We start from the raw sequence: 127,032 nt of genomic DNA on the forward strand, positions 1-127,032 counted from the left end.
TTTCAGCCTTTTGCCGAGCGAGTGCAGCATGGATGGCGGGAGATGATGGGGGCCGCTCCCCGCCCTCGTCTGCTGACTTTTGCTTTGAGTGTCACGTGTGAATGCGTGCAGAGCTGGGACAGGAGTGGGGAGAACACCTTCTCACCCACCTCCGGGCTTTGGGCTGCTTATGTTTGGGGATCAAGCCTCCAGCTCTGTTCTCATTGCCTGTCCAGATGCCAAAACTCTGTGCTGCTGCAGGGTTTGAACTTTTGGAAACCAATTAAAATGTGCCTTTCGTGGGTAGGGTCAAAAGCCTCTGGATGTAGACCTCTCCCCCTAGTTGGCGTCCCCCTCCCCTCCTGTTGAGCACATGGGGTTGGACCTTTTGGAGCCCTGGGAATGGGAAAGTAGGGTGGGGGCAGCCCTGCTGCATGCCCTGCCCCTCCCCTAGAGTTAATTTCAGCTAAGGTTCCGGCCAGGCTGCTGCTGCTCCTTCAGCATCCCTGCCATCCTCTCCTCCTCCCTCAACCCAAATTGAGGAGGGTCCTAGGATAAAAAGTACATTCTGGGAGTGGGAGGTCCCCCTCTGCCTATACTTAGGAAAAAGCCTTTCTTGCCCTCCCAGTCACCCACTGGCTGCTGACGAGCCTGTCCCTTCTGCTCCATGTCCTTGCCTGGCTTGGCTGCAGTGCACTTTGAAACAAAGTGTCTGTCCTTTGGCCCGGCCCCTGGTTTGCTTGCAGAAAACATGACAGACTTGCCCATGGCATCTGCAGGGAATCTTTGGTGGCTGGGGGTACTCTGCCTTAGCATTGTGGGGTGAGGAGGTGCTGAAGGGGGGTGCTTTTGGCCCACCGAGAAGGTGAGAGCTCCTCTGTGACTACCTCTTCTTCATGAGACGGCCTGTGGGGTCACTCGGACAGCCATGGAAAGGGATGTGCTCTCTGGGTCATGTCTTCCTTCTGCCAGGATGAAGCCAAGGAGTCCCACACATGGGGGAAAGCCCCTGTCATGTTATCTACCTTAAGAATCACTCGTCAGAGCTGAGGAGTGTTCACAGGTGCTCAAGACTTTGGTCACGTTTTGGGAGGGTCATTGGGGGTTGGATGGGTGTCTCTTCAGGAGGAAGGGGATCACTCCTCCACTAGGTGTTCCTCGGGGCTCTATTCAGTCTCAGTCCCGATCCTGGTCTTCCACTCAACCTTGATTATGGGCCCCTCCAAAATGCCCAGGGCAGGGATGTCTTCAGAAGAGTTTTGAGCTGAAGCCCAGGGTTCTGGTGGCTGTTTTTTGCTCCTAGCCATAACTTGGAGGAGAGCTGCAGGTGGGGTGGGCAGGGAGCAGGCACAGTTCTGCTTTGCTGTTTGTCTTCCTAGTTGTAACGCCTGTTTATAAAGAGCTTGTTCTTCATGTTTTGAGCACTTTATGAAGAATAAAAAATTAATATACTGCAGGTGGCTCTGTTGTGTTACTGTTTTGATAAGTGTATGAAGGAGGCTTCCCGGGGGAGAAAGCAGCCTTAACTCAAGATGATGCGGTTCTCGGATGATAACCGCCCCTGCCCTAACCTCAGGGGCAGCAGCACAGTGTTGCTGGGAGGGCCGGGCTCTGTCTTTTCTCATTCCCAGGAAGCCCACGTTTACTGAGTGATGTGGGGAATACAGAGGGATTTTAAAAGACTTGATTCCTACTCTCAAGCCACTTAGTCTAGTAGGGAAAGATGAAATACAAATCCAAGATACAAATGGTTTCTTCCCGGCCAGCTAGACTTTCTCCAGCTAGGAAAAGTCCATTTCTTGTGGTTTGACATGGATGAGGAACTGACTGCTACAGATCATGCAGTGTCCAGAAGGCATGAGCCAACCCAGCACTTCACCATAATCCTAAGGAGACTCAAAGTGCGGGGATGGGGGGGGAGGGGTGGGGGGGGTGGTTAGGTTCCTACGGTCAAAAACCAAACATTTCTACTGGCCTCTTGGGCAAAACAGGCAGCTGTCCCTCAGTCATTCCCGTAGCCCTTCCCCCCAGGCTGGCTCACTGACCAGATATTTCAGCTAGGAATCTGCTACTCTAACCTGCATGGGTGTTTATTATCCCTGCTAGTGCCTTGCTCTACAATCTGCAGTACTCCCCCCACCCCTTACCTAAAGTCCTTGTAGCTGGTGCTTGTTAAGCACTTCTGAAACCCCCTCCCCCTCCCCCCATCCCAGTTCTCTTCCAGCCCAGGAACTGGGCCCAGGAGAGGTCTTCGGTTGGCCAGAGGAAGTGAAGGCTGCCAAGGCTCTTAAGTCCTTGCTGTTAAACTCATACAGCAACAAATACTTGAGTCTCTGCTGTGAGCCCTCTCAGCTAGCACTAAGGACTTAGCGATGAATCCAAAAGTCACAACTCCTGCCCTGTGGACCTCACAGTAGGAAAGGCAGATAGTCAAAACCACCAATAATTATTAACGCAAGGGCTGCGAAAGGAAAGTGCTGGCTGCTATAGGAATATGTAGTGGATTTTGCGGAAGCAGGGCGAGGATTGGCAAATGCAATATTTAGGCTGAGACCAGAAAGAGTCAGCATCAGGCTAAGATTAAAAAGTTAAGGTCTTGGGCCTCCCTGGTGGCGCAGTGGTTGGGAGTCCGCCTGCCGGTGCAGGGGATGCGGGTTCGTGCCCCGGTCTGGGAGGATCCCATGTGCCGCGGAGCGGCTGGGCCCGTGAGCCATGGCTGCTGGGCCTGCGCGTCCGGAGCCTGTGCTCCGCAACGGGAGAGGCCACAGCGGTGAGAGGCCCGCGTACCACAAAAAAAAAAAAAAAAAAAAAGTTAAGGTCTTTTGGGTCAATGGCGCCGCGAGCGCCCAGCATGCGCCAGGAACTGAGTTGGAGAGCAAGGGGTGAGGGGCAGGGTGGCGACGAAAGGACCTGCATGAAGATTCTGCAGTGCAATTCTTTGTACAAAGTTTTCCAGGATTACCCCATTGTCTGGAGTCCTTGCCCATCTGGTCCAAGGGTCGGACCCACTTCAGTAGGGCTCTTCTGGGCTGCAGCTCCAGGAGCGACGCCCACCGCAGCAACTCAAACTTCTAGGGGCAGGTAACCAGCGAGGGGTCGCCCGATGGCCCCCTATCGAGACCTTAAGAGTCGTACACGCACACTCCTCCCGGACTGCCGACGCCTGCAAAATTAGCGGCGGGAACCGAGACCCGGTCTGAGTCGGTGCAACTCTCCGCAGTCTAGGGTTGTCAAGCTCCGTGACAAGAAAAACTACATTCCCCACAACCCCTTGCGCCTCCGGCTTGCTGCGGTTGCTTACGGCCAATCGGGAGAGGCAGCTGTGGCGGGGGCCGAGGAGGGACATTTTAAAAGGGCCGGAGATTGCGGGCGTCAGTGGCCATGGCGGATACAGCGACTACAGCATCGGCGGCGGCGGCGGCGGCGGCTAGTGCCGCTAACGCCTCGACCGATGCACCGCCTTTCCAGCTGGGCAAACCCCGCTTCCAGCAGGTGAGGACCGGGCTGTGGCTTGAGGGTCGGTAGGTAGCATAGGGAGGGCGAGCACACTCCTCTCCAAAATCCTCTTTAGCCCTAGGGTCTCCGACCCGCGGCCACCAGGGAGCCTGCTGCTACTGCCTGGGGGAACCTTGGCCACAGCCGCCTTTTCCCATTGGTCAGCGGGGTGGGCGAGGGCTCCCACCTTGGCTCCCTATTGGCCATCGGCGCCGTCACTCCCCATCCGCCCATGCCCTCCAGTCCTTCCCGCCCGAGGCTCTCTGTGATTGGCCACTGCCCGCCGCGGCCCGGGATCCGAGCTCCCGGGTCCGAGCCTCTTCCGCAGGGTCTCTTGGGCAGTGTAGCCTCCCGCTTCAGGCGGAAAGTTCGAGTCCGGCCTCGGTGAGAAGTTGGCGTGGCCGAGATGCCTTCTAACTTTTTCCCCAGTTGGTGACCGACATTCTTTCCGAGCTGCCCGCGGAGCCTCTGGGCAGCATCCGTGCCCCGCGGCCCCGCTCCCAGCCCTCCACCCCAAGCAGGGTCCGCGGTGGGAATGGGTGAGGGCCGCGAGCCGAGGGGTACCCGCCGCCCGGCGACCCCTCTCCTCTCCGGCGGGGGATTCACTGACGTAGCGACTTGGCCGGCTGGTGCCCTGCCGGAGATGGAGCGAGGACGTTCGGGGAGAGCCGGGGTGCGGAGGAAACGCTGTGTCATCCCAGGGGACCGCCGGCCGCTCGGAGGGTCCGTGTCCCCGGGAGCCTGCCCCAACCCCCTACCCCGCTGCGACCTCCACGGAGCGCTCTTCTCTGTCCGACCCGATATGGCTCTTCGGGGCACGGTGACAGTCGTCCTTTTCCTTCGGAACCCCAGACAGGGCGTCTCTAACTCGCCCTCGGCCCAGGAGACGGGGATAGGGTCCACAGCCGGGACGTGCGGCCCGGGCTGGAGGCTGGGAAGGGCCGTTCCCACGCCGCATTCCCGGACCCCCGCTGCCTTCAGCGCTGAGGAAATGGACTTTGTTAGGAAAAGGGACAAAGAGACTCGGCTGAAGTGAACCAGGCTTGCCGTGGGGGGGGGGGGGGCGCGGTGGAGGCGGACGGAAAGAAGTTTGCAGGAAGAAAGGAAATTGTACAAAGGTCGGTGCAGTGGTTGATTGGTTGGTTGTTTTCATGATGGTGGGAGAGGGACTGGTTCCAGCAAAGTGGTGCACTGAGCTTTGCTGATAATTAAGGAGTTGGGCTTATGAGCCGTCTGAGAAAATGTCCCCACTGTTTTTAAACAGGACTTTAATTCCTTTAAAAAATAAACCATCTCAGCATGTAGGTATCTGAGGCGAGACTGGTGTCATCCTGTCAGTGCAGGGTGCCACCTGGAACTGCCTGTCAGGTGTTCCTCTGCCTGGACTTGAGTGACACCTCATTAGCTGACCCCCTTCTCCGCCCTCCACACACATTCTGTTGTTCTAGTCCTTCAAGACTCAGGCCGGCCTCCTCCTAAACACTTCCTCCCTTCTTCCCCTTACCCCCAGGTAAGGGGGTCTCAGACTCCCTCCTGCCTGCCTCTTTGGCCACCCCAAGTGGGATCCTCAAAAGTCAGCCTTTACAACAGTCTGCCCTGTGGTTCTCTAATACTTCTCTGTGTGATTACTTGGTCTCCTCAACACTTGGGAACACCTTTTGAGAGGAGGGGCTGATCTTGCCCTTCCCTTGTCTCCATCCTACCCTGAGGTGGGGCTTGGCACATAGTAATGTGCTGAATAAAGATTTGTGGGTTCATTTTTTCCCAGTACCTGTCCTGGGACATTCAGTCACACAACAGATATTTGAGAACCTCCTAGTGGCTTTAATGACTGAGCCCTTTGCTGTGATCACTGCTGGAGCCATAAATGCACATTTGAGGCTACTGTTCAGGCAGCCATTGCTGGTACCTCTTTTTGGCACCACTCCTGAGGGCAGCAAGTGTTTGTTATATTTGCTTTTGAAGCACCTCTCCCCAAGCATAGTGACCTGCATAAAGCACAGTGTGTGTGATATTCATTCATGTTAAGGAACTTCCCTTTCCTCCAGGTCTGCTCCTCCACACGACTCCCTGGTTGTGCAAGCAGCCCAACCTGCCACCCAGATGACTCTCAAGAAACTGGGAGTCACCTGTATACTTGCCTTCCTCTCCTTCACCCTCTAAATGCAACCAGAGGCCCAGGGTTCTCATCTCAGATAGCTCTCAAATCCACTTGTCTCCACTGCTGGAATCTTAGACTGAGCCCCCATCATCTATCTCCTGAGCCACTGCAGAAGCCTCCTAACAGGGCTCCCTACTTGCACTCTGGCCCCCTTCCAATCCCTTCCTCTTCCGCATGGCAGAGTCCCAACAATGCAGGTCTGATCAGGTGACACCCCACCCTCTCGCGCAACACATATGTTCTTAAACACCTTCCAGTGGCTTCCCCTGCTTCTGAGATAAAGACCTCTGTTTGGAAGGCCCCAAAGGCCTGCATGGCCCACCCCTGCTGACCTCTTCTTGCTCCAATGGAAACCCCACGCATCCCCTTGAATCCTGCTTTCCACCACACTGGCTACTTTCAGCCCCTTGAACCCTGAGTGGTTCATAATCCAGGGCTCAGTCCCAGAGCCCAATCCAGGGACACCACTCTCAACCCCCAACCAGTATCACTGCTTTCTGCAAGACTGGGCAGGGTCTTTCCTTACTCCCTAGGGTCCCCCCAGAGCCCTTCTTCCTTTCATTCCTCAAGGATCTCCCTGTGCAGGGGGTAGGGGGAAGAGGGGCACTGAGCAGTGTCAGAGGGTGGAGAAAGATAGCTTGCCTCGATGGGCTTTGGTCTGTTACCATCTTTCTCCCCATAAGATGATAATGCTAGCCAAGCATCGTTCTAACCTTTTTGTGCATTGACCTATTTAATTTTCATGACGACCGTGTGAGAAAGGTACAGTTATCCCATGTATTATAGGTGAGAAGACCGGCGCACAAACAGATTCAGTTACTTCCTAGGCAGTCTGGCTCCAGAGTCTACGTTTGTCTGTTTATTGTCAACTTTTTTATTATGCAGGCTTCCAAACATGCAAGAGTGGAGGCAACTGTCAATGAACTCCTGTGCACCCGTCACTCAGTTTCAACAGTTGCCAGTGTGAGGCCCACCTCATTTCACCTATATGCCCCCACCCCAACCAATGAATTATTTTAAAGCAAAGCCCATTATTTCATTGTATCTGCTGTAGGTCTCTCTCAAAAGTAAAGACTTTTTTGGTTAGCTTTTCTAAATAAACTTTAAAATTTTTGAAATAATTTTGTGTGTACAGAAGTCAAGTAGCAGAATTCCTGTATAACCTTCACCCAAGTTTCCTCTAATGTCATCATCTCAGATTACCACGGTACATTTGTTAGAACTAAGAAACCAACATTGGAACATTACTATTAACTACACTCCAGACTCTGTTGGATTTCACTATCTTTTACACTAATGTTATCTTTCTGTTCCAGGATCCCACATTCCATTTGGTCATCATGTTTCCTCAGTCTCCCCTCGGGTCTATGACAGTTTCTCAGACTTACCTTGTGTTTGATGACCTTGACAGTTTTGAGAAGTACTGGTCAGATATTTTATAGAAGGTCCCTCAATTTGGGTTTGTCTAGTGTCTTTCTCATGGTTAGATGGTTATGGGTTTTAGGGGGAGAATGTCACAGAGGTGAAGTGCCTTCTTTTTCACATGGTATCAGAGGGTTTTTTGATTAGTTTTAACATAACCATCATACCACTAACACACCTAAAATAATTATTTCTTAATATCATCAAACCAGTCATTATTTGTCTTCGTCTGTTTGGGGCGCTATAACAAAATACCATAGATTGGGTAGCATATAAACAACAGAAATTTATTTTTCACAATTCTTGAAGCTGGAAGTCCAAGATCAAGGCACTGGCAGATTCACTGTCTGATGAGAGTCAGCTTTCTTGTTCATAGATAACATCTTCTAGCTGTAACCTCCCATGGCAGAAGGGAGGAGGGATCTTTCTGGGGTCTCTTTTATAAGGGCACTAATCCTAATCATTAGGGCAACCTCATCACTTCCCAAAGACCCCACTTCCTAAAACAGTCACCTTGGAGGTTAGGATTTCAACATATGACTTTGAGGGTGGGGTGGGGACAAGCATTCAGTCCATTGCACTATTCACATTTCCCTGATTGTCACATCATTTTAAAAATAATTGGTTTGTTTCATTCAGGATCCCACAAGGCCCACACATCATATTTGACTGATAGGTCCCTTTCATCTCTTCTGATCTATTGGTTCTTCCCTCTTTCTTTCTTTCTTTCTATTTGTTGAAGAAACTGCGTTGTTTGTCCTGTACAATTTCCCTATTCTGAATGTGACTGAAGGTATCTCTGTGGTATAAGTTAAGATGTTCCTGTGTCCCCTGTTGTTCCTGTAAACTTCAAGTCCGTACTTATAACCACTGCCCCGTATTGCCAGGTGAAGGGAAGATGGCAGGAGTGCCTGGGGGAGCTCTGTGAACTGACTGCTCCCTTTCTTCCTCCTTTTCTGCTCATTTCCTTTCCTGAACTCACTCTTTTCTTCCTTCAGGCCTGACACCGTTTTTGGCAATTTGGGGCCCCAGGACAGGAAACAAACACACATGATTCTTCCCATTTGTGATTCAGTCTATCCAGAAATAAGTTTGCTTTATTTTTTTTTAAACTTCCTTGTTTCTTCTGAAATCTCACTTATCTGCTATGACGACTGGGGGTACGGGTGTGCTGTGTGTGTCCTGGGTCCAAAATCCACCAAGGCCTACAATAGCAGAGCAGGTGGGTTGCATAGGGCTCCCTCTGGGGTCCAGGGAGCTTGTGGGCAGGAAAATGCACTCTTCACTTCCAGATGGAGAGGTTTGTGTGGGCTGAGAGTCAGGAGGCAATGGGGAAGTTTCTCATATAGTTTGCCTGAAATAAGTTCTAAAGTGAAAATGCCTTGCAGGTAGTTATACATTTACGTTCTATAGGCTAGAGAGCGACTGTTTCCCAGGGCTGGTCCTGGGGCTTGTTTGTGCTGTGGACACGGTCAACACCTTCCAGTCCAGTGGCTCTCTACCCCTGCTGCACAGTAATCACCTGGGCAGGTTTCTAAACAGACACCGATGACTGGAGCCCACCCCAGGCCAATAGCATTCGAATCCCTGGGTGTACAGCCTGGATTTTAGAAAACCCAGGTGATTCAGTGTGTAGCCTGGTTGAGGACTACTGAGCTGGTCCAGCCTTTCCGCCTTTGGGCTGCAGGTTCAGTGATTTAGAGGTCTGGGTGCAGGCGGGCTGTCAGTTTCTTCTCAGGCCTTTGCCCTCAGCTGCTGCTCCCGAGGCAGCTCTCTGGCTCTGCTCTCCTGGGCCAGGCCCCGGAGTTAGGAAGGCAGCAGGCCTCGAGCCCCGGCTGAGAATTAGCTGACTCACCTTTCTTGTGAAGGGAAATGGAAGGAATTACTTGAATGACTCATTCTTCCAGTGAAGCAAAAGGGAAGGAAAAACATCCACTGATTATCTGATGGAGTAAAAGTGGGGTCTGAATTTTGGAGGGCAAAAAAAGATCATACATATTAAACTATTGAGAAAATAATAAAAACTAAGCAAGCCGAGAAGGTAGAAACCTTCCCTGCTGCGTCGTGCATCAGGCTGGGAGGACAGTTACATAAAGGCAGCTATAAAGAAGAGTGCTTCTGACTAGGGCCTGCTCAGCCCTGAGGTATCCCAGCCACCTCCTTCTTTGGGGAGCCACTCTTTCGTACTCATTGAGAAATCACATTCTCCAAGGTCATAGATTGCCAGAAACTGCTGTTTAAAATGTATCAGTAGTGTTGACTTAAAAAAAAAACACACAAAAAAACCCCCCACAAAAACACAGAATGTAAGAACTGTGAGTTGAGTTTATTTAGTGTCTTACTGAGGACTATAGTCTGGAAGACACCCTCTCACAGAGCTCTGAGAAACTGCTCTGAAGCGGTAAGGGGGGAGGTCAGCATGTATATGATTTTGGCAAAGGGTACTTGTAATCAAGCACACATCTCAGAAGAAGGTTGCTGCCACGCATGAGGAACAGATATCTTAGTTAATGGTTTTAGTGCTTTTCTAAGTATGGGAAGATGCAAGAATCCATGTTCATAAAAGATTTCTCCTGAAAATATTTAAGTCTCTGAAGGCCTGTTCTGCCAATTTTCCCAGAGCACAGAGAGCCTCCTTCCTGATCTCTGCCCTGAACTCCTTTCAGGGTGTCTTGAAGGTTAGAGACGGCAGTGGCTAATGGCTCAATCCTTGTAGAACCAGGTGACAGTAGGAATGACACATCCCCCTTTTGATTGGTGGGCCTATGGCACTTTGACTCAGAGAATCAACGCAAGTGCAGAGCTTCAAATAAGGAGCTTTAACTTTATAGTTTTCACACAAAACAAACCCTACGTCTACTTCTCAGTCCAGACCTATGTGGGCCCCCTTCCCCACAGCCCTGCTTTGCTTCCAGCCTGTTAATGTACTTCCTTCATTTAAAGTTTACTCTACCTTTCCCCAGAATTCTGCACTAACTCAATTTTTTCCCTTTGTTTGACAAAATGCCTTATAGTTCCTCTACTTTGTGGCCTCCCTCATTGCAGTGAGTCAGTAAGCCTGACTTTGTTCCGGGGTAGTGGGGGAGGTTAGTCTGATTGGTTAGGACATGTATGCCTAGCATTTCCAACTCAGAACCCCTTTCTTGAATCTCAGGCCTGTATGTTTAAGTGTTTGTTGACAGGTTACATCTGGAAGGCCCTTTAAGTATCACAAGTGTACACGACCAATCCAGAACTGTTATCTTGCTCTCCACTAAATCAGTATGCTTCTTGCTTTCCTTATCCTGGTTAATAAGCATTAGTGTCTGACTAGAGATCTAGGCATTACCATGACTGTGTTATTCCTCATTCCCCCAGTCAGTTAACCTTGCTCTACTCCCAGGACCTAGCACAGTCTTAGGCACACAGTAGGTCTTCAATAGCTATTTGGTGAATGACTGAAAAAACCACAGGAGCCTGGTGCAGTTTCTGACCCGAGCCTGCATGCCTTTGAGCTCTTGCTGATACCCTTCTCTGCTAGGTAAACTCATCCATCCACTCATCCCAGCTCCTCTGGGAAGCTTCCTGACTCACTAGGGAGGACAGTGTGCCCTGTCCTGTGTGCCCTGTGCCCATAATGATGCCTCATTTAGGCAGGGATCACAGCGTTTTATAGTTATCTGTTTACTTGTTTGTCTCTCTTGATTGTCTCAGTTCCTTGCGGGCTTGTTCGTCTTGGTGTTCCCTCAGCTAGTCCAGTATGGCTTTGTAGGTATCAATGGAGCAGAATGTTTTACTTAGGACTCTCTCCCAGTGGCAGTGGTGGAGAATAATACGAGAGGGCTAGAAGGGCCGGGACAGGATGAAGGCAGAGACAGACCACAGGGCAAGTCAGAGGCTGGATGTTTGCACTGGATCATCTTCAAGAAGCTGCTTCCCTCAGGCCATTCTCCTTCAGGCCCTCACCTCTGCCCCTGCTGATCCTCTTCCCTCCTTGGGCTGCTAACTGCCTTACTCTTGTCCCTTTCAAATCCTACCCTCCCTTCAAAGCCCAGCTGGGCCTCCATCACTCCAGGAAGCCTCCAGGCCATTGGCTGTTCACCGGCCCACTCATTCATTCCTGTGGCCAGTGTGTTTGTGGAGCCTCTTCTAGGTGTGTAACACAAGACCAGGAGCCAAGGAAGATAATACAGAAAGAATATCCAATAGCCCGCATCCTTCAAGAGCTTATAATCGAGTAATAGACCAGTTTGTATCTTAATTTAAATATATATTTAAAAAATAGAATATTACTTATTTATATTATACATAATACTGATTATTTTTCATTTTAAAAGCAATATAAAAGATATGGAAATAAAAATCCTATTACCGAGAGGCAACCTCTGTTAACATTTTAATATATTTTCATCTAGCTTTTTAAATAATATGATTTTAAAATCCTAATTTTGAAACAGTTTCAGTCTGACAGAAAAGTTGCAAGAAGAATACAGAGAAATTCCATATACTCTTTGCTTAGATCCACTAGTTTTTTGTTTGTTTGTTTGTTTTCTGTACGCAGGCCTCTCACTGTGGTGGCCTCTCCTGTTGTGGAGCACAGGCTCCAGACGCACAGGCTAAGCGGCCATGGCTCACAGGCCCAGCCGCTCCGAGGCATGTGGGATCTTCCCGGACCGGGGCACGAACCCGTGTCCCCTGCATCGGCAGGCAGACTCCCAACCACTGCACCACCAGGGAAGCCCGATCCACTAGTTTTTAACATTTTGTCACATTTCCTTTATTATTCTTTGTCTACAGATGATCATAAAGTCCAGAAACATAGCAAATATACATGTTACCAAGAACATCTTCAATCTGTAAACAGAATAATGGTGCCTACATTTCCAGATTTTATTACCACCCTGTATATTTACACGTTATTTATTTATTTATTTATTTTGGCTGCACTGGGTCTTAGTTGCAGCACGCAGGATCTTTAGTTGTGACATGTGGACTTCTTAGTTGTGGCATGCATGTGGGATCTAGTTCCCTGACCAGGGATCAAACCTGGGCCCCCTGCATTGGGAGCGCGGAGTCTTATCCACTGGACCACCAGGGAAGTTCCTATACATGTTATTTTTTCTCAACCATTTGAGAGTAGATTATATTCATTTATCCCTTAATACTTCAGTGTATCCTTAAGAACAAGGACATTCTCTTACATCTCTTAGTCTGTTTGGGCTGTTATAATAAAAATACTGTAGACTGGGTGCCTTATAAACAACAGAAATTAATTTCACCCAGTTCTGAAGTCTGGGAAGTCCACGACTAAGGCACTCGCAAATTCAGTATCTGGTGAGGGCCTGATTCCTGGTCATAGACAGCTCACTGTGCTCTTACATGGTGGAAGGGGCAAGGGATTTCTCTGGAGTCAATATAACGGCATTAATGCCATTCGTGAGGGCTCCCAAAGGCCTCATCTCCAAATACCATCACCTAGGGACTTAGGATTTAACATATGAGGTTTTTTTTTTTTAAGGGAACTTTATTTTTATTTATTTATTTATTTATTTTTGGCTGCATTGTGTCTTCGTTGCTGCGCAGGCTTTCTCTAGTTGCGGCGAGCGGGGGCTACTCTTCATTGCAGTGCGTGGGCTTTTCATTGCTGTGGCTTCTCTTGTTGCGGAACACGGGCTCTAGGCACGTGGGCTTCAGTAGTTGTGGCACAAGAGCTCAGTAGTTGTGGCTCACGGGCTCTAGAGTGCAGGCTCAGTAGTTGTGGTGCATGGGCTTAGTTGCTCCAAGGCATGTGGGATCTTCCCGGACCAGGGCTCGAACCCGTGTCCCCTGCCTTGGCAGGTGGATTTTTAACCACTGTGCCACCAGGGAAGCCCTAACGTATGAATTTTGAGGGGACACTAATATTCAGTCTATAGCAATAACCACAGTACAGTTATTCAGGAAATTTAATTTGAGTACACTACTTTTATTAATCTATAATCCTATTCCAATTTTGTCAGTTTTCTCAGCAATGTCCTTGAGCGCATTTCCCCCTCTAGTCCAGGACTCAGTCGAAAATCATGCATTGCATTCAGTTGTCTTGTCTCTTTAGTTTCCTTTAATGTGGGGGCAGTTCTTCAGTCTTTCTTTGTCTTTACGCCATTGACATATTTGGTGAACAAGGCCAGTTATTTTATGGAATGCTCCTCAGTTTGGGTTCATCTGATGTTTCCACACGATTAGACTCAGTCCCTTCAGAATACTATGTGAGCTATTGGGAACTTCGCAGGGGCACACAACGTCCATTTGCCTCTCGTTGGTCCTTTGAACATGCCCCATCATTTTGGGGTGTGGCACTTCATTACTTTCTAGCACAACAATATGTGCCAGTCTCATCGTGTACCTTCCCTGCCCCAGCCCTGGAATCAGCCACTTCTCTAAGGAACCCTGGTTTATTCTAGTGGATGTCATCCCGTCTCTTTGCTATCCATTCAATATCCATCTAGCTCTGTTTATCTCCTGTCTATTAGGTTGGAATCATGCATTTTACATGCATTTCACAAATCATAAGCATTTTTGCATGTCATAAACATTGTCTGAAAACATGATTTTAAATGGCTGTGTAGTGTTCAATCATGTAAATGGATCGTCATTTTAACAATCTGCCTTTATAAATAATGCAGCAGTGAGTGTCCTCAGTATATACCCCTGACCACACCTCTGAACATCTCTGATTGAGCATCATGTATGAGTTGGGAAATAGTTTAGGCCATTTGAGTTATAAGAGGTTAGAGAAGCAACTGTTTTAGTTAGGAATGGTGTGGAAGCTTGATGCGTCTGTGAAAGGCTGGGGGTGGAAAGGCTGCTCCATGCAGGGGGTGCCATGGTGAGCAGAGAGATGGAGGTGGCATGGGGCCTGGTGTGTGCAGGGGACCTTTTGGTGACCCGGGTCCTACTGGGGTCTTTATTGGGAAGCGGAAGAAGCAGAAATTGGCTGCAGGGTCTGGTGCCCTAGTGAGAAGGGAAAAGAGTGTGGAGGCTTCTTCCTCCACTGAGCGGAGGGTGAGCTTGGAGAGCTATGGGGCTCCAGGGAGGATTTGGGACACAGCCTGAGTGTAGTGAGGCATGAACCCCCGGCGTCTGCAGCTTTCCCCTTTGTCCCCTAGCTCGGTGCCCTCTCTCCTCCCCTTGAGGTTGGCTTTGCCAAGCTGGCCCTGTCCTGAGGGCAGAAGGCCCAGCAGCAGCGTTGCTTGGTTTCTTTTCATTGTGCTCTAATGCCTGTGGCCTGTTTAGCACAAAGCCTTCCTTTTCCAAGGCCCCTGCTCTGGGGCAAGGATAGGGGAGCTGGCCCCTTATCCTGGGCCTCACAGCAGCAACGGAGCTATGGGGGAAGGAAGGCCTGAGGGCTGCGAGCTGGGCACTACCGTGTTTGAGTTCCATCTGTGGGGAGCTTTCCCTGGGGGCAGACTTTGGGGAGGGACCCTACCTCACTCGAGGGTCCTAAGTAAAGCAGAGAGGCTGTGCTGGGCAGGAGAGACTGGGAGAGGGCTGGGCACCAGACCTCCCCTCCAGCCTGCATGCTCAATGGTGCCTGGGAGCTGCTGAAAGGCTTGGCATAGATCCCAGGGCATTGGGAGGAGAATGGGAGCACGTGGAAGAGACATTGGGACAGTCACTGAGTGTCTTAATGGTCTTTCTGAGTTGACTTTAGAAAGCCCTCAGACCTGGGAAAGCTGCCCTCAGGTCACTGAGAAGCAAGGCCTCATTGGTGTTCCTCACCCGCTTGGGGAGTGAGTCCTGGGGACTGTGGGACACTGACAGTAAGGATGAGCTGTGGGCGGTGTTCCCCATTGTCTGGAGGATGGGGTACAGAAACTTATCCCATCTCCTCTCCCACCCCTTCTCCAGACATCCTTCTACGGCCGCTTCAGGCACTTCTTGGACATCATCGACCCTCGCACACTCTTTGTCACTGAGGTGAGTCATGGCTGTCATTCTCAATGGAGGCCCCTTGGCCTTTATACCTTGTGACTTTGGAAGGTCCATAGGTCATCTGTGTGTTTGCCTTATACACATTATCTCATTTCATCTGAATCTCACCACATCCCTTCAAGGTAGATATATGTCATTATTATTATTTCAAACTTCAATAAAATTATTACCAAGTACATGGATTATATGACAATAGTTCATGCAGTACAGATGCATTTAAGTAGAACAAAAAAGGATCCTTCATACCCTCTCCCTACACAGTTCCCTCCTCGGATACGTAAGGCTGGGTATAAGGTATAATTTACCTTTTATGTGTGAACCATCCTATGAGTTTTGACAAACATATCGAGTCGTGTCCACACCATGATGAAGATGTAGAACGTTTCTGTCACCCTAGCACATTCCTCATGCCCTTTTATAATCCATCTCCCACACCCCATGCTGAGCCCCTGGCAACCATTCATCTGTTTTCTGTCCCTGCTGTTTTGCTGTTTCTAGAATGTCATATAAGTGAAATCCTACAGTATGTAGCCTTGTGTGTCTGGCTTCTTTCCCTTAGCATGGTGCTTTTGACATTCATCTATGTTGTTGCATGTATCAGTACTTCATCCCTCCTGACCGCTGAGCAGCATTCCATTGAGAGGATGCTCCAGAATTTGTTTATCCATCCACTTGCTGATGAACACCTGGGCTGTTCCCATTTTCTGATTATTATCAATAAAATTGCTCCGAGCATTCTTTGTGTGGACGTATGCTTTCGTTTCTCTTGTGTGAATAACTAGGACTGGGATTGCTGGCTCATACGGTAAGTGTGGTAAGTATATGTTTAACTTCATAGGAAACTGCCAAACTGTCATTTAAAAATTGCTGTACATTTTACATTCTCATCTACAATGCTTTAGTTGCTCCACATCCTCACCAATCCTTGATATTATCAAATGTAAATGTATTGTCAGATTTATTTGAGCCATCCCAAGAAGTGTGTCTTTATATCCTTTGTATTGTATTTACAGATGTGTACAGCAATGCATACACATGTAAAGCAGCAAATATTTATTAAGCATTTTCTGTGAGCAAGGCAGTGTCATAGCATTTTACATGTATAAGCTCATCAGATTAACTCAAAGCAACCCTATGAGGTAGATTCTATTCTAAGTTCCATTTTACAGATGAGGAAACAGACAGACAGAAGTTAAGTCTCATGCACATGGTGCTGGCCAGTGATGGAGCCAGGGTATGAACACAGGTGAGCTTGTCTCCAGAACCCTTTGCATTCCTGTTCAGGTAACTCAAGTTTAGGGAACCCTCCCAAGATTACTCAGCTGGAAGAAGGCCTGAGCTCCCACTCTGGGTCCCCACATACCCTGAGGCAAGTCATTGAGCCTCTGAGTTAGCCCCCTGAGTAGACAGCACTTCTCTGCTCATCTTCTCTGTGCTGAGCATTGGCTTGCTCCAACTCTTGGAGGGAAAAGAAGCACACGGCCTGCTAGGTACCTGGACCTAGAACCATTCCCATTGTTCCTGGGAGAGCAGCCCAGTAATAGGCAATGTGGGAATTACCCTGATATGTGGTTTCCTCCTGTGTCTCAGGAAGGATGAAGGCCTCAAGTATTTAACTTAAGGGCAAGGCTATTGTACTTCTGGGCCCTGTCTAGATTCTCCTAAGGAGTAATCAAAGTGATTCCATAGAAATTTGGAAGAGGACCAAACTAGAGAAACTACTTACCTAGCCTAGGTTATGTGTCTTTCTTGAAAGCTCCCAAATGGTGCACAGCTAGATAGAGTTGCAACACAAATCCCGACATAAATGCCAGCTGCTTGATGGAGGAGGCAGTAAAGGCCAGTGCTTATTAAGGGTGGACTTCGAGGCACGTTGAGAGATGGTGGAGGGAGCCTTGGGAGGTCCGGAGTTTCTTCAGGGCTCCCCTGATTAACAGAAGCAGTCAGGGGCTTTGGGGATGGATGGGCAGCTGCAGAGCAGCACGCCGCCTGTGCTGCTCACAGGGCCCCCTCTCCGGTCCACCCTCCTCTCATTCCCAGACCATTTCATTTTACTGCTCTCTTCCTGTACCACATTTTTGTCTTCAACTCTTGCATTTTGAAAGGTCCCAGCATTCTTGTATATCACTAAACCATCTCTTCCCTATTTCCCCATCAGTAAATTTAAAAATCTCATACATTTTTTTTTTACTATTAATTGAAATGTCAAGGAAACTTAACTATTTACTGACTAGGAAATAACCAGTGCAATAGAAATTTTAGAATATTTTTCAAATTTCACATGTTTCTTCCCCTCATCAAAGATTCTGATAGGCTTCCTGGAAAGAACTAGACCTCTCCCTCCTGCATCCCAGCTGGGAACTGTTTCCAATACTACTTGCTGGCCTTCTGGAAATTTTCTGCCCACAGAAGATCTTCTAGGCCCTAAAAAATCTGGAAGGGCCATGAGTGGGCCCTTCATGCCCTCCCTGGCCCTAGTCCAGGCAGGTTGCTTAGCAAAGCCCTCTGCATGGAAACAATGAGAAATTAGAGGCACCAAGAGGAAAGAATCTCTTACCTGAGCCCCTCCCCCCCAAACTATGGTGCTACCAGGAGGGCCAGTTCCCCCTTCTGCTGGGCTCAGTCCACAGACCATGGCTTATGTCTTTAAAGCACTGTTTCTCTCCCAGGGCCCTTGGCTGGTGTCCTGGGAGGGAGCATGGGGTGGTGGCTGCCCAGGGGGAGGAAATCTGGACAGGCCTGTTCATCTGTGAGGACGGGAGGAGAGTGGAGAACATGAGGAGGTGGCTCTGGAAGCCAGAGTGTCCTGAGGTGGAAAGGTCCTAGGCAGCTTGAGCCTTCTGGTGACCCGGTTCTGAGGGGCATTAGCCGAGTCAATGGATAGACTCATCTTGAGAGAGTTTTGCAGCTACTTGTTTGCAATTTATAACAGACCAAGCTTTAAAAAGATTCCAACCCTTGTATGTGTAATGAGGTGGAGCAAATTTTATTCACCATAATTTCTCTTAGGAAGAAGGCTGTCATTGTTCTAAGAATGTCTTGAGCAAGGCTTCAGAAAGGGAGGAGGTTGCCTGCTTGACAGAGGGGGAAGAATTGTGCTTTTTGATCCTCCCAAAGAGAGGAGAGAGAAGGAACAAGAGGGAAAAACAGTGGGAAGGAGAGCGAGTAACCACGATGAACTGAAAGGCTAGTGTCTGAGGGCCCTTTTGAGATTGGTCATACATGCTTGTGAAAGTTCCTGTCCCCTCCACCATCATTCCTGTGATATTGTCATAAAATCTGCCTGGTTCCTGAAGTCCAGCAAGAGTAAATTCTATGGAGGGATCTTGGGGGGCTGTGAGTCTACTGTCAGGGTGCCATGTGTGCAGGATTGGGCCTGAGGAAAGAAACCACCAGGACCTGGCAGAAGCCCTAGCTTTGTCCTTCCACATAGGTCATGGAATTAGATTTAGATCCCTAAGGGCAAGGCTATACCAGCTGACATCTAGGTTACTTTAAATTATGAACTGAAGATGAAAGGGGTTTGCTATTCTGAATTCAATAATTATTTAAGAGAACGAATTGTTGGCAGAGTATCATTCTGAAGGACATAGAAAACCAACTGAAACAGTGTTAATAACACCAACTCCTTATTAGTATTGGTGTAGTAATCTGAAACTATTTTGGGTGTATTGTAGGACAGAATAAATCGTTATACTGATGCTGGGCACCAGGGTTCTCAACATGGGAGTAGGGAGATACAAATACGGAGTAGGGGAAAAGACAAAAACTATGTGATGTTGTATTTGAATTGGAGGTATCAATATGAACTTAAGATTTACCCACACACACAAACACACACACACACTTACATTTATATTTCTCAATTTCCTGGCTCTGTTCACTGAAAGGTCCATTACACCCCAGTAACAATGAACACACTTAGCACTCAGATCTTGGTTTCTAAATACCATTACTTACAAAAAGGACCCAGGGCTTCTTGGAGAGGTGGCCAAGTCCACACCCAAGGCAAAGAGACTTGCTACAGAAAGTAAGAAATTGTTCATAGACTGATGGAGACACAGGAACAGGAAGTGGCTGCATCCCGCTAGCCACATTTGGGACAATTCAAACATTAAGAAAAAGAAAAACAATGGATTATAATACATTGAATAATAAGAAGAATCCATGAGTCCATAGTCAAACTAAAAATGTGAAAGAGGGAAGCTCATATTCACAGAAGAATGTCAGCTAATAAATGTAGGAGGAAATAAACATTGTGTAATCCTCAACAAAATAACTGATTTTGACAAGGATCATTAATGGATGCTATTTTCATAGAGTAAAAGTTGTTGGGGGCTTCCCTGGTGGCGCAGTGGTTGAGAGTCCGCCTGCTGAGACAGGGGATACGGGTTCGTGCCCCGGTCCGGGAAGATCCCACATGCCGCAGAGCGGCTGGGCCCGTGAGCCATGGCCGCTGAGCCTGCGCGTCCGGAGCCTGTGCTCCGCAACGGGAGAGGCCACAACAGTACCGCAAAAAAAAAAAAAAAAAGTTGTTGGGAAACAGGATATTCTTATGCTTTCAGGTAAGTATCACCTCCAAATATTATTTAGCAATTACTAAGGGGAAAAGGTACCTTTACAGTGGAGAGCTTGGAGGATGCCCCTTTAACCAGGTGATGAGGCATCATCACTAACAATGAAAACAGCTGATATTGTGGGCCTCTTGATGTGATGTGGGTAGTAATCTCTAAATATTAAAGTCTAAAGAAGAAAATAAAAACTGCTCATTATCTCACCTGCAAGAAATAATCACAATTAACATTCTGGTATATGTATATGTACAAAATTAGGATGGTTTGTATAATGTGTATATAGATATAGATATAGATATAGATGTATCTATATCTTACTCTATCTCTGTACAGACAGTCCCCAACTTAAGATGGACTTTATGATGGTGTGAAAGCAATACACATTCAGTAGAAATCATACTTCGAATTGTGAATTTTGATCATATCCTGGGCTAGTGATATGCGATACAATACTCTCTCATGTTGTTGGGCCATGGCAGCCACAGGTCCCAGTCAGCCACGTGATCACGAGGCGAAACCACCGATACACTTAGAACCATTCTGTACCCACACAACCATTCTGTTTTTCACTTTTAGTACAGTATTCAATGACTTACGTGAGATATTCAACATTTTATTATAAAATAGCCTCTGTGTTAGATGATTTTGCCCAACTGTAGGCTAATGTAAGTGTTCTGAGCATGTGTAAGGTAGGCCAGGCTAAGCTATGATGTTTGGTGGGCTAGATGTATTAAATGCTTTTTCAACTTAAGATATGATATTTTCAGGAATTCCCTGGTGGTCCAGTGGTTAGGACTCTGTGCTTCCACTGCAGGGGGCACATGTTCGAACCCAGGTCGGGGAACTAAGATCCTGCGTGCTGCGTGGCGTGGCCAAAAAAAAAAAAAGATGATATTTTCACTTATAGTGGATTTCTCAGGATGAATCCCATCATGAGTCAAGGAAGATCTGTGTGTGTATTATGTATATATATGTATACATACATAAATATATATATATATATTTAAAATCATATGTGATATATGTATACATGATATATATATTTTTTTCCATGTAGCATATCATGAGCATTTTTCCTTGTCATTAAATATTGTTTCAAAATGTGTTTAATAACTGTATAGTAATCCATCATGTGGCTATTCTCTAACTTAATCATTTTCTCAACTGACCATGTGGGTAGTTTCAAGTCTTTTGCCATTATAAATAATATTGCAATAAATATCCTTTGTACGTAAATCTCCCCATATTTCTCTTTATTTCCTTTGGGTAAATTCCTGAAAGTAGAATTTCTGAATGAAAGGCATTTTAAGGCTTTTGATATATATTACCAAATTGCCCTGTAAATTTTACCAACCTGTACCAAGATTATATCAGTTTATGCTCTCAGTAGCAGTAAGTAAGGATGTCCATTTAAATGCATTCTAGACAGCATCAGATAGTCTAATTTTAAAATTTTTAATGGAATTTTTAATTTAAAAAATTTCAAATGTCACTATTCTTATACACTTCAGGTTTTTGCCCATCTGTATCTGTTTTTGGCATACTTATTACATTGAACACAGACTTTTTATTTGCTTTTATCATCTACTTCCAGGCCTTTATAATTTTGGGAAATCATGTCTTATAGTATAAATAACCATCCCCGTTAGACTTTTAGGTCTAACAGGTAGGTTGTTTCCTACCATTTTTGCTTTCCTGCAAAAAATAGTCTCCGGCAAATCATTTTTCATTTCTGCTAAATTTATTTTTTAGAAAAAAATTCCCAAGAGTAGGGTATCCAGGCTGGAGACCATGATTGTTTTTATAGTTCTTGGGGTAGCTGGACAGATTTATTTTCTAAAGGTCTGTACCACCTATCATGCTGCCAGAATTATATGGGTTTACCTCACATCGGTGTCCTGAAGGTGGTCAGAGGTCTGCCACAGGGAAACAGAGCTCTCTCCCCATGTGTCCCTGGTTTCCCCTTCCCTTGTGCCTCCCAGAGGGTAGCTCGTGGTTGGTGTGAGCCAAGAACCAATCTCAGCACAGATAACCCCGTGGGTCCGGGGACGGCTGGGAGGGAAGATGAGAGAAGGGCTTGAGGCTCTGCCTGCACAGAAATTATTAGCTTTGGCCCCCAAATCCCACTGCTTGGGAGCCACAAAGAAATGGTTTAAGCTGTGGTTGCAGACAAGGTAAGCATGCGCGGCCTGGCCCTTGTCAGATGCAAGACGGGCCCAGGTGAGAGCAGTCAAATACTCAGCGATCAGGGCAGGACGTGAGGTAATCTGCAGGCCCCGCCCCCCGCCCCCGCTGCCAATTCATTCTCCCCTGACCACTGACACTCCCCTTCCTTCCTTCCTCCCTCCCTCCCTCTTTTTTTTTTTAAGTTCTGCAAGCTTTGAGACTCCCAAACTTTTGACTGCCTGAAATGCCCATGTTTCAATTGTAGCACTTCCGCTAAACATGCTCTGCAATTTCTCTGTGTGCAATTTCTCCTTCCCTTTCTTACCTGGGGTGCCCGGCCCCAGTAGGCATCAGCTTTTCGTGATGCAGGCGTTGCTGTGGTTTCTCTGGGAGACCACCCCTCTCTCAGTTACCGACTGTCATGAGGACAGGAGGCTCTTCTGTGTTCATGTCTCATAGAAATGGCCCAGAGCTGGGATTGAGGGGACTTGGTGTTCCTAGGTGCCACCCACCCACTCTGTGACCCTGGGTGCCAAAATGCCCTTCCCGCTCGGGCCCCAAATGTCTCAGAGAAAGGAATACCTACGTGGTTCTGTAATATTCACACACAGGGGTATTCTCATCCACATCCTATGTGAACTGGGCATGCATGGCCTCTTGGAATCCCAGGATTCTGTAAAACCAGCATCATCATTGAGGGACTCTGGCCTGCTGCTTTGGAACCTGGATCCCTAACCCTGACCATACCCTTCACTTCTCCTCCCCAGCAGTCTCAGTCATTCATTTTTGTTAAATGCTCATTATATGTGGCCCTGTGTTGGTGATGGGCTGGGGTAGGTGTGTCCTGCAGTTCTGCAAAGATACCTAAAACCAGTCCCTTGCTCCCTGCACCTTGCAGTCTCTGACAGATAACATGGGCACATACTGGTAAGTGGTCTGGGACCTCAGAGAGGTGCAAACCAAATTCTCTCTGGCTGTTCAGAGGACGGAGAGAACATTTCTGGAAGATTCCTGGAGAAGATGGCCCTGAGCCTTGAAGGATGGATGGGGATGGGGATAGACTGTTGGCGAGGAAGGATGTCCTCCTCCCCAAGGGTGGTGGGGGGAACAGTGTGGGCAGGATCAGGAGGTGGGAACCTGCAGGTACCACCTGGGGAGTGGGTGGGTCCTTTATCAGAAGTGGGGGTGAAATGTTTCTGGGTGTTCCTCACACCCTGACCAGGTGCTGTCACTCCCATCATATATTTTAACATATTAAATATTATAATAAATATTTAAATCATTTTGACATCCTCCCTAGACAAGCATGGATTATACTCAGTCTGCATTTAGCTTGGGCATGGGCTACAGGGTACCGCCTTCCCTCAGAAAAAGATTAGCTTTGCTTCTGATGACTTTCCTCATCTTTCTTTTTTGTGCCTTTCCTTCCTGTGTCCCACCATCCCCATTCCTGTCTGGCAGGGTCTCCTGCCTCTCTGCCACCACCCTAACACTCCATGCCTGCCCTTTTGCTTCCTTTTTCCCCTCAGGGCCTTGGGGTGGGACCTCTGTTCAAATTCTCTGCCCTGAAACAGACCTCCCAGGTGCCTGTTTCCTGAGGGAGTTTCCGGAGGCCATGCCCCATCAAATACACGCGTTGTGACACTTTCTGGCAGTCTGGAGATGGAGTCTGGGAAGCAACATTGGGCCGTCCCTCCCCCAGCCCAGGGCTCCAGAGAAGGGCCTGCAGCCTTGTCTCCAAGCCAGCTGGGCCCCTCACCATCTTTGCGTTGAGGGCCTAGCTCCCTGTTTGTTCCTGGTTGAAAAGACCTCCTACAAAGCTCACCCTGCCATTGACCCCCAGCTTTCCCCATCCCTCCCAAGCATCACAATGCACTGGGGTGAGAGGAGGGTTTAAAGCAAACCTATCCCTCAAGTCTCCCTGAAAACCATCCCTTTTTCTGCTGTGAGGAGTCCAGCTCCCAGGACAGCCAGCCCTCAGGGACCTCTCAAGACAAGTGGCCTGGGGCCTGGGGCCTTGCCTGTCCCACAGAGGCGCTAGGAGCCCTGACCCCTTAGGAGCCCCGACCCCTCAGCCTCTGACCTGGGGGGCCAAGCTGAGGCTTAGCAAGGCCCAGAGGCAGAAAAGCACATTCTAGCTTTCCCCAGTCCTGCATTCGCAGACTTGTCTTGAGAAACTTTGGATTTGGTTCTTTCTCAATGCATGCCAAGATCAGGGCTCTTTGGAACTTACTCCTGAGACAAGAGGCCTCCCTTTGATGACCGTGTCAAATGAGATGGAATCTGGCCAGGTTCTTAGAAGAACTCAGGAGAATCCCTGGAGTGGGAAAATAATGAGAAAGCGGGGCCATTCACCATTCAGGGTGGAAAGTAGAGCATTCATTGTCGGGGCAGAGGCTGAGGCTGGGAGGAAGCAGGCTCGGGGTGGGGAGCTGGCCGCATCACTAGGAAGTTTTGGGGGTTGCAGGGACAGCAAGGGTCTGACTAAACTCTGGGCTTGAATACTAAACTGCTCACTTTCTGTGTGACCTTAAGCAAGTTAAAACCAACAATCAACATGAAAAACAAATGTATTAAGTCTAGAAGGAAAATCATCACTTTGCAAGTGGTATGTTTACAGGTGATTAAAAATTTTTTGTGTGCTTTGAATTTTTCTGCTATTTTCTCTAAACAGCATGGATTACTAGTATAACTGGCAAAACAAAAACAAAAAACACAAAGCTATCTGTACTTTGGAAACAGATTCTGGGAAAGGACTCTGGAATTCAGGGATCGATATGCATATATTTGAAAGGGGAGAGGCAGTGCTTTCCAGCAGTCAGGCTACGCCCAAGTGAGAAATTTTCCTGGGCCCCTGACAGCCTGGCTGGCTTGTCTGGGCTGGCAGTTAGTCCTGCTATTTCAGTACAGGAGGTGGCTGTTCATTTCCCATCCTATGTGACCACTGTCAGCCTGCTCAGCAAATGCCCCACGGGGTGCCCTCCCTGGGGCTGCATGCTGCCTTTAGACCAGGGGCTTCTGTTGAGGTCTCTCTGTACTCCCGTCCTTAGCCAGGTTTGTCACTTGGTCAAAGGGGAACACGGTGGCTTCCCTGGGTTTCTTCCCCCACGATGAGCATCCCTGATGCCTGGGTTCCTCATCTGACCTTGACATAGGCTGCCTTCTCTCACTGTTGTCACTGTTTATTGTTGATTTTTAGAGGTATAACATACATACAGGAAAATGCACAAATCTTAAGTGTATGGCCTAATGGGTTTTGATATATGTTTATACCATGTAACCACCAGTCAGATCAAGACATTGAACATTTCCATTATTCCAGAGGGTTCCCTCATGCCCTTTCCAAGTCAGTACCACCACCACCCCGCCCCACCCCAAGGTAACACTGTAATGACCTCTACCACCATAGGTGCATTTTGCCTGTTTTTGAATGTTATATATACTTTATTTATTTATTTATTTAGGCTGCTCTGGGTCTCAGTTGCGGCACGTGGGATCTTCATAGTGGCATGTTTAGTTGCAGCATGCAGGATCTTTAGTTGCGTTGTGGCATGCGTGTGGGATCTAGTTCACCAACCAGGGATCAAACCCTGGCCCCCTGCACTGGAAGCATGGAGTCTTACCCGCTGGACCACCAGGGAAGTCCCATGAATTTTATATATACTTTTCTGTGTTTGCCTTCTTTTGCTTATCATTATATGTATCAGCCTTCTATTATTATGTAACAAATCACCCCAAAATTTAGTGGCTTGAAACAACAAAAAGCAATTCTTTTGCTTACTGATCTTCAGTTTGGGCAGGGCTTAGAGGGGATGGTTTGTCTCTGCTCCATGCAGCTTCGGCTAGGGCAGCTTGACTGGGGAAGGTCCATTTCAAGATGGCTCACTTTCATGGCAGGCAAGTTGGTGCTGACCATTAGCTGGTGGCTTAACTGGAGCCCCAGGCCCTTAGTTCTTATCCTCATGGGTCTCTCAGTAGCCTGCTTGGGCTTCCTTACACTATGATGGCTGAGTTCCAAGAGAGTGAGCACCCCAAGAGAACAAGGTGGAAGTGCAAGGCATTTTTATGACCTAGCCTCAGAGGTCACATAGCCTCACCTTGGCTATACTCTATTGTTGAGGCAGTCATAAAGGCCTGCTCAGGATCAAGGGGAGGGGACATAGACTGTACCTCTGGATGGGGCATGTGGGAAAGTTCTAGAAGAACATGGGAGCTGAGAGATATTGGGGTGCCAATCTGGGGAAGATTCATCCACATTGTAACATATATTTGTAGTTTGCTTTTTTAAATGAGGTATAATATTTCATTGTGTGCATATACCACAGTTTACTTATCTAATCTATTACTGACATTTGAATTGTTTGCAGTTTGGTGCTGTTTGAAGAGTGCCACTATGAATATTCTTATACAAGTCCTCCGGTGGATAAGGGCTGCCTTCTCTCACTGTTGCTGTCTCTTTAGCTTTTAAGATTTTAAAAATCATAACAATTCTATCCTTTTATTTTTTTCTTTCCCCATCAGTTACTGTGGCCATATGTATTTTAGTATGTAAATCTCTGCTAGTGTTTTTTAACTGTTGGGAAGAAATTATATAAGTATTACATAAATATGTTCTCTTTATAAAAACATTCAATATTACAATTAAGATTAAAGTTCCTCCCGACACCGCTTGCCAAGTCTGAGCCCTTTCCTCCTACCCCGAGGTAACCCCTGTCACCAGTTTGGTGGGTCTCCTTCTAGAGCATTTTTGATGCATCTTCTCACATAAATACTCTCATAGGAAATATTGTTTTCTATGTGTGTGTGTTTTGTCTGTTTGGTACAACGAACAGCATCATACAGCTCTGCAATTTGCTTTCTCACTTAAAAAAATATCTTGGAGATATGGCCATGTAGATCTACTTTACTTTTAAACTGCTGAATAATGTTCCATAGTATTATTATGCCACTGCCATTTAGCCATTTCCCTATGAAAGGACATTTAGGCTGTAGGCTTCTTTAATGTTTTGCGTGAGTCCCATGAACTGGAGGGCAGGCCTTGTACACTGTAAATATAGTCAGTGCTTGATCAGTACTGATGCACTCCTGCAAGGAAAGGGTTGCCGGAGCCCTGGATGTGTGTTCCTCAATGTCCCTTTTCTTTGCCTGCAGAGACGTCTCAGAGAGGCTGTGCAGCTGCTGGAAGACTACAAGCATGGGACCCTGCGTCCGGGGGTTACTAACGAGCAGGTAACTCTGCTAGAGGTGGGGAGGGAAAGGAAGGTGGCAAATTCACCACCCCCTCCCTGCAGCCAGAACCACTTCTCTTCCCTTCAGAATCCACTTCTACTGCTGCTACATCCCTTGTGGACTTCTGGCTTTTAGGAAGGGATATTCAAGTCTCTCCTGTAACCTGGGTCTGGTAGGGAGGCTGATAAGGCTAGAGATGCCTAAGGCAGTAGTTTGCTGGAGCTAACGTGTGCATCTTTTTCCAATTCCACATTCAGTGACATCAAGTGATGGCTTGAAATCATCCACAATAGGAGAATTTACACCATGGAAATTGGCAAATACTATAAATCATGACTTTTTTCTTAAAGAATCAAGTATTAAACATTTAACAGCATACCACTACTCAAAAGTTCAGATTGAGGGTGGGAAAGATGGGGGAGGATGGTGGGGATGAGGCTAAAACACTGTAATTTCATTTTTTTATATCATGTAGGAACTTGAATTAGAACTAATTGAAATGTTGATGGTTTTGTTTAGTTTGGGGGAAGGGTAGGGAGATGTAGTTTAGAGCGCAGCTCTAGAGCTCTAGTGACTGTAGAGATAGATGGTTGATGTGCTGAAGTTTTTCTTTTTGTTCATAAGCTCTATTTTAAAATCTATTAAAAATTAATTTCATAGTTTTTTTCAAAGTAATCTATGTGCATAGTTCAAAAAGTCAAATAGTACTAAAACACTTGTAAGGAAAAATAGTATGTTGCCCCATCCCTCCTCAATTCCCATTTCTATTCCCCAGAAGCAAATACTGTTAGCTGTTTCTTCAGTTAGAAACCTATATTTCAAACTAGCATGCTTATCTATACCGCTATTTCTCAAGTAGTTCTTTTATATTATCTATTACGGTAGTTGAGGATTCAGCTCTCTTATTCACTCCCATAAACACATTTCTCTCCCCTACCCTCATCACCCTCCCCAAATAGTTATCATAGTTTTGGGGTTTATGGATATTCAATATTCACATTATTACAATTATATGAATAATATTACAACTTTGTTGTACATGATTATGTTTCCTCTCCTTTTTGACTTTATGTCTTACCTGGATTTAATAATTGCCTCATTTTTTCTTATTAACACAGTTTTCCTTGTACCATCTCAAATTCTTACTACACCCTGTAGCAGCCTTTTGATATTTTCCGTGCCTCATTTCAGTCTGAAGACTCCTGTCCTTCAGTTCCATTATTTTTCTCTGAAACTTTCATTTCTGAAGACCACCTCCCTCCAGCTCCAGGCCTTCCTCTTGGTATACACCTTCATTTTGGTGGAACACCTCTTCTGGTGGCTTCCTGAAAAAAAGGCAAATGGGAAGAAAATTTTGAATCCTTTTAGATCTGAAAAAAAGGTAATTTGTAATTGTAATTCTGCACTCAGCTTTAACTGACAGTTTGGCTAAGGAGAAAATTCCAGTTTTTAGGTTGATAATCATTTTCCTTCAGAATTTTGGAGACATTGCTCTTCTGGCTTCCAGTCTAGCTGTTGAAAAAGCCAATGCTATTTTATTACTGATTCTTTGCAAGTGACCTGTTTTCTCTCTTTGGGAATGTTTAGGATCTTCTCTTTATCTATACAGTTTATTTCTAAAACTCCACAATGCCATCTCTTTTAAAATTCATTATTTTGGGTTCCTGGTGACCTCTTTCAATCTGAAGACTCCTATCTCTCAGTTCTGGCAACTTTTCTTATACTGTTTCTTTGATAATTTCCTCTCATTCTGGAATTCCTATTAGTCAAATATTCAACATCTTAGATTAACACTCAGATTTTCTTATCCTTTTTTTCTCTCCTATTCCTTCACTTTGTCCCTCTGCTTGGCTTTACAGGAAATTTCTTTGAGTTTATATTCAACATGTCTATTGAATTTCTAACTTCAGCTAGTATAATTTTAATTTCTGAGAGCTATTTGATTGTTTCTTTTCTTGGTTCTTTTTAACAGGATCCTCTTCCTGTTTTGTAAATATAGTATCTTCTCATTGGTCTGCATTCTGGAAGCCAAGTAGGAGAAGGAGGCTGGAGTCCCAATATTCACTTTGCAGATTTTCATTAATTTCCCTGCTTTTAGCCTCACCTGCCTCCACTCTCCACTGGGCTAGTATTCCCAAGCTTGGAGTCACTTGGATTCAGTTTCTCCAGAAGGTTGATAAACTTCCATTGTCTGGGGGATACAGGTGAGGGCGGTAAGAGTCACCTAGCTGTGTGGGGAAGGCCGAGGCGTTCTACTGCTTTGAATACAGATTTTCAACCAAATCCCTGTGTTTAGCCCTATGATTAACTCTTTGTTCCTGGGGTGCTTGGTCCCTCCAAGTTCTGAACTTTGCTGGTGCCCTGGGGGTGGTGGCCTGGCTTCTTTTTATTTTAAGATTTTTTTTTTTGATATGGACCATTTTTAAAGTCTTTACTGAATTTGTTACAATATTGCTTCTGTTTTTATGTTTTGCTTTTTTGGCCGCGAGGCATGTGGAATCTTAGCTCCCCGACCAGGGATCAAACCTGCCACCCCCTGCATTGGAACGTAAAGTCTTAACCACTGGACCACCAGGGAAGTCCCATGGCCCAGCTTCTTACGTGTGCCTTCTGCGGGCATTGAGGGGAGGCTTCCTCCTCTCTGCTGGATCAGTTACTAAAACTCTACTCATTCTCCATCCAAAACATGTTGCTGTCCCTCCTCTGCTGTTGTCTTCTCTTCTGTTCCGTTGGTGACTCTGTGAGACACCGCCCCTGCCTTCTAGCACCTTTAGGTACAAAGCCCAAGCTGAGGCCCTGTGCTGCCACGTGACACACTAGTACCTGGTGGGGTGTTCCATAGGGTGGGTAGCTAAGCCATCAGCCCTCCCTAGTCCAGTTTGTTTCACTGTGTATTTATGGAGCACCTTCAGGCCAGTGTTGGTGCTAGGGCCTGGGGAGAGAGGAGGGGAGAAGCTAGAGGAGGGTCCTGCCTTGTGGACTCCCCAGAATCTCGGCAACGACAGTGAAAACACATGATGCTGTGGGAGAGCAGAGGGAGGAGTAACCTGCCCAGACTAGGGGAGTCTGGAAGAGATTTCTAGCCTGAGATTTGAGGGATGAGTAGGGTCTGGTGAGGAGGAGGGGGTGGATAGGAGGAGTCCAGGCGAGGAAGCACATCATGGACACAGAGAGAATGGGGCATCCAGAGGAAGGGATAGGCGAATGTGCTGGACTGCAGCCCACAACATGGAGGGAGGGCAGAGGTGCCAACAGAGGCAGCCCCTTGGCCGATGTCCTTGTGCGGGGCCCTGGAAGTGACGTGAGCTGCTGCAGTGCTGCTAAGGCAGGGTCCATCTTCAGGCGTCTGTGTTGCCTGCTGAGTTGGGGGCAGCCGTCAGCAGGGAGGGCAGGCTGGGATCTCCCCATTCCTGAGCGTGGTGCTGCCCTCTGGCCATGGGCACCGAGGAGCCTGGGTGGTGTGACCTGACACGCCCCTCTCTAGTCCAGAGTAGTCCTCAGACTGTGGCAGTTCCTCGTGGACCTGTCAGGGGTGGTCCAGCCTCCAGGTCCTTCCTGATCCTGTGTCTCCTCCCAGCCCAAGCTCCCCTCTAGCCTGTCTTCACCCCTTGGGACTCATCCTGCTTTCAGAGTTTGGGGAATGAGGCCATGTTTCCCCTCTTTGCTCCCTTCAGTAGCTTAAAGCTGCCTGTCTTGTTTTCTGGGCCTCCTTTGTTTTCTATCCTGAAAGCCCCCATGTGCCTCCAGGGAGCTGGGAGGAGGGGAGAGGGTGGGGGGGCCCTGGCACTAGCTGTACTTCCTGGTTCTGGCTCACGTCGGCAATGCCTGCAGTGTCCATCTGGAGGCTGGGTAGCACAGTGCTCTAGGTGTGAGCCTGCTGCTCAGTCCCCCAATAAACAGATTGCCCGTCCCCCGCCCTCCTGGCTCCCCAGAGCATTGGGATTGGGCTCTGCTGCAGATCTCACAGTGCTTCCCTCCCTGGGCCTCATCTGCAGAGCCACAACCCCTCTGGCTTCCAGAGCCACAGGAAGAAAGGATGGGTGGTGACGTACCAGCTCAGGATCTGGGGAAGCCTCAGCGGTCGGGAATTCATGAAGTCCCCATTCCTGGTTCAGGCTGGCCCTGCTCAAGGGTCATGCTTGTGCTGTCTGAAGAGGCCCAGAATGGTTCTTGACTTCATTGTGGAGAATGGCCTTGTATGTTCTTGGGCTCTGTGCCTGCCCTGATGTCCTTTTGCAGGTGTGTGAGTCAGAAGCCCGTGGCTGTGTCTTGATGCCTGTGGGCCTGTCCCGATGTCATGGGCACCAGTGGGTATCCTATACACTAATTTGTTATCTAACCTGCCCTCCAGTTACAACATCCCACCAGGGGGTTTGTGCAAGCAGATTGATAGTTTATTCCCCCCTGATGGCCTTGGTTAGCCGGTGACTGATATCTCCTCCAGAGGCTGTTAACTTGTTGAAAGGTTGCTATACCGATGAAAAATTAGTCCTGAGGATAAAGTAAAAATAAATATAATTTACTCTTTGGGCTTGACAGGTAGAAATTTGATGGGCTAGGAAACCTAATAAGGACTGCAGCTATCAGTTAAACAACAAAGCCATAGATGAGAGCAAAAACATAAGTCCGGGCAGCTAAGTTTCTGGATGTTTGCTGTGCTGTGTGCATTTTGTATGCCAGGGCCTTGCTGGAATGGTTTGACGTGGATGGGGATGGGTGGGGTTCAGTATGGAACGCTCCCCCATGGTAATGAGGCACCACTCACTGCGAGCTCACCAAGGGCCAGGAGCCTTGTTAATATTTGCACTTTACAAGTATTAACTCAATTAATCTTCACAGAAACGCTGTTTGGTAGATGCCTATATTAACCCCATTTTAAAGGTAGGAAAACTGAGGCTCAGAGAGATTATATTACTTACCTCAGGTCACATAACTAGTATGTGGTGGGACAGGAATGCTGGGCCTGGAAGATTCAATGCCCATCTCTCACCCACTGTCTGAAGGTGGATTTGGAAGGGAAGGTGATACTCTGGAGTGGAATGTGTATGCTAACACGGGGCAGAGTGAGTGGGTGGGGTAGGGGTGCTGTCAGAGGAGCTTGGTGTGTGTGCACGTCTCACAGCCCTAGTCACACTCTGTGGTTAACCCTGCCAGGCCAGGTCATGGGCATCTGCGGGGCACCCGGTACGTGAAAGGCACTGTGGCAGGTGGGCGCGGGGCAGGTTCCTGCCCTCACGCAGCCAGCTCCTGCGCAGGCGCACAGGTAAGCAGGCGCCTGGAGGTAGGCTGGTGGCGAGGCAGTTTGGAGTTACACTACGGTAGTAGGAGTTCAGAGGTGAGAGACTCCTGAGAACGCAGGTGCTGAGGAAGGGCTTCATGCAGGGGAACGCAAGTGGTTGGATGTAGAACGTAGGGAGAGACCCAAGGCCTGGGAGGGACGTCCCCGTAAGTCACAGACAAAGGCCAAGAAGTAGAGTAGACAGAGAGAGAGCGTGATGAGAGAAAGAGAGAGAGAGGGAGAGAAGTTGAGAGAGGAAGCTGGGAAGTTTCGGGCCAGGTTGTGAAAGTTTCTGAAACCCAGAGAGATGCTGGCTGTGTGGTACTGCAGCAAGGGAGGTGCAGGACAGTGGAACTGTGATCAGATCATTCTGTTCCAGGTAGATGGGGAGGGGTAATTGCCGTTAAGGAAACCAGCTTGGGAGCGACTGGGGTGGTCAGGAGTGAGGGGGGCAGGTCTCTGGGAGCCACTGTAGGCTTCTGAGTGGCTGTTCTGGCCCATCATTACACATTCCCCAGAGGCTGGGAACCCGCCCACCTTACTCCGAGCCTACGACGAAGCACCCACCATAGCACATTGGTTGCTCAGAGGCCCCATGTAGGATGGATTCTGCCTGCAACCCGCCAAGAAAGGGCAGCAGAGATGTAAGAGATACTGCCAGTCTCCTCCCCTGGCAAAGCAGAAATGGGGTCAGCTGTGTTTGGGCTTTGCTGAAAATAGAAGAGAAGATACTGGAGAGTTAAAAATACTTGCACTCTGAATATTCTCTGGGTATCAGCAGGATTGTCAGAAGCTTGGCTGACATCCCCCTCTTACCCTGACCCCTAGCCAGAGACTTCTGGGGTCCTGATCAGCACCCAGCCCCTCTGGGGCACCTACAGGTTGGCCCTTATCGTTAGCACAAAATAGGCAAGTGATTAGTATTAGCTGAAGCATATGTATGATGTGCTAGGAGTTGTACTGGGTGCTGTAGACTCATCTCTTGGCTGGGTCATTGTGGTGGCCTCCTGGGTGGTCTCGCCATTCTACCTGGGCCCCCTCTGCTCATTCCCAATATAGTACTCAGAGTGATCTGTGAGAATATACATTACACGGTTCTCTGCTCCAGGGTTTCTCGGCCTCAGCATGATTGGCATTTGGGGCTGGATGGTTCTTTGTCGTGGGGGCTGTCCTGTGCACTGTAGGACATTTAGCAACACCCCTGGCTTCTACCCACTGGGTACCAATTAATGACAACCAGACATTTCCAGATGGCCCCTGGTGAAAAATTGCCCTCCTGTTAAGAACCACAGCTCTAGCAAAAACTCAGAGTAAAAGCCACAGTCCTTAGCACAAGCTGCAACACCCCAATTCCTCTCTGGTTTTGTCTCCTGCTACTCTTTCCCTTATTCAGTCACACTGGCCTCCTTGATGTCCCTCAAACATGCTGGGGAGGCCCACCCTGCCTCAGGGCCTTTGCACTGGCTGTTCTGCTGGACAGAACAATCTCCAACCAGATATCTGCATGGCTCACTCCCTCCTTCAGGTATTTCCTCCAAAGTCACCTCAATGAAAACTACCCTGACCACCTTACTATACATCATCCTACTTGAGAATTTCTCCGGGGAAAGAAAAGTCAAGGGAAGCAAAAGAAGGAGCCACTAGGGTCAGAGGCAGGACAAGAGATGGAATTTTGGGGGGCCATGGCTAGTGGGGGGGATCCAGGGACTAGAGGTGCTTCTGGGGGTGGGGAAATGCAGCCTCAGTGTCTCCCCCTTCCCTCTACCACCCCAGCTCCAGCCCTGGTCTTTTCACCCCTCTCCCGTATGACAGGAGCTGTGGCCCTGGTCATGTCACTGTGTTCCTGTGTCCCCTGAGTATTCCCCATCCTTCACCCCTCCTTTTTCGAGGACCCTACTGCAATAAATTTTTTTAAAAATCCATCCTTGCTGCTAGTACACTCTCCCTATCCTTACCCTGTCCTACTTTCCCATGTTTCTTGAAGCCCTCATCCTTCTAACATATGAGAAAATTTACTTTTTATTATTTTTATTGTTTGTCTGCACAAGCATGTGAGCTCTACAGAAGCAGAGATTTTTGGTCTCTTTTTTCACTGATATATTCTTAGTGCCTAGAGCAGTGCCCAGCAAATAACAGGTGCTCAATAAATATTTGTTGGATAAATGAATTTTCTTTAATCGTCACAAGAACCTTGAAAGTAAGTATTCATATTCCTATATCACAAATGAGGAAATGGAGGCTCAAAAAGATTAAGTAAATTGCCCCAAATCACAAATAGGAGATCTGGAATTCCAATTCCCAGAAAATGGTTTGACTGCAGGTTCTGGCCTCTTAAGAGAGAGAAGCTGTGTGTACACGAAAGTCGCGACTGCTAATGTGTGTTGTGTAGCAGAATGAGCGGGGATGTTCTTTCTCCTTTCATCTGGAGAACTGGGGAATACCTTTGCCCCACATAGATATGCATTTGTATCTATTACCTGGGAGTAACCATGGCAACAAAATTAATGGTGAAGAATAATGGGATTGGCCCAAATGATAAATTAAGAAGATTTCTTGTTGTTTTATGGAGGCATCCTCTGCCTTACAGAAGGATCCCCTTCAGGCTCTGTTTAATTACCTTCTGGAGGTTGTTTTAAATAGGCTCTGTCTTTGCTGCTTCAGAGGTTTGGAGAAGCAGCTTGGAAGGAACCAGACTGGGGAGGGGATGGAGCCAGACTGGGGACAGGGCCTGGGCAGTGACTCCTCCATCTGGGGTCTGGGCACTAGAGGTCTCTGCCCTGAGAAGGCAGGGGGCTTCTCCTCCTGAAGCTTGTTTGGGGCCCACTCTCTACCCCTCCCTTGGCTTCTACACTGGGTTTCTAACAGGTTCAGATGGCAGCTCAGCTGAGACTTAGGCCATTTCTGAAATCAGCAAACTTCTGCATTGTTCCAGCAACCTTTCACCCAACTGTTTCCCCACACCCTCTGTGTCCTCATTCTCCAAGTTGAGAAATCAAGAAAGGTCCAAAGTCACACATCCACGCTGGTTTGTTGCTGCAGCCAGTAAGTTCTAAGGGACCAGGGCTGCACTTTTTAATGTTCAGCCAGAGGCACAGAGAGAGATGGCTGAGCCCAAAGGAGACCAGGCCACACTGAGGAATTGTCCTTTAAAGTGGAGCTGCTTTGGTGGGCTGACAGAAGACTCGGAGGCCTCCCTGTCCTAGATTCTCAATGTGGATGGACTGTCCATTGCATCTCCTTTGGCCTCCCATCAAATGCTTTACATTCCACGACTATCCTTGCTTATAACCTGTTTGCAGGGCTGGCTCATTAAACTGCAAACTAGCAACCAGCTCTTGGCTTGTGGGTGGTATCTGCTGCCATTTCTGCATCCAGCATCTGACCCATGGGTCCAGCAGGTCCCAGGGAAAAGCCCAGACCCAAAGAGTCAGACCCGAGTCCTTGTCCTGTGCTCTCTGTAAGCTGGGCCTGGCATCATCAGACGAGAAGGGACCCTGGAGGGACTAGCTTCCACCTCCTGTATGATTAATTAAAAAAAACAATGTAAGTCTAAGGAGTGAGGTGACTTGCACAGGAAGACCATGTGAGTTAGTGGCTAAGCCAGGCCCCAAATCTGCGACCCTGACTATTGTTGCTGCAGCCTGGAGATGGGATGAACCCAAATGAGATCAGGTCATGACTAGGAAATTTAGTTTAAAATGGAGCTGTCCCTCCCACCTCACCCCAAAACCTCCTGAGGTGGGAGCACTGCCAGATGCCGTGAGAAGAGCCTCAACACGACTTAGTGCTCATTCCTTCCTCTCTCCGCTGGAAAGCCTTCTCTGACATCATGGGAAACAGTTTCCCAAAACCCCAAATGGGTTACCATAGTTAGGGCTATACTAACTGCTGTAATGAAATGATCGCAAAACACACCGGCTCAAGTAAGATAGACGTTTATCTCTCTCTCATGTAATAGTTTGAGTTCCAGGTGGGCAGGTGGCTCTGCTCCACAGGATCATTCAGGAACCCAGGCTCCTTCCATCATGTTTCTCCACCATCTCCTTGGGTCCTGCTCTCTGCACAGCCCAGGCTGCGCTGCAGCCACGTCCTTTCTCTGGCTTACAGGCAGGTGACAGCAAGTATAGGCTGGGAGGTGCTAGCCAGGGAAAGGCACATCTCACTTCCCCTCGGATGCCACTGGAGGACTCAGTCACATGGATAAGCCTAACTGCAAAGGAGGCTGGGAAATGTAGTGCAGCAGGTCAGCCACCTGCCCGCTACCTTTCTATTACTGTGGACGAAGGGGCATAGGTTGTGTCGGAAAGCTAACAGTCTATGCCATAGAGGTCAATAAGGGGCTTGGAAGTTGTGCCTGCTATTTCTATTTTTCTAGTGGTTACTCTTAAATTTTTAACAATCATTTTTGAGTAGGTAACATGTGAACAATCTACGGAATTCTAAAGCTATCAAAAAAGTATGGAATAAAAAATAAGTTTCCCTTTCCCTGTCTCCCAGTTTCCCACTTCTTCTCCCTAGAGTAACCATCAGTTTCTTCTGTATCCTGCCAGAGATATCTGCATACATTTATCCTTTTCCTTTAAGTGCTAATGATATAATAGTGATAACTCCAGGGACATTCAGTGGGGCATGGTTGTAATAGCAAGAAACGGGACAGTCACAAAAGGACAGATATTGTACGATTCTACTTATATGAAATATCTAGAGTGGTCAAATTCACAGAGACATAAAGTAGAATGGTAATTGCCAGGAGCTGAGGGAAGGAGCACTGGGATGTTAGTACTTACTGAGTACAGCATTTCAGTTGGGGAAGATGAAAAAATTCTGGAGATGGTTGGTGGTGTACAACAATGTGAATGTACTTAATGCCACCGAACTGCCACTTAAAAATGGTTAAATGGTAAATTTTATGTTATTTATATTTTACCACAATAAGGAAAAGATGAGAAATAGCTTAAAAGTCCACCAATAGGGTGCAGTTTACAATATCTTCATTCAACGTTTCTGTTAGGAAGAATAAGGCTGCTCTCCGTGCTCTGATGTGGAAAGATCTCCACATATACATACTAGATGCCTAAAGGGACAGAACAGTGTGCACTGGTACGCATTTAGAGATGGCGCATGGGGATGCAAGAGTGGGGGTTATGGAACCAGACTGCTCGGGTTCAAATCCCAGTGCTGCCGTGGGATTCTGGGCAAATCACTAAACATCTCAGTGCCTCGGTTTCCACATCTATAAAATGGGAGATATACTGGTCCCTGCCTCATAGGGTTGTTGAGGAGATTAATAAGTTAATATGTACAAAGCCCTCAGAAAGGTGTCTGACACATAGCACTTATTCGCTAAATGTGACTGAATGAGTCTGCGTCCCAGGTCACGAGCTGTAGTTCTGGCTCCACCTCCGAGACCCTGGGCGTGGCTCTGAGCTTTACTTTTCTCATCCGTCCTATGGAAACAGATTTCTGAGTGTGAGACTCAAATAGTTAATGGGACCATTGCCACTTATCTGTGACACTAGCCTGCCTGGGCCGTGTGTGGAGGTGTCATCGCGGTTGGAGAACACGCCTGTGAGCTCTGGGCTTTTGGCCTTGCCTGCTCACACCCCTGCTGAACTTCTGCCTTTGCTGCTGAGCCGGTGCTGCCTGAGTCTCCATCCCTGCTCTCTGGGTGGGGGCGGAGAAGGCAGTCCTTGAACCTGAGGGACACAGATGCAGCTATGGATTACAAGGGCTGCTTGGCTGGACTTGGGCGGGAGGGGAGGAACAGGTGCTGGGGAGGAGCGTCTGCTGCCCGGCTGCAAAGGGAGGTTCTGGGACCTCAGATGATGTCAGCCAAACTTCTTCCTCTTCTCGTGCCTCAGGCCTGGCTGTCACCCTGGCCAGACCAGACATCGGTGTGCTCCAGAGGGCCCCTGGAGAACAGGGGGGACACAAGTCTGGAGGCAAGGAGGCTTGGGTGCCCATCTCCATCCTGCCACCAGGCCCCTGGAACCATGGCTGAGTCACTTAGTCTCTCTGAGATGAGTTGCCTTGTCTGAAAGTAGTCTACCCACCTCACAGGCATGTTGTAAGAATAAGACAATAGAGATGAAGTTATTTTGAAAAATAATTAAAAGTCCTTTTAAAAAATACTGCTCCTTTGACTGACTTCCCCTCTATGTTAGGCATTTATGGAGCATGATCTAGGGGCCAAGTATTTCAGTTATGCGTGTCTCAGTGAACCTCTGTATTGGTCAGTATAAGCCAAGTGCTGTAACAAACAACCCCTGGATTTCAGGGACTTATACAGTAACGTCTGTTTGTCACTCGTGTCACAGTACAGTGAAACTCAGGAACTTGGCACATGCCGTTGTCCTGGGGCCAGCCTCCTTTTACCTCATGGCTTTACTGTCTTCTAGGGCCTCATTGTCCTCCTCTGGATCCTCTGTGGGAGGCTTTGGGACCAAGCCTGGAAGTGGTGAACTCCACTTCCACCCACAGTCCATTAGCTATCACCCGGCCATGTAAGGCCATCAGACTGTGGGGGAGGCTGGAACGCACAGACTTAGCTGTGTGCCCAAAGTGAAATGCCAGCTGCCAGGAGCACCAAGCATATTCCCCGCCCTGCCCTTACAGCACCCCATTGTACTAATGGAGAAACTGAGGCATGGAGGCAAAGTAATTTGCCCAGGGCCACACATCCAGTAAGTGATTGGAATGCAGGCTGCCTGGTCCTAACACCTGCTCTTTACACTGTTCTTTAATGTCTTAGATCAGGGTTTTCAGCCCAGGCTGTTCATCAGAATCATGGGGATGTTTTTTCTTTATTTAAAGAATTGTATGAAGAGATCTTGAGTTTTTAAAAAAATAAATAGCTTTAGATTTGCTGTGTGCATGGCTCTAGGAGATGGTGGGGGCTGGCATTCAAAGGCAGGCCCCTGCTCTGAGGAGCTGGGCTATGACTGTACAAGGTGAGGGGACCCGGACCCAGGAGATTCTGATTTGGGGTGGAGAGCGTGGGGTGTTAGGAGTCTGTGCCCAGGGCCTGGGGTTGCACCTGGGATGATGCTGGGACGTGGTGGGATGCACTGCAGAAGGCACTTTCTGAGCAAAGAAAGATCAACCTTTTATCATTTTTTTTTTTACCTCTCTGCTGTTATGCTCTCACATACCATCTTTGGCTAACAGTGATTCTACATTTGGTTTTTCTTTCTTTAGTCTTCTCTGTTCCTCAAATATAATTAAGAAAAAAAATCTACTGCCTCTAATCTTTCTGGGTCTGGAATAGCAGACAATCAAATATGTTTGAAATGTATCTAAAATCAGAGTGATTAGGCTGTGAATTAGGCTTAAGGGACTGCTGTTAGTAAAATGCATAAACTTTAATACAGATGGTCCTTGACTTACGATGGCTCAACTTACAATTTATAGACTTTATGACGGTCTGAAAATGATATGCATTCAGTAGAAACTGTACTTTGAATTGTGAATTTTGATCTTTTCCTGGCTAGTGTTACGTGGTCTGATACTCTCGTGATGCTGGGCAGGCAGCGAGCCGCATTTACCAGTCAGCCACGAGATCGAGGGGGAAACCACCCATACACTTAGAACCATTATGCACCCACACGACCAGTCTGTTTTTCACTTTCAGTACAGTATTCAATGAATTACATGAGATATTCAGTACTATATTATAAAATAGCCTCTGTGTTAGATGACTTTGCCCAACTGTAGGCTAATGTAAGTGTTCTGTGCACATGTAAGGTAGGCCAGGCTAAGCTATGACGTTTGGTACTTTCGGTATGTTAAATAATTTCAACTTATAATGGGTTTATTGGCACATAAGCCCACTGTAAGTCGAAGAAGGTCTGTATATCAATTTTATAACTCTATTATTGCTACCCAGTAGCATTCTGCAGCTTACTTTATATCGCAGATGACAACATTGCCGTATAAATGAAACATAACTATTCTGTTATAAAACTTTAAACATCAATGCTGACCACATCTCCCCTCTTACCTCATACCCTTCTTGCTCTGTTAAAAATGCACTGGCCTTTGGTTTGCCCACAATGTAAAATTTTACTTGCCATATTTTCTTGATTCTAAAAAGGCTATTTTATCACATCTTATCATCTCTTAAATGGGATGAATCTTTTAACTGATGGACGTCTTGGCGTTATGCCACTGTTTTCTTTCTTTTTTTTTTTTTTTGCGGTATGCGGGCCTCTCACTGTTGTGGCCTCTCCCGTTGCGGAGCACAGGCTCCGGACGTGCAGGCTCAGCAGCCATGGCTCACGGGCCCAGCCACTCCGCGGCATGTGGGATCTTCCCGGACTAGGGCACGAACCCGTGTCCCCTGCATCAGCAGGTGGACTCTCAACCACTGCGCCACCAGGGAAGCCCTTTTTTAAATTATTTATTTATTTATTTATTTATGGCTGCATTGGGTTTTCGTTGCTGCATGCGGGCTTTTCTCTAGTTGCGGTGAGTGGGGGCTACTCTTTTGTTGTGGTGTGCGGGCTTCTCATGGCGGTGGCTTCTCTTGTTGGGGAGCACGGGCTCTAGGCACACGGGCGTCAGTAGTTATGGCACGCATGCTCAGTAGCTGTGGCTCATGGGCTCTAGGGCGCGGGCTCAGTAGTTGTGGCACATGGGCTTAGTTGCTCCACAGCACGTGGGATCTTCCCGGACCAGGGCTCAAACCCGTGTCTCCTGCATTGGCAGTCAGGTTCTTAACCACTGCGCCACCAGGGAAGCCCCATAGCTTTCTTTCTTAGTGGCACATAATAGTATGTCTTAGGATCAACGATGTCTTAGAGTCAATGAAATGCAGTATTTTTATCATTTGAAGGAATTGAAAAATTGTTCTCCAGCCCATCCCCATGCTGTGCTGGAAGAGACAACCTCCTCATTCATTTGAAAGCACACAACCTTCTTATAACAATAACAAAAATAGGAATAATAGTATCTACAAGATTTTGCACTTTTAAAGCACCTACTATGTGTTCAGCACTGCTCCAGGCACTTTTCACATGCCTCTTCAACAATGTTAGAGCACAGCTATTATCCCCATTTTACAGATGAGGAAATTGAGACTCAGAGGTAGAAGTGGCAAATCCAGGGATCCAGGCAGTCTGTGTAGCTCTGAAAAATTATGCTGTGCTGCCTCTAGTGATTCTGGGAGACAGCTGAAGTATCTTCATTTAAATCAGGGCTTCTTACCTGGCCACACCTTAAAATGAAGTAGGGAGTGTTAGGAAAATGCTGGAAGAATTCTTCAAGTAAGTTTACAGCACAGCCAGAGTCGAGAACCCTTGGTTTAAATAATCTATGTGAGATCCCCCAGCTCTGCTGTTCTGGGATCTCTGGCCTTCCTACCTACCCCCTGATGCCACCCCGCCCCCAGCCCAGGGTAGCCGCCAGACCTGGGGCAACCAGGACAACCTGAGCCTCTTAAGGCCTTTGGAGCTGGATTCCTTGGTTAGAAAATGTGGCTTTGAGACCTTAAACTGATATGTGCTTTTAATCTTTGTTTTTTCTTTTCTTTTCCTTTCTCTCTTTCCCTTCCTTCCTTCCAGCTCTGGAGTGCACAGAAAATCAAGCAGGTAATTCAATTTTGGATTCTTTTCCTTCCTTTCTACTGTTCTCAGAGACCCGGCCCTGCCCTGCCCTGGCCCGACCCCCCTTCTTTCTTCCCCAGCACCAGGGTCTGAATTTCTGAAGACTAGAGCTCAGGTCAGCCTGCCTTTCCCTGAGCCCCCTGACCTCCTTCCCCATGGGCTCCTTCCACAAAACCCTTATTGTGGGCCTGTTGTGTGCATGGCATGGGGGACAGAGGGCCTGTGAAGTAGACATGGTCTGCTCTGTGCTGCATTCAGCTTTGAGCACTAGTTAGGAGGAGAAGCTCTGTTTATGGCCCGTGTTTGGTTTACTCTTGCCCCGAGCGGTGGGAAGGATTGACTGGCCACAAGGCAAGGTGGGATACAGCCATTGGCCACCTAAGTCTTCCTGGGGGAGCTGTCCTCCCCTTCCCCCCTCCCATGTCCCATCTCCCTCCCCAGCTGTCACCCTGTGCTCTGTTCCCGGCTCTTGCCAGGCTATTCTACACCCGGACACCAATGAGAAGATCTTCATGCCCTTTAGAATGTCAGGTAAGCCCTTGGGAACCTCTGGTTCTGCCTCGCCTGGGCCGATTACAATGGTCACAGATCCAGGAGTGTCCAGATGCGCTTGGCCTGAGGGACGTACAGAGCCTGTTACACACACAACCACACTCGCACCTGCATGGTCACTTTGGCTCAACTGTACAGGACTGGCCAGCCTATGGAGCTTTAAAAATGTGCCTGTCTGCCTTTACTGCCTGAGCAGTTGGGGTAGAGTCGAGGCCTCCACAGGTGAATCTGGTGCCCCCAATGCCAGGTTACACCCCATTCACTCAGCAGCAGCCCCAGGGTGACGCCTGCTAGGACGAGCCCTGCCTTCCATGAGCCACTCCTCTCCTACCTGTGCACACTGAGTGCCTTCCTTCCAAGCCCTACTCAGCCTTTTCATGCAGTTAACCCCCAGACTAACTCCCTTGTCTCTGATCCTACTTTTAACCTGCCCTTCTGAATGTATGCACTACATTTGTACCACTACACACACAGGGAGGCGGATTCCCGTTCTGTGGAGACCAGTGGGCAGAGAGGGTAATGGAAGAATGGGTATAAGATCCCTGCCCTCAGGAAGTCCCTGCCCCGTGGTCACTAGAGGGACAGCTCTGTTATGTAGAACTTAATGGCCTAGAAAGCACTTGCCCATACACTGGCTGGGGCTGGCGTGGTTGTCCTGCCTACGGTTCTGAGAGGCTAAGGGCCTTGTCCAGAGTCACACAGCGGAGGTCAGACTCACACCAGCATGCTGATGCCTCCTCCATGCCGTTTCTCAGTGCGACGGAGTGTACCCCCCACCCCTGAGTCACAGGGCGGGTGGGAGGGCTGGTGGCTCCTGCCTTGGGAAGCCCTCAGGTGGCTGGAGGAAGGGTCCCTACCAGTGGGTGTTCTCAGTCTAGGAGGTTAGTCAGGGTCCCTACCCTCAGAGAGCCTGAACTCATGGGGCTGAGAGAATAGACAAGCACATGATGTCATTGTGCAAATGGGCAGTTAGTGCCCGGTGACCCTTGCTTTGCCGTGAGGAACTCCAAGGCGGTGAACGCTCTTGTAGCTGCGGCTGTAGGTCCTCCCCAGTGCCTGCGTGGGGCCATAGCAGGCTCTCCCCCTGAGACTGGCTTATTCTGCGATTCTCTGATCAGTCTTTGGGCCTCTTCCTGGAGGGGTGCAGGTAGGAGAGTGGCGGCTCATGTGTACAAATATGCACACGCAGGACCCCAACCTTTGCTCTAGATGTAACCCGTGCAAGTGTGGTTCCCTGCTGCTGGGCCACCAGCTGACTGGCTGCTGTAAGTTAGTGGCTGGGACAGGAGGGTGCCCACCTACAGCAGTGAGGCTGGGGGAGGGGGCCTTGCCATAGTCTGGGGGCCCTGAGCCGTGGGGAGACGGCCAGGGCCCAGCTGCACTTCATGCCAGCCCTTTCCTGCTCTGCTGAGGATGTCCAGCCAGGGCCCTAAAGATTCAAAGAGCTCTGGCACTTAGAGGCACACATCTCAGGTGGGTAGGGAATGCCCTTTCCAGAAATGGTCATGAAGCTGGGAAAGTAAGGGTGTGTTTTAGAAAGACAGGCTGAGGGAAGGAGGAGGACATCCCAGGACCTCCAGAGACATTGTGGTAAGGCTGACGGGGCTTCGTGGCTCCCGGAGGAAATCGTGGGGGGACCACCAAGTGCAGAGTGGCGGCGCCCCCACCACAGGCGCCTCCTTCAGGAATGGGCCCCTGGCTTTGGGGGCGAGTGAGGACTGAGGGGAACAGAGACAAGGAGGTTGGGGGACACAGGGGAGCCCTCTGTCTTGGGGAGGGCTGGGCTGGGAAAAGGTCTGGGGCTAGAGGTGCCTCCCGCTTAACTGACCTGAGCCCTCTCCCTGGGACCACTGCCAAGACCAAGGCCAGAAGTCTCTCTGGCCTCCCAGTTGAAAGGGAGGTGGGGCAGAGTCAGGTGGGATTATAAAACCCGACTCTTCTCTCTGTCCTCTCACAGGTTACATTCCTTTCGGGACGCCAATTGTAAGTATTACCTTCAAAGGGTTTTCTTTTCTAAAAAAAAATTTTAATGTATAACTACATCGCTGTTCATAAATATTTGAGTTGTTGATTTAGGATAAATTCCTGGAGGGGACTCACTGGAGAAAATATATATTTCTTTTTAATTCTCTTGATGTGTATTGTCAAACCTGTTTCCATAGAACGTGTGCCAATGTACACTCAACAGGGCCTCAAAGTACCTTCATCCCTATATATTTCCCATTCCAAGTATTGTCGTTAGTTAGGACATGCTGGTTTGATTACAGGGAAGTTTTCCCAGAAAGCTTGGGAAGTCAGAAAGTAAGGGTGCCTTCTGAAAACTGGAAAATTCAGCATTATTTTTGTTCTGTTTTGAAATCAGGATTAAGCTTACTGTTAATCTTTTTATATTGGGGTAAAACAAATGTACAGAAAGGGTGCATTTGTCATAAATGTACAGCTTGATAAGTTTTCACAAAGTGAGCTCATCTAAGTAAATATCACTTAGATAAAGATATAGTGCATTACCAGCATCTCAGAAACCTCTTATGTACCCCCTCTCAGTCACTAACCTCACAGGGAACCACTTTTCTGACTCCTTCATTATATTCTCATTTTGCCTGTTATTGAACTTTATATAAATGGAATCACTTATATAAATGTACTTTTTGGGGACTTGGCTTCTTTCACCCAATTGTTTATGAGGCTTACTGTTATATGTAGTATTAGCTTGTTCTTTTTCATGGCTGTATAATATTCCACTGCTATAATTATATAGAAATTTCTTTATTCATCCTACTGTTGGTAGACATTTGGGTTGTTTCCAGTTTGGAGTTTACAACAACAAGCTTTGAACATGATTGTACAAGTCTTTTAGAGGATATATACAGAGATACATACACACACACACACACACACACACACACACACACCTACACACATCCTCATTTCTCTTGCATTGTACCTAGGAGGCTAAAGAGATAACAACTAAATGTGGGATGTGATCCTAGAATTGGGATTGGGATCAGGGCAGGTGTATGTGGAAAATGGTATTGCAGTTTCTTATAAACATACACCTACAATGTGAGCCAGCAGTCCTACATTTAGGTATTTACTTCAAGAGAAGTGAATACGTATGTCCACACAAAGATCTATATATAAACATTTATAGTAACTTATTTTCATCTTAGCCTAAAGCAGGAAACAGACAAGAATGACCAACAGATGTTAAAACCACTAAGTGAAAAACTGATGGGGAACAGGATAGTTACCTAGTCTGAAAGTTTCCTATATATTTCATAAATATCATTCATTCTATGTTTATTAATTGGAAGCCTCCTGTAAATAAGGGTCTTCCCTTCTGCCTCCCATTTTCTTGTTTTTTAAAACTGTCAGGGCTCCCCTGGTGGTGCAGTGGTTGAGAGTCCGCCTGCCGATGCAGTGGACACGGGTTCGTGCCCCAGTTCGGGAAGATCCCACATGCCGCGGAGCGGCTGGGCCCATGAGACATGGCCGCTGAGCCTGCGCATCCGGAGCCTGTGCTCCACAACGGGAGAGGCCACAACAGTGAGAGGCCCGTGTACCGCAAAAAAAAAAAAAAAAAAAAAAAAAAAAGAAATGGTCTTGTATATTTTTTGTATTCAGTGGATAGTAATTTACTTTTTTCATTATTCATTTTTATATACAAATTGTGCCAAATTTGACCAACAGAAACCCTTTAAAGCAATTTCAGTGTCCATTTGACATGTCTTTTTTTTATGTTATGAGTATGTACTTCAATACTTTCTAGCACAATGTATGGATATTCCAAACTCATCTTGTAGTTTCTCTGCCCCATTTCTCCAAAGAGCCTTGGTTCCTTTTAGAGGGGAATGGTATTTAGAAACCAAAATCTGGATAGTTAGGTGTGCTCATTGTTACTGGTGTGTCATTGTTTCTAGGCCCTCTTAGCTGACAGAGCTAGGACATACAGCTTTTTAAAAATCATGACTACATACTAATACCTCTAATTCCAATCCAACATCTCAGAGTTCTTGCCCTCCTTCCAGTCCATATCTACATCTTCCTTCTCCCTGAATGAGAATACAACAACAATGTATTTATTCAGTTACTAAATCTTATATATACAAATAAAAGAATTTCAGAATTGCTACATTAATGCCACTCAAACATGTATTAATCCTCCCCCCCACCCCGCCAAATGTATTAAGTAAAGCTTGAGATTTCTTTGAAGTTCTTTTTGTCCGTTGAATAGATCCTACTGAGAGTACATAGTCAGAGAACTGTGTTCAGAAGTTATTTGAGGGCTTCCCTGGTGGCGCAGTGGTTGAGAGTCCGCCTGCCGGTGCAGGGAACACGGGTTCGTGCCCCAGTCTGGGAAGATCCCACATGCCGCGGAGCAGCTGGGCCCGTGAGCCATGGCCATTGAGCCTGCGCGTCCAGAGCCTGTGCTCCACAACGGGAGAGGCTAAAGCAGTGAGAGGCCCGCGTACGGCAAAAAAAAAAAAAAAAAGAAGTTATTTGAGAGGGCTTCCCTGGTGGCGCAGTGGTTGAGAGTCTGCCTGCCAATGCAGGGGACACGAGCTCGTGCCCCGGTCCGGGAGGATCCCACATGCCGCAGAGCAGCTGGGCCCGTGAGCCATGGCCGCTGAGCCCGCGCGTCCGGAGCCTGTGCTCCGCAACGGGAGAGGCCACAACAGTGAGAGGTCCGCATACCGCAAAAAAAAAAAAAAAGTTATTTGAATTAATTATTTTCTTCTGTGTGTATATGTTATTTATTTGATATACAGTTAGGTTTATTCATTTCTGTTGCCACTGAATTTCATATGTTTTCCCATTCTTATTGATTTATTTTGGGAACTATATAAAATGTCAACATAGTTCAAAAGTCAAAAGCTATGTAAAAAAGGCATAATAAAAGTCCCATTTCCCTCTCTATCCCTTCTACCTCCTTCCCAGCCATCCTCTCTAAGTAAATTTTATCCTTCCTATTTCTTTTTGTAAAAATAAGCAAATACAAATACATTTCCCATTCTTTTTTCTATAAAAGGTACCGTATTATATAACCCTTCTGTACAATGTTTTTTTTTTTGCTTAATGACATATCCTGGGAATCACAGTGTATCAGTTTATAGCGATCTTCCTCATTCTTTTTTTTTTTTTGCGGTGCGCAGGCCTTTCACTGTTGTGGCCTCTCCCGTTGCGGAGCACATGCTCCGGACGTGCAGGCTCAACGGCCATGGCTCACGGGCCCAGCCGCTCCACAGCATGTGGGATCCTCCCGGACCGGGGCACGAACCCGTGTCCCCTGCATCGGCAGGCGGATTCTCAACCACTGCGCCACCAGGGAAGCCCCCCCCCCCTTTTTTTAAATAGCTGCGTAGTAGTTACTATGTAGTAGTTACTTCCATACTACATGGAAGTACCATAATTTATTCAACTATTTTCCTACATATGGACATTTAGACTATTTCCATTATTTTGCCAATATGAATAATGCAAGAATAGTCTTGTGCATGTGTTTTGATATTGTTGGAGATATATCTTGAGGGTAACTTCCTAGCTTCTATGTAAGGACTAATTAAATAGACATTTCTGGCAATACTGGGCAAGAAAAAAGAGAGAAGATACAAATAAAAAATACTAGGACTAAAAAGTATAATAATTACAGATATAATAGAAGTTTAAAAGATCAAAATGCATTGAACAATCTGGGACAGTAAATTTGAAGACTTAGAAAAAAATGGATACATTTCTGAGAAAGTACAGGTTACCAAAAACTGCCTAGCAAGAGGAAATGTAGAATTTGAAAAGACCTGTAAATAGAAAGAAATTAGATCAGTTGCTTAAAATATATCCAACCAAAGAAGTAACAAACAAATCAAAAATTACCACTAGGCTCCCATGATCTTTCAGATGACTACACTCAAAGGAATAGCCAAACTCAATCTTTACAGAACTCTTTAAAGAGAATAAAAAAGAGGAAATATTCCCCAATTCATTTATGAGGCACTTTGAGACCAATACCAAAGAAGTAAGTATGAGAAAGAAAAATTATAGGCCAATATCACTTATGAAATTACACATAGTCTAAATGAAATGATAGCAAGTTGAATCCAGCACTGTATTAAAATATATCAAAAAAGATTTACCAAAAATGGTAACATTAGAGAATGTATTAATATAGTTCATCACGTTAACAAATTGAAGGAGAAACATGATGATCTCAGTAGATACAGAAAAATCATTTGATAAAACATAACTCCATTTATAATTTTTTAAAAAAGAGGTTAGTTAGGTCTAAAAGGGAGCTTCATTAACTTAATACAGTATCTGTCAGAAAAAACAAAAAAAACTCCAACCCCATAGCAAGAACCATTCTTTTTTTTTTTTTTTTTTTTGCGGTACGTGGGCCTCTCACTGTCGTGGCCTCTCCCGTTGAGGAGCACAGGCTCCGGATGCGCAGGCTCAACGGCCATGGCTCACGGGCCCAGCTGCTCTGCGGCATGTGGGATCTTCCCGAACCGGGGCATGAACCCGTGTCCCCTGCATTGGCAGGCGGACTCTCAACCACTGCGCCACCAGGGAAGCCCGAGAACCATTCTTAAAGACGTCAGATAAAGGTAAAAATCTTAATGTCTGGGACAGGGTAAGAACGCCTGATAGTAGTGCTTCTATCCAGCATTTTCCTAGGAGACTAACAAGTACAATAAGACATGAAAAAATAAATGACCAGTATTAGGATCGGAAAGGAAGGAACAAAATTTTTCAGGAGAATAGGCAAACTATTGGAACTACTATTTTCTAAGATTTCTGGATGTAAGACAAGTATACAAAATAATTGCTGTATGCCTATAAACTATAACAAACATCTAGAACATGATATATTTTTTTAAAAGAAAGCATTTATGATAACACTTAGAATGATAAGTTACCAAAAATAAATTCAAGAAAGGATGTGCAAGATCTTTATGGAAAAACTTATAAAACTTTATTGAAGGACATTGGAGATCTAAATAAATGGAGAAATATATCACCTTGGGTGGGAATATTCATTATCATGAAGATACCCATTTTCTTCAAATTATATTTAATTATATTCAATAAAATTCCAATCAAAATCTCAGCAGGATTTTTCATGGAACTTGACAAGTTGATACTAAAAATTATATGAACAAGCTAAGGGCCAAGAACAGCCAAGACAATTTTCAAGAATGAGGTGGTGGGACTTCCCTGGTGGCACAGTGATTAAGAATCCATCTGCCAATGCAGGGGAAGTGGGTTCGATCCCTGGTCCGGGAAGATCCCACATGCCACAGTGCAACTAAGCCGGTGTGCCACAACTACTGAGCCTGCGCTCTGAAGCCCGCGCGCCACAGCTACTGAGCCCACGCCCCGCAGCTACTGAAGCCCGCGCGCCTCCAGCCTGTGCTCCACAACAAGAGAAGCCACCACAGTGAGAAGCCCGCGCACTGCAACGGAAACCCAACGCAGCCAAAAAAAAAAAAAAAAGAATGAGGTGGTAAGAGGAGAGTCACCCTACTAAGTAGTATAAGACAGTTTGGTTTTGGTTTGGAGATAAGCAAATAGATCATTGCGACAGAATAGAAAGTCTGGAAACATGCCCATACCCATATGGAAGCTTGATATTTGACAAATCAGTGGAGAAGAAGGATGGACCATCTAAAAAATGGTGCTACCTATGTGAAAAAGAAATAAAGTTAGATTTCACCTCATACACAAAACACATTAAATATGAAAAGAAAATATTTGCAGCACTGTTTATAATAGCAAAAGAAAAGGAAACCACTGAAATGTCCATCAAGAGAATGGATAAATATTCATGATTTAGTCATGCAATGGAATACTTAACACAGGAAAGAAAATAATGAACAGGGCTACATTTATCAATATTGATAAATCTTAAAAACAATGATGAATGAAAAAACAGTAGCAGAGTAATAATACTGTCTGATGTCATTTATATAATGTTTTAATATGCAAAGCAGTATTATATATATATTTATGGGTATATTTTTCAAGGATCCATAAAAACATTCATGGGAACAGTTAGCAACAGATTCGTGATACTACTTACCTCTGGAGAGAGAAGGCAATGGAATCTAGCAGAACAGGAGGTGCTTCATTTGTATCTGTTATGTTTCATCTTTTAAAAAGAAAAAATTTTCACAAAAATTTGACAAAATGATAAGATTTGGCAGTATGTGGATATTCATTGTAGTATCCTCTAGACTCCTCTGTATGCTTGCAATGTTTCATTTTATACGTATATTTTAAATATATATCAACATGTATAGGGAATATCATTCTCATCACTATCCTTTTGTAGTTTCCCTGAAACTTCTACATTGTTCTGAAATATTCTGAGAAAATATTATGTTTCCCCCACTGTAATTGTGTGCATTTAATTGCCTTGCATTTCTTATAGTTTTTGCTGTATATATTTCAGTGCAGTGGGGTTTGGTGTGTTCATGACATTTTTATCTTCTTGATGTTATAATCTCCACCTTCCTACCTCTCTCTCTTTCTTTCTTTCACACACACACACACACACACACGAAATATCCCTGTTTCATTGAATATTGTTGTCTTGAATTCTACTTCATCTCATATTAATATTTCTATTCCCATTTTATTTGCCTTGTAAATTATTGCCTACACATTTATATCAGAGTGATATTTAATTTCTGTGTATATGTCACTCGTAGACAAAATTGAGCTAAATTCTACTCTTTTTTACCCAGTTTGAGAAACTCTGTCTTTAACTTTAATAATTAATGGAACCCATTCATATTTATTCTGCCACTGGTTATTGTGAGCACTTATCCCAGCCATCAAGTAGCTTGTTTGTTGGTTTGCTTATCAAGTTTGTTATTGTTTCCATTTATTTTCCTGATTTGTACTAGAGTGGTAATTTTCATCGGTGCTTTTGATTTCTTAAGTAGTTTGGAAGGGGAGCATCCTAATCCTCTCTAATTACCATTCTCCTATAATATTTTATGGAGAGATTTCGCTGTATCTACCTTATCAATATCAATAATTGAATAGTAAATAGGACCTCCCCAACCCTACCCATAAAGGAAGAGGCTTTTAGCGTACCGTTTTACCCTACTCTCTACTCTACCATTTCACCCGTACACACCTGTCAAGATTTTGGAAATAATGTGGAATCTCACCAGTTTTTTGAATCCTTGCTTAACACCTATATTAAACTTCACAATTTTTTAGGCTTTTCGTGTGTGTGTGTGTGTGTATGTGTGTGTGTGTTCTCTATGTTTTGCTAGAGTACTTCTTTGAATAATATTGAGTGTGTGGGCAATACTTTCTGAGTCCTTGCATATCTGAAATGACGTTTCTTCCCTTCTTATATATGAACAATAGTTGGCCTGATTCTCTTTTTCTTTATGGATAAACCTCCCCCATTCTCTTTGGGAGCTTTTGGTATTTTTTCTCTTTATCTTTGGAGTGCAGAAATATCCTTAGGATTAAAAAAAACTTCTCCATGTATTTTATAAAATTATACAAGTAATACATGAATATGTTCTTTGGAATTCAAAAATATCACCAAGAATATTTTTAAAGAATATTTTTAAAGTTATACAAGTCATACATGAATATGTTCTCTCAGCTCAGAATTCAAACAATGCAAAAAAAAAAAAGTAAAGTTCCTCTGATGGCCCTCAACTCCAAATCTATTCCCAGAAGTAACCTCTGTGGAAGTCTGGTGTGAACTTTCAGGCTTTTTTCTAGGCATTTGCAAAGATATGAATCATCACTAAAAATTTGTTTTTAGATAGATATGTTTTATAAGTAAAAATACACTTATTTATCCACAAATAGCTTAATTACACTTAGCAGTTTGCCTCCATAAGGATCCCCTCCCTCCCTCCCTCCCTTCCTTCCTCCCTCCCGCCCTCCTTCCCTCCCTCCCTTCCTTCCTTCCTTCCCTCCTTTCTTCGTTTTTCCTGCTGAGTAGCATTCTCTCCCATAGTGATGGATTTAGATTGTTTCTGATTATTTGCTATTAGAAATAACGGTGCTGTGAAAAATCCTTATAAAGTTCTTTTTGCACAAGTATGATGATTTCTTAAGGGCCCATTCCAGAAACTGAGTTTGCTGTGTAAAAGGCAATGCACATTTCCCTGAACACCAAAAAGATCTCACTTCTTTTCATATATTTATTGGCTATTTACATTTCCTCTTCCGTGAATTAGCTCTTAACATCCTTTGTCCATTCTTCCATTTGCTGTATTTTCCTAATTGATTTGTAAGCATTCCTTATATATTTTAGATATTAATCCTTTGAATTATATATATTACAAATCTCTCTCCCAGCTGTTCTTCCTTTACTCTCTGGTGTCTTTGTTGTAGAAAAGTTTTAAATATTGATTTTTAAAATATAATGATCTTTCCTTGGATTGAGTTTTGAGTCTTGTCCCCACTTCTCACCTCCATCTCCTTTATTAAAATAACTAGATTTGTGAGAGTTGTGTCTGGGAATCAGCTCTTAGATGTATCTATCAATTCTTCTGTTTTCATTTTCTAATTTATTCATTTTTGCTTTCGTTTTTATAATATCCACTTTTCCTCTTTGATTTGTTTGTGGCTGGTTTCTTAATCTTTTGCCTTGGACTTATTCTTATTTATTCTCATTCTTTCCTTCTAATGAAGCTGTTTAGGGCTCTGAATTTGCTTCTGAGTATATCGAATTCTTGGCTATGTTTAATATGTTTTCATATATAGTGATCTATGTTTTTCTTTTTTTTTTTTTTTTTTTTTTTGCGTTATGCGGGCCTCTCACTGTTGTGGCCTCTCCCGTTGCGGAGCACAGGCTCCGGACGCACAGGCTCAGCGGCCATGGCTCACGGGCCCAGCCGCTCCGCGGCACGCGGGATCCTCCCAGACCAGGGCACAAACCCGTGTCCCCTGCATTGGCAGGCGGACCCTCAACCACTGCGCCACCAGGGAAGCCCAAAATCTCAGTCCTTTTTTTTCGGTACGCGGGCCTCTCACTGTTGTGGCCTCTCCCGTTGTGGAGCACAGGCTCCAGACGCGCAGGCTCAGCGGCCATGGCTCACTGGCCCAGCTGCTCCATGGAATGTGGGATCTTCTCGGACCGGGGCACGAACCCGTATCCCCTGCATCGGCAGGCGGACTCTCAACCACTGCGCCACCAGAGAAGCCCCTATTTTCTAACTAAGTTTGAAATTATAGCTTTGAATCCTCTTTAGTCTGTTAGATAGTCAGAAGAATGCATTTTAAATTCCAAATGACTGGGTTTTAAACGGATATATTCCTTTGTTATTATTTTCTAGTTTATCTCATTTTCAGAGACAGTGACCGCTACAATTTTGCCATTTGAGATTTATTATGGTTTTCTTTGTAGCATAGTATATGATTATATCAGTTAGGAGTAGGACCACTTGTACATAACAAAAAGTTCAAAATAATAGTAACTTAAACAAAATAATTTATTTCTCTCTCATACCAAAGAATTTTGGAGGTAGGCAGATCCCCACAGTCATCAGGAATCCAGGCTTCCATTTTTCTACACCATTCTCAGTGCTGCCTTCTAGTGTCAGTCACCTCATAGCCCAGAATGGCTGCTGAAGTTCCAGTCATCACAGCCACATCCCAGGGAGGAGAAAGAAGGGAGAAGTAAAAGGATGTACCTCCTAGCTGAGTCATTTCCCTTTAAGTAGTCTTCTTCAAAGCGTCACAGAACAGTTCTGTTTGTATTCCATGTAGAACTTAGCTGGATATATAGTCAATCCCTAATTATAGGGATTCTGTTAGTGAGAAAGAAGTGAAAAATAGCTATAGGTAGGCAAACAAGAATCTGCCATAGTAATTTTAATAAATATTCCATCAATGCTTAAAAATAAAAAGATATACCTTTTGGCAGTGTCATCTCTCCCAAGCCAGAGAAGTTGAGTTTGGGGCTTATTCCTCATAAGAGGCCAACTGGACCCTTTCAAAATTAATGGCTGCCATCAACTGGGATAAACTAGCTAACCCAAGGGATGCCAGCACTGTGTCTAGTTCACAGGTGTTATTGAGGACACCCCATGTTTTTCCACTCTCTCCTCTTCGTAAGACAAATCAATCACTTCAGGGTCACTATGGCCTTCTAGGCATCATGGGAACTTGGGTGCTGATCCACTCCCATGTTGTTCAGGGGTTTACTGCTGAAGTAGATGCTGTGAATGTCCTATTAGGACCAGTCCTCTTCCAGCCTGGAGCAAACATCCCTCTGTGGATAAATGTGTAGGATGTGAGAATAGGAATCCCTGGAATCTGAGATCCTGTATGAACACTTGGCTGAGGCGAATGGGCAGCATGACCTGGGATGGCCTCAGTGGCAGCCAGAGCCAAAATGACAGGCTTACCTAGCCTCACTTCCTAGCCCCGAATAGTTGTATTCTGGGATTCAGAACAGGGGGGCCAGAGGCCATGTCCCAAGAGGAGCCACTGGTCATGGAGAACTTGTAGCCTTCCATCCAGGGACTTTGACGTGGATAAACAATGTGAGGACCCGTTGGTCCCACTCCCTCCCGGGGCCACTGCCTCGCCCAGTAAGGAGGGAGCACTGTGGCTGTCCCAGCACTTCCACCTGAGGCCTGGCTCCCACCAGCCACATCAGCTCCCCTAAGACCCTGCTGTCGTCTGGTAGCACTGAACATCTCAGCAAATGCCTGGTCTGAAGGCGAGTGAAGGTTCCAGTCCATGCCTTAGGGAAGCCCCTGCTGTGATAGAATGGGTAAGAAATATACACATGCAGAAACCACTAAAATGCTTACCAAAATAGAAATGGGGTGCCAGCGAATGTGCTAGAACTGGGTCCCTGAGTGATAAAGGGAAGGAGTGAGTAAGGCTGGCAGGTGCCTCGACTAAGATGCTTCTGGAAGCAACATCTAAACTGCCTCCTGCCCAGGTGAGCATCCCTGGCTTGACCCCCCACGCTGTTGTCACCTTGCCTGAGAGTAACCCCGCCCCTACCCTGCTCACTCCCAGAGCTCAGGAGAAACGAGCTGGTTTTTTCCCAGAAGCTGGTGCCAGTTTAGTCAGCAGATTTCACAGATCTACTGGCACCCATGTAGTGTCTTATTTTAAGCTTAACATTTGAAGATGGAAACTTTTCCCCCTTTGATGTGTGGCAAAGAGATCCCAATTTATACATAAGCATGGCGGCTAAGCCAGTGCACCACCAAGGCTCTTCCCGAGGCTGGTGCGGTTCATGGCTCCCCTTTTTCAGGTACCTTCCCAGAAGAACCCCACCAACCGTGGTCACTTCTTATAACTGGCATCTCAATTCCCAAGTTTCCACTGAGAGGTGTGCAGCCCTGTCCTTTCCGGGCATGTGTGGCTGGGGAGAGGCAGGGCCAGGGTCCTGGCCCCCATCCCGTCCTCTCTGCATTTCCCCAGCTGGCAGCCTTTACCCTTGGCTCGCATAATGTCTCAGGGCAGGGAGCTGGGTTTCTCTTGTGGGCCTGAGGTTCTCCCAGGTGACATCGTGCCTCCCCTCTCAGCCCTGAGCTCCCTGACGCTGCTGTCCTCCTCTCCCCGCCCCCTGTCATTCTGGAAGTCTCAGAACTTAAGGCCAGAATCCCATTATCCAGCTGGGAGACTGAGGAGGGCAGACCGGGAGCATCCTGTCAGTGAGTCCAGAGGCCTCGGGTTATGTCCAAACCAGATTTCTGTTTTGGGACATTTGGAGCTTGGACTCTACTCTGAACCCTCTCATTTTAACACTGCAGATGATCGTGTGGACTCAGAAACCCCGTTTCTCCAAAAGTGCTGGTGTAAGTCAAGTCATCTCTGCGGGGAGGAAGGGTGGACCATGGAGGGTTCACTTATGTGAAGATTTGGCTGAGTCCCAGGGCCTTTCTGACACCTTCCAACCCTCCTCGTCCCAGACTTGGATACCAGTCATTTGGGCTTAATTTATACCATCCAAGAGTTGTTGCTCATTAAGCTGGAATTGACCAGTCAGGGACAAACATTCATTTGACAAAAGATATTTTCTTTAACTGGTTGGGATCCTTTAAATAGCAGCACCCCTAATGCACCGAAGTGTTACTTTTCAGATCATTAGCTATATAAATCAGAAGGTGGAGACAAAGTAGAAGGAAAAAACAGGCAAATTGTTGAATACTGGGGCCCATGGAAGGTCTTTTGAAAAGTAAGAGGAACATTTTAGAATTGAGTGAGTCAGTGTGGAGGAAAAGGGTATGATGCCAAAGGACTGTTGCTTTGCTAGCGAGGACTCCCAGGTATTTGAGAAGTGAATGTCATATGGTCTCACCCCTCTGAAGCTTCTGGAAGCTCTCAAGGAAGATAGAATTTAAACAGATATTTACTACTGAGATGAATACTTCAAAGAAGGCAGGCAGGGTGCTGAGAGAGCATATAATCTAACATCATGTTGAGGACCAGGGAAGGCTTCCTGGAGGAAGTGACAACTAAGCTGAAACCTGGAGGATGAGGAGGGATTAGCCAAATGGAGATGGGGTGGAGGGTGGGAGGACCAGTTATTTCTGCCATTATCTTGCTAAGCAAGGCAATTCTGTGCCCTGTGGTCTTCCCCTGACTTAAGTTTCACCACCCAGTTGTTTTGGCACACACCCTGTTTCCCCTCTGGATTTTTTTATACTTTTAAAACGTTTTCTTTTTCTTATCGCTTAAGTCACTTTCTTATGGGGTAGGGGGTTGCTCAGTTCTGAGTCCCAGTATCACATTGCACAGAATTGTGACCAGCGGCCTTGCTTCCTTGTCCTTGTCTTCAACTGTTCGTGTCCCACTTCTGGCCAAGCAGATTGAGATATTTGGTGGTGCCTCTGTCTCATGCTGAGACCTCATCTCTCTGCAGAGGTTAGAACACTCTGACCCCGCGGCCTGAAGTGAAGGTGTGATTTTTCTTGTGAGCCAGTTGCCATATGGGTACAATTGGCCCCATTCCTGATTCTGTCCTGAGACGAGGCTCAAACACAAACTTCCCTTCTTCCTGGACTAGCCAGGGAGGCCACAGAGTTGAGCCAATGGTCACCAGGTGGAGTGGGTAGATAAGCTAGGCTGCTCAGGAACCAGTATCACTAGGGAAGATATAATTCAAGGTGCATTAGTAATGGTAAAGAATTTTTCTCAGGGAGGATAGCATATTCACTCTTCATATGTAGTAATCCCTGTATCAATCAGCTCTTGCTACTATAGTGCTGTGTAACAAACATCCACAAAATTTCAGTGGCAGCCATAAGCGTTCATTCTTAGGGATCTGCAGTTACCCAGGGTTTGGCTGATCTAGACTGGGCTTGACCGAGGCAGTTTTGCTTCTCACTGCAGGTCTGGGGTCAACTGGGAGTCAGCTCACCCAGGCTGGACTTTGCTCCTCACATCTTGTCCTTGGATGAGGGCACTAGTCAGGGCATGTCTCCTCTTGGCAATGTTAGGAGCACAGAGGGCCAGCAGAAACATATGAGGCCTCTGAGGCCTGGTCTTAGAACTGGCACACTGCCACTTCCTCCCACATGCCATTGGCCAAAGCAAGTCATATGGCCAAGCAATACCAAGAGCATGGAAACAAATTCCTCGCCTGGCATGGGGATGGATGCAGGGAGGAGTGAAGAATTGGGACCAAAACTCAATCTGCCCCCCTCTCCAAAGGCCAATAGCCTCATGCAATCAGACTTTAATAAAAGGACTAAGGAAGAGATGGGTGACGGTGGTCATTGTCACAATCCATCATGGATCTTTTCCTTAGTCAAGAATGAATTAATGTTCTTAATAATGAATTAGCAATGTTCTTCCAGTGTGTGGTGTGGGCCCAGCTTTGTGCTGAGTGCTCTGGGGGACATCAGAGAGAAAAGCCCTAATTCTACCATCAGGAACTTACTGTCCTTTATGGGATAAGCCTTGTGTTCAAAGACAAGATTGGGGCTAAATGATGCTCAATTGTGAATGTAGACGGTGGAGTTCAGAGAAATGAGAGACCAGCAAAAGCTAGAAAAGAATGAGGTAGAAGGAAAGGAACGATACTAACATTTAACACCTAGTGAGCACGTGCTGCGTGCCAGACACTGTGCCAAATTCTTTCCACGCCTTACTTCCTCTCTTGATCATCCAGAGAGGTACCAGCATTGTCCCCATTTAACAGATGAAGAAACAGAGGCACAAAGAACTCAAGTAACTTGTGTGTGGTCACACGGTGGGTAAATACTAGAACCAGGATTTGAGTCCAGCTCCTCCCACCACCAGAGCCTGAGCGTTGATCATCAGGGCCCATGGCCGGCCACCCAAGGGGAAGGGGAATCAAAGGCAGACAGATGTGTGGAGAGGACAGCTGCCGGGGGTGGGAGCTGTGGAGGGGACCCCAGTCGTGTTATGAACTATAAATGGGAGCAAAGATAGGATGTGCGATTTGGCCGAGGTCCTGCAGCAAGATAGGGTGCAGGCTGGGCTGGGAATTCTGGCTGTTGGCTCTCCTTCTATGTTCCCTGGTCCCAGCCGCTTTCTGGGCTCTCTCCACCCGCCACGCGGCCTCGCCTGAAGTGTCTCCTTGGAAGAGGTGCAATCCACTGGCATTGAAGCCGGCGGACTGGCTCCCTCTCTCTATTCATCTCTTTCCTCCTTTCCCCTGCCATGTTCTGGAAAGGGCAGCATGAGGGAATGTGGGCAGGTTGCACCAGAGATATACATCTGAGAACTGAAGGAACATTTATTTTTAATTTAGGCTTAAAAAGAAAAAAGGAAATTATAAAATATCTGCTCTTGCTCCTGGGATTGTGCAGATGGTGCTGCGTGTTGCCTAATAGGGAATGGGGCTGGCACCTGCGTGCTCGTGGCCCCACCAGCCTGATTGTAGGACCTGGAAGGCAGGATCCCCGTTCCTCTTGCCTCAGCCTCAGATGGCTCCCTGGGACCCCGTTTGGCCAACGTGGCATGGTGGTCCGCTGCCTTCTCACCTCACCCTCCCCGGACTCCTGTCTGCTGATTTCCTGAATGTCCTCCTTCAATGAAGCCAGCCTCTCAGCTGTTCCTGCTCCCATGAGCACACACATGCACACCTCAGCTCCATCCTGTCACCCCCTTTGGCAGATAGCCAGACCTCTCCCTTCCTGAACTCCTGCTTGGATGTTAGCATTTATCAGTTTGACACACATCCAGATACCTGTTTAAACCATCTTGTCATTTTCATGCCCAGGAGTTATAAAGGACATTCTCATACATTTTCCTGTTTGGTCCTTGTGTTTATTGTGGTTAGATGCTATATATTCCTCTCTTCTGGTAATCTCCGCTGGGAGCGGTATGGGACTCAGTGCATAGAAGATGTTCGAAAATGGGCATAGAATGTGACTCTTCTTTTGTATTCAGACAGGTGATCTGGAGAAGGGGCCCCTAAAATCAGAGAGTTGGGGCCCCCAAGCCAGGAATCAGGAAACCTGACTCTTTCTCTAGCTTGCTTTAAAGCCTTGGGCAGATCACTGAATTTCTCTAAGTCTCTGTTGCCCCATTTGCAAAATATAGAAAGTAATCTCTATTTTGTCTGAGCCCCAGAGTTATTTTTTTTAGGGCATTATCATTTCTTTTTTTTTTTTTACCATCTTTATTGAAGTATAATTGCTTTACAATGGTGTGTTAGTTTCTGCTTTATAACAAAGTGAATCAGCCCCGGAGTTATAATGAGGATCATGGCAAATGACATAAGGAGAAGTGCTTAGCAAAATCAATCAATCAATTCATCTCTTTAAGAAAGCATGCGGAGTCAGAGGTGCCCAGCACGGACATCAGGCCTGTGTTTGGGCAGAAGTTAGGGACAGGAGGCTGGTCAGGTTGGCCAGCAAGGTGAAAAACTCACTGGTTACACTTTGTGTGTGTGTGTATTGCATAGCCTGGGTATTAGTTTGGTTTAGTTTAGGGCTACGGTTTGTTCTGAAAAAAACTTGATATCAGATAAAAAAATGCATGCCACAAGAAAAAACAAGTAAGATGACCTGGCCTGGGCATCTTGACAGTCAGTGCAAAGAGGGACACAGTTGAATGCCCAGTGTTTGCAAGACAGATGCAAAGCAGATGTTCAGAAGTATAAATTTCTGATTCTGAGATCAGAAAAATTTCCTCCACATGGATTCATAATGGGGTCCAACGTAATGAGCAGTGAGTGTCCTGGACAACAGCTGTCTGGTAAATACGAGTCCCATGGGCCACATCTTATGACGGTCCTGGTGAGCCAAGCACAGTTCAGGGGGTGCAAAGGGGATTGAGGGGGAGAATACAATGTAGTTCATAACACACCAGTGTTATATAAACCAACGGATTAGGGGGAATGATGTGCTGAGTTCCCAACAGTGGAAAACAGCTTTTATATCCTCAGGCTTTGTGAGGCAGTCAGACATGCACATGTGTATACATACATGCACATGCATGCAATGCACACACACAAATTCACACCTACACACTCACCAGCTCATGCTATCTGTTCCCAGATTTAGGCCTCTCTAGGCTCAGCTTCCTCTCTATGGTCTGGCTCCTGACTGGGGCGCTAGGATGAGGCCCTGGGTCCCCTGGGGTTACTTCTTGGCAGGACTGGTGGGAAAATTCCCTTTAGAGACGATGGGACCATCTGTATTGACTTCACACCTACTACCTGGAACCTGAGAATAGAATTTAAACTGAGACAGGACCTCCAAGGTCAACCTGTTCGCTCTATAGGAGAGAAAGCTAGAACCCCAAAGGGGCATGTCTTCTGCTGGAGATCACACAGGGATGGAGCCTAGGCTAAGACCCAAGGTCTCCTGACTCTCACTCCAGCACTCTAAGCTGTCATTGCAAAGAAAAATCAACTTGGGATCTTATTTTGGGGAGAAAAGTATCATAAGGTAATTCTTCATTGGACTATGGAATTAATTTACATTATGTAATTTTATTCAAACTGATATGGGCCAATAAATATAACTGTGTGTGCGTGTTTGCTGTTTTAAAACATTTTAATGTTTAAAACATGATTTACTAATGCTGCTAAGGATGTCTAGAATTTGATTTACTGCATAGAATTGAATGTTTACACATTCCTTACAGAAATTCTTGCCAAAGAGCCATTTTATGTACAAGAATAATAAATAAGTCAATATGTGGATGGCTGTGCACATTTTTTCCATATACAGCAGCACTTGGTAGATGTTATTTTGCACACAGGCACTCAAAAGGTAAATTTGAGAGACACACATGGATCCCCGAAGTCTAAGATTTGGTCAGTGTCAAGATCAGGCAATTAATCTTGACTTAAACCAAAAAAAACAAAGTCACTGAGTCTAGGTCTTAGGTGATATTTGGGCTTTGGGACTGATGGATCCACACTTATGTAACCAGACTTGGTCATATGTGTGTATTTGTTCATTCATTCGCACATTCAACAAATACTTATTAGACATCTATGTTTCATTCAATAGCTTAAACATAGTGTAGGTGTTGCTTCATGGGGGCCCAGAGATAATATATAAATTTCCCTACTAGTCTTTGTAAAGCACTTAAGGCCTTTGAAATGATTCTTATTGAATCCTCACAAAAATCCTATTGGATGGCTAGGGTGTGAAGGAGCCAGGTTAGCTGGGTGGAAGTAAAGGCGTTCCTTTTGTTTGCTGATTTGTTTTTATTGTTCCCCTGCCCACCAATTACAAAAATATGCATGTCCACTGTTAAAAAGAACACAGAAATATTCAAGAAGAATGTGAGAAAGTACCATGTTACCTGACCTCCAGGGATGTCTACCTGCTGTGCTACAGATTTTTTCATGCCTGGAGATATGTATATGTATGTGTGTTTGTGTATGTGGATATATCTGGTGAGATTTTTTTTCTTTATAAAAATGGGATTATGTTGTCATATAATTCTGCAACCAGGTTTTTTCATCGTACGTCATCTCACTGTGGGCAGTAGTTTGAATATACTTAGCATACACATCAGTTTGTACAGATCCAGCTCACTTTTGTTTGTGGCTGTGTCATTTTTCTTTGCAAAAGCGTAGGGCGTTTCTTTTGCCTTCTTCAGCCTTCTCTCTCTCTCTCTCATAGGTGGTTGGTCTTCTCTTGCCCAATCAGACATTGGCGTCCACTGTCTTCTGGCAGGTAACAGTTTCCCTGCAAGCAGAGGGCTCCTGAAGGGGGCACCCAACAAGGGCTGGTTGGAACAACCTGTCCCAGTGTCTCCTCTCCATCCAGGCCCCTCGGGGAAAGTCACCCCACTTCCTACTCCTCCCTAACCCAGAAGCCACTGGGAGAAACCCCAGGACTTCGGGCCCGCAGCCCAAGTCTTGGGCCATTATAGGTGCTCTGACTTTTGCACAGAGGTGATGAGGGCTGGCGGGTGCCCTCACCTGGATGCTTGTCCCATGGCCAGTGACCTTGAGCCCTACAGCCTCATTTTGACATCAGCCTTACCCAAATCTGTGGGGAAGGTAATCCACCCCGAACTCCAAGGTAGTGAGGTGGGTGAAAAAGCATCACAGACCCTGGTCTCTGCCCTTGGAGACAGTCTGGGGCATGGCTCTCTGAAAACAGTAGAAGCTCCGTATGTATCTGTGTAGAGAGAGAGGGGCAGGAAGAAAAACCTGTCTGTCTTCAGGAGAAAATGTCAGAGTCTTCCTGAAAAAAAAAAGCTCCTAATAATGTCTGTGTCTGGGCTCTGCGGGTGGTGTAGGGGGCTGGGCTGGGGTATTCTGAAGGAGGCTCAGAGCTGTGGGGCATTCCAGGGGCTTAAGTGTCCACCTTCTGTCCAGTCATTAATATAAACAGGGTGATGCGGCAGAGGCAGTGGGGCCCATTTGGGGCAGTGAACACCAGAATTTTGGGAGAGGTGGCCATCTCTGGACTGAGATGGGTAGCTGGCCTGGGTGGGACCAGTGTCTTGGTCTGCCAGGAAGTGAGGGGTTTCCCAGGACCGGGGCCTTTCAGTGCTAAAACTTCACCGTCCTGGCGAACCAGGATGGTTGCTCACGCTAACTCAGGGGATGGATGGAACTACCGTGAACTAGACACCCGTGTCTTTCTGGAGGGGTGTGGCCTCCCAGGTCCAGGTCTGCTTCCAGGGAGGTGACCACACCTTTCCTGACTTCTCCTCTCCCCCCATTGCCTTTCAGTGGCTGAACCAGAGCCACAACGCTTGTGTCAACTATGCAAACCGGAACGCTACGAAGGTGAGCATCGCAGACCACCACCCGGTGTCAGGCTTCAGGCTGGGGTGACCCTCTCCCTCCCTACAGTGTGGCATGCCACCATCAGGGCTTCTCCTCTGGGTTTTACTGCCAGACCTTCAGGAGGGGCCCTGCTGGGGAGGGGCTGCTCACGTGAAGTGACGAAGGCCCAGAACGTGGGAGTGTGGCGCACGCGGCCAAAGGGATGAGCTCCGCTGGCTTCAGAATTCTCCTTGGGCAGCGCTTATACCCAGATCTTGGATCAGGACAGCATCAGCCACGTGCGGACTGACTTCCTCTAAACTTCCTCCAAGCTTGCCTGGAAGCTGCCTCAGTGCCCCAGGATTGTCAGCTGCAAAGCTAAAGGGCTGCTCTTGAGGCTGAGGGGTCTGAGAGGACTGGCACGTCCTCCCCAAAGTCCCCTGCACTCCTGGGACGAGCTCACAGTGGAGGTCCAGCCACCCTTCTCTTGTCTAGGAAGGGGCTGGGTGCCTGCTTCGCTGGCAAGGCTGCCTTTCCCCTTGGTCCATTCTCCCACATTTCTGTCCAAAGGCAGCAGAGGAGAGGAATCTAGTTCTCCTTGGGGGGCTGTCAGTTTGGGGAGGAGAGGGTCTGGACATTTATAACTTTGGTGGGGAGTGATAGGGGAGTTATGAGCTGTCCTGGATGGTAGGAACTTCAGGGCCTGATACTCTGAGGACCTTCCCCCTCCTCCCATCTAAACCTTCGACCCATGCCTTGCTCATATGCTTCGCACGCGGACATCTCTGCTTAGATGGCTCCCATTCACCTTAAACCAAATACCTCCAGAATTACTGTCGTAGTTCCTCAGCTCTTCCTTAATTTTTTGTGTTGCAACTTGGGATCCATTTTCCTGTAGAAATATTTAGCAACTGTCTCCTACTGGCCTGGAAGCCCTGCATGGCTGACCAGGCCTGTGAGAGCCAGCCAGGCTGTGGCCACCTTGACACTGCCATGTCCCCCGAGAAAATGCTCTGGGTGCCAGACAGCCCACTTGCAACATTTAGCCTTCCTAAACTGGATCTGCTCGCCCCAGCCGTAAATGGCCCACTTTGGCCCTTGCTATTTTCTACCCGCAGCCAGCAGTGTCTGCCAAGGGCCTTTCTGGAGCAGGGCAGGAGGCCCTTCGGCGTCTCCCCGGACATAGCTGCCCTGTGTTTCCGTGTGCGGAGCTGCGCTGAGGGAGGCCTGGATCCCTTTGGCTTCCAGAGGCCTTCCTCCTTGCCTGCCCCTCCAGGCTGGGGGACAGGATTGCCTCTTGCTGGTTGGGGCCGTTTGCAAGGGTGGAGGGTGGGAGCTTGGGACACCCAGGGGACCTGAAATGCTGTCTCTGTCTTCCAGCCTTCACCTGCATCCAAGTTCATCCAGGGCTACCTGGGAGCTGTCATCAGTGCCGTCTCCATCGCTGTGAGTAACCCCACACTCCCCGCCCCCTGGGCGTCCTCTCCATCCTGCTGCTCTGTGACTGCCCCACTCAGCGTCTCGGGCCAGACCTTATCTGAGGGTCAGGGCTGGGCAAGGGGCATGGGAGACAGGGTTTCTGGGTGGGGGCCATCAGGGCCGTCTTCCTAGGCGGAGAAGAGTAGACCCTGGTGATGCTTTCACAGAGGGGGAGCACAGGCCAGTGCTCCAGGTCTGGGAGAGCAGGCGGGGAGGTGAGGCAGTGCCCGTGGGCCATGCGAAGGGCTGCACACTCCAGCCGGGGGCAGGATGTCTGCCTAGAGGGGCCCGTGTTTACCCGGCACCCTCCTCAGAGGAGCTGGTCTTCATGCAGCCGATGCAGGAGTGGAGGGGCTCTTGATCCATCCCCAAGGTTGACCCAAATGTCAGCTCCCCTTTGCCCTTTGCCTGAGTTCCCTGGGTCCCCTCTTGGTGGCCTCAGTCATGTGGTCACAGGTCTAAGCCTTCCCGGAGTCCTGTGAATTCCTCAAGACAGGGGCAATAGGCTCATTTTGAATCCCACAGGGTTTTGAGAATATAGCAGCTACTAAGTAGGGGAGGTTTATAGACTGACTGTGTGAGGGTGTAAGGATGTATCCCAGGTGACACAGCAAGGGGCCTGGGCCAGAGCCAGAGTAGAAGCCCAAGCTCCCGAGACCTTGGCATGTTCATCCCACCCTGTACCTCCATCTGGTCCTCTCTCCATCCTGGCTGGGTGGTCTCCTATAGCCCACTCCAGAGGTCAAAAGTCGCCTCACAACTTCATTACACGATCAATACATGTAATTGGTAAGAAAAGTAATTAGGAAATATAAATTAAAAAAACATTCACATATAATAAAAAATTCACATCTAATAATCTTTTTGTAAAACACACTTTCTCATCTTTCCCATATCATTAAATAAATGTTGTAGTTGCTCACTCCTGTGTACTAACCCATTGTACCTACTGTGTACCATCATTTATTTCACTGCTCTCCTAAGACAGGGATTTGGGGTTGTTCTGAGATGGCCTCGTTTACTCTGCTCCCATGTGGACCAGATTCACCTCCAAACAGCTGTTAGGTGGGGGGGGTCCCCACTTCATGCCCAAGATCACTCTCCTTCCCTGAATCCTTATGTCTTACCCCAAGCATGAAGCCAGAATTACCAAATCTATTTAGATCGCTCACCAAGAGACTGCTGGGCTTCCCTGGTGGCGCAGTGGTTGAGAGTCCGCCTGCCGATGCAGGGGACACAGGTTCGTGCCCCGGTCCGGGAGGATCCCACATGCCGTGGAGCGGCTGAGCCCGTGAGCCATGGCCACTGAGCCTGCGCGTCCGGAGCCTGTGCTCCGCAATGGGAGAGGCCACAACAGTGAGAGGCCCGCGTACCGCTAAAAAAAAAAAAAAGAGAGACTGCTAACCCCACCCTGGTGGTCCTGCAACCCAGCATGAGACTTTATTTGAGGGTCATACAAACTGGGGATCTCTGATTCTGGGGGGTTGCTGGCCAGCGTCAGGGGCTCTTGTGAGAGAGGAGAAAGGCTCTGTCACCTCCTTCCTGCTCCTTATGGCAAGAGGAGCCCATCACTTTGCCTAGTATAGCAGCTTGAAAATCCCATGTTCCTTCTTTGAGATTTAAGGGACCGTGTGGAGGAGCTGGGAGGGGGAAGGCCCACGGGGAGAATCCCGAGCGGCCTTGGCTCGGACGGGCTTGAGTGGAGGGCATGACTGTCTTGCTGGGACATCCTCCTCCTGCAGGCCTGGGGCTGCGGGGACACGGCTTCCTCCCAGGGCTCCGGGCTCTCTACGTCCGCAGTCCTCACCGTCCCACCCTTGAGGTCCTCAGTCATTCCATCCCAACTGCTTCATAAGGCCAGAACCAGCCCAGATTGTGGGTTGGGGGTTCTGATGCCCAAGCTTCAGAGTTACTGGGGGCTGGGGGCCCTCCAGGGCTCTCAGAGCCACGGTCTTTCCCGCAGGGACGGGGACTCACGCTGGGCTGTCATGGCCCCCAGGGTGTGTGCCTTGCTGGGGACAACCACCTTCCCCCTCCCCACCTAGCTGCAGAGCCCTTCCAGGAGGTGTTTCCCCCACCATGCCAGCCCCAAGTCTTAGAAGCTTCTGTCCTTCTCATGCACTCACTCCGTTACGCCCCATGTCCTGTCCACTCATTGTTCTACTGGATTTCAAGTTAACCAGGGACAGGCCCTGTGTCTTCTCCCCCACGGAGGAGGGTGCGGAGCAGTGCTCCATAAATACTTGTTAATTAGGTTGCTGATCGATTGCTGGCCTCAGGAGGCCCCTCTGCGCTCCATCCGCCAGGGGCTGCGTCCCTCTGCCTGACGTCTGCGCACAGTAAGGGTCTAACTCCGGCAGATGGAGTGGAGTTTCTGACTTGGAAAATTTGCAGCTTGCTTGCTTTTCTTTTGTGTGTGTAAATCACAAAACCTCCAAAGAAAGAGGCTTTATTTTATTTTCCTTTCCCTTGTTCTCTGGAAGCCCGGGCCCTGCGGCCTCATTAACTGATCTCTGCTTCAGTTAGTGACAAATCCCACCCCCAGGGTGAGCCTGTTAGGAGGAGATGACCTGCAAACAAGTGTCACGGCCCCAGTGGTTGGCCCAGTTCTGGTATTAATTAAAATGAGTCCCTACAAGCAGGTGGCGTGGATGGGGGCTGACAGGCCAAGGGCAGATCCCAGGGATTGAGGACCCGCTGGAGTAGAGGCCAGACCCTGGGAGTCCAACCTCTTCTCCGGACCCAGGAGAGCCCTTTCCCCTCTCAAAAGAGCCCCTGACCTTGGGCAGCAGCCCCAAGAGTCAGGGATCCCTAGTGTGCACCCCTAACTGCAGTCTCATGCTGGTAGCAGGACCACCGGCAGGGGGTTAGCAGCCTTTTGGTGAACCCTCTAAATAGATCTGGCAAAGTCTGGTTTCTTGCTCGGGAATAAAAAAGAAATTTCGTCTTAAGTTATTTTTGAAATCTAGCAGTTTGCTGTCTTTTAACAAAGGAAGTTCTGTCAGCGCTTGCTGTGCTTTAGTTCAGGCTTTTGTGTTGAGCACTTCTGTGGTCAACCCCGCTGAGCCCTGACTACCAGAGGGAGACCCATTCTCTCCCTTCAGGGGTGCAAGCGTGCCGGGCCCTTTGCAGGTGCTGGGGGGTCGCACAGACTGGTGTGTCCTTCAAGATGCCAAGAGGGGTAGCTGAGGAAGCTCTGTGGTGTCACCGGAATTATGATGAGGTGACTTGGATTAGGGGGGACCCAGGGGAGCGCCCCCTAATTCACACAGGGCTGACTCTTAGAAGACAGACTGGAGAGAAGCGAAGGCAGGGTCCGGTGCTCCAGAAAGAGGGCACAGCACACAAAGAGGCACGCAGGAGAAGGAGAGCATGACAGATTCCGGAAGCTGTCAGAAAGTGAGTGTGGCTGCCGTACCAGGAGTGATGTTGACCGGGTGACGCGGAAGCGGGAGGGGGCGGGGTAGTGGGGGCTGGTCATGAGTCATCATGGGTGCCTTGTCAGGAGTTAGGAGAGCCATGCCAGGAACCCTGCCTGGGCTCAGGGACCCCGGGGTGTTGCAGGGGGTACAGGCAAAGAGGGCTGGGGGGAAAGTCGTGGGGGGGTGGCTGGCCCAGCAGATGGACCACCCTTGTGGACACGGGGTCCTGGACGAGAGTGGACTTGGGGCTGGAGAGGAAGGCTCAGGGCTAAAGTCCCACATGAACGGTCAGGAGCTGGATGGTGGAGCCAGAGTATGAGAGTCGCATCCTCAGACGCTTCACCTTCAGCCAGGTCCACACTGGCTGAAGACTTGCCCTGTTGGAGAAATGCTGACCTCTATTCTTAAAGGGCCTGCACCCTGGAGGGTCCTTTCTGTATAGGATGCAGTGACTGTATGTTACCCTAGACAGCAGGGCACAAGGAGGTATCCCAGGGGATCCCTGGGCTGAACCCCTCCCCCTCCCAGCTCCCATTGCTTACTGGAGCTCCATGTCCCTGTGATAGTCAGGCTGGCAAGTAATCATAATGGCTAACACTTGCGGAGTGCCTACAATGTGCCAGGCACCGTTTAGATGTCCATCTCCTAAGGCACACCCTGAGCTACACCCTCAAGCACAGAGTGAGCCAGGTGCAGTCTTTCAGAAAGCCCAGGAACCAAGTACGGAGGTGGGTGGAAGTGCAACCCCTCGTTACTCTTAAAGGGCCCCTCAAAAATGTTCTACCGGTCCCCACTGTTCTCAGGGTACCTGGGAGGGACTTGTCTACCAGGGTGCATGGTAACAGTTCCTCCAGCTGGAAGCCAAGAACACTGCTTGGCTTTTCCCACCTTCTCACGCCACAGGGGAGCAGGAAGAAAAATGTGTCCTTTGTCAGCAGAATAGTGTCTGATTAAGCCAGCTCTATCACTGACTTCACCTCTGTGCCTCAGCGTCCTCACTGGTGTCCTCACCTGGTGTCTTCTGTGGTCCAGGGTGTAGCTCATGGTGCCTCCGTGGTCCAGGGTGTAGCTCAAGGTGTCCTCCCTGATCCAGGGTGTAGCTCAGGCCCAGCTATTCTTCTCTGAGCCTGATGGAGGTAGGAGGTCAACAGCCTGAGAATCCAGACCAGACTGTTGTCTCACTGCTTTCACTCTGTGGGGCTTCCAGGTTGGAGGGCCCATGGTATGGACCCTGTATCAGAATCTGAAGTGTTCCAGAAGCCTGCAGATGGTGATGCTGGCAGTGGCAATCTGATGCAAATATCGGCTTCACATCTATTCTGGGGAGGACAAGTTGTTGTCCCTTCCTAGATGGAAGGGGTCTAGATGTAACTGGCTTTCTAGCAGGTGGCCAGCAGGTTCCTGTGGGGAATGGTTCAGGGGTCAGTGTTGGTCACTATTGCTAGCAGAGAAGCCACACAGCTGCAGCTGGAGCTGAGTGGTGTGTGAACCTGTGCATAACTCTGTCCTGGCTACCTTGGCCCTTTGCTCTTGAACCAGTTGCCAGGTGACAGTCTGGTTGGGGTTGCAGGACTGTTGACCTCCATAGAGGGTCGGGGTCCACTGGTTGTTACCAAGAGTTTATTCTACAACACACGCCCTCTGGTGGGCATTTTTGGTACCTCACAGCTTTCTTGACCTGCCCCAGCCCTTGCTCCACCAGGGCCCACAAAAATCCCTGACCACATAGTTATATTATTATCCACCACCCAAGAGTAGATCCTAAATTCTGACCTCATGCCATCCCTCCTTTCAGACATGCCCCTTCCATTGTTCTCTGGGGCCCCTTGGACCCCCTTATGGCAGGTGCCAGGAGAGTCTGCAAAGCCAGCTGCAGACAACCTGGTATTTCATGCTTCTGAAGCCTGCTGAGTCCCCCTCCCTTCTTACCTGGCTGCGTCCTACTCTGCCTTAGGGCTCAGTTGGGCATCCCTTTTCTCAGAAGCCTTCACAGCCCTGGGGGCTGCCCCCTCAAGGTCCCTCCTCCTGGCAGAGTGGGTGAGCCATATGCTCTGGTGACCTTAGACCTGTGCATGCAGCATCTAGCCCCAGAGAGCTGTGCTTGCTGAGGTGGAGAGCAGCGGCTGCATAAGGCGTCTCCGTCAGGGCCCTTTTTTTTCTGCCTCAGAAATCAATCACTTGACTTATCTAGAAACATTTATTAGGCACCTACTCATTTCACCAGGCACCAGAAATTCTGTGAGGAATAAGAGAGTATACACGGTCCTTGTGCCCAGCACTTAGAGCCTATTGGGAGAGATGGATATTTAGTAAAGAGTCCACAGGTAAAAATACTTCTGTGCAGTTCTGTTTCTCATAATATACATGTGTTACTTTGATTCCCAACATTTTAAGAAGTAAATGAATATACTTAGGGAATGTGATAGGTACATGGAAGGAAGAGTTCCAGGTTCTGTGAGAGGCTGCAAAAGGTAGAGCCCCGAGTGAAGAGGAGGCCTCTTTGAGGGCTTGATGTTCAAGCTGAAAGGTGAGGAAGCCAAGGGACAGCAGGGCTTGAGAGAGAGGGAGGGAGGGAAGGAGAGAGGGAACTGGCTCGTTGGAGAGGCAGGGCGGCGGCAAGGTGGCTGGAGCCTTGCAAGCATGGCCTGGAGGTCATGCAGGGCCCTGCGGGTCTTAAGTGCAGTGAAGCCACTGAAAGACTAATGCACGTTGGTATCCAGTTTTGGAAGTCCACTCTGACTGCTGTGGATTATACAGGGGATTAGAGGGGTCAGGGGTGCGAGTAGGGAGCCCAGTTAGGATGTGGGCAGCTGTCCAGGGAGAAGTGATGGGTGCTTAAGCTAAGTGGTAGGAGCAGAGAGAGAGAAGTAGCTGCATTCAAGACACCGAACAGATAGAACAGGGAGCTCTGCCCCGTGGGCTGGATGTGGGGTGGCAGAGACTCCTGTCCAGGTAGACTTCTAGGTTTCTGGCTTGAGGAGCTGAGCTGGGAATGGGAGAGGCAGACCGGGTGTGGGTGAGGAGAAAGATAACCTTCATTTGTGGTGTGTGCAGGTGGAGTGCCTGAAGTCCATCGAGACAGAGGCATCCCGCAGGGGACCAGATATGTGGGCTGGAGTGGAGGACACAGCCTGGGTGATGCAGGCATTGCCCCAATCCCATCTGAGGTCTCCTCTCAGGCCTTGCAGAAGCTAGGCTGGTGTTGGCCTGGAAGGACCTTCATACTCAAGGAGACAGTTTAGCACATGACACTGAAGGTCTTGTGACATGGAGCTCCCACCCCACCCCAATTCTTGGTACTGGTCAGCACTTATCTCCACCACAGCGGATGGCCAGGGAGCCAGTCCTCCCTCCTGTTCCTCTGACCTTCTCAGCTGCCCATGGCAAATTTACCCCCCTGGGAGCCAGAGCTTGGAGAGAGGTAGCCAGAGAATGTCCACTGCTTCCTCCGGCCAAATCTGATGTCCCATGGGTCCTGGGCTCTGGCTTCTCCCAGGACCCCTGTCTGCTGGCCACATGGGGAATTCTTATGCGAAATCTGCACCCCGTTTGTGTTCCTTTCCACCAAAATACAGCCCCTGTTTGGTTAATTTCTATTTTGTGGCTTATCTGGAAGCTGTTAAAACAGACCCCGGGGGACCCTCAGCAGTGATTGTTCCATATCTCATTATCTTTCCTGAACCCGATTGTTAGCTCAGATTTTTCTGATCGCTAGCTGCTGTTCGTGATGAGTTGTGTGCCATTAATGCCAGCTGGTTCCCTTAAACAGGACCCACCATGCCAGGGAAAGTGAGCTGGCATTCAGAGCCACCAGCCACTTGGCTTTTTAATTTTAATGGGCTCCACCAAATGTTCCAGGCCAAAGGGTCCCCAAGGAACCAGAAGAGACAGGCTCCCAACCCAGTCAGCAGCCCACCCTGGCTCCTTCCCAGGCTGTGGCCATCCTAGCTGTTGGGACAGTAAGGTCTGGATTGGGGGCCTCCCCTGTATTCATGCCTTCTTGCCACCAGGCACATCCTTGGTGAGTGGACGGCGTGACCTCACTGGCTCCTAGCGAGCTTGCAGCCACACATGTGCCTGGGCCTTCTCCCTACTTTGCTGGTCCCAGCCCCTTCCCACATGCTCAGGCATGTGGGCTGTGCACTTAGAAAAGTGTGTGTGCCTCACTAAATCTCACCCGTCCATGTTGGGGAGACCCTGGTGGCTTCAGGGAAGGGGAGGCCAGAAGAGACCTGGGACCCAAGAATTGTTTTTCTCTTCTTTCCTCCTCCCTAGCCTGGGCTCCCACCTGGGGTGGGGGAGACAGGCTGGGTCATCACTCTGGACTGTGCCAATCCTAGCCGGTGGGAAGAACAGCCAGCCAAGGAGGGGAAGGCTTGAGGGCAGTGGGCATGTCTGAGTGTTTGCTACAACCAATGACCACTATTCCTTCCTGCCCTCCCACCACCTTCCAGCCTGGCCTGCCCTCAAGAGGCTGCCAGGGAAGGGTTCCAGCTCCCTGTTCGCTTCTCAGAGGACTCCTGCTTCCCATTCCTCCAGTACTTCCTGCATCTTTCCAAACAAATGTGGAGGGTTTTGAACCCAGACCTTCTATATTCTAGCTGCCGAGGGCAGAGGTGGCTCAAGACCCCTGTCTTCTCTGCCTGGAGCTGCCTTCCAGGCATCTGGGCCCCAGCCCCAGGCTGGTCTTTTCAGGGAGGCTTTTGCTTTGCAAACAGCCAGTTTTAAATGGCTTGTAGTGATTTTTAAAAATGGCCTGTCAGACGTTCCTCATTGAGATGGAAGACAGTTGGAAAGTAAATAGCACAGTGGCTAAGAGCAAGGCTTTGGAATTTGCAGACCCTGGGTTTGAATCCTAGTTTCACCTGCCTCATAATAGTGTCTGTCCTTGGGCAAAGTTACTTAACCTATCTGAACCTGTCTGAACTTCTCTGAATCTGTTAAAAGGGGCAACACGCCCTATCTATAAGCCTGGTAGTGGGGATTTAATTAAGATGTTTCACGCGGTGTGCCCAGCACTTGGCCTGGTGTCTCCGCATGCCCCTTTCCTCTTCCTCACGGCTAACGCCCGCCTGTGTGTCCTCTGGCCTCCCTCCACGATGGCACCTTGTAGGAACATATTCCCTGGTATTTTGGGGGGTTGGGGGAACCATTTCTGAGTCACAGAGGTAGTCACTTGCTGCTGAAAGTGGGGAGACCTGGCCTTGGTGAGTTCCATCTGAGCAGGAGGGGAATCCTGGGAGCAGGGCCACAGGGCCCAGGGTGGGTGGGCAGCACCCCCCAGCCTGCCCCCGCCTTCCACTGAAGTGTGTCCAAGCTGCCGCACATCTCTGTGCCTCCCTGCCTCCCCTTGATCAGGAAGAGAGGATAAGAATTTGACTCTGACCACCAGCTTGAGGCTTCAAATGGTGGCCAGGCACCTGAGGGCCCAGGCCGGCTTTGCCTGGCAGCACTCTGGCTCTGCGGGGTCCTGGACTGCCCAGGGGCTGGCGGGCTGGCACTTCTTATCTTCCCAGGCCTCACAGTTACGGCCTGGGCTGGGCCATTCGTGCCGTGCCTGCCCTGATTTGACTGCTGCGGGCACCCTGCAGCCCTGGAGGCTTTCCCAAGGTTCTTCATCTTCCCCAACAATCCAGAAGGTTGAGGCCAGAGCCAGGGTGGCCTGCTGAACCACCAGGTGTGCCAGGCCGAGAGCAGGCTGTCCCCAGCCCCATCAGGTCCACAGTCCCACAGGGGAGGGCTGGCCCTGGCCTCAGTTTGGGGGAGCAAAGGCCTCTATACACCCACCTTCTGGTCTGGCCACAGACATCCTCTTTTGTCTCCCTGTGCCTGTGCGCATGCGGTTTCCCCACCGAAACGTCCTTCTCCCCAGCCGAACTCCACCTTCCTCTCCTCCAAGAAGCCCCTCTTCCAGACTTTGCTGATCTCTCCATCCATTCACTTCTTTGTTGCATTTATTCCTCAGCCACTGCTTTACTGAGCATGTACTCTGTGCCATCCCCTGCCCTAACAGCCAGGCATACAAAGATGAAGAAGGTGCAGTCCCTCCCTCTCAGTCTGGCGGGGGCATCAGACCCACAAACACGGTACTGAGTGCTGGGAAGGAGGGGCTCGTGATGTGCAAGGGAGGGACTTTCTGCCTGGGAGAGGTGACATCATTCTTACATAGATTCATTAATTGAGGCCTCTTACATGCCAAGCTCATGCTAAGCACTGCACATACATTCTTATAACAGCCCTGGGGTGCTGTAGACGTTACTTTCCCTTTTACAGATAAGGAAACTGAGGCAGAGAAAGGTTAAGTGACTCCCAGTGTTAATGACACTGGAGGTGGCGCTCAGAGCTGGGCCTTAAAGAACAGGTGTAGAGCTTCCCTGGTGGCGCAGTGGTTGAGAGTCTGCCTGCCGATGCAGGGGATGCGGGTTCGTGCCCCGGTCCGGGAAGATCCCACATGCTGTGGAGCGGCTGGGCCCGTGAGCCATGGCCGCTGAGCCTGCACGTCCAGAGCCTGTGCTCCGCAACGGGAGAGGCCACAACAGTGAGAGGCCCGCGTACCGCAAAAAAAAAAAAAAAAAAAAAAAAACAAGAACAGGTGTAGACTGAGCAGGGGAAGGAAGGGGTTCGGGGCATAGAGACCAGCAAGGGCAAAGGCCCTGAGGTGGGAAATGCACATAACGTTTCAGTTGACTGGACTCACGGAGAGAGAACGTGGGTGTTGGGGGAGTGGGGAAGGGAGGTTATGGAGGCCACAACGGCTGCATGGAGGAGACTCACCTACTTGCACAGGCCGTGGGGAGGAGCTGACATGGCGGACAGGATTGGACCTGTGTTCCAGGAAGACGAGGGTCGGCATGGGGGATGGACTGGAGTGGGAGTGCCCAAGGCAAAGGCAAGGGGGGCCCAGGTGTCCTGTGCTGGGTGAGGGGACCTGGAGTCTGAGTGAAGATGCACAGAGAGCCCCGGATGTCCGATGCACCCCCGTCCTGCTCTGGGCGGCTCTGCTTACCTCTCCAGTCACCTGTGAGTCCCCCTGTGCTGAGTCCTCCCTGTCTGGCCAGGCCCATGCCTGGGTCCACAGTGGGACACCAGGAAGGTGGTACTTAAGAAGCTGGGTGGGAATGAGGGGCATTCTACACTTCACTTATTTGCAGATTATAGATTCTTCTAACAGCAACCTCCCCACCATCCCTTTTCCTCTCCCCAGAGAGGCTATAGGTGTGCCCGTGTGTGCGTGCGTGTGTGTGTGTGTGTGTGTGTGTGTGTGTGTGTGTGTAGCTGATGCTTTTCCTCTCCCTCTTTCTCATGGGCCGGTTAACTGGGATGACTGGGCAGTGATGCTTTAAGGAGCCACACTGGGTCTCGGCAGCATCAGGTCACGCTGAGGATGTAGGGTCTGGAGTGCAGTTCCAGGGCAAGACGGTGCCCCTCGCTCTCTGCTCTTCCCCCAGCCCGCCCCTTCCCCCCATGGGCTGCTGCAGCACCACACACTGTTTCTGTTTTCTCTTTCTAAGGTGGGCCTTAATGTCCTGGTTCAGAAAGCCAACAAGTTCACCCCGGCCACCCGCCTTCTCGTCCAGAGATTTGTGCCGTTCCCCGCCGTAGGTAAGCCTTGCACAGTGAGGAGGGTCTGTGCCTGTGTAAACAGGCATGCATGTACCACCTGTGGGCGTGTGGGGCGGCCGGGCTCTGGGGGAACTGGACAGCCCCTCCACACCTCTCCTGACACTGGGTGGGGGGTGTCTCCTGGCTGGGGCGACTGGAACAAAATGTGTGTAGGTAGAAGAAAGGGTGACTGGGGCGCCACTGACCAACTCTGTGCCTGAGATTCTGTTTTTAGCACAGGGATTCTTAACCGGGGATCCCTAGACCCCCAAGGGGTCAGTAGATAGAATGCAGTAGATCTCGTGGACTTGGTTAAAATATTTATACTAACCTCTAACTGAAATTTAACATTTCCTTCCATTATGAATATAGGCAGCAAATCACAGTAATAAGCAGGACTTGTGTCTGTCACCAGTAGAAATCACAGATATTTTCATGTCACATTACAGTTGTTACAAAGATCTTAAAATACCATTTATGCTCAACACTAATTCAAAATTATATTTAATAGATCCGCCAGTAGATCTTGTCTTTTAATTAATTAGTTTAAAATCACATCTATTACTGTATCACAATTGAAAAAATATTTTGATAACTTATTTCAATATAATCCCTTTGTAATCCTACATATTTTGTTTTATGCACTTAGAGACATTATTTGGGGAGGGGTGCATAAGGCCTCATCAGCCTGTCACAGGGGTTCCTGACACAGAGGAAGGCTTAAGGCTCCCGCTGGTCTGGTGCTCCAAGCCCTTGTGTGGTGGGCCCTTTACGTTTCAGGGACCTCCAATCATATTCAGGTAACTGTGCGTGCACATGTGTGTGTGTGTGTGTGTGTTTGTGTGTGTGTGTGTAGGGGCTTTCGCCTGCTTTCAGCAGAGTCTTTGCTGGTCTTGGAGACCTGAGCTTACAGTAGGTGCCCCAGGCCTGGGCCCTGAGATCCCACAAAGCCCAGCCTGGCTCTTAAGAAGCCTACACCTTATTTGGAGAAAGAGCACAACAGTGAAAATTTTTTTAAAAACTAAAAAGAAATACACAACACTGACACTGAAAGAAACACAAGGCTGACCACCATTAGTCATCAAAAGAGAAGGAGAGGGCTTCTCTGGTGGCACAGTGGTTGGGAGTCCGCCTGCCGATGCAGGGGATGCGGGTTTGTGCCCCGGTCCGGGAAGATTCCACATGCCGCGGAGCGCCTGGGCCTGTGAGCCATGGCTGCTGAGCCTGCACGTCCGGAGCCTGTGTTCCGCAACGGGAGAGGCCACAACGGTGAGAGGCCCGCGTACCGCAAAAAAAAAAAAAAAAAAAAAAGAGAGAAGGAGAAGAAAGTGCTTGAACCATGACACTGAGTTCCCCATCTCATGCCAGAAGACAAAGCTGGGGCAGGCCCAGGAGGGGCATGAGGTCCCATTACCTCCCTGATACCAAGCCTCAGCCTGAAGAGCCAGGCATGAGACCCAAGCTCATGGTCCCAACCCTGTTCTTCATCTCCAGGGTTCAGCTTCCCCATCTGTAAAATGGGGGCACCAGTACCTACCTTCCTACAGCCTTGAGCTGAGGATCAAATGAGACCACAGACCAGTTCCATTCATAGGAAAGTGCTTTGAAGCACCTGAAAAGCCCCTGTGAGTAGGTGGGAAATCATTATTGAGCAGCCCCACCTCCTTGTGGGCCCAGAGGCTAATGAACTCCCAGGACCAACCACCCGGCTGATCCTCAGCCGACCCAGATAATTGCTATAGCAACTCCACACTTTTAATGAACTCTCAGCTATTTCTGGTGTGGGCCATTAATGGAATAACTCTTTAGATCTGACTTTGTTAAGGGGCCTAATTGAGTGAACACAGCTGCCGATCTTGCGTTCCTAGCCATCCTGAGCTGGAGGGTCAGATGCAGCCTGAGGAGGGGGCAGCTCTCAGCTGCACTGGACTGGATTTTGGTCTCAGCTGAGATGTAATCTGTCCTTGAACCAAATTCAGATAAGGACTCCACCAGGGTCCCATTCCAGCCTTGCTTGGCCAGCCGTCTTGCTGTGTGACCTTGAAAGTGGTCCTAACCTCTCTGGGGGCTCTCTCAGGAGGCGGCCCCTGCTTTCAGGTTTGACCTTTCTGTCCCCCCACCTGAGACTTTCTGACCTGTCCCTCTTTGGGCTCCAGCCGATTCCCCTCCCTTTTTCTTGTCAGGGAGGAGCTGCAGCCCCTTACGCTGGTCCAGCCATTATGGAGGGTCTTGCAATCCTGCATATCCCTAGCCAGTTGCTCAGGGTATACACGGTGTGGTTTGCAGCCCTGATAGTCCTTACTCGCCAGGATCCTGAGAGCAGTAGGCCCTTTCTGGCTGCTTCCTCAGGCCCACTGCCCAAGTCCTGGCTGTGTGCCTGCCTGCCTTCCACCCACTGCCCCGTCTCTCCTCCCCCACATGCGGGCTTCCATCTCTCGCCCCCAGTGTCCATCCCAGGCCCACCTGCAAATGGGCACTTGCCGACCCCCTGGGTGGACACAGACACAGTGGTGTACAGGGGGAACAGGAATGCACCTCACCCCCCAGGGGCTTAAAAGCTCCCTGGTCCTCTCAGGCCACTGACTAGTCCCTGCACTTGGCCTCTCTGCACCTTATCCCCCAGGGCCTCCGGCCGGACAGAGCATCTGTCGGCCCAACCGCACACTGGCAGGGCCTAGGTCCCTCCAGGTGTCCACCTCTGCTTCCCATGGCAGGCAAGACCAGACTGCGCAAGGCCGCCATTAAGGCCACTGAGAAGCCTGCTCAGGACTTGTCTTACCTTGTAGAGGGTCCTTTGGCCCTCTGGCCCCCTGGCCTGATGGAGAGACAGGACTCACAGAGCCCTGAGTACACACGGGGAGCAGGTTGATGCAATTGGAAGTGATCAGATGAAGCCCTGGTAGCTGGGGGTGGGGGCGGGTGGTGTGTGGAGCAGAAGGGGGTCCAGTTCAGGGGAGAGCAGGTCCTGGAGGGGCCCGTGTGCCCTGTGCTCAGCGGCCACACCCCTCCGCCCTCTCCCCTGGGCGGGCTGGCGCTCAGGAGCTGGGAAACAAGGAGGCTCCTGGGGTCAGCTACTTCTTCCCGCTGCTCTGTCCTGTCCTGCTCCAGCTTGAAGTCCGGGAGGTGCCCCACTGCTGCCCAAGAGAGAGGCTCGAGACTTCCGGGCACAGGATACCTGATTCCTGCACCTGATTCGGCCACTCCGACCGCTCTCTGGCCTCAGACCAGACCCTGTTGCAGCCCTTTCCAACGGGGGCCTCCGTGACAGTGGCTGCGGGCCTCCCGCGGGTTTGCAGAGCCCGGTGCGGCAGCAGCCCACGGCTCTCCACGTCTCCCCCGGCAGGCCTCTCTTCCCCCTCAGTTCTCCTCATTCTCTCTCTGAGAGGACCCTCTAGCAGAGTGAGCCATCCCCGTTTTACAGAAGAATAGACAAATTCAGGCTTGCTGAAAGTTATCCTTAGCTGGCCAAAGCCCAGGCCTCCCAGGCTCAGGCCAGGGCCGCTTCAAGTTCACCTGGATACCTCCTTCAGCCCTGCAGGGAGAAACTAGCTGAGGGGTGTGGTCCAGGGGCCACTGGGGCTTCTCAGCACCCACCAGGAGCACTCCACCAGTCGGCCCCTGACTTTTCAGCTGGGGTTGTGTGCACGTGTATATGACTGACGTGTGTGCATGCGTGTGTGCCGAGTGCCTGGGAAGCCCCGAGGATGCTCACTGCAGCCAATTCTCTCCCTCAAGGTGGTTTCGGAGCCTTGCTGTGCCCTGGTCTAGGACAGCAATCATGTGGGAAATCTCAGTTTCTATTTATACATGGAGATGTTAGGAAAGACGGTGAGCCCAGAAGCATGCGTGCTGGCATTGGAATTGATTGGGGACTGGTAATTAATCTGTTTAGACCTTAATTAATTCTTCAGTTCTTTCTTATTTGTGGACTGTCACGCTTAATTGTGTTCAGGAGTTCGGGCTCGGGGCAGGCCCTCCATTAATTGATGTGTGGTTGCTGCGAGGTGGAAGTTAATGGTTTGGGGAGCTGGGCAAACAGTGTAATTAAAGGTCAATCGAGGAGGCATTGGAAAAATACCCCTGCCCCCAGGTCCAGCCACCAGTCTCCATGAGCGGAGTCCAGTCCAGGGGAGGCAAGCTCCACAAACAGCCTTCCCGTGAGGCCTCGAGGTGGGAGCTGGAGGAGTGGCAGGCAGGTCCCAGGTGCCATGATGGGGCACCAGGGAGAGGCACAGGCTTATCTTGTGAGGCATGGGCAGGGCGGGGACTATGAGCTGGAGCTGAGGGCGCGGCTGGGTACCCAGGCTCTGCGTCTGTGCATGTGGCGGTGAGGGCCGGACAGGAAGCTCTGGAGGTTGCCCCCAGGCTGTCTGGCTGGATCCACGTGGAGCAGGGGACAAGCCGCGTGTGTGCTCATAAAGAGCCCCATCTGGGCCTGAGCTCCCGGCAGGGGAGGCCTGTGCTTCAGCACCGCTGGCCAACTCCTTGCACAGGGAATAACCTTCCTGCATGGACCGGAAATGGCAGCCTCATCATCCCTTTGTGGGAAGTGACTTCATCCTGCATTGTTGGCAGCAGTCCCTTACATTAAATGTCACAGCTCACTTCATCGCCATGAAGGAGTCTCTGTGTCCAGAAGTGAGCCTGCTCCTCGGGGCGTCTGGGCAGTCTTTGGGAGAGGTCTCCTGCTCATTCACACCAGCGTGCCCCACCTCTGCCCTCATCTCCACGCTTCCCTTCACGTCCAGACCGTGGGTCTTCCTGGCATTGATTCCCCCTTCACTTTACCACTCTTCCCCTGGTGCTCAATCCACCCTGCTTTCTTCACCTGGGAGGTGGCCCCGGCAGTGTGCCTGAGCCTCAAGGGTCAGTCCCCAGGCCTCACCTCTTCCACCCTTCATCCCTGTGGTTGGAAGACAGCAGAGTGCACCTGTGTCCACTGTGTCCTGGGCCTCGTGATTTATGCTCCTTCTGTCTAGGTCAGTGGTACTTAATGTGGCGTCCACAGCGCTTGAGGGCCATCCTGGAGGCCCTCAAGCCGCTTCCTCGACCTGGCCCTGCTCTTGCTCATACCCCGTCACACTATGGTCAACGTTGTGACCTCCCTCCTGCCCTCTCGCTGGACCCCAGGCCTTTGCACAAGGTCCTGCTTGACTGGAGTGCCCACTCTTCCCCACTACCTCAGTTCCACACTCTGCCTTCTCTTGGCTGCCAGGCCTTCGTTTCTCACTTCAGGCATCACCTCCTCCAGGAAGCCCTCCCTGGTAGCCCCAGTCAGGATTAGATCACAGCACCCTGTGTGCCTATGTCTATCCTGGAACTACCCATTTTGTCTCCAAGTCTCCCTCCCTCATCAGATTCTGAACTCCCCAAGACAGGGACTAGGCCTCATTCATCACCAACCCCCAACCCCCTCTGTGCTTGCCACCCAATGTTCAGTGTGGGTTTGTTCAGTGAACAAATGAATGCTTTAGTAGAAATGGTTTGAAATTGGGCACCCAGTAGTAAAACCCTACCCTGATGACATTGGTGGCCACATTCTGTGACTGCTTGGACATTTATTCTGGTATTTTTTTAAATTGTTCTTTGAATGTTCTGTTTTCTTATACAAGTTTTCACTAGCACTGTCATTCACTCAGTCAGCAGGCCTAGGGTGGATGACCAGGTCATCGTGGGCACATTCTTCAGCCTTTCTGGGTTGGATCTGGAAGGGTAGGCTGGACTGGGTGCCAGAATCAGGGGCAGACCGAGAACTGGCCTGGGGCCCCGGTGTGTGTCAGGCTCCAAGTGGACAGGGCCAGTGGGACCAAGTCAACCAGAGGGAAGTCTCCAGGGGTGTGTCCTAGGGCTCTGCCTTCAGTTTCGTCCCCTTCAGTTATTTTATAACTGCCTTGGTCAGAGGAGGCCTTACGGGTCAGACTCAAGGAACAGGGGTAGCAACCTGTCAGTGATTATGAATTCACAGGCAAGAATACCAGGATCCAAAAAGATCTCACAAGGTTGGATGTAAGGCTTGCTGTTCAAAAAATGCGGCTGCAAAAGTGTAGAGGTGCTGAGACCTGATTTGACCAGATCGTTACTTAGGGTAACGATCCGGAGATTGTGTGGGCTGTATGCTTGGAATAGGTCTGCCGCGTGGTGTGTGGCTCTGAGGCTCCCTCCGACCTCAGCTGCATTATTAGAGATAGAGTGGCCAAAACAAAGGAGTCTGTTTAGTTCTGGATCCCACACATCCAGACTAGCACTGATAAGTGGAGCCAAACAAGAGTAGCAGGATCTTCTGAAAAACTGACCGTCTGTTAATGGAATGAGCTGCCTGACCCCTGGGTTAGGGAAGTGTCTGAGTAGTAGCCTGGTCCAAAAATCTGAGAGGGGCACTTATGTGTGAATATCTCACCTGTTCTGGGCAGCTTGCCCAGGACCTGGCATACACATAGTAGGTGCTCAGAGGATGCTTACTGAATGAATGGCCTTCCAATTCAGATATCTTATAATTCCTGAAATACAGAAGGCAGAGAAGTCCAGAGTCAGAGGAGGTGGAGAAACACGAGGCAGGGGAGGAGGGGTTATAAATGTGGAAGGAGCAGGCCTGGTTGGGGTGGGCCAGGCCTGCTGGGGAAGGGGGAGGGGAAAGGGCATGTTGGGGCCTTGAATACTAGCTGAAAGTTCGAGCTTTAGCTTATGATTAACGGAGGACCATTGAGGAATCTCCAGCTAGGGAGTAGCTGTGATAAAAGGGTGCTTTTCAGAAGATGAATGTGTTAGCAGGAATCTTTTATTCGGAGATCTCTAACTTCAGAGTCAGCCTATACCTCAGTCTACAGGCTGATTTTTCAATCCAGAAATTCCCAGTCCTGAGTTTGTGACACTTCAGTATAGGTTGTGAAACTCCCCCCGAATTCTCAAGCTACTTAAAAGAAAATCTGTGCCATATAGCACTGCCTCTCAGGCAGAATGGTGGGGAATATCATGAAATCAAGGAAATATTAAGGTATACATCCCCATCTGATAACCATCACTTCCCTAAAGACAGCGGGGCTATATAGTCTGGTGCGATTCGAGTGTGTGTGTGTGTGTGTGTAAGGTGATGATGTACATACATGTCTGCTTGTAAATACATAGACTGTGTCTGGCAGGGACATGGGAATCTGGCTAGAGTGGTTGCCTCAGGGGAGGGGAGTGAAACTAAATTGGAAGGAGACTTTTTTTTTAAAATAAATTTATTTATTTATTTTTGGCTGCATTGGGTCTTTGTTGCTGCACGCGGGCTTTCTCTAGTTGCAGTAAGCGTGGCTACTCTTCGTTGCGGTGCGTGGACTTCTCATTGCTGTGGCTTCTCTTGTTGCAAAGCACAGGCTCTAGGCGCGCGGGCTTCAGTAGTTGTGGCTCGTGGGCTCTAGAGCGCAGGCTCAGTAGTTGTGGTGAATGGGCTTAGTTGCTCTGCGGCATGTGGGATCTTCCCAGACCAGGGCTCGAACCCATGTCGCCTGCATTGGCAGGCAGATTCTTAACCCCTGCGCCACCAGGGAAGCCCAATCCTAACCTTACTTTTTATTATTTACCCTTCTATGTGATTTGGATTGTTTACTGTTGTACTTGTTACCTACAAAATAAAAGAGAGGGAGGAAGTGGAGTCTGGAGAACTTTGTTCAATGTCAACCTGGAGGCAAGGTGGGAGCTCAAGTCTCCTGGGGACCACTAGAGTGTTTTTGTTTTTGTTTTAATAAAAATCATTCTATTTTTTTTCTGATAATACATGATTGTGATATAAGTTAAACAATCACCCTCCTCTCCCCACAGATTAGTTTGGTATATATCCCTCCAAATTCAAATAAACATGTAAATGTGTAGAAGTCTCTGCCTAGTTATTGTATCTATCTATAATATAAATATGCCTATATAAATATATATCTAATACAAATGAGATCATACTGTGTATACTGTTTGTAAATCACTTTTTAACCTCACAGTAAATTTTGGATGTCTTTCCATGACAGTCATAAAATCCCAACTTATCCTTTTAACAACCACGGTAACTCATTCTGTGGCTGTTTTTTAAAGATTATGAAATATTATTTCAAACACATGGACTATTATAGAAAATAGAGAATAAACTATTAGATGTACCCAAAGCCTTCTGTGCCCTCTGCCTTTTGATTCTGGTTTCCTCCTTCTCTCTTGAGGAAGGCTGTCGACTTGCATCCTCCCCATTTGTGTTTTTATATTGTATATTATGTGTATATACCATAAACCAGAAATTGTATTGTTTGTGTGTTAAGTTTACATTAACTGTGTTGTGTTGTACATATCCTTTTAAAGCTTGCTCTTCATTGTAGTTTTGAGATTTATCTGTGTTAATACATATGCATTCATCTCAGCTGCTGTAGGCTGCGTGAGTCTTCCACAGACTAACTGGGGACATCTAGGTTGTTTCCAGTTTCTCGCTATTATACATAGTACTGCACCAGACAGCCTTATACTCATGCCCATGTGCACATGAGTAGGAGCTTCTCCAGGCCAGAGGTTTTCAAACAACCACCTGGGGAGCTTTAAAAAGAAATGCAGACATCTGGGTCCTACCTCAGATTTGGTTCCAGTTGTACATCCAGTGTTGAGAGTCAACAGTCTAGGGTCTGTACCTAGAAGTGGAATGACCATGTCAGAGGCAATGCCCATCTCTACCTTTACCAAATGAGCATACTGGCTTTCACTCTGCCTGCAAGGTTTGGATTTTTGTTTCCCTGCATCCTCTTCAACATTTGGTATTATCAATCTTTAAAAAATTTTTGTCCATCTGAAATGGTTCTTTTCTCATTTTAATTGGCATTTTCCAATTCCCAGTATGGTTGAGAATCTTTTCTTAACTTTATTGGGCATTTGGGTTTCCAAATAGAAGAGAGAGAGAGAGAGTAGATTCCTTTTCATACCATCCACAAAAACAAATTCCAGATAGATTGAAGACCTAAATGTGTAAAGTAAAATGTTAAAGCTTCTAGAAGGAAATATAGATGAACATTGGAGTAGAAACATAGAGTTTCTTTCTTTCTTTCTTTCTTTCTTTTGGCTGTGCCGGGTCTTAACTGTGGCATGCAGAATCTTCATTGCGGCAGGCAGGATCTTTAGTTGCAGCATGTGGACTTCTTAGTGCGGCATGTGGACTCTTACTTGTGGCATGCATTCAGGATCTAGTTCCCCAACCAGGGATCGAATCCGGGCCTCCTGCATTGGGAGCACAGAGTCTTACCCACTGGACCACCAGGGAAGTCCTAGGATAGATGACAAAAAAAGTATATACCAGAGAGGAAAGGATTGCTTATTTGATAATATATGTATATTAAACTGTACGACAGAAGACACCACCAACAGTGAGAAAACAAGCTACACACTATTTGTAAACCATTAAACCAATAAGGATTAGTCTCCAAAACATATAAAGAACTCCTGCAGATTGATTTTTTTTCTTAGATTCAAATATCAGTCTTTGACTATTAATAAGTTCATGTTCATTGATTTTTAAAATATTTTAAAATATTTCTTTTATGAATTTTTACTTGAATATTTTTTGGTGATTTTGATCACTGTATCTTTTTCTTTAATTTTTGTTTTATATTGGAATATATTTGATTGACAATGTTGTGTTAGTTTCAGGTGTACAGCATAGTGATTCAGTTATACATATACATGTATCTATTCTTTTTCAAGTTCTTTTCCCATTTAGGTTATTACAGAATATTGAACAGCGTTCCCTGTGTTATACAGTAGGTGCTTGTTGGTTATCTATTTTATTTTTTATTTTATTTTATTTTTTAACATCTTTATTGGAGTATAATTGCTTTACAATAGTGTTGGTTATCTATTTTAAATATAGCAGTGTATACATGTCAACTCCAAACTCCCATTCTATCCCTTCCCCCATCCTTCCCCCCCGGTAACCATAAGTTCATTCTCTAAGTCTGTTGATCACTATATCTTTTTCTTAATAATTGTTAAAACTCTTTATGCATTTTATGATTGTTTTTGGCTGAAAGTAACAGAAGCCCTCAACTCAATCTGGCTTTAAATAATAAAGCCTCTCTTATTACTTTACAGAGGTCAAGTCTCCAGTGAGGCATCCAGGGCCATTCCTTCCATCTCTATGCTCTGCCAGGGGCTTCATCTTCAGGCTTGCTCCCTTCATGGTTGTAAGATGGCAGCCTCAATTCCAAACATCAGATCAAAACCCACCACTGCCCAGAGGAGAGGAGGCTCTGCCTGCCACCTCTGCTTAAGTGGGAGGAGACTTTTCCCAGAAGTCCTGCAGACATCCCTCACTGGCTAGGATCAGTCACGTGTCCCTTCCTAAATCAATCACTGGTAAGGGAGGGGTTATTATAATTAGTTTAGACTAATCTTTTGGGGGTAGAATAGCTATTGGGAGTCAGTCACCATGACCCTCCATAGATTAATATTGGTAGCCCTTTGTCATATATAATAAGTATATTTTTAAAGCTTCCCATTTCTTATAATATTGTTCATAAATAGGTATCAAATGCCATGTTTCTCAATTCTAAGATGCCTCAGTTATGAGGCATTAATGTAATAACCTTTCAGAAGAGGAGAGGATTATATTTCATATTCATTTGAAGGAATAAACAAGTGTTCACTACATATTCACTCCAAGTCACTTTTTTCAATACCACAGATTCTGAATCTCAGGCTTTTTCACTTTTTCTTTTTTTTTTTTTTTTTTTTGCGTTACGCGGGCTTCTCACTGCTGTGGCCTCTCCCATTGCGGAGCACAGGCTCCTGGATGCGCAGGCTCAGCGGCCATGGCGCACGGACCCAGCCGCTCCGCGGCATGTGGGATCTTCCCAGACCGGGGCATGAACCCGCATCCCCTGCATCGGCAGGCGGACTCTCAACCACTGCGCCACCAGGGAAGCCCGGCTTTTTCACATTTTACAATTCTCTTTTGGGCATTGATTGTTAAACACAGCATCATGGCCATCACAGCTTTTCATAATCTCTGCCTGTAATCTTGACCCTTTTAACCCCTTTTAAATTGACAGTATAATTTCAAAACATATGAAAGATTATTGGGATTATTTTCATTTCCTACTTCGTTATACTTGTGGTTTCATTTTATTCTTTACTTGAAGGAAAAAAATATTCTTGAAGTTAATCAGCTTCTTCAGGAAGTTTCTAAAACAGATGCCTAAGTGTAGGACCCATGAATAGGTCACACCAACCCCTCCTGGCTTTAAAATTTTTAAGATCTACTTCAAGAAGATTGGCATTTTCTTTTCAACTTTTAGACAAGTAAATCATGGTTACATTCTCATTGTAAAAATGCAAACAGTATAGAAAAATTTAGGGTAAAAAAGTGGAAGTTCTTCAATAACCCCTAATTCCCAAATTTGGTTCTCTTCCCCAAGAGGATTACTCAGTGAGGTGTGATCCTTCTAGAATATTACCCAAGGATTTATGCACACACATGTGTGTACCGGTTGTGGGGTTTTACGTTCAGTAAATCATCCTGTACGTACTCAATAACTTTGTTCACATAAGTTTGTTTTGGCGATCTTCCCACGTGAGTTCCCTAATGGTGGACATTTAGGTTGTTTCTAATTATTTGCTGTTACAAACAGTGCTATAATTAACATCCTTGTAAATGTCTCTTTGTGCATATGGGCAAGCATTTCTTTAGGGTAGCTATCTATGGTTTGGCAATTTCTGCTGCCTTTAATTGCATTGCCTGGTATCTGGCAGACGATCTCCTGCATGTACAATAACTTTTCGTGTACATGCTCCATTATAGCGTAAGTTTTAAAAAGATGTTTTAGGCAACAATTAGGAATCTAAGTTTAAGTTCAAATTCTGTGTGGATTGCTGTGGGCAGCTGAGGTGACAGTTGCATGAGCAGATACCTCTACACGTGGCTAAGTTCACCCATGCACAGACAGTTGTGATGAAGAGCAGGTAAAATCCCTCTGCAACATGCATTGTAAGGCACATGGTGATTTTTATAATGTTAAAATATGCGTAAATGCAGATGAGTTATGGTATTTGGTTTTCCCAGATGAATAGCCCATTGCTCCACCCCGTATTTAAATGGCCCTTTCCCTGCAAGTCGATACAACTTCATTAACACAAATTCATTTCCCCTGAAGCTGGGGGTGTTTCAGGACTATTAACTCCATTGATCTATGCCTCTGTTCCGGTGCTAGTTCAAGGGGTAAGCTCCCCTGTAGTCATATTTTTGAGAACTTACTTGCACACTTGTCTTTCTATCTACTGCTCTTTCTCCCCCCCCCCACACTGTACTTTTCACACAGGCACTTCATTAGCTCTTCACAGTCTGCATGATTTTGCATCATGATGTGTCTGATGTGAGAACATCTGCAGCAGGCAAGAGCATATTTTCCTCAGGCCTTGCCACTGAGCTTGCCGTCAGCATGAAGCAATCTCTGTCTCTCTCTCTTTCTCTCCCTCTCTCCCTCTCTCTCTCTCTCATCCACTGACATCTCCTAGCATCACTGCTCCAACATCAGTTATGCTGGAGTCTTGAATGGTGTCAATCTGAGTTGAAAATGTGCCAGTTTTCTTAACATTATCACTAACAGACTGCTTAATTAACCTGCTGATACTGCCAATAATGGATCTTGCTGGTATGCTAGAAAGGAGACCCATAGCCCATGTTTGCTCTCTCTCTCTCTCTCTTTTCATTTACTTAGTCTCTCAGTGTCTATGTCTCTGGAGTTGGACTGTCCAGGAGTGAGATGAGAAGGACCTGGGAGGGTTTGAAAGGAATACAGCGGAACTGAAAGTTCTGGAAGAGATCATGGAAATGAAATCACTAAAACAGGCTGGCATTCTCCTTGCTCAATGGCAAGGATGGCTAGCAACCGGTGCATACAGCAAGTGCTTAATAAATGAACACCCACTGTACATGGTCAACAGAAGAGATTACAGGGCATGTGCTGTCTGTGTAAGCAGTAAGAACTGTGGGTGTTCCAAGGGAGGAGCCTGGGGTTGCCATCTTCTGAGGTGGCTTTCAGCGTTTTCTCTTTCTTTCCAGCCAGGCAGCTCAGATGAGAGGGGGACATTGTCATCCCCAAAGGGGTCCAGGAGGGGAGGGAGGCTGGGTTTTCCCTTCCTTTCATGCTTTGTCTTTCATCTCAAGTGGTTTTGTGTTTGAACCAAAGGGCTGTTCTGTCCTTCTTGAGGCCACATCACACATTCGGAAATTTCAGAGAGCAGGCGAGATGCCACCATGAGCCTGGGGCAGCTCCATCACCTCGAAAACCATGCTGTCTCCTGTCTTTGTCTCCATCACGTGCACACACACACGGTCAGACTAGATATGTCTCAGCCACCCCTGGCTTCCCTCTACCTGGAGATCCTGTAAGCTCAGACAGCACCCAGCGCTCCCGTGGAGACACTAAACGGAGCCCTTCCTTTTTCACTTGGGAAGCTGGGCGGGGGGTGGGTTTTGCAGAGTCTGCTGTTGGCTCCTGGCTTTAAGCAGTTGCTCCTCCCCTGGACCACATTCCTGTGGCCTTGCCTTTCCTGGAATGGTGGTGGTGGTGGTGGAAAGGATTCTCAGAGGGCAGAGATTGATGCCTTTCAGGGCAGAAAACCCCAATATTCTCTCCAAAGACAGACTAATATTGGGTCTCCTGGGTACTGAGGGCCTAGCCGTCCCAGGGGTGCGATGGGTGTAGTACATTCCTGCCACCACTAGAGGGCGAGTCACTAACACACAGGCCAGGTGCCCCTTCCCAAGGCCACTCTGGGGGCCCTGGGGCTATCAGGAGCTCACCTCTGAGGGCGGGGAGGGGAGATGCAGAGTCAGGACTGGAACCCAAGCCCAGCTGGCCTGAAACCCAGGCTCCCATTCTCTCTTCCTTTACCTCAGATTCACCTTCCTAACTCTGTCAGTCTGGACGTGTGTAAGACAAGGGTTTTTCAGCGTCAGCTCTATTGACACGTTGGGCTGGAAAATTCTTTGTTCTGAGGGCTGTCCTGTGCATTGTAGGATGTTTAGTCGTCTTTGGTCTCTAGAGATCACGCTAGATGCCAGTAGCAGCCCCCCGCCCCCAGGTTGTGATCATCAAAAACGCCTCCAAATATTGCCAAATGTCTCATAAAAATGGCCCCGGTTGAGAGCCCCTGTGTAAGACAGGAGAGCATGCCTGCTGTGGAGACAGGAGGAACTGATGCCGAAAAGGTCTGCGCATGGTTCCCACTGCTCCTGTGTGTCGTGTGGAAACACGAGAGCTACTCAGAGACGGCATATGTGCTGTAAATACATTTCGAAACTGTATTTGGTCTCCTGCTTTTCTTCTCCAAAGACTGCAGAGTATCTCAGTCTTCCTCTCTGTTTATTCCACCTCCCCACTTGACTGAAACAGGAGACTGAGGCTCAGAGACCCCCAGGGCCTCAAGCCACCCCTCACCTGCAGAATCCTGTCCCCCAGCTGCAAGCACCCTGGACCACTCTTCTCCCCAGTGTTGGCTTGGGTACCAGGAGCATCTGTGGTCCTCCTCCACCTGCCCACTAGGCCCTGCCGCCCTCCAGCTCCCCAAACCCTGGTGTCCCGCCCCCCCCAGTGGAGGGAGTGGGGAAGCAGCAGGTGTTGATGCTAATCAGCGTTCACAGCCCAGAACTGCAGTCGCTCCCAGGCTCACACACTCCCCAAAATTAAACACTCATTATACAAAATTAATTGACATTAATTAGCAAAAATTAAAACTTTAAACACAGCAAGGCGCTTTTGGGGGAGGAGTGGAGCAGGCGGGCTCCAAATTTGTCACCCCCCCGACTCCCCACCCTCCCACCACCCCCAAGTCCCCCCACTTCCATCCTGGAACAGGGCCGGAGGAGTTCAGGCGAGGTCAGCACCCACACCCGGCCCTGAGCCCAGGGCCAGCCACGTGGATCCTGGGGGGGAGGAGCTGAAAGAGGCTCCCTGTGCCAGTCACCAGCTGATGGGTGGCCACCCAAACTCTGACACACAGTGCTGAACTAAGGAGCCAGGAGCCCTCCCCTCAGCCCAGGTCCCCATGATCTCAGCTGACATGGGAAGGCATGGCCAAAGGAGGAAACCCAAGCACGTGAAGCAAGAACGTAGAAGGTATGCCTTTAGCCGTGCCTGACCTCCACCCCACCCGGCCCCAAACCCTTCCATCTCCTGGGTACCCGAAGGATGAGGCACTGTAGCCTTTCAGCTCTGTCCCGCTCTGTTGTGTGACCTCAGATAAGTCACTCCCCATCTCTGAGCCTCAATTTTCCATCCATATGATGAGGGGGCGGTGCCGGGTTAGCACTGAGGTTCCTGCCTGCTCTGGCACCTGTTGTCGGGGAAGCAAATCTCTGGGAACTTGATTCATTCTGAGGAGCGAGGGGCTAAATGTGGGGGGCTGGCATTCAAGAGGATGCCCGGAAAGGCAGCCCAAGGGACTGAGGTGCTGATGGTGGAGCATCAGGCACCAGTGTGGGCAATGCGTCTTCAAGCCCGAGAGCCCTCCCAGATGGGCATCCACTTCGCCTGCCCCTGGGGCCTGCGCCTGAGGACAGGAAAGCAGCACCCTTGATAACTGGCCGCCCTCTAAGCCCTGAATAGTTTCCCTTTCCTTCCTAACACTGGTTATTCTCCACCTTTGCTCTCCAGGTTCCCAAGGGCCCCCAAATCCTTCACCAGGCTGATAGGCAGCAGAGCCACACCTTCGCCCACTGTTTGAGCAGACGTGGCATTTATTCAGAACCTTTGTTGTTTGGTGCGGGTGGAGCCCAGTGATCTCCTGCGCAGGGTAGAATGCCACCCGCCCCCCTCACGCCGGCTCCCTGCCCTCCTCTCTCTCCAGCCAGCGCCAACATCTGCAACGTGGTCCTGATGCGGTATGGGGAGCTGGAGGAGGGGATTGACGTCCTGGACGGTGATGGCAACCTCGTGGGCTCCTCCAAGATCGCAGCCAGACATGTGGGTCGTCTGGGGGCTCGGGGGCTGGTAGGGAGGCTGTGGTCGGTTTTCCCTAGACACTTTCATTTCCCAGGGACTTGTGTCCTCAGCGCCCTTGCCTTGCCCTCTTGAGCTCTCCTCCTCACCCCACCCGCACCCCCCATCGGTTTGAGCCCCGGGCCTCAGGTCTGGCCCCAGCCACACCTGCCCACCAGATACCCTTGCTTCTCTCCAGCTGCCTCATCACTACTGGGAAACATCCCCATCTCTTGTCCCAGCCCCTCGGGACGTGCTTTCTCTGACCTCTTACTTGGTAAGGGCAGAGGAGACCCCCCCACACCAGAGCTTTCTTTCCCTTCCCCAGGACCCAGGGCCTAGGGCCTTCATATCCTCCCAGGTGAGAAGAGGACTCATAGAAGCTGATGGTTTGTGGTTGTGTGCTGCTAATAGGCACTTCTGCAGGTGATCCGTCACTAGGGAGTGAGTGTGGTCGAGGCGGAGGGATGTTTTGTTACAGGAAGGCCCTCTTTCACTTCTGGTTTCACCAGCCTCACCCATCTAGCAATTGTAATTAAAAAAAAAATAATAATAATCCTGGGCTTCCCTGGTGGCGCAGTGGTTGAGAGTCTGCCTGTTGATGCAGGGGACACGGGTTCGTGCCCCGGTCCGGGAGGATCCCACATGCCGCGGAGCGGCTGGGCCCGTGGGCCATGGCTGCTGAGCCTGCGCGTCCGGAGCCTGTGCTCCGCAATGGGAGAGGCCACACCAGTGAGAGGCCCGCGTACCGCAAAAAAAAAAAAAAAAATCCTGTCCACTTGTTTATCCCCCTGTGCTTTCCAGCCTTCATCCTAATGGCAATTAGTGGCTTGTCCTGCTCTGGCCTCCAAGTGCTGGGTCCCCTCTGCTCCAGCCCTGTCCCTCATCAGCTCCCACGTGGCCCCCCACTGCACCCTGTCACTGAGGCCTTCTCCATAAGCCTCTGATGTAGGAAGACCCTTCTCTTGTCCTGGTCCTTCCCCCCGCACTGACTGATCTCAGGGAAAGTAAGTGTCTGTCCAAGGCTTGTGAGGGGCAAGGGGCTCGGGGGTGCCAGTGCCAACACCGCATCCTCTGCTTCCTGCACAGGCTCTGGGCCCCCTGTCATCCCCACACCTGTTCAGAAGACTGGAGGGACCTCTCCCAGGCCTTCCTGAGGCTGGTCATGAAGAACCCAAGTTCCTGGGAGAAATGTTTAGCCCTGAGCCCATCATCAGAGGGGATTTGGCCTCAATTTCCTACATCACCCTAACCTCCTATCCAGCTCTATCCTCTTCCCTACTTGCTGTGAGGGAGGCCAACTGTGATATCTCCTCCTTGTGGTCCAAACAGCAGGGAACCCCGAGCTCTTCTGCAGCCCTGGGCTTCCTTCTCCTGGCTCTATCAGCCCCTTGCCATTTGGGACTCCAGGGACCCGTGGGTTACAAGCATTCCTTGAGCCTTCTCTGAGGGCTGGGAGCCCGTGGGGTTAAAGGAACTCATCACAATGCCCATCAGGGTGCAGAACTGCCACTGAGCTGTGCCTTGACCAGCACCCCCGCCCCCCCCGCCGAGGAATCCTGAGGGAGCCTCCAGAGCAAGTCCCCAGGCAGACCCCATATGGGGACAGCAGACAGTCAGCAGAAGCATTTCCCACTTACAAAGCTGACCTCTTGTCATTAAGAAAGACTCTCATCCAGAGCCAGGAAATGGCAAGATCCTCCAAATCTTTGCCTTTAAGGGAAAAGAAAGTAAATCCCAGAATCCCTCTTCTCCTTGGGCACCAGGAGCCTCAGCGGCTCAGCAGGCCACAGCTGTTTGTTCTGGCCCTTCCAGTGCCTGCTTTGTTTTTAGAGCATCTCAGGTCCTCCATATGTTTCCTCCCAGCCGCTGTACCCCGCCACCCGGTTCACCTCCCTGGGCGCAGGCCCCTTGCTGGGGCCGCTTCTGGGTTGCCTCCACTCCCCCACATGTGGCAGGTGATGGGGATCTGCGGTGGGAAGAGGGGGTGGCTTTTTCCTGTTGTTTGGAATATGGCTTCGTGAGCGATTCCATGAATTATTCCGTTCAGCCAGATGTGCTTAGCAGTGGTACATACACCTAGGGGCTCCGGGGCTGCCGCCCCGAGGCTGTCCCACCCCCGCCCCGCTCACCACAGCCTCTGCTTGCCCCTCAGGCCCTGCTGGAGACGGCGCTGACACGGGTGGTCCTCCCCATGCCCATCCTGGTGCTACCCCCGATCGTCATGTCCATGCTGGAGAAGTGAGTTGGGGCCCAGGACAGAGGCCATCGTGGTGGAGAGGGTGGGGGAAGGGGGACCTGCTGGCCCAGGGCAAGGGTCCTGGTTTGTTCAAACTCTCCCTGGCAGGGCTGCTGGCATCATCCTGTGAGAATTCATGGACTTTGGCTGCTCAGGACCCTGTGCTAAGTTCTAGGAGGGATGTCCTGATGGACAAGGCTGGCCCTGCCCTGGAGCTGGCGGTTCTAGGCTGTGTGTGTGTGTGTGTGTGTGTGTGTGTGTGTGTGTGTGTGTGCGCGCGCACGCACGAGCTCTATTAGTGCACAGCACAGGACCAGTGGTGAAGAGAGAGTCTGAGGACTATGGTGGGAAGACTAGCCTTGGGCCCAGCGCATCCCTTTCCGGCATCTGCCATGAGGCAAGCCACCACCTCACTGAGCCTCAGTTTCTTCATTTAGATAATAATTGTACTAACCTCCCTGCCGCCCTCAGAGGGATGTTCTGAGAACACTTTGTCCTGACCATAAAGAAATAAGGAGATACAATAATAAGAACAATGATGGAGGGATTCTATTAATTAACGAGTGTGAAATTGAATCACAAAGACGGGAATGCTGCTGGAAGGAGAGGCTGAGGAGAGGAGGGAGGAAGCGGGCCGGTTTGGGCAGGCCCTGAGGGTTGGGGAAAGTCTAGGAGGACGGCAAGGGGCAGGGAAGGGTTCCAGGTGTGGGGAGCCAGATGAGCAAAGGCCTGGAGGTCTGGTGCAGGTAAAAGTGAAGAGGTGATCGCTTCCTCCTTCCCGGGGGCCCAGCCTGGGAGGGGCACCTCAAGGCAGTGGATGGGCTTGGGGGCACTCCCTCTGGGGCTCTGGATCAGGGGCTTCTCCCCAATTTGGGGACCTTCGTATTCCCACAAAGCAAATTACAATAACAGCTAACACTTAACAGCTAAGCACTGGCTGCATCCCAGTCCTCTCCCAGCCGGGTCCCCCCCAAATGCCATCTCCTCAACGAGGCCCTCCCTGACCACCCCATCGAGATTACAGCCACCAGGACTTCTTCCCCCGCTACACTGCCTTATTTTTACTCACAGCACTTATCAATAGCTGAGATTCTTTATCTAGTTATATGCTATCTGTCTGCTTCATTAGAATGTCATCTCCATGGAGGCAGGTCAGTTCCTTTCGTTTACTGCCCTGCACAGCATCTAGCATAGTTCCTAGCACATAGTGATGCTCAGTGTTTGTTGAATGAATGAATGATCTCATTTAACCTTCACAACAGTGCAAAGAGGTGAGCATGATGTCCCCATTTTACAGACAAGGAAAGGAAGGCAAAGAGAGATTATATCATCTGCTTACAGTCACACACTAGGAAATGGCAGAGCCAGGCAGGGCCCAGGAATACGGCTGCAAAACTGGGCTCTTCCTACCACGCTGGCTGCCTCTTGGATTTTTGGATCACAGCACATAATCAGCCTGTCTTTGGAATCCACCCCGCATGGAGACAGGAGAGGGGCAGATTTGGGGTACTGGCCTCAGAAAGCCTGTGTTTTGATAAGGGCAGGACCCACACACAGGTCAGCTGCAGGTGGGACCCGGCAGTGAGGGAACAGGGTCACGGTGACCTTGAGGGGAGGGCTGGTCCAGAGGAAAGGGGCTGAAGCTGGCACTGAGAGTAAGATAGGATTTTGGTGGAAGGGAGGGCTCTCTGGGCAAGGTGTGGGCCTGTTGCGTGGACCCTGAAGAGCCCAACCCAACAGAAGCAAAGCACGCTCTCTCATCGGGCCTGCTGATAAGGGGCCCTGTGTCCAGCTGAGGGGATGATCCCTTTGTCCCCTGGAAGAGTGGGGGAGGTGCATAGTGGGCGTGGGTACCTGAGCAAGGGATGGCGTGTTGAACGCTGAGACGTAAGAATATTAATCTCGGGACTTCCCTGGTGGCGCAGTGGTTGAGAGTCCACCTGCCGATGCAGGGGACGCGGGTTCGTGCCCCGGTCCGGGAAGATCCCACATACGGCGGAGCAGCTGAGCCCATGAGCCGTGGCCGCTGTGCCTGCGCGTCCGGAGCCTGTGCTCCGCAACGGGAGAGGCCACAACAGTGAGAGGCCCGTGTACAGCAAAAAAAAAAAAAAAAAAAGAAGAATATTAATCTCCTCTGGAAGTTGCAAAAATAAACAAATCATGGGAAGCGATTGCTTTGGTGCCCCTGGACCTCGTATATGCTGCTCTCTGGTGAACTGAGGCTGTCCCCAAATACCAGCGACTGCAAGTGCACACAAGGACACCACTGGGCAAATGAGGAAGGGAGGGCTTCTGTCTTCAAGGCTACTGAATCTTGAAGCTGGAATTTGCTGGGGAAAAATGTGGTCTGTGATGCCTTCTGGGTGCCGTCTGAGCTGGGTTTGCAGAAAGTGGAGTGACGGTTAGTGTCCCATTGGTTGGGGGCTTAAACTTAGCTTTGGGAGGCTTGGGAGGTGGGGTGGGATTCTTCTAGTTCTGAATGTCCCAGCCTGGAATCAGCCTGGACTGCAGGTGCCCTGCATCTGGCTCAGCTCAGGGTCAAAGGAAGCCCCTCGGGTAGGTAGAAGAGGTTTAGCCATTGGTCTCCTGGAAGCCTTGTATTTAGTTGGTCCTTCCCTGAAGCTTGTGGGAGGGTCTCTGAGGAGGAGAAAGAGTCCAGCCTGGGTTCCCCCAGGAATATCAAGACGAACAAGACTCAGTTTGCACCCTCAAAGACATAATTAACCTCATATACATGGGGCGGGGTGGGGGGCGCGGAGCTGCCAGACTGTGAGGTGGGGCCAGGGCAGGTCCGGCACCAACTGAGACTCCTGGCAGGTGTCCCGGGGGGCTGGTCAGTTTCCCACCTGGAGAATGGCACTGCCCCCCTCACCACCTTGTCCACTAGAGCCTGGCACTTTGCACCATCCAGTGGGCCCCTGGCTCTTGGCTGGGGTCCCCCTGCCGAGCACCCCATGGCCTTTCCATGCAGGGTGCTAATGGCAGGGCCTCTGCTGAGGAGGCTGATGGGGGAGGCAGCCCTACCCTCGACCCTCGGGAGCCCCCAGTTGGGTGAGGGAGTCAGGACAGCCAGGGAAAAAAGACAAAAGAACACTTACAAAGCAGCCTGCTTGCAAATTAATGGAGCGCAAAAGTAAAACTGCTCCAAGTGCTGAGGGAATGCACGGCAATGGGGAGACAAGCTGTTGTGTGGCAGCGAGGCTGGCTTGGCCCCGGCCTCAGTTTCTCCTCTCTGGGAGGACCCTGGGTTTCCTGCTGGGATAGCAGAGGTGGGCAGCGTGTTCAGGTGCCCCTGTCTCTGAGATGAAAGGACAAGGGTCTCCCGTCAGAAGCTGAGAATCCTCCACTCTGCCGAGCAGGGCCTCTCTCTGAGGGGTGCACGCCCCACCCCTCACTCTCCACCGAACCTTCCCTCAGGCCCAGGGCTCCGCTCCAGCTCCACTGTCCTGGGGAGGAAGCTGGTTTTGGACTCAGGGCCCAGAGAGCAGCCCCGCCCCCCAACTCGGAGGCAGCTGTGGGGGGTCTCTCCCCCAGCTCTGCATCCCCGGCCCTGGCCCGGGCCTGGACTTTTCTGCCCTCCCAGGCTGGGTCTCAGCTTGGTCAGGGTTCAGGCCACACCCTCCACGGTAGCTCCTGAGGCCGCTCCCCAGCCTCCCTCATTCCCGGGGATCCGGGTCTTTCCTCTCTCCCAGGCATTCGCACATCTCTCCATCTGCATATTTTAACTCCCCCAGCTGCCTTTCCAATTCCTCCCTGCCATTTCCCTCTCCTCCTCCCCTCCCCCTGTCCTGCTGTGTTCACTCTCCCGCCTGGGCTGGGACTTGAGAGGCTCCTGTTGGCTGCTGTCTGAACCTTCCTCCTTCCTGAGTGGGGAACACAGGCCTGGGACTTTCTGGATCCCTTTCACAGTGGGGACTTCAGCCAGCCACCCCGAGAGAGGAGCCAAGGTCGCAGCCCCACATAGAAGGGGTCTGTCCAGTGTCCCCACCGAATGGGTCCATGTCCTGCCCCTCACCTGCCAGGGAGGGAGTGATCCTCCCTTGGGGCTGTGGCTCCAGGGACCATACACCCTCCTGTCCCCTCCCCCCTGCTCTGGCCACCCTCAGGGACTGAGGTCCCAGTCGCTGCCAGGGGAGCAAGAGTACCCACCTTCTGGTCCTGCCGGAGAAGTTAATCTGAGTTGAAAACATCTCAGGACCCATCTCAGCCTTACTCCCAGCCCCTCCATGACTCCCATGGAAGCCCAGGAGGCCTCAGGCTGAGTCCGTGGGGAAGAGGGGGGTAAGGCTCACCTGGAAGAGAGGGAGAAGATGGGGGCACTGGACCAAGGCAGAGGGGATACCAGAAGGGCTTGAGTTTGATTTGGGCACCTTTGTCCCCCTGTTCTTAATCCTGTGGCAATTCCCCTCCCCAATATCTCAGTTCAGGCTTAATTCAACAACTGGACAGATCTTGGGGTCTGGGCCAGTGGGAAGGGCTGGAGGACAACCCAGCCACCAGGATCCTCCCTCCTTCCTGCTGGCCACAAGGGCAGTAACAACAGCAACACTAACACACCTCACTGAGCACTTACTGTGTCCAGGTCTTTTACTTGCATAGAATTTACGAGTAATTGGATTGTTATTGGTACCTAAGTAGGAACATCCTGGGCCAGAGTTTCCCAGAAGTGTAGTCTGGGGATCACCTGTTTTAGACTCATGGAGGGTTCCCAGGTGTAGTACCAACTGAATCAGGATCTCATGGGGGAGTCTGCATTTTTAACCACTGTCTAGATACTAAAGTTTGAGAACTGCTGCTCCCAGTTTTGCTGTCGCCTTAGAGCCAGCTGCTCTTGGGATTCATGTGCCAGGAGGTGAAGGTGGTGCGGGGTTTGCCTGCCCCGACACTGAGGCGCTGCCCCCAGAAGAGCCTCTCCCCTGCCTGGGGCCACAGCAGCCCTGCTCCAGGAGGGGAGGGGCAAGAGCCCTGGTTATAGCTTCTTCACACCAGGAGCCAGTCTCAGTCCTGTGGAGGCTGACGCTTACCGAGGGCAGCATGTGTACCCACCCAACATCCCTTGGCAGATAATCCATCTTGCTGACACATCCCACCCCAGGCCTCCCCAAGTAGAATGCCTGGTGGTCTTCCCCAGGGCCTGATGGATTATACAGAACGAAACGTTCTGATGGACAACGCAGTGAAGGTGGACTCGCCAGCTGCTGTGACCTCCACTCTGTCTGGAGAGGCCATTTTGTCATGGGGCTGGGGGACCCAGGGCCCTGGAGGGAGGCTTTCATACCCCTCTCCTGCCCAAGAATCCCAGCTCTGTTGCTCACCGCGGGGAGGGGTGCCAACTGTGAACTGGTGATGCAGCGGGCAAAGGGTCCTTAAGGCAAGAGCCAGAGCAGCTCAGTGACAGCACTTTTAGGGAGTCAGAGGAACCCAGACAGCAGCCTTGCCTGCCTCCCGCAGACTTGGTCTTGGCCTTGGGCAAGTCACTGTGGCTCTTGGATCGAAGGTGACCAGGTGGTCAGCAGGGTGTGTTCTGTTCCCATACCCAGAAGAGGTCATTCTCTCCTGGCTGTGCGCACGTGCGTATGCGTGCTTGTGCGTGCGTGTGTGTGAATGCGTGTGTGGTTTGTTCACTATTGCAACATGTGCTGCCTTCAAGGCCCATCTTCCTCCGCTGTGTCCCCGCATGGGCCTCCCACCCCCTGCACAGGAGCAGGGGCCGACAGCCTCCTCTATCGTCTACCCCACACGTGGCCTTCTTTGTGCAGGGCTGGACGCACAGTGGGGTGGGTGCCCCACAGGTGCTCATTTATGATTTATGGTTGAGAATTTAAGTGGCAACGTCCTTCAGGGCAGGGCTTGGGGAGAGGGCTGCCACCGGGGGACAGTCCTAAAGACAGAATTCCTCCACAGCTACTTAGCTATGGGCTGGGCCTGGCCCTCAGACCCAGTGGGACCTGGCATGGTGGCTAATGGCCAGCTCACCCTGTCTCCGGGTCTCACGGGGCACCCCCTTCTCTCTCCCCCACAGGACAGCTCTCCTGCAGGCGCGCCCCCGGCTGCTCCTCCCCGTGCAAAGCCTTGTGTGCCTGGCAGCCTTTGGCCTGGCCCTGCCGCTGGCCATCAGCCTCTTCCCCCAGATGTCAGAGGTCAGTGGAGAGAGGGGCTCAAGGGCAGGACAGGGAGGGTTGCCGTTCGGTCATTTATGAACCGATACCTACTCAGTGCTGATACCTTAGCACTGTGCTAGCTAGGTACTGGGGTTAGACAGTGAATGAGACGGGCCCAGGCTCTGACCTCTCAGGATCAAGGGTCAAGCAGTGAACACAGCAATGAAACGGAATAGCAAGTGAAGGGTGAGCAGTGTTAAGATGGGAGGAGTTTGGCTGTGGGAGGAGACAGTAGGGGCCCAAACAGAGCTTAGAGAGAAGTGGCATTTCATGGGGGCCTGAAGGATGGGCTAGAGTTGGCCAGGTGTGTAAGAGGTGAGGGGACGCATAAGCTGAGGTCACCTGGTGTGAAGGTAGGCGGCACACAGCTGAGGAAAGCCTGCCTCTTGGGCAGAGAGTGGGGAAGATGAGGTGGGCCAGGTACGGCGGCCTGACGTCAGGGGGTGCCGGGAACTTGGAAGCCAGCACAGTGGGTAAACGTTACCAGAAGAGCTGTGCAGAGCAGGACCACAGATTCCTGATTTTGAACAGTCCCCATGGCTGTATGGTGAGGCTGCGTTGGAGCTCTGGAGAAGGAGCCTTCAGGAGGCGGTGGCGGCAGTCCAGCGAGAGATGATGGTGGCTTGGACCAGGCTGCTGGCAGCGGGCATGGAGCGAAGTGGGTCCTTTAAGAGAGAGTTAGGAGGCAGCTCCATACTGCGTGTGGGGGGAGGACAGGGAACCGGCAGGATGTGCGCCCGGCTTTCTGGTTTTGAACAACCCGGCAAGACGCAGATGAGGAGGGGCCGGCGTGCAGGAGGACAGCACGTGGAGCTGGATGCACACGTGGGGTTTGAGGAACTTGTGGAACCTGTGAACAGAGGTGCCCTGTGGAAGCTGGCTTTGGGTCTAGAAGCCAGGAGAGAGGCCTGGGCTGGAGGCACAGAAGTAGGAGCCCCCAGCATAAAACAGTGATGGAAGCCAGGGTGGTGGGTGGGATCAGCCCAGGAGCGTGTGGAGAAAATAAGCCCTGGGGAGGGGAGCTGCCCAAGGACAAGTGGCCAGGGAGGTAAGGACAGAGCCAAGTGAGACTGGAGTTTGGGGGCATCCACAGGGTCAGACCCTCCCGAGAGGTCAAGCTCCGCGGGGTTGAAGAGCGTCCATTGGTGTCTCAGTTTGTGAAGGCAAACCCCATCCCGAGGGGTGGAGCCCAGCTGGGGGGTAAGGAAATGGGGTGGCAGGCTGACCGCTTGGTCTAGAGGCTTGGTACCGGGGGAACAAAGAGAAGCAGACCCAGAGCTGGAATGAGATGTGGGATCAAGAGAGGCTTTTATTTATTTTCACTCTTTTAAAATGGGAGAGACTGGAGCTTGTGTAAATGCAAGGGGAAGGCACCAGGAGAGAAGAAGGACACTGGAGGAGGAGGACAGAGTGGGGGAGTCAGAACGCAGACAAGGGGTTCAAAGGATTCGCCTGGGTGGGGGAGACCCCTCCCCACTTTAGCAGGGGGAGGCAAATATTGGTTGGGGGGTGGAGTTCGGGGGTGGGGAGGTTAAGGAAGTTGATCTGATAGCTCCTGTGTTCTCATGACTGAGCAGAGAGGAAGGAGGTGGGTGGGAAGGGGGAGGTCAAAGGTCAGAGGACCATGGAGAAGGCTGGAGACCTTCGGAGGGGAGAACGGGAGAGATAGCGGACTAAGGAAGTCAGAGAGCCTGGTGGGCAGTGCCGGGGGTCAGTGGAGGGGACAGTTGGGGGTGGACACAGGTCTGTGGGGATGGCCAGGGCCTGTCTACCCAGAGGTACAGGGCCTGCTCCAGTTTCGTCTGGTTGGGTGAGGCATTCGGGAGGCTGGTAGGAGTTCAGGAGGAGCAAAGGACCCCAGAATCTTAGCTGGGTGGGGGTGAAGAAGCATGAGCAAGCCGAGTGGGAAAAGCAAGGTTTGGTGCAGAGACCCAAGGAGGGCAAAGAATGACCATGGTATTTGGAGTTACAGAACTCATGGGAAAATGGGGGCTGTGGCTGCAGATGGATGCTTCTGAATCTGTGACCTCAGGACTGACCCTGCGGGGCGGGAGGCGTGCAGGTTCCTCCAGGGGAGTTGGGGAAGGTGAAAATAAGGGTCCTGGGGTGTTACACTGGGACTGTGAGGACTGGAGACCCAGGGTCTTAGAGTAGGAGGTAGTGACCCAGCCTCCAGGCCCCGAAGAGGGTGAGGACTGGAGTCACTTGCCTCCACTGAGCCCCAGAGTTTCAGGAGGAAACTATAATGGGATGGGGCTCCTATGTTGGGGGCCAGGCCAGTGCACACAGGATGGGAAGCTCAGCAGTATCCTCATACCCACAGGGCCCAGCCTTGCCGTGGAGCAGGGATACGCCTCCCCATCCTTCCCCTCAACCCAAAAGCTGAACAGCTATATCCTGATGCTTAGGGACTCCAAATAGAGCTGGGGGCTCCAGGTTGCCTGGAAGCTCTGAAGACGAGAGGGAGGGCACTTCTCGGCGGCCCTGGCATCCCCATCTGGAAGGCCTGGGCCCACTACTCCCCAAAGCCACTGACAGCATCTCTTTATAACAGCTGGGCTGAGTCTGAAGTTCTGGGCAAGAGTCAGAGTGCCCCAGGGGCTTGCAGGCACCACTGTGTTCAGAAGCTTCAAGTAGCCAGCTCCCATAGCTCTACCTGTCTGCACAGGAGAGGGAGCCAGGGCAGAGAAACTGCATGAGCCTGTCCCACTGGAAGGATTTGCAAGGTCATCCAGTTTACCACCCTCCTGGCTCTGGTGGGGCAAATGGAGACCCAGAGCAGCCAAGGTCCCGGCCCAAAGTGCCAGAAGCCATGTGCTAATATGGAAGGACACCCCAGTCCAGAGCTTCCAGGAGATGTTGCATCTGCTTGTTCTGTAGGATTTTCTCTTCTCACTCTTTTCTCTTTGCCTACCCTGAGACAGTGGAGAGAGAAGGGAGCTGGGGCCTCCCTGTGGTGGGGAAGAGTCTAGGAGTGCTATGGGTCTAAGGGCGGGTGTTCCTTTGGGGCAAATAATGGAGAAATGTCCACAGTCCCCCAACTCGGGCCTCCAGCCCTGGCTGCAGAGAGGTGGTCTAAGTGAGCAGCCCTGGCCTAAGGGAGTCAACGTCCAGGCTCCTCCCTTCCCCCATGTCTGCCACAAATAAGCATGGAAGTTAGTTCTTCTGGGTGTCTAACCAAAATCCTTCTCGTTGCAACCCAAGCCTCCTTCTCTAGTTGGAAAGAATATAGTCATTTTGTAATAAGTCTGTTTTCTGGGAAAGGAGGGTAGGGACGTGATCTTCAGAGCCCCCTCCTCACCTGCATCAACCCCAACAGGATGCAGGCTGGCCTGTGCATAATGGGGTGTTTGGCTGAGAGGACCTCGTTCCCCCATCCTTCCTCCCAATTAATTCTCTCTAACGAGGCGCTGCTTCTGCCATGTGGGGATCATGTCTCATATCCCAGAAGCCAATGTGATTTGCCACAATAAGTCTGGACCTGCTTGGGCTGACCCAACCTTGCCAAGAGCCACCAAGGTTGTCAACAGGAGTGATCACTGGAACGCTAATTAATTAATTAGGTGACTTGGAGATGGAATTTAGGAACTGGTTCCTAGAATGGCTGGCCTGCAGTGAGTGGTGTGGGGTTTCTAACCCACTAACCCCAGAGGTTGAAGAAAGAACTTCAATCCCCTCTTCAATTCCTGGGAGAGAGTTTTGGGGGTGTTTTTAAGATTTTTTTTTTTTTTTGATGTGGACCATTTTTTCAAGTCTTTATTGAATTTGTTACAATATTGCTTCTGTTTTATGTTTTGGTTTTTTTGGCCATGAGGCATGTAGGATCTTGGCTCCCCGACCAGGGATCGAACCCACACCCCCTGCAATGGAAGGCGAAGTCTTAACCACTGGCCCGCCAGGGAAGTCCTCCTGGGAGAGAGTTTTGTCTGCGCTTTTCAAATTAGTATTTCTGCCTATTAAAATGGTGCTAATTTTAAAATTAACATTGCAAATAATAATAATACCTACCATTTGCCAAACATCTACTAGGCCAGGTAGCATGCTGGAAACTCTGCATGCCTTGCATTAAATCTTCCTAATGCCCCTCAAGTCCATCAAAGGGTGTTGCCTAGACAGATGTTGCCTAGTTAGGTGCGTGTGTCTCAGGCTCTGGGGCGAGATTTTGGCTGGGGAACAGGGAACCTTTGAGGCATGGGGGGGACTGAAGTCCTGGAAGGGTTGAGGTCTCTGTAGGAGGAAGAAAAGCTGTTAAAAAAGGGCAGGAGCAGGCAGGGGAGAGCCCTGACGAACAGTTTCGTGGACACTGAGGACAAGGGCATTTCGAGGAGGAGGGGGCTCCCTGCAAGTGAGCTGCTGCCGAGGGCACTAGGAGTTGACAAGACTCGGCAACCGGGGGGTGTGGCTGGACGAGGCAGTCAAGGAGGCAAAATGGCAGTCAGGTTTCTCTCTTTGTTCAGAGAAATGAACTCAGGGATGGGAAGCCATTGGAGAATAGCAAAGAAAATTTCACTCATTGATGTTCTGTGAGATGGGGGGTTGGGGGCCTGGAGAAAAGGCAGTGATGGGGAAGCAATCACACAGCCCAGGATAGAAAGGCATGGCCTCCAAGGGTTCCTGGGGTCCAGTAAGTACAAGGGCCTGGTTGACTGTGGTGGTAAAATGCGGACCCAGAACATGACAGTCCTGTGAGGTTCGTACCAGTATTATTCCACGTTTACAAATGAGAAAACAGAGGCGCATCAAGGTTAAGGACCTTGCCCAAGGCCCAAAGTTGATAATGATGGACTAGGCTCTGTACCCACAAAAGGATTCCAGAACCCTCCTCAGCCCACCCCCATCTCACTATAAAATGAGAAGGCCCAAGTCTGAGCCCCAGATGGCTCCTTGCTAATTTATCGATAGGAACATTCCAGTGCCCTCCCCCAGCCCTCCTCCTTCATGGGGAATCCATGTTCCGGTTCACAGGGACCTTCTGAAGCAGGTGTTTGTGCCTTTGTTCTCTAACCCAGAGCTGAGGCAGGAGGCGGGGGTAGGGGGTCTATGGGCCAGCAGTTTGGGTAGGGAGCCTCCTTAGGAGCTTGGGTGTGAGGACAGGGGAGCAAGGTCTGGCCTCCCTTCTGAGCCCCGGTCCTGTTGCCAGGAGTGTGGGGTCTGCCCCGGTGTACCCTGTGACCTTCAGATTAAGGCTGTAGGGCATTGGCCAAGGCCAGCTCAGCCAGGCATGGACGGGCCCATCTGCACCCAGATACTGCGGTGATTTCCCCTTTTTCTTGTAACTTGGAGGGCCATGTCATAGCCCCCTGCTCTCAGGGAGCCTCTGTTCTGGGGGTGCAGACAGAAGCCAAATAACCAAGGAATGTCAGGTGATGGTGCAGCTATGATGGAAAGGAGAGGGCTGTGTTGGAGCTTGCCCAGGGCTGTGCTGGGTCAGGCGGGTTGCAGAGGCCTCCCTGTGGCATGTGGGGCCTGATTTGTGGTGACCTTTCTGGCCCTGCCCTCTCTGGAGATTTGGGGCTCTGGGCTCCAGGCCAACGTGGGGTCATCTCTGTCCTCCCTCAGACACACACACGCGTGCACGCGTGCACACACACACACACACAAACACACATGCTGGTGTCTCAGCTTCCTCGAGGGAGATGTCCAAGGTCCAGTCTCTGGGCCCATGGGCTTGGCTGCCACAAGAGGCTGGACCTGGGGATGGTGAATGTCCCTCCAAATTCTGACAGCCGGTGTTCCCCACCTGGGAGCGCTTCCAATCCCATTTAATGAACCTCGTTAAGGTTCAAGAAGCAGTACCTTGGCCAAGTACCCTGCCCACGGCCCTGCCTGTTTCTCTCTCTCTTTGTGCCTCTCTCCCTCGATTCCTCTGGGCTCTCCCCCACCCCGTTCCCCTCTCTTTCCCTCGCGATTCCCCCCGGGAGCTCTGGGAGGGGGGGAGGCTGGGGAACTGGGCTGCACATACAAGCCGGTGCCATTGTTCGACAATCTGTTTTTGTCTTCATCTTGTTGGCAGGCGGCAGGACAGGAGCAAAAGGTTAATGAGACGCTGTGCAGCGGGATTACCGACGGCGAGCGGCGGGCGGGCGAGCCAGCCATGGTGACAGGGAACTAATTAGGAGCAGTTTAACAGGAGGAAAAAGTGAAATCTCCTCTTCACCAACTGTCAATAATTAGCTGATTTGGTGAGGTTGAAATGTGCCCACAGGAAAAGTTGGGGCTTTTCTGTGGCTGAGTGAGGCTGTGGGTATGGGAGCCCCTGGGGGCTCCGCCCTGTCCCTATAGGTGGGGCTCAGGCCGGGGGCCGCCACACATGCCCCAGGTGGCATCCCCCAGCCTCAACTCTCTGTATGACCTTGGTCTTCGCCCTAAAGACCTCAGTTTCCCCTGCCATAAGATAAGGTGTTGTACATAAGCTTTCTCCTGGTTCCGCCCATGAGGATTCTGGAAGTGAAACCACGAGACCGGCCCCTGGTACTCGAGCAGGGAGAGCCGATGGCGGGCTGTGTGACCTTAAGTCAGCTGCTGACCCTTGGATGCCTCTCTGGGAGCGTGGCTGTGCCACCCTCTCGGGCCAGGTGTGGCTTATGAATGGTGCTGAATGGCGAATGGGCAGAACCCTCCTTGGAACATGCCTTCTAGCCCCTGGACCCTGATTCAGCTCCTCTGTCCTCCCAGCAGCAATAGAGGCTGAGGTGGGGGCACAGGCAAGATGGGGCCGGGCTGCTACCGTAGGGCTGGGGGCTTCTCGAGTGTGTGTGTGTCTCTTCCCCCGGCACCAGTTTTGTGGGGTCCACGTGAGGCCAAGGAGTCAGGTTCACTGGCAGCGAGGGTTGTTGCCCTGCAGTTGTCTATTGTCAGCTGTTGGTTTGCTGGCCCCTGCCCTTTGGCCTTCCCTGACACCTCAGCAGAGGAGCCCCTCCCCACCCTCCCTCTGCCCCTCCAGCTTCTGCCAGACACCTTGACTGGAAGAAAAGGCAGCATCTGAGCCCCCCAGGGCTTGCTGCTCAGAGCCTCCCCTGTCAGCCCTGCTGACCCCCCAACCCCCTCCCTCTCAGCCCAGCCCCTCCTCACCCCAGCCCTGGAGGGTCCAGAGAACCAGAAACCTAGGCCCTCCTTATGTCCTCACACTAGTCACCCTGGCCCCAGAGGTTGGCTCTTAGAGGTCACACGCATGCTGTAGATGAGGTGCCTGAAGGTCCAGCTCAGCCATGCCCCGGCTCACCCCCCTACCTCTTCCAGCTCCCCCTTCCAGCTTCCATAGTTACGAAACAAAGAGGCACATCGTCCCTGTACGGGGAAAGAATGTGGGTACCCCCAGTGGGTACCAGAACCTCCACCATCTCTCTCCCCATCACCAGCCCGGAAGAAAATGGTAGTTTTGATGAACCAGCTTGGCCGGGAGCTGTGACTTAGCAGAAGCAAATGTCTCCCCCAGCTTGCCTCCATTTCTCTGAGAAAGCATTTGAACTCCCAACCAAGAACAGGGAAGAGTTGGGACTGAGCTCAGGTCCACATTCAAGCTGTTCTAGAAGAGGTCCCTCCTCCAGGAAGTCCTCCCTGATGAGCCCCCCTAGGATCTGTCTCCCCCCCACACATGTAGACTCTGGTCGCATGCGTTTCTTGCATCCCATCTCCCTCCCCAGGACAACAGTCCATTCTCCATCCCTTGACTCGTAGGGTGTCCCTAAGGCTGAGAACTGGCACTATTTATCAACACCTAATACAGAGCGTGGCTCACCTGGGCTCACCTTGACTTCATTGCTTCCTGCTTCTCCCACTCTTCCAGGGCTGATATGAGGTCAGAAGCAATGTCTAGAGGGTAGTGTGTCCCTCTTGAGTCCACAGAGATTCACCATCTCCCAGAGCACATGCCTCCTCCCCTCCAATCTCAAATCCTTCTCCTACTTTGCTTGGAGATGCTTGTTTGGGGCTTTTCTCCTTTACTGCTTTAATCAGTCCCTATTGAACTCTGAAGCGGGCTATTTTTGCCATCAGAAATCTGCCGCCTCCCTGCCCGCTGCTTTCTTGGAGTTTGCCCACAGGACCCCCCAGGAGGGACGGATGGGAATGGCAAAGCCGCTTGGAGCCCAGGAACGCCAACGCCACCTGTCACATTGCCTGTTCCACACACCCCCACCCCAAACCTGCGCGTGCACGCAGGCCCACACACGAGCACGTGCACGAACATGCGCACACATGCCCTGGTGACAAGCCTCAGCAGGGCCACCTCTCAGCCCATCCCTCCCCAGTTCTTTCTAGGACCTTCTAAAACACCTAGCTGAATAGAGGACAGGGAGGGAGGAGGCTTGGTTGTGCAAAGCTTCTGCTGAGAGGATTAAACGCATCAGTATGTGTGAAGTATTTAGAACGTGCCTGGCCCACAGCAAGCGTTCGACCCTGTGAGCCGTGAGGAGACACAGGCGAGCAAGACCCGGCCTGGCGGTGGGATAGCCACGGGGTCCTGCCTTCCTTTAGCAGGTTTTCTAAGCCTCCAAAGGGCCTTCTCATCCATTTCTTGGTATTATCCACATCCCAGCCCCGGGAGTAGAAAAATCTTTCCACCTCACATGTGGGGAAACTGAGACCTTGAGAAGGTGGAGGACAGGGAACGATTCTGAGTTTGGTCCACCAGAGGGCACCCAGGAACAGTGCAAATCTCCAAAATGGGGGGAGGTGTGGTCCGAGCATTCTGTGGGTGCACATCGCACAGGGGGGTGGAAAAGTATAAGATAAGGATCCCTGAACTTGGGGAGTGCAGTTCAGTTTGATTCCACTTTTACCAAGGGCCGACTATGCACATGGCACAGGGTGACTTGAGCTACCCTGAGTGGCTCACGCTGGGGTGGGGTGGGGGGTGGGGGCCCTGTATTCACAGCTGGCCTGCAGCTGGGGGTGTAATCGGCCGGGGGCACCGGAGGCAGCGGCAATGGATTTGGTCTGAGAAGATCAGGGGAAGCTTCCTGGAGGATTAGGCCTCCAAGCCTACACATACAACGTACTGGGCATGAGAGCAGCCAGTGGGTGAGGAAGCTGGAGAAGGTTGCAGAAGACCTTGAGTGTCCAGCCAAGGAGTGTGACATTCACTGGGAAGGCAGTGGGAGCCCAGAGCCAGCACCCGAGCCTGATCTAGGCTCAGGCCTCAGCTGCTCCCCAGCTCCGGCCTAACACTCCTGTCCTCCAAGGACACTCAGGATAGCACTCAGACCTGGACGTGTGTATCTGAGCAGGACCTGAGGCCTGCCTAGCCCTGGTGACAGAGGGTGGTATGTGGCCGCCCAGTAGGCAAGTTGGTTCCGGACCTGGCAGAGGCCTCAGGCACACAGGGTCAGCCAGGTGCCGGCCTGGGCTTTGGACCTGTGTCAATGTCGCCACCACCTGCGGACCCTCAGAGGCCCAGACCCCTGGCCAGGAGCAGGAGGCCGCTTTGAGCCATGTCACAGGGTCACGCTGAACACCCCACCCCCCAGCCCAATGCCTTTGAAAAGGAGGCAGAAAAGCCACCAGAAGAAAGGCAAGTAGGAGGAACTTCTTTGTAGTAGGTAAAAGCCCCTGAAAGTGGGGCACAGGCCGGGGATCCAGTTTCCTGTTTATGTCTCGGCACCTTAGCTCCAGGTTCAAATATGTAAACTATCTGCTGGCTGCTGGCTGCAGGTGTGTGTGTGCTCTGAGGCTGCAGAGGCAGAGGTGATCCCAAATGCATTCCTGACTCTGGCCCCCAACCCAGGATGAGCCAGGAGACAGAGGCAAATAGCTCAGGGTTAACCCTTCCAGCACCACAAAGGAAGCCCTTCAGGCTGCTCTAGGGGGCTCTGGGGCCAGCTGGGCCTGGGGGTGCTCCAGAGAGGCTCGTGCTTTGTGTTTGCTGCCTCTGACCTTAGATGCAACCGGAAATCTGGGGCTATCTGCTACAAGGGGCAGCAGGCTCTGAGCTGGGTCTGGAGGCTGGGGTTTGGGGCTCTGATAGGGTTAGGGTTAGGGTTAGGGTTAGGGTCTGAGAGGGGAGGGCATCCGGGTGAAGCTGTCTGGGAGCCAGGGTGCAGGTTCTGCCTGGGAGTCAGGGAGTGCTAGCAGGGCAATACTGCTCATCTCATGGCAAAGCGAGCCGTTTCCAACAGGCCCACGTCTTCTGGGCACCTCCAGTTCTGGGGCTGGGGGGTACCATCAACCAGTGCTGATTGATCACTTCAGCCAGGGCTCTGGCTCCCCATCCCAGACCCCGCCTTCCCTCGAGGTCCCCTGCTGACTGGCCATCAGGCATCTGGGGAGGAGTTCACCAGATGAATGGAGAGACCCACAAGTTCCTGCCGGCCCACCCCTGGCTGCCTGGACTGGGTCACCCCTTCTCTCTTTGGCCACTCCTTGCCCAGCCTTCCTTCTCCTGTCACTTTCTCCCCAGAGGAGGCCCCTCAGAGCTCACCTGTGGTCAAGCCCCTGCCCTTGGCCTACTACCCTGGGGCTCTAGTCTTTTCTGGGCTGACGATAGTGACCCCTCCTTGCTGCATCCGCTCCTCTCACTGGGCCTTGGGACCTCCCTTTGTCCACAACGCACCTCTGAGCCACTGTGGCCACCACACCATTTGTTCTGCTGCTGACACAGCACATGGAGCCGGCTTCTGCTTCCTCCCTTACCCCAAATAGCAGGGGGACCCCAAGGGAACACACACCCTGTCCCTACCTCTGGGACCCTGAAGCTGGTTAGTTGCCCTCACTCAGTACTTGAATCTCATTCATTTACCAGCACAGCCCTGGATGTGATTTCTGTGGAGGGGACTCAGGCCCCCCACACCTCAGAGGGGTGATCTTCATGGGGTAGGCGGCATGGGGGCCCCTGCCCCAGCTTCCTCCGCTGAGCCCAGTGCTGAGAACCCTCAGTGGACCCGACATCCATTAGCCTTCGAGACGGTGAGCCATTGGCTTAACCCCCAGCTATGGTCAGAGAAGTAGAGAGGTCTTAACGAATGACCAGTTGAATTGGCCCAGGATGGAAGTGAGAGGCTGAGTGAGGGTTAGGAAATCTGGACTCTAGGGGGTCGCCAAATCTCACCAAAATCCCTCTGCCAAGACCAAAGACCAGAGCCTCTCAGCCCTCACCGGGGCCACATGGAAACTCTGTTTGCCTGGTGTTGCCATGCTGCCTGTTGTCTGTGGTGCCCTCCGTCACTGCCACCGCCCCTTGGGCTGGTCCCCCAAGGCCTCCATCATGGGCTTGTTCCCTATACCCGCCCCTCAAATGTGCCTGTTCCCCAGGCCTGGCGCCCTCCCCTGCCATCTGCTCTTCTGGGCAACTCCTCCACTCCAGGGCTCTGTCTGTGCTCGCGTATCCAGGGCTCACTCTTCTGCCCAGGATCCTGCCCAGATCTCCTCCCCCAAGACCTGTCTGCCTCACCGGCTTCTCAACCTGGGGAACCCAGGCCTACCACCCTCCCACCCTGACCCACCCCCCCATATTCCCCTGCCTCTGAGAATGGCGTCACCAGCCACCCAGGCTCCTGAGCTAGAATTAGGAATCATCCAACGCACAGTCATCCTCGACACCTCCCTCTCACCCCCACATGGAATTGGTCATCAACTCCTGTGGATTTCGTCTTAGAAAGGATCCCCAGCACACCCTCCTGTCAGCCCCCACTGGCAGCATCATAGGCCAGGACCTGCCACCTCTCTCTGATTCCCTCAGCTGCCCCCTCACTCACCTCTCCAGTCCATCCTCCATGCTCACCACTGCCAGCAAGACAGGGATCTCGGACCACCCCTGCTCAGAGTCCCTCCGTGACTCCCACTGCCCTCAGGTAAAATGCTGACACCTTCACATGGCCTACGGGGACCTGCCTGCCCCAGTCCCACCTCCATTTCCTGCCACATTCCCAGCCTGCCCAGCATTGCCCACACCACACATGCCATGCTGGCCAGCTTATGCTTTTCTCTTCCCCAGCAGGCTTTTCCTGCCCTCTCTTATCAAAACCTTCTGTTTCTTCCTGGCCTCCCTCCTCTGAGAAGCCTTCCTTCCTTGTTCTTTCATCAATGCACGGTAACCCCCACCCCCTCCCAGTTTCCATGGCACTTGGTTTGTCTCTCTGGGATCCATCTGCTTGCCTTTCTGACTCCTTCCCTAGACTTGAAGCTTCTCAAGGGCACAGGCTGCTCTGGTCCATCTCTGTGTGCCCAGCCCTGGTGTATGCAGTTGGCAGCTATGAACATCTGCTGACTTGAGGGCCGATGGAATTGAAATGAGAGGAAAAGGCTTAGATGCCAGCTCTGTCCCTAAACGCCTGCTCCTGAGTCGAGGGCCTCGTCCACTGCCCTCCCCCGCAGCCTTCCCATTGCCTGCGTCTCCCCACCCTGCTTCCCTCCTACCTGCTGCCCTCAGCACGGTGGGGAGCCCGGGTCTGAAACAGCCCCGCTGGGAGGGTGAGGCCTCGGTCTCCACCAGGGCCAGTGCTCTCCAGGGAACGGGCCGAGTAGGCCGTGGCCCTGGCCCGTGGTCCTCCACTGTGGTGGTGAGCAGCCTCTCCGATTTTAATGCGGGCCTCAGTGCTTCAGTGAAAGCCGGCATGGGAAGTTGCTAATAATGGCACTAAAATAAAATATGCTACATCTGTTATGGGTAGCAGAACAAAATTAGCTGCTCACACCTCTGACATCCAAGATGTCTTAACTTAAAATACTCCTTGGCTTACTTTACATCATTTACTGATTATATTTAAAAGAAATACAATTTTGCAATTACTGTTCTTTCCAGCGTGATATCTATGCATCATTTTCCTTTTATGTTTATATATTTCTCCTTCATTAGTGCAGTCTGAAGGGTGATTAGGATTCTTCAAACATTTTACAGAGGTTAAACGTTGATTAAGATTTAATTATTACTGTAAATAGCTTGGAATGACATATGGTGCAAAAGCCTGACATATGTGCATTTGAATAAATGAAGTGCTATTTCCCAGGATGCCTCAGTAGCTGTTTAACAGCTTTCCCGAAGGGTTATGTTACACCTCATGGTAAGATTGCTGGGATGTTATATTTTGTTGGTTTTTGCAGCTGAAAGCTAAGAACAGTTTTCCAGTTTTTTAAAAACATTGAATATTTTAAATACCTAAATTGTTTTGCACAAATTTTTGCTAATTTGTCTAACTAGGTTAAACATTTTCAAAAGCATTTAGATTTTTAAGCGTGGGCGCTGTGCATTGTGTCAGTGGCAGCATGGGGACAAGGAGAGCCGGTGGGGTGGAGGGGACTTGGAGGCCGGCAGGGGTGTGGAGGGAGGAGGTGGTTTGAGGAGAGGGGGTGGGGAAGAGGCCTGGTCCCTGAGCCTCGCTCTTGTCTCTTTAGCCCTCTCAAGTGGCCTGGGTATTGGGGTACCAGGGACTATAGGAAGAGGGTCCCCCTTCTCCAGGAACTTCACCGGGCCCACCAGCTGTACTCCACACTGAATCCCCTCTTGTCTGGTCTCGGACATAACTGAGTTCTCTAAAAGCCCGTCCAGTCTATGGCACCTCCCGCCTACTGCCCAGGGTTGCCACGTCTTGATGTATAGCAGGTACCTGGGACCAAGCTCAGCGAGCTGAGTTTCAAAGGCCCGGTGCTCCCTTGACTCAGTCCAGGGCAGGTGTCAGGCTGGGGCCCCCCCACAGAGGGAGCGCCTCCCTCCCGGCTCCCTCAGGTTTGGGGGCTCAGGTGTCCCCACCAGATCGGTCCCTGGAGCTGCAGATCAACATCTGGGCGGCTGTGGAGCCTCCAGGGGGACCCCAGCCTCCCAGTACCCTCTGCCTCTCTTCTTTCTGCTCATTGATTCAACACTTATGAACACCTACTGTCTCCCGGCGCTGGGCCTTGAGGATGCGGGATGAACAAGATCACACACTCGCTGCCTCATAGAGCTTGTGATCTAACGTGGAGAAGGGGGAGATGAGTGATCGGGCAGCCTTGAACCACATGCTACAACGGCTTTACAAAGTGCAGGGGAGAGTGGGGCTGGAGACGTGGCCGTACCCAGCCTGGATGAGGGAAGATGTCTAAAGCTGAGGGAATTGGGGTTGGGGAGGAGAGGAAGTGGCAGAGGCCAGCTCAGGCGAAGACTCGGGGTGGGAATAACCCAGTGTATCTGAGGCACGGTGATAAGTGGGTGTGCCGTGTCTCCAGTCCAAGGGACTGGGTGGTGAGGGGGAGGCAGGGGCTGGATCTTGAGGGATCCAGGGATCCCACTGGGTCCCTGAGGGCAGTGGGGCCAGTGAGCCAGTTCATAACAAAGAGAGGCATGACCAGACTTGCAGCTGAGAAGGCTCCCGATGGCTGTGATGCGGGAGGGACTGGAGTGGGTGACACCTGAGGGGAGGGAAGGAGAGTGGAGGTCAGGAGGCCCCAGGGTCTCTGGCCAGAGCACCATTGGGTGGCGGTGTGGTTAGCAGTGGTGGGGGAGGAGGAGATGAGTAATTCCGTTCTGCTCTGGATGGGTTGAGTTTAAGTACCTGTGGGGCTATGTGCAGGGAAGAGGAACCCTGAGACCCTGAGAAGTGTCCAGTGGGTGTCACACAAAGGGAGCTGGCAGTAACCTTGGAGAGGAGGATTGTTGTGGAGCATGGTAGGAACACAGGCCAGATTTGCTGTGGGTTGGAGAGTCAGTGGGAGGTGAAGAGATGGTGCTGGCCAGTGTGGACGACGCCTTGAAGAAATGTGGCTGTTGGAGGGGAGAGAGACCCGGTGGTAGCTGGAGCATGACGTGGGGTTAAGGGGAGGTTTTATGGGACGGGAGGTTCTCTGCTGATGAGCAGGAGGCAGTGGGCTGAAAAGGTGGGAAGGAGGGAGGGCAGTCCAGCGGTGGTCTGCAGAGTGGGGTCTTCGGGGGGAGGGATAGCCGCAGCGGGGCAGCTGGAGGGCAGGTCCAGAGCAGAGTGTGGACACAGGTAGGTCGTGGGTTTGACGAGAAGCTGAGGGGTGTCTTCTGATGCCTTCTGTTTTCACCCCGAAGTAGGAAGATGAGTGCGGGGCTGAGGGTGGGGATGGCTGAGGACAGCAGAGGAGGTTTAAGGTGGCCTCTGCGGAGAATGGGAGAGGGAGTTGACCGGCCATGTGGCCCAGGGCTGGGGATTGTCTGGCCACTGTGAGGGTCCAGCCAAAGTCAGGGGCAGTGAATGTTGAGTGGTCTCTGCTAGGTGGTCAGGCTTAAGTGGAGAGAAGGTAGATGCATAATTGGGTTCCTCCAAAGCAGGGCTTCTGCCAGTCAGGCCAGGAGGGCCTTGCAGCTCAAAGAGGCTGAAGTGGTTGGCCCTTCGCGTCCAGGTTGGAGGGGGAGGATGTGAAATCTGAGCCGTAGGGAGTCTGGGGCTGGGGTCTTGGTGGTCTGAAAATGGATAGGGAGGGTGAGTGGGGTGCTGGAAGGACAGGGGATTGTGGGGTCCAAGAGGGCGGGGTTTGGATTTAAGGAGTCTGGATGGAGCAGCCCTGGGGGTGACCAGGCCCAGGGTGTGTCCTGGGAGTGGTCTATGCAGCATCGGGGACAAGGTCCTTGGAGATAAGGGAGACAGAGAGCTCAGAGGGTAGGACGTTCCCCCACATGGACGTGCTGGCAGAGGAAGAGGCATGACCTGGGCTGGAAGGGGTATCGTGAGCCCCTGGGCCGAAGAGCAGTAAAGAAGGAAGATGTATCATTAGGCAGCACACGTGGGCCCTGGCTGGGGTGCCGGGGGCAGAGGGGAGAAGTGTGGGCACCAGGTGGTCCTAGCTGCTACTCCCAGCTCCCCACTCACCCCTTCCCTCCCATCCCCCTCACCTTGCCTCTCTCTGTTCTCACTCTCTTCTCAGATCGAAACGACCCAGTTAGAGCCTGAGATTGCCCGGGCCACAAGCAGCCGGACAGTGGTGTACAACAAGGGGCTGTGAGCGGTGGCCGGCCGGCCTGGGGAATGGAGCATTGTCCAGGCCGGGAGTTGGGGGCAGGGAAGGAGTCCCGTGGGCTGCACCTGCAGGGAGAGGCCAGCTGAGCCCCCAGTCCTGGGCTACCTGCGGGACCCCTCCCCCCACAGTGGTAGGGAGACTAATCTATTCACACTTTAACATAAGGGACAGGAATTCTGACACATTTACTACGAAAAATAATCAAGTGCATTTCTGGGCCTTACGTGGGGTTGTCAAAACTCTACTTAGCACAATTATGTGTGAAGCTGAAAAATTGTAGAGTGCCCACGGGGTAGGATTAGGATCCTTTTATACTTTGGTTTCTTTTTTCTTTTTCTTTTTTATCAGAATCAAGCCTTGGTTGCAGCTGCCCGGATGCAACAGGTGGTGGGAGGAGTAGGCCTGGTGGCCTTGGTGGCCTGGCTGGTAGATTTAAGATATTACTGTGGCCAGGCCCGATAGCTCCCTGGGCTGGGCTGGGCTGCGCTGGGCTGGACTAGGGAGGGGAGGGGAGGCAGTCTACACTTGACAGGATGAACCAGCTGTGACTGAGTTCCTCAGGAGGTGGCCCAGGAAGTCAAGGGGCACTGGAGGCCTCTAGAAGATTCCTTGGGCAGCTGGCTCTGAGTGTGGCCAGCCTTCATGCCACACCTGCAGAACCAGTTCCCCTGCGTGAAGCCCAGTGACACACTGAGGCTGGTGTCACCCTCCACGGAACCCTGATCCATTTGAGACCCCGAGATGACCCCAGCTCCAGGCAGGAAGTCCTAAGAAAGAACGAAGCTTGGCGGGAACCGTGGCCTGCCCTCTGCCCTCTGCGGGAAGATCTTCCTTCCAGGCACAGGCTGGAAGCTGGGCGTTGGGACTGAGGGTAGGGCTGGAGCCAGGCTGACTGCTGTTCTTTCCAGCCACCGGGCCACCTGTCCCAGCCCAGCATTTCCTGAGCAGGAGGGTCTCGTGCCTGAGGGTGCAAAGCCCAGATCTCTAGGCATCTACCTGAGAGCATCAACCCAGGAACAGCAGGCCCCTGCTCTGGCACTAACGGGCTGCGTGACCTTGGACGTGTCCACTACCTTCGCTGAGTCTTCACTCCCTGTCCGGAACCAGAGGACTGGATTGAGGGGTTCCCACCTGCTCTTCCAGCTAGACTTTGTCTTTGCCTGTCCTGCTCAGATGCTGGGCATCCCAGGCATATCCCCAGCATGGACACTGGACTGGGAATGGGTCAGGCTCTCTTGGAAATGGCCAGCTGTTGGCTTCAGAACCTGGACCTTGCCCTTCTGTATGTGAACACACATTCCTGGAGCACTTGACCTTTGCCAAACACTTTACAGGTCTGAGGGAAGAGGCAGCGTGCATGCCTGGGCCTGAGTGTGGGCCCGCATGCTCATGCCGCTGTGTCTCACCCTGCATGGGCCTCCAAGGCCCCTTGCTGCTGGCTCTCATTTGCAGGCCAGGAAAGGGGAGAGTGCTACAGGAGCTTTGCAGAGGAAGCAGGGCCTGAGGTGGGGGTGAACAAGATAAGCCCCCTGACCCCCATTTGAAAGGCCCAAACAAAGAGGAAGGCTGGGCCTCCGTGCATCCCTCACCTGACCCCAACTTGAATGGAGCCCTTGATATGCAGCCAAAGGGCCTCTGCTTCAGACTTCATCTGGGGAGAGACCTGGCTGGAGATGGACACATGCACTTGCAGGAAAAGGCTATTGCAGGACGGCAAGGGCGTGGCCGTGGGTGGCTTTTGCCACCTTTAGGGCAGGGTAGTTGTGAGGTGCATTGCTACCACGCACTCCTCAGAAGCCCCTGCTGCCCTCACCACCCAGGCAGGCCCTGGTGCCCCCCAGCTAGCTCTGCAGGATGCTGCCCTGAGGGCTCCCCACTCTCCTAAGGAGCAGCCCACCCACTGCCCATCAGGAAAAGGAGACGGCAGAGACAGGCATGGAGGACACAAGAGCAGAGGGGGTACCACAGTGCTGGAGGGGCGGGTTGTTTTGAGCTAATCCTGCCATAATGCGAATGTGCCAGTGGGCCCTCTTTTGAAAAGCTCACTTCAAGCTCACCTTGCCCCACCTCTCATAGGGCCTTGTTCTTTTGCACTTTATACCTTGGGACCAAAACTGCCCACCCCAGCTCTACTCCCACCCCGTCCAGGGGCCTGGCAGAGATGGGGTCTTTCCAACTCTGCCTCTGTGCTGGTTGCCTCTGCCCAGCCCCACCCCTGCCCGAGCCTTGGGAGCCCTGTGGCCTCGGCATCTCATAACCTACTTACTTTGTCTCCTGGATGCTCTCCGGTCATGCTCCCAATGCAATTTCACGTGAGCTAAGTGGGTTTCTCCTGGGGAGTGGGAGGGGTGGGTCGCAAAGGATCCTTGTAGCTCAGGGTAATTGTGACAGAGGTTCAGGCGACCATGCTGCTAAGTCCTGGTCTGGCTGCAAAAAATACCATGAGAGGAAGCTTTTGGCCAACATGGATCCTCTACCCTGCTGAGGACAGAGGAAGGGAGGCCTCGTGGGCAGATTGGTTCAATAACTAGGGGTGGTGGGAAGGCTGAGCCGGGATCCACTGAGGGCTGGGCCTGGCCCAGCTGTGCCAGAAGACAGGGCACACCTGCAACTGGCTCTCTCTCTAGCCCTGGTGTACCCTCCTCTGGTCACTTCAAACATTCCCTCAGGCTTGGGGATGCCCTTCTCCTATTCCAGAGAGCAATCTGAGCACAGGAACTAAAAGCTCAAGACGTCAAGATAACCAACAGACCCCTTTTCCAATTCCTGACTGTGAGCCAGCTGGTCTCCTGTCCTGGGCCTCTAGCCTGGGAGCAGGGTGACATCCTGAGAGGACAAGGGCAGTGGATGGAAGGAAGGTGGTTTTCTAACCCTGGGCCAGTGTGAGTGAGACACCAGCACACATGCCTTGGCCACTCCCAGGGGACTTTGCAGTGTCTTTTTAACCTTCTCAGAAAATTTCTCAATCTCTGTGATTTATGTAATACTAATGTAATACTGTGGGCAATAAATGATGGATTTAAAGCATCAGGGCTTGGCTTTGTGAATTGTGGGTGGGAGAGATAAGGGTGGGGAAACAGTGGGAACAAGCCAAGAGCTTACTGAGGATTTTGTGAGAAGGCCCCTGAGGACAGTGCAGACCCAGGCTCCAGGAGGGCTCAGGCCTGCTAGGAGGCCCAAAGGGAAAGAGAGACAAAAGGACGGAGGGGCATGTGAGGGCAGGAAGTGGGACAAAGCGGGTGAGCTGAAACTCTGCAGAAAGACCCTTTACAGAGTGGTGGCTGAGTGGAGGGCTCACTAAGGGCCCCACTGCAAGGAACTGAGTAGAAGAGGGATTTTGATAGATTCTTGGCTACTGATATCCAGGGGACTGGGGGGAGGCCTGGGAGGGGCATTCTGGACTGCCTGGGGGCCCGGAGGGACTTCACAGGGAGAAGAGGTTTGAGCCCTGTGGAAAGGTACCTGATATTGGCAGTGGTGCATGGCACCATCCCGGGGAACTCTGCCCTTTCCTAACTCCCCCACAGTCCCTCAGGGCCAGGCCTCAGCCACCTCCTGACAACTTTGCCTCCTCCAATTCCAGGCAGCTCCCAGAGTTCCTGAGGGAGTGAGGCCTGGCCTCTTCTCTGGGACCTCCAAGCATCTTCCAAGCCTGCAGGGAGAAGCTGATGGCCTCCTCTGCCAGGAGGATCATGTAGTGGAGGTGGGGTTCATAGCTGGGGTAGGGCAGACCCGGGTTCCAGCCCCAGTTTGGCCCCAGCCCGACTGTGACTTCTAGCCAGTCACCTCCTTTATTCACCCATTCATTCAGTCAGATGTTTATGGAACATCTCCAGCAGAGCCTTGGTGTCCTTAGCTATAAAACATGAAGAAAAGCATCACTCGCTGGACTGGTGTAAGGATGGGAGAGACCAGGTAAGGAATGCACCCAGACACTTCTCCCACACCTCCCAGGTGTCGGGGGGCTGCTGCCTCCCTTTGCCTGGGCACTGGGCTCCCTAGGAGGGTGAGAGGAGGGAAAGGGATGGGGGAGGGGTCTGTTCTCAAAGTGATACTTTTAGGTCAGGGGGCTTCTGGTCTCTGGGGAATTTCTTTGCTAAGAGCCTCACTGGCCACAGCCCCCCTCCGGATGGAAATCCTTGACTCTCAGAAAAGACACAAATCCCTCCTGGGAGCTGTTTGTTGTTTTTAGCTAGTTTGGGGGCTCAGCTTCTGCCTAGCCCGGAGATCATTAACACTCCAGGAATGTGGCTTCCCCTGGCCCCATCCCCATCCGCTGGCCCCTAGGGCCTCCCTCCTCCCACCCAGGCCATGGTTAGAAGGAGAGTCAGAATGCTAGCGGATGAGGGCAGTGATGAGTGACCCTTTCCCAAGGCCCTGGGCAGCTGGCTTCCCCTGTCCTCCAGAACTGCCACTGCCCCTGCTATCTCACCCATTCCGCTGTCATTGGTTAGCCCCCCAAACAGGAAAGTATCAGCCATTCCCTGAAAGGCCTAACCCCCACATGCTTCCCTGCAGTACCAGGTGTCTCTCTTAGGCAGTGGCCCAGAAGTGTTTGTTCTCTGTGTCCCATTCCGAGGTAGGTGCCGGCAGCCTGTCCAGGTCAGAGCCTGGCCCCTTTCTGACAAGGACACCTCCTCAGCCAGAGCAAGAATCTGGAGACCTACCTCACCCTAGTCCCCTGGGCTTTTCAGAAGGGTAGAGAGAAGGAAGGAGAGAACAAAGTGGGGAAAGAGAAGGTGGACAAATGGGCAGACAGACAGAGACGCCAGATGTCCCCCTTGAAGACCCCATGCAAATCCAGCGGGTAAATGAAGGAAGGGGGCTGCCATCAGTCCCCAGCCACCTGAGCTGGTTCTCCTCCTCTTCACGTGTGAGCATGGCAGAGGGAGGGACAGTACAGCAGGGCCCTCGCTCTCCAGAACTGAGCTGCAGGAAGACACTGGAGACATAAGTGAGCCAGGGGCTGCAGCGCCAAGGAGGCTGGGAGCCACTGGAGACTTAAGTGGAGAAGTAGATTCATCTGTCAACGGAGTGGAGTGTAGAGTGAAAAGGCAAGACTGCTGGGGAGACCAGGGAAGAGGCCACTGTGGCAGTCAAGGTGAGGGAAGATGGGGCCTGGACCAGGTGGTGGGATGGGGATGGAGAGAAGTGAAGAGATTCAGAACTGCTTAGCTCTTGCCAATTGATTGTGGAAAGGATGGCAGAGAAAAGTCAAAGATGGCCCCAGGTTCTTGGCTTGGGCAGCTGAGGACATAGATGGTGGTGCCATTTCTCAGAGCTTAGGAACAGAGAAGGAAGAACAAATCTGCAGAGAAGATGGTACATTCTGTTCTGCAAGTTATTAGAGGTTCCTATGAGATAACCAAGTCAAGATGTCAGGAGACAATTGAGTGTGCTTGTCTGGAGTTCAGAAGGCAGGGTGGGACTGGATGTGTAGATTGGCAAGTTATCCATTTATTGAGAGTACCTGGAGCTAAAGGAACAGAGGCAACTACCTCTGTGACTCAGGGGGAGTACGTGGCGGGGAGAAGAGGAAGACTGGTTTGGAACCTCAAGGAGTCCCCATCTGTGAGGCCTGCTGAGACGCTCAGCTACAAGAAAGGTGTTGTGGGCTGAATTATGTCCCCCCAGTATGCTGAAGTCCCAACCCCCAGTATCTCGGAATGTGACTCTATTTAGAGGTATGATCTTTAAAGAGGTAATTAAGTTAAAATGAGATCAATTAGGATGGGCCCTAATCCTACCAATATGGCTGGTGTCCTTATAAGAAGGGGAAATTTGGACATAGACAGGCATAGAGGGAGAACACCATGTGAACATGAAGACAGCCACCTGCAAGCCAAGGAGAGAAACCTCAGAAGAGAACAACCCTGCTGGCACTTTGATCTTGGACTTCTAGCCTCTAGAACTGTGAGAAAATAAATTTCTGTTGTTTAAGCCACCCGGTCTGCGATGCTTGTCATGGCAGCCCTAGCAGATTAATACAAGAGGTAAGAGGAAGATAAGTAGAGTGTGGTATCCCAGAGGACAAGAGATGAGAATGCTTCAAGTAGGAGAGGTTGTCCACATATTGAATAGGTGCTGAGAGTTGAAGGAAGATGAAGACCAGGCTGTGTCTCTTGGAAGGACCTGAAGAGAATGGTCTCAGTGGAGTGTGGTCGGGGCAAAAGCCAGATCTCCACGGGCTGAGAAGTTAGCAGGACTCCCACTGACTGCCAACGCAGAGAATTCTTTAAAGAGATTTGGTTGTGAGTTGGGCAGAGAGACATCACGATGGCTGCAGCATCACATGGGGCTAAGGGAGGGCTTTAGAAGGGTGGCTCTCAAGCACCTCAAAACTCTAAAGGGTGAGAGTGAAAGAGACTGTAAAGGCAGGAAAGAGGAAGAACCACCCAGAAGTGAGGTCCCCAGGCGGGGCAGGGAGGATCTTGGCTGATCACAGGAGGCAAGTGGAGAGAATGAGTTGGATGCAGGCAGTGTGTGTCCGAGGGTGGGAAGCAGGAGGTGGGGGAGGCTAGCTTCCCTGGCCCCTCCAGATCCACTCTGCTACCTTCTCCCCCACTCTCCGTCCCAGGAGGCTGACTTGTAGCACTCGCTGTCTGGCTCCCGCCATCGGGAGTCAACGGCAGAAAACTGGAGGATTGGAAGAGAGTGAGACTGGGGGGCTTTATTCCCCCTAGAATCCCCTGCAGGCTGTGGGCCTCTTGCTGTAGACACAGCTCCTGTTTGGGGCCCTCTCCGTCCAGCTGTCCTCTCAGATTCTGTCTGGCACCTGCTCCTGCCCTTGGCCCCTTCAGGCCTAAGGGCCACATGGATTCCCAACGGTTGCTAGTCTTGGGGTCCTGTAGCATATCTTGTTGGTTTCCCAAAATTTCTTGATTGCCCTTTATTCAACTCTCCTCAAAGCGCTTCCATTTGAAGAGACCATCTCTTTCTACTGGGCCCCTGACTGATATGAAGGTGTTCCCTTCTAGTGCTTCTAGATGGAAGTAAGTTCCTCTGCTGAGGGTAAGGGGGAAAATGAGGTTTGGGGGAGAACCTTGGGGAGAGGTTTGAGACATTCCTGTGGAGAATGGAAGTGGACTTATTAATAAGGGTGAGGCCTCAGCTGAGGGGTGCCATGCAGCCCGCTTGCCTGATGTCCTCACAGACTCAGCTGCAAGGGCAGATGGGGAAAGGGGTTCAAGCAAGTCTGTGATTTCAGGCAGGTGCAACTAAGGAATGGCGGGACAAGGGGATGGCGTAGAGAAAATAGAGGGGCCCATGAGGTCAAAGCATGAGTGAGTGAGAGGAAAGGACATCTGAACGTGCGATTGGAATGAGGGCGCAATCCCGGGCTCTGATACACCCTGAGAGCGGGTGGTGATGAGAAAGGAAGGGGGTGAGAGGTTGGGGTGCCGGTGGGTTGTCCATGTAGACCCTCAGGTCTTGGGGAGACAGGAGGACCAGGAGGTAGGCACGGTCTTTGACAAATGAGGGGGCTGACCGGGACCTGCAACCACACACCCACACACGCCCACACGGTCACACTCACATACGCACGCCCACAGCCCTCCCAGACGCTCCCAGACACCCTCACACGCACTCACCCTCACACACGCCCCAGACAGCAGATGGGGCGCTTGGGTAATTGGTTAAACCTGTTCCCGATGTCTGGCTCGGCACTGGCAGTGCCTGTCTGACAGGAAGGCTGGCTGGGCCTGCACCGCTCCGCCTGCTGGCCCCCCCTGCCCCTCCCCCTGGGTGGCTGCCCCAGAGCAGGGGCTCCAGAGAGGCCTATGGATCCGGCCCGGCTCCCCCCTGGGCAGAACCCAGTTCACGAGGTGAGGGTTCAACAAAGCAGCACGGGAAGCTATCCCAGCACCAGTGAGGAGGACCTGATGTAAAGCAAGTGTCAAGATGCTGAGAGCAAGGGCCATGGCTGCAGAGTGCCCATAGGAAACCAAGCCCAGAAAGTCCCATGGTCAAGGGGACGTGAAAAGATCATTCCCTGAAAGGAAGGCACGCAGCTTAGGCCACCAGAGCTGAGGATAGCTCCCTGTGTTCCCTCCACTTCAGCCACATGCAACGTGGGCTTCTCAAGGTGCTCGTCAACAATAGCTCAGCCGGTGGGGCTCTGCTGGGCCCAGGCCAGCCCCACCGAGGGGCTACGACCGAGCCAGCTTGTTCAGGAAAGGCCTACTGAGTGGTGCTGTCCACCCATCCTCGTCCTCACCTCTGCAGGGCCCTGATCTCCGGTGGGGAGGAACAGTCGGGGGAAGGAAGGGAGCATCATTCCTCGGCTGCTTCTCCCCTTCCCAGCTGCATCTGTGTCTCTTCGAGAGAGACTTTGGTTTGTTCCCTGGAGAGGGCCCAAAAACTCCCAAATTAGCAAACCTGGCAAGCCCACAGCTCAGAAAATAGTTCATCCTGATTCCATGTTTTTCAGGCTCACAGAAGCCTTTATTAATGAAGTCACAACACCAATATTTACCGTCTGCGGGGAGAGGCACAACATGAGGGCATGGATGGGAGTGCGGCGGGGACTCCCGCCCCACCCCTTGCGGGCCTGGCCTAGGAAGACTGGCAGGTTTCTCTGGGTCTTTTCCAGCCCTTTATCTGGATGACAGGGGTGCTCTGCTGTGATCTTCCTGCACTCCCTCCCCCACCAAGTGAGAGAAAGGCACAATGTACCCATTCCTCCGCCCCAGAATGGTGCCAAGAAGATGCCTCCTCTTCTTACCTTCACCCCACCTGTGCATACCTGCTCCCCAGAGGCTATCCAACCTGCCTGGCAGTGAGAGTCCACTGTGAGGCTCAACTTGGACTTTCCTGGTTGATGTCTGGGGAGGGCATTGGGATGGGACACAGCCCGTTGTTTTCTAGCATTGACTGGACCCAGGAGAGACACTGACAGTCCCAGCAGCAAGACCTTCTGTGCTTGGATCCCTGCATGTGCCCCAGGCAACAAGGCTTGGCCCTTGACATCTTTCCAATGACTTCAACATTGATCAACCCCCCCGCCCCCAGGACATTCTAGACGCCAAGAATAGGATAAGTAAAGGCACAGCACAGGCCAAACACATGGCTCACTGGGGGACAGGGATGATGTGGGTGAGACTGAAGCAGAGGGCACCAGCAGCAAAGGAGGAGAGGCCAAAGGTGGGAAAGAAGGGAGCAGAGTGGGGGCCTGAGGAAGGGGGTGGCGTGGTCCTATTTGAGCTTGAGGAAGAGAACCCTAGTCGCAGCACGCAGGTCCTCCTTTGAAGTGGGCCTCATCCTTGACATCTGCACAAACCTCATTATGCCTCCCACCCCTGCCCTCCCCTCCCAAACCCCCGGGATCCATGTACACTGTTTCCCAAGGTAGAAGAAACCTTGGCTGTTTGCAAAGGTGGGCAATCCTGGAAGAGAGCAAGTGGGGCCGTGAGTCAGCTGTGAACACGTTGGGTTTGAGGTGCTGGGGAGCGTGGAGGGCAGCAGGCCGCCGGCTCATAGGTCTGCAGCTCAGCAGAGGTTGGCTGGAGGCACTGGCTGGGAAGCAAAGAGAAGTCCTGCAGGTGGATGCAAAGGCCCAGGCGGAAGGCACAGTGAGGGAGGCGGGAGGAGCACGGACTGACCCCGAGGTAGACAGAGGCGACGGGACAGGGGTAAGACTGGGGAGGACTCAGAAAGGCAGGAAGAGGTGTCAGAGTTACTGGAGTGAAGGCAGGGAGGGGTGGGGAGCCTAGGAGGGAATGGCCAGAAGATGGGGCGCAGTGAAGCCAGACAGGAGGTGTGGAGTCTGGCCACAAGGGTGGCAGTAACTGTGGTTGGTGGCGGTCATGAGCCTCAGCCCAGTGGTGAGGCAGAGGAGGGAGGGCAAGGGGTTGGGTGGCACATGGGCGCTGAAGAGGTGGAGGCAGGTCTGGACGTCGGAAGGGGAAGGGTGTTCGGAATATACAGGTTTTGTTTCTTAGGATGAAGGAAGACATGATGTGTGACAAGCAGGAAAGACAAGTGCACAAACTGGAGGCAGATGAACTAAAGAGATTAGCGGGCCCTGCCTTGAGCTCTTTGCCAGGCTGGGAGGCCCTGAGCCCTCGGGAACCAGTTGCGAGCTTGGCCTCAAGCCGAGGTCCGACACTTTCATCTGAAGCTTTCCTCTGCCGGGAGGGTGGGGGGGAGGCTCTCCAGGGACAGGTGAACATCCCGGTGGGGCCAGGACCTGCGGCAGGGACTGTCAACCTCTGTGAATGGTGCGCCCTCCACCCAGCCCCCAACACTCCCCGTTTCCTCTGTTTTTCCCTCAACTGGAGAAGCCACCAGAGCTCTACGCGTGGGCAAGTACAGACGCTCTCTCCTCCCTAACCCACCTGGGCCTGATTCCCGCTGCTCATTACGTGTTGAGAGACTTGAGCATAGCCTCCCTCAAGACACAGGGTGGTCCTTCCCTACATCTAGCCTCAGGTTCTCTTGCTGTGGAGTTGAAGCTAGAGACCAGGGTCAACCACCAAGAAAGGAGAAGAGTTAATGGATCGAGTCTCCGAGGCCCCACCCCAGGCTCCCAGGCCCTGAACAAGCTTGCTCTGCCAGTCCCCCCAGTGGCCCTCAGAGCCAGAATCCACCACGCCAGGCTCGCAGGCTCTGGGGTTGGAGCTGGATGCCTGTGTCATTAAGAGAGAGACTTTTATTATTCCCATAGGGAAGGGAGACACAAGGGGATCACTAA

The 127,032-nt window shown here is 50.5% G+C and overlaps 1 protein-coding gene across 4 annotated transcripts; it reads left to right on the top strand.

Moving 5' to 3' along the window:
• Positions 1 to 3,344: 3,344 nt before the first annotated feature.
• SFXN5 (sideroflexin 5) lies at positions 3,345 to 116,324 on the top strand (the record flags this gene model as incomplete). Of its 4 annotated transcripts, XM_079721449.1 has the most annotated exons (14): positions 3,345 to 3,471; positions 14,924 to 14,992; positions 26,899 to 26,976; positions 41,815 to 41,841; positions 42,333 to 42,387; positions 44,366 to 44,391; positions 62,472 to 62,525; positions 63,536 to 63,592; positions 64,952 to 65,017; positions 75,984 to 76,074; positions 91,921 to 92,036; positions 94,207 to 94,292; positions 100,313 to 100,430; positions 116,247 to 116,324. In XM_079721449.1, the coding sequence occupies 14 exons, from the start codon at positions 3,361 to 3,363 to the stop codon at positions 116,322 to 116,324; spliced, it is 1,032 nt and encodes a 343-aa protein (XP_079577575.1). The 4 variants fall into 4 exon arrangements, with proteins under 4 accessions (XP_079577575.1, XP_079577577.1, XP_079577578.1 ...); XM_079721450.1 differs by lacking the exon at positions 14,924 to 14,992 and having other exon boundaries at positions 3,361 to 3,471; XM_079721451.1 differs by lacking the exons at positions 91,921 to 92,036; positions 100,313 to 100,430.
• Positions 116,325 to 127,032: the final 10,708 nt, after the last annotated feature.

Source organism: Hyperoodon ampullatus (assembly GCF_949752795.1).
Source record: "Hyperoodon ampullatus genome assembly, chromosome: 15".
NCBI lineage: Eukaryota > Metazoa > Chordata > Mammalia > Artiodactyla > Ziphiidae > Hyperoodon > Hyperoodon ampullatus.